Source organism: Arachis ipaensis, chromosome B10 (genome assembly GCF_059453495.1).
Source record: "Arachis ipaensis isolate K30076 ecotype BB chromosome B10, ASM5945349v1, whole genome shotgun sequence".
NCBI lineage: Eukaryota > Viridiplantae > Streptophyta > Magnoliopsida > Fabales > Fabaceae > Arachis > Arachis ipaensis.
Window position 1 is genome coordinate 149,171,503 of NC_142435.1, and position 141,382 is coordinate 149,312,884.

The 141,382-nt window shown below is 28.3% G+C and overlaps 18 protein-coding genes, 2 long non-coding RNA genes, 2 other non-coding genes and 2 pseudogenes across 31 annotated transcripts in view; 11 read left to right on the forward strand and 13 right to left on the reverse strand.

Annotated features, from left to right (window-relative positions):
* The first annotated feature begins 6,528 nt into the window (after window positions 1-6,528).
* LOC107624220 (uncharacterized) lies at window positions 6,529-10,753 on the forward strand. Its single transcript, XM_088486849.1, has 6 exons — window positions 6,529-7,830; window positions 8,949-9,004; window positions 9,116-9,349; window positions 9,444-9,735; window positions 10,087-10,283; window positions 10,446-10,753. The coding sequence occupies exons 1-6, from the start codon at window positions 6,940-6,942 to the stop codon at window positions 10,597-10,599; spliced, it is 1,824 nt and encodes a 607-aa protein (XP_088342975.1). The 5' UTR covers window positions 6,529-6,939; the 3' UTR covers window positions 10,600-10,753.
* A 416-nt stretch (window positions 10,754-11,169) lies between these two features.
* Window positions 11,170-16,710, forward strand: CYP704B1 (cytochrome P450, family 704, subfamily B, polypeptide 1). Its single transcript, XM_016323225.3, has 6 exons — window positions 11,170-11,481; window positions 12,009-12,224; window positions 13,321-13,617; window positions 14,258-14,635; window positions 15,534-15,734; window positions 16,531-16,710. Exons 1-6 carry the CDS (start codon window positions 11,170-11,172, stop codon window positions 16,708-16,710), a joined length of 1,584 nt encoding a protein of 527 aa, XP_016178711.2.
* A 564-nt stretch (window positions 16,711-17,274) lies between these two features.
* On the reverse strand, window positions 17,275-21,093 carry LOC110268170 (B3 domain-containing protein REM10-like). Its single transcript, XM_021114049.2, has 6 exons — window positions 20,712-21,093; window positions 20,078-20,271; window positions 19,055-19,331; window positions 18,294-18,398; window positions 17,984-18,054; window positions 17,275-17,712 (listed from the first exon to the last, which is right to left on the reverse strand). Exons 1-6 carry the CDS (start codon window positions 20,857-20,859, stop codon window positions 17,482-17,484), a joined length of 1,026 nt encoding a protein of 341 aa, XP_020969708.2. The 5' UTR covers window positions 20,860-21,093; the 3' UTR covers window positions 17,275-17,481.
* Window positions 21,094-25,194: 4,101 nt separating this feature from the next.
* LOC107621190 (B3 domain-containing transcription factor VRN1-like) lies at window positions 25,195-28,607 on the reverse strand. Its single transcript, XM_016323224.3, has 7 exons — window positions 28,506-28,607; window positions 27,812-28,256; window positions 27,449-27,571; window positions 26,968-27,125; window positions 26,205-26,496; window positions 25,544-25,626; window positions 25,195-25,434 (listed from the first exon to the last, which is right to left on the reverse strand). The coding sequence occupies exons 1-7, from the start codon at window positions 28,605-28,607 to the stop codon at window positions 25,195-25,197; spliced, it is 1,443 nt and encodes a 480-aa protein (XP_016178710.2).
* A 1,713-nt stretch (window positions 28,608-30,320) lies between these two features.
* Window positions 30,321-31,466, reverse strand: LOC148582062 (uncharacterized). Its single transcript, XR_015902147.1, has 3 exons — window positions 31,371-31,466; window positions 30,904-30,995; window positions 30,321-30,804 (listed from the first exon to the last, which is right to left on the reverse strand). It is a non-coding gene; the product is annotated as an uncharacterized LOC148582062 (long non-coding RNA).
* A 623-nt stretch (window positions 31,467-32,089) lies between these two features.
* LOC110267705 (B3 domain-containing transcription factor VRN1-like) lies at window positions 32,090-33,795 on the reverse strand. The gene is made up of 4 exons (XM_021113514.2): window positions 33,727-33,795; window positions 33,274-33,628; window positions 32,913-33,046; window positions 32,090-32,404 (listed from the first exon to the last, which is right to left on the reverse strand). Exons 1-4 carry the CDS (start codon window positions 33,793-33,795, stop codon window positions 32,090-32,092), a joined length of 873 nt encoding a protein of 290 aa, XP_020969173.2.
* Window positions 33,796-37,339: 3,544 nt separating this feature from the next.
* Window positions 37,340-39,962, reverse strand: LOC107621189 (B3 domain-containing protein At3g17010-like). The gene is made up of 5 exons (XM_016323223.3): window positions 39,885-39,962; window positions 38,894-39,494; window positions 38,642-38,769; window positions 37,837-38,113; window positions 37,340-37,455 (listed from the first exon to the last, which is right to left on the reverse strand). The coding sequence occupies exons 1-5, from the start codon at window positions 39,960-39,962 to the stop codon at window positions 37,340-37,342; spliced, it is 1,200 nt and encodes a 399-aa protein (XP_016178709.1).
* A 1,971-nt stretch (window positions 39,963-41,933) lies between these two features.
* On the forward strand, window positions 41,934-43,503 carry LOC110267906 (uncharacterized). Of its 2 annotated transcripts, XR_015902151.1 has the most exons (3): window positions 41,934-42,246; window positions 42,995-43,202; window positions 43,382-43,503. XR_015902151.1 is itself a non-coding variant. In XM_088500768.1 (2 exons), exons 1-2 carry the CDS (start codon window positions 42,010-42,012, stop codon window positions 43,130-43,132), a joined length of 375 nt encoding a protein of 124 aa, XP_088356894.1. In that variant the 5' UTR covers window positions 41,934-42,009; the 3' UTR covers window positions 43,133-43,503. The 2 variants fall into 2 exon arrangements, 1 of the variants encoding a protein (XP_088356894.1); XM_088500768.1 differs by having other exon boundaries at window positions 42,995-43,503.
* On the forward strand, window positions 43,256-49,658 carry LOC107621773 (origin of replication complex subunit 3-like; annotated as a pseudogene). Its single transcript, XR_015893172.1, has 12 exons — window positions 43,256-43,263; window positions 43,356-43,518; window positions 43,620-43,789; window positions 44,555-44,731; window positions 44,838-44,863; window positions 45,300-45,339; window positions 45,476-45,561; window positions 46,225-46,314; window positions 47,218-47,293; window positions 47,857-47,983; window positions 48,263-48,431; window positions 49,353-49,658. The product of XR_015893172.1 is annotated as an origin of replication complex subunit 3-like (transcript).
* A 918-nt stretch (window positions 49,659-50,576) lies between these two features.
* TRNAV-AAC (transfer RNA valine (anticodon AAC)) lies at window positions 50,577-50,650 on the forward strand. Its single transcript has one exon. It is a non-coding gene; the product is annotated as a tRNA-Val (tRNA).
* A 1,046-nt stretch (window positions 50,651-51,696) lies between these two features.
* LOC110268509 (uncharacterized) lies at window positions 51,697-53,133 on the reverse strand. The gene is made up of 3 exons (XM_021114750.2): window positions 52,780-53,133; window positions 52,168-52,552; window positions 51,697-51,827 (listed from the first exon to the last, which is right to left on the reverse strand). The coding sequence occupies exons 1-3, from the start codon at window positions 53,131-53,133 to the stop codon at window positions 51,697-51,699; spliced, it is 870 nt and encodes a 289-aa protein (XP_020970409.2).
* Window positions 53,134-53,300: 167 nt separating this feature from the next.
* Window positions 53,301-53,374, forward strand: TRNAV-AAC (transfer RNA valine (anticodon AAC)). The gene has a single exon. It is a non-coding gene; the product is annotated as a tRNA-Val (tRNA).
* A 1,887-nt stretch (window positions 53,375-55,261) lies between these two features.
* LOC107621188 (protein PARTING DANCERS-like) lies at window positions 55,262-57,141 on the reverse strand (annotated as a pseudogene). The gene is made up of 4 exons (XR_015902150.1): window positions 56,955-57,141; window positions 55,840-55,962; window positions 55,672-55,760; window positions 55,262-55,570 (listed from the first exon to the last, which is right to left on the reverse strand). The product of XR_015902150.1 is annotated as a protein PARTING DANCERS-like (transcript).
* A 3,193-nt stretch (window positions 57,142-60,334) lies between these two features.
* Window positions 60,335-62,490, reverse strand: LOC148582063 (B3 domain-containing transcription factor VRN1-like). The gene is made up of 4 exons (XM_088500772.1): window positions 62,401-62,490; window positions 61,245-61,623; window positions 60,828-60,946; window positions 60,335-60,634 (listed from the first exon to the last, which is right to left on the reverse strand). The coding sequence occupies exons 1-4, from the start codon at window positions 62,488-62,490 to the stop codon at window positions 60,335-60,337; spliced, it is 888 nt and encodes a 295-aa protein (XP_088356898.1).
* A 3,137-nt stretch (window positions 62,491-65,627) lies between these two features.
* Window positions 65,628-67,616, forward strand: LOC107621918 (B3 domain-containing transcription factor VRN1-like). The gene is made up of 5 exons (XM_016323883.3): window positions 65,628-65,770; window positions 65,857-66,171; window positions 66,433-66,907; window positions 67,094-67,164; window positions 67,269-67,616. Exons 1-5 carry the CDS (start codon window positions 65,711-65,713, stop codon window positions 67,512-67,514), a joined length of 1,167 nt encoding a protein of 388 aa, XP_016179369.2. The 5' UTR covers window positions 65,628-65,710; the 3' UTR covers window positions 67,515-67,616.
* A 684-nt stretch (window positions 67,617-68,300) lies between these two features.
* On the reverse strand, window positions 68,301-72,715 carry LOC107623479 (putative disease resistance protein At4g27220). The gene is made up of 4 exons (XM_016325755.3): window positions 72,582-72,715; window positions 72,121-72,462; window positions 71,302-71,430; window positions 68,301-71,213 (listed from the first exon to the last, which is right to left on the reverse strand). Exons 2-4 carry the CDS (start codon window positions 72,449-72,451, stop codon window positions 68,431-68,433), a joined length of 3,243 nt encoding a protein of 1,080 aa, XP_016181241.1. The 5' UTR covers window positions 72,452-72,462; window positions 72,582-72,715; the 3' UTR covers window positions 68,301-68,430.
* Window positions 72,716-74,441: 1,726 nt separating this feature from the next.
* On the reverse strand, window positions 74,442-78,967 carry LOC107621187 (putative disease resistance protein At4g27220). Its single transcript, XM_016323221.3, has 2 exons — window positions 78,135-78,967; window positions 74,442-77,185 (listed from the first exon to the last, which is right to left on the reverse strand). Exons 1-2 carry the CDS (start codon window positions 78,346-78,348, stop codon window positions 74,493-74,495), a joined length of 2,907 nt encoding a protein of 968 aa, XP_016178707.1. The 5' UTR covers window positions 78,349-78,967; the 3' UTR covers window positions 74,442-74,492.
* Window positions 78,968-82,393: 3,426 nt separating this feature from the next.
* On the forward strand, window positions 82,394-83,128 carry LOC107624158 (uncharacterized). The gene has a single exon (XM_016326626.3). The coding sequence runs from the start codon at window positions 82,394-82,396 to the stop codon at window positions 83,126-83,128; it is 735 nt and encodes a 244-aa protein (XP_016182112.1).
* Window positions 83,027-86,559, reverse strand: LOC107624157 (B3 domain-containing transcription factor VRN1-like). 2 transcript variants are annotated; one of them, XM_016326625.3, is made up of 7 exons: window positions 86,370-86,559; window positions 85,419-85,935; window positions 85,074-85,213; window positions 84,729-84,981; window positions 84,561-84,638; window positions 84,060-84,208; window positions 83,027-83,511 (listed from the first exon to the last, which is right to left on the reverse strand). In XM_016326625.3, the coding sequence occupies exons 1-7, from the start codon at window positions 86,469-86,471 to the stop codon at window positions 83,263-83,265; spliced, it is 1,488 nt and encodes a 495-aa protein (XP_016182111.1). In that variant the 5' UTR covers window positions 86,472-86,559; the 3' UTR covers window positions 83,027-83,262. The 2 variants fall into 2 exon arrangements, with proteins under 2 accessions (XP_016182111.1, XP_088342985.1); XM_088486859.1 differs by lacking the exon at window positions 86,370-86,559 and adding an exon at window positions 86,223-86,349.
* A 2,315-nt stretch (window positions 86,560-88,874) lies between these two features.
* On the reverse strand, window positions 88,875-93,085 carry LOC107622450 (B3 domain-containing transcription factor VRN1-like). Of its 3 annotated transcripts, none has more exons than XM_016324340.3 (8): window positions 92,976-93,085; window positions 91,858-92,006; window positions 91,500-91,585; window positions 91,205-91,285; window positions 90,369-90,522; window positions 89,803-90,259; window positions 89,506-89,651; window positions 88,875-89,255 (listed from the first exon to the last, which is right to left on the reverse strand). In XM_016324340.3, the coding sequence occupies exons 5-8, from the start codon at window positions 90,432-90,434 to the stop codon at window positions 89,007-89,009; spliced, it is 918 nt and encodes a 305-aa protein (XP_016179826.1). In that variant the 5' UTR covers window positions 90,435-90,522; window positions 91,205-91,285; window positions 91,500-91,585; window positions 91,858-92,006; window positions 92,976-93,085; the 3' UTR covers window positions 88,875-89,006. The 3 variants fall into 3 exon arrangements, with proteins under 3 accessions (XP_016179826.1, XP_016179825.1, XP_088343003.1); XM_016324339.3 differs by having other exon boundaries at window positions 91,205-91,288; XM_088486877.1 differs by lacking the exons at window positions 91,858-92,006; window positions 92,976-93,085 and adding an exon at window positions 91,764-91,806 and having other exon boundaries at window positions 91,205-91,288.
* A 7,035-nt stretch (window positions 93,086-100,120) lies between these two features.
* On the forward strand, window positions 100,121-102,116 carry LOC107622449 (B3 domain-containing transcription factor VRN1). The gene is made up of 4 exons (XM_016324338.3): window positions 100,121-100,407; window positions 100,809-101,352; window positions 101,453-101,538; window positions 101,636-102,116. The coding sequence occupies exons 1-4, from the start codon at window positions 100,309-100,311 to the stop codon at window positions 101,879-101,881; spliced, it is 975 nt and encodes a 324-aa protein (XP_016179824.1). The 5' UTR covers window positions 100,121-100,308; the 3' UTR covers window positions 101,882-102,116.
* An 11,210-nt stretch (window positions 102,117-113,326) lies between these two features.
* LOC107621185 (B3 domain-containing transcription factor VRN1-like) lies at window positions 113,327-114,740 on the forward strand. 2 transcript variants are annotated; one of them, XM_088486881.1, is made up of 3 exons: window positions 113,327-113,912; window positions 114,023-114,111; window positions 114,209-114,740. In XM_088486881.1, the coding sequence occupies exons 1-3, from the start codon at window positions 113,372-113,374 to the stop codon at window positions 114,452-114,454; spliced, it is 876 nt and encodes a 291-aa protein (XP_088343007.1). In that variant the 5' UTR covers window positions 113,327-113,371; the 3' UTR covers window positions 114,455-114,740. The 2 variants fall into 2 exon arrangements, with proteins under 2 accessions (XP_088343007.1, XP_016178706.3); XM_016323220.3 differs by having other exon boundaries at window positions 114,026-114,111.
* Window positions 114,741-115,142: 402 nt separating this feature from the next.
* LOC107622452 (uncharacterized) lies at window positions 115,143-118,724 on the reverse strand. Of its 3 annotated transcripts, none has more exons than XR_002355750.2 (5): window positions 118,566-118,724; window positions 117,042-117,595; window positions 116,776-116,914; window positions 115,980-116,101; window positions 115,143-115,351 (listed from the first exon to the last, which is right to left on the reverse strand). It is a non-coding gene; the product is annotated as an uncharacterized LOC107622452 (long non-coding RNA). The 3 variants fall into 3 exon arrangements; XR_002355748.2 differs by having other exon boundaries at window positions 115,143-115,835; XR_002355747.2 differs by having other exon boundaries at window positions 115,143-116,101.
* Window positions 118,725-140,811: 22,087 nt separating this feature from the next.
* LOC107622451 (B3 domain-containing transcription factor VRN1-like) overlaps window positions 140,812-141,382 on the forward strand; it is a 2,335-nt gene continuing 1,764 nt past the window's right edge. The window contains exon 1 of the mRNA XM_016324344.3: window positions 140,812-140,919. Coding sequence (XP_016179830.2) covers window positions 140,821-140,919 — 99 coding nt within the window. The 5' untranslated portion in view covers window positions 140,812-140,820. The remainder of the gene's footprint in view (window positions 140,920-141,382) is intronic.

Sequence of the window (141,382 nt, forward strand, 5' to 3'; positions counted from 1 at the left end):
TGATTGTCAAATCCTGAGGGCATTTCCGTCACTCCGCACACTAAATAGGGCCAGTTGGGTGCTGTCTCCACCGGCATCAGTTGGAGATTCCGTTATTTTGCGTCTCTTTTGGTGCCAACACATCGGATTTATCGTTGCAAACTTCCAATTACGCGTTGAAAATGGGCCAACCAAACACTTTTTTATTAAGGAGAATTGAAATGGACCAAACACTAGCAAAGGTAAATGCTGATTAATAGTTTAATACAATAACACTTTCCATGAAAAATAATAATAATAATAATAATAATAATAATAATAATAATAATATATGATAGTCAAAGAAACTCTAGTAGTAGTCCATGGAGTTTAGGCTAACTAATTATAAACAGACAATATAAAATTTTTAAATTAAAATAGTTTATACAACTTATCTCTCAAATAAGTCTTTAAGATAAAAAAAATATAATATAAAAAGTGAGATAATAACTACAAAAAAAATAAAGTAAAATAAAACATAAGAAAGATCATCCTCCATTCTGTCATCATATCCACAAACTCACCGAAGTGGGTTACGACCTGCATCTGAAAAACAACAATATATGATATGAGAACCGGAGGTTCTCAGTATCAATATGGTAACAGTGCCCAATATGTAAGATATAAGATTTTGGGACGCTAAAGGCAATCCTAGAACTTCACATCGAAAACAGATATTCAAGCTTAACAAATATAATATATATATATAAACCATAAATAGGGTATTCTAACTAAAACTAGTCACTGTTGTCCTACAGCCTTCACCAACCTACCTTCCGTATGATCCCATTGCCACCGCCTACCAATCTTCCTTAACGCCATTAAACACATTTAATGTAAACAAGTAAAACACAAATAGTAAACATATATAACAGGTAAATCAACTAGCATTTAGGCATGTTATTCAAATAGACATAACTCAAGTAATCAAAGCAAGCAAGCATGTAAAAGATGCATATGATGAATGTCTATCCTATTTGACTCGTGATATCACTTCTCGGTTCAAAATGCTAACCCGACACATCCCCGAGATGTCACCTTTCTGCCACGACCAGGGTTATAGTGCGCTGCTCACTCTTTCTAGTGCCCAACACTTTATCTTGTGCCCCGTAAGTTATAGTGCCCGGCACACTCTTTCACGTTATAGTGCCCGATTTCACTCTGGCGGCAGAAATGTTATGTGAGCGAGAAACTGCCACAACCCTCACATCTCAACGTAGGCGAGAGACTGCCTCGATCCCTACGCCAATACCGCTACCTCAACAAGCGGGAGACTGTCACAGCCCTTGCCCGAGGCGCATAGCGACTCACCAAAACAATTCGTATCACGTGAGCGGGAGACTACCACATCCCTCACATCCGAACGTAGGTGGGAGACTATCACAGCCCCTACGATGAAGAACAAGGCATATCACAATCATATGATCAATCCCATCACCAGCCTCAAATATCACAAATTCATCATCAACCCAACTCCCCACCAGTACACATCACAATTCCATCCAACTGACATACCAGGCTTAAGTCACCGTCTTTTAAACTCATACATAAATTTACTAATTAAACTCACTCATTGTATTCTCTATGCTTCAAAACCTAAAAACAAGCTAAGGGATCTTAAACAAGCGTTATGAAAGTTTGCAAGCTTGCCGGAAAGGTAAAACGATTGAAAATAGAGTTTTTATTGAAAAATATGCCTTGTGCGTACATATAAGAGTGTGCTTACACACTCAATAGAGGACTCTTCCCAGCTTGTGCGTACGCATGATGTTGTGCGTACGCACAACTTGTAACTTTCACAGAGTGTGCGTGTGTACGCACGAGTCATAACACTCATTCTGTTCGGTGCGTAGGCACAGGTGCGTGTGTGAGCACACAAACTAGCACTTATAATTTTCTGCAACATCACAAAATTCAGATTTTTGACACTAACTTCCAAAGTTCATATTTTTTTTCTACAAAATTTCTATTTCCACAAAATCTATACAGTTCTAAAACTCTTTAAATTATCTTTAATTTGATACAATATCCACTCAATTTCAAAAACCGAAGTTCTAGCAAGGATACTCTCTTCGAATTATAGATCGGCTTCACGCTACTCGGAACTCCGGCAGCTCTCAACTCGGTAGTGCAGTACCCTTGTGAACTCGACCCAAGTGTGGTACCTGCAAAAAGGACTCCGACATTCAAGTTAATGACAAATTTTAACACAGACGAGTATAGTATCGATGATAGAGTTGTTGATTTACCGCCCATATTGTAGGTTGTTTCTTTGATTTATAGCCATTAGTGCTGAATTATTCGTCGGTCCGTTAGTTATGGCCGACTAGTTGTGAAATATTTGGAGAAGAGTTAATTATGATAAGGAGTTTAATTGATTTGAATTTTATTTGATTTTGCTGAGGTATAAACCATTTTTTCCGACGTACAAGGGATACGATATAAGAGTCATTAAATAATTTGATAAATTTGACTAAATTATCATTTATTTAACGATTCTCAACTATCATCTTCACGTAAAATTAACTGCACTAAATTTTTACTTTTTAATAATGTTTTTTTTTTTATAAATTCATACAAAATTACAATGTAAAAATATCAGTTATAATTATATATGGAATGACTTTATCATTTTCCTTATAATAGAAGCAACAACATAAGAAATTTTCAAAATAAATCACCATAATTAAAGCATTGGTTAAGAAAAACTATTTTTTTTCAATTTTTAATATATTATTAATATATTCAATGCATTAAAAACTTAAAATATGTATATTTTCTGGGCGAAAGCTAGTGCACTCTAGGCAAAGTAGGGAGTGCAGCACTCTTTAAAAGTTAACCTGCTATCAAGAGTAATTAGGTAAATTAAATTTATTTATTATTGTTATTTTTTTTGTCATAGGCTGAACAAACAAACCGGCACTAACAAAAAAAACTAATTCGCTCGTTTAACACAGGATTATCTTTACACCAGAAAAGTACTCAGAAAAATTTGATCGACTTTCTCCGTTATTCTGTTATTGTTGATGTGATGTCTTCAAGCATTTTCACTATTTTGTTTGCTAGCAGGTGCTTCCACTATTGTTCTGTCTAGCCACAGATTTTGACGCTCTTGAACCCGCCCCATTCCACATCTACCATAAATGGATCTTCAAAGCCCGAAAAATTGCTGCCATAGAAAAGGAAGACGCTGTCTGTCGTCGCTGCTGGTTGGCTAACTCCAAACGTAAAACTGATTTTGTAGAAGAACCCGGTCTCCATGAAGGCGCCATGATTCTCGGATGACAACGCAATCAAAGCACAAGATACATGACAGTTACAACAAGTTCATTATCTTTTATTTCAAATTATCCTCAACGTGTACATAATAGAATGAAAAATTAAAATACAATTATATTTAAATAATTATTTGTATTATTTTTATTAATTTATTCAAAAAATAATTAAATTTTGAAGCTAATTGGTATAAAATATTACCTATATAAAACTAAGAAAAATTTTTATTTGTATAAGAATGAGCCTAATAAATAATTATTTTATTTAATATATAATTAAGAATATTTCTTTCTTTGTTAACTGAGTTATAGTTCAAATGACATAGTCTTTATATTCACCTAAGAGTTGGTAAAAAAAAAAAAGAATACTTTTTTTTATTAACTTTTTTAAACATTAATTATTTATTTTACATACAATATAGAAATAAATGAATATAATATTTATTGAGTAGACACAGTTACGTAAAAAAAATTTATTGTCATAGTATTTGAACCAAAGAAAAAAATATATTATTTTAAGAAAAACTAATAATATATTTTTAATAATATTCTTAATACAAAATAATAAATTTTAAATATTTTTTAAATAATATATATTAACTAAAATAATATAATTATCCCAAATAATATATTATAAATATAGTAAAATGACATATTTCAATAAAAAAATTGTTAATAAAAATTTTTATGAATTTTTGTTTCGCACAAAATAAAATTATTATATGTTTGTTTGCTTTTTACGTTGTATATATGTTTTTTTAATTAAATTAGTATAATACAAAATCTTTGATCATTCTGTTCATATTTAATGTTTTAATTTTGTTTCTCACAAAATAAAATTATATATATATATATAACACAAAATTTTTTATCATTGTATTTATATTTAATATTATAATTTTATTTCACATAAAACAAAATTTATTTAAATTTTATATATATATATAACACAAAATTTTTTAGCATTGTGTTTATATTTAATATTATAATTTTATTTCACACAAAACAAATTTTATTTAAATTTTAATATTATATACATAATATATATTTAATATTATTTTTTTTAAGATTCTAATATATCTTTTTTTCTAAATTTAGTACATGAATTTTCAATTTATTTTTTATGTATTATTTATTTTAATTTTAAAGTCCAATAATTTTTTTTACAAACATGTTGTTTTTAATATTTATATACTATTTTTTTATTTTGAACTTCAGCCCAATACCTGAGACTTATAAAAAAAAATCTAAAACTTATCAAAAAATGATTAACCTGATTAACAGGTTACCTTTTTAAATCCAGATCATTCAAATAAAATATAATAAATGAAGAGTTCAGATTTACAAATTCACAAGGTGTACAGCACTCCATACTTAGCAAGGAGCGTTTAAGGATGAGCCATATTTTCTGTTAATAATTATCTTAAAACGTGTCTTTAAAGCACTTATTAGCAAAACACTAAAAATATTAGTTAAAAGGAAAAACTGAAAAAATTTAGCTCTTTCAATGTATTCACTATATATAATTTTTTTAAAAAAGTTACATTTATTTTATATTTTTCATTCAAAATTTTTACTTATAATGTCCATGAAAAGTGTGTGAGGTATTTATTAGCAATATCCTTCTATTACTATAAAAGGCAGACTAATTACTTTTCAATTAAACTAATATTTTTTTATCATCCAATGATTGACTTCATTTTATGGTAATACAATTATTGACTTGGTTAATGCACCATTTAATTCCCGTCAAAATGAAAATAATTGTACCATTTTATGGAATAAGAAAAGAACATATATTATAAAATTATTAATAAATTGGTTAAATAAAATAATTAAGAATGGAAATGTCTAATTTTTTAATTCATAAAAAAAGTTTAAATCATTTTCCACTTCAGGCAAACATACAATTAAAACACTCATTCTAGTAATGTACTAATAAAATACACATATTACAATCACCTATACCATCAAAACACAATTAAAATTAAAGATTTGACAAACATAAATACATATTAAGGTTATTAATTGAAATTTTTATTAAAAATATATACAAAAAAATAGCTAACTTGCACATGTTAAGAATATAATAATAAAATATTTTTAAATTTTTGATGTAATTAATACATTAAAAATATAAAAAAATAATTTTTCAATAATTATTAGTTAAATATTTTTTTTATGATATTTAAAAAAAATGTTAAAACTTTAGAAGACCATCACAATTTATTATTTTTAGCTATTAGTTAGTTATTAATATTTAAAAATATGAGATAAAATATATTATTGAGTTATTAGACTAAAAAAACTAAACTAAAAGAATTGAATTAATAATTAAATAATTATAAAAAATAATAAATTCTAACAGAATTGTTACACATCCAAGTATTTTTTTATCAAAGTTTATTCAAGTAGGTCTAACACCTTAATGTTCCGTTCATTAGTACTATACAATTGTTTCACCTTAATGTTCGGTTCATTATGAATTGAATGGATGCATGTGTTCTGAATTAATTGATAATCTCTGATTTTATATAATGGATAATGTTGCGTTCATTTAGTACTATACAATTGTTTCACCTTAATAACGTGTTCTGTTCATTATGCAGAAAGCTGTTTTGAATATGATTTTATATAATGGATAATGTTCCGTTCATTTAGTACTACTGTACAATTGTTTCACGTTACTAACATATTCGGTTCATTATGAATTGAATTGAATTGAATTGTTTTGAATTGAATGAACGCAGGTGTTTTGAATTGAATTAATAATCTCTAAGAGGAGGAAAAGAAGAAAAGAAGAAAAACCTATGTGGGTAAATTTGGAAGAAGAAGAGGAGGAGAAGAAGAAAGGAAGAAGAAGAATCTGTGCGAATTTAGAAGAAGAAATACGAGAAGGAGAAAGAACCAAAAAAAAAAGAAAGAGTGCATAATTTAAAGAGTTGTTACAATAACTTGGATAAAGATTTTGTTTGGATGTATAGCACAAGAGCTTTATTCAAATTCTAATAACTCTGATAATTTTTTTTTTTAAGAATATACCTTTAAAACACAAGTCAGCAAAATCCAAACAAAAAAATAAAAGACATGTATTCTTAGCTAGCTAAATCTTCAAATTAAAACACTCGTGAATTCCACGTGCAGTGACACACATACATGATGAAGTGATGAACACACCACGCTCTTCCCATGGATAGAGAGCCAAGCCAACTTTAGTTTGGTTAGTAGTACTTTTGAATGAAAGAAAATTCTTGAAAAGTTCCAAGTAAATGTATATTAATTAGGTCATCATATGAGTATTTTTCTTTCCATAGAAAAGTATACAAAACGTAAACACTCAAATCATATCAATAAAAAAGACCACGTCTGTCTCTTCCCCCTGTATTTCACTGACCCCTTCATCGTACTCCCTCAAATCCGTTGCTTCCATTTTTAATTACTACCATTACTTAATCAAATTACTTAATCAAATCCCACCCTATTAAAAACCCACCACTCCCATCTCAAAGCATCCTCATCACTACTCCAACCTCGTTTTCTTCACTCCTCGATTTTCCCAACGTAACCGTTTTTTTTTTATCTTCTCTTAGTTTTGAACACTAATCTCCATTCGTAGCTAGCATAGAAGAAACAAACAAACAAAAAAATGGGTTCTGAAGTGGAAAGTCATATTCCAAACGAAAACCACGATCCCAACGGTAATAACGTCAACAACGACGTGACCGTTACAAAAACTCTAACAATCGTGCAACCTCATTCGCTTCTCCCGAGGCCAGCACCACCAGCTAAACTTAACAGCAATAACCGAAACGACGCCGTTTCGCGTTTGGCAGTCGGGAAATTCTTCCGCCAGCGCAGCAACGACTTGTCGTCTGCGATCTCAAGAGGCATCTCGTCAATCAAGCAATCCATCGCAAACGACGAGTCGTTTAACAAGAACGACAAGGACTCTAGTAGCGACGTTACGGAGTTCAATCTGCCGGGAGTCAAGGTGGTTGTGACGGCGAAAAAAGAAAACGACGTGTCGTTTTCGACGAAGGGACGAGTGATTAGCTTCTTCTCGAGGTCGAACTGCAGGGACTGCAGCGCGGTTAGGAGGTTATTCAGAGAGAGAGGGTTGAGGTTCGTGGAGATCAATGTCGACGTGTACGTGGAGAGAGAGAAGGAGCTGGTGGATCGGACGGGGAGCAAGACGGTGCCGAAGATCTTCTTCGACGGGGAACTGATCGGAGGGTTGGTGGAGCTGAACGTGATGATGAGGAACGGCGACGGAGAATTGCAGCGGCGGTTGTTGAGGGAGGAGGGAGGGAAATGTTCCGGTGCTGACGCGCCTGCAGCGCCGGCATACGGATTTGATGATGACGTGGCAAAAGACGAAGAAGAAGAAGAAGGGGAGATGGTGAGGGTTGTGAGGGTGATGAGGCAGAGATTGCCGATTCAGGACCGTTGGATTAAGATGAAGCTTGTGAGGAACTGTTTCAGTGGGACCGACTTAGTGGACTTTCTCCTTCATTATCTTCACTCTTCTCGTCCCAAGGTACGTTAATATATAATAACTATTTATTTTATTTTATTTTAGTATATTTTTAAATATAGAAAATTGTGGTACTGTTGATATGATATTATTAGGATTAGTTTGGTAAATGTTTTCAGATTTTGAACGTATGAATTTAAACTTTGGTACACATTCTGAACTTTCCTATCACGTTTTGGTGTATGTTGTTTAAAAAAAATTAAGTGTACATGATAATTATTAAATTAATTATTATATATGTGTATAAATATATATAATATTTAATTTATATTTTATATTTTAGTATATAATTTTTACGGTGATTAATTTAATAACTGATTTTGATGATTGATTATCTTATAAGAAAAATGTTTAAAGAGTCAATAAAATTTATTATTTTTGACTTGCAACTAACTAACAATATTTAACAATATAGATTAAAAATATGTTATTAGATTGCTCAATAAAAAAACTAAACTAATAACAAAAATACTAGCTAAAAATACTAAATTCTGCCAAATCTTGAATTTTTTTTATCTTATAATTTGGCCAATTGTTTTCATTGTTTTTTAATGACAATAGAAAATTAGAAAAGAACAACTAGGGGCCTAGCATAAGTGGTCCTAAGTACTAATGAGATCAAAAGTATAATAAACCAAACAAAGCCTGTTGGCTGGTGGGGGAGTCCCAAAGATATATGGACTCATTCCATTGACCCAAAATGAGAAAAATGGCACATGGGTTTGAATGATTGATTCTTTTCTCGACTGTAAAATTTTCAATAGTTTTGGTTATCATTTTCTTAATTAATTTGTAGGATTAAACATAAACTTATATGAAAGAGCAGTTGTTATGATGATTCATTGATTCATGTTAAAGAAGTTTATAAAATAATGAAAACTAAGATATTTTTTACATTTACCTCTTAAGTAATATTAGTGTATTACTAAATAGTAATAATACAATCCAAATAATTATTTTTATAATTGTTAAATAAATACAATCCCGATTTCTTTATATGCAAATAAATTCTGCAATTTAAAAACTATAATTTTAAAAATAAAATACCAAAATGATTTATTTATTTATACTATAATATTAAGGCATATATCCTTATTTTCATTTCTAACAAAAATTTCCAGGCTGTGGAGATTGGAAAACAATTGTGCCAGAAGCACTTCATACATCATGTTTTGGGGTAAGAAAAGAACTCTCTGAAACTAATAACCAACTATACATATACATGCACCATATATAAGGGACACTCTTAGTCTTGTAGTGATTTTCTTATATGTGTTTTCATATGTAGGGAAAATGATTTTGAGGAGGGAAACAACAATTTCTACAGATTCCTTGAGCATGAACCATTTATCACCAAATGCTTCAATTTCAGAGGTGCCACAAATGATAGTGAACCAAAGGCTGCAGCTGAACTTTGTGACAGGATTACCAAGATTATGTCAGCTATTCTTGAGTCTTATGCTTCTGATGATAGAAAACATGTTGATTATGTGGCCATTAGTAAAAGTGAAGAATTTAGGAGGTATGTTAATTGATTCAAAACACCACAAATACTAAGTTTTTTTTACTATGAATGCATAGTTTGCAAATTAACAAGCTTACTCTTGGAAATGCAGGTATGTTAACATGACCCAGGATCTTCAGAGGGTGGATCTGTTGGAGCTATCAGAAAACGAGAAGCTTGCTTTCTTCTTGAATTTGTATAATGCAATGGTAATCCATGCTGTGATAAGAGTAGGAGTGGGGCAAGAAGGTGCAATTAACAGGAGATCCTTCTCTGATTTCCTGTATTTGATTGGAGGACATCCTTATTCTCCTAGTACTATCAAAAATGGTATTCTCAGAAGTAACAGAAGGTCACCATATTCATTAGTTAAGCCCTTCAGCACTGGAGACCCTCGGTTAGAGGTAATCTCATTTTTTTTTTGTTATATATTTTTTCTGGTTGGTTCAAATTTTGCAATTAGAAAAGTTTTCTTAAGCAGGGTAACATAATTGTATTGCATGTTCTGTTTTGCTTTGTTTTGAATAAGTGAGACACACACTTAAATAGTAAGTACTAATCATGAAATTATATATACTCTTAAAAGTAAAATTCATAAAAGAAATTTATCTAAATAAAAATAAAAACAGTGCTGCAGCCTCAGTTTTTGTGTTTTCTAAATTGATTTACTTTTTCTCACATTTTTTCTCAGTAAAACCTCTATCCTATAATTAAGTGAATACAAAGTAAGAGTAACTTATTATTTCTGATTGCAGCTTGCTCTTCTGAAAATGAATCCGTTAATTCACTTTGGAATTTGTAATGGTACAAAGTCAAGCCCAAAGGTGAGGTTCTTCTCACCCCATAGAGTTGCAGAAGAACTGAGAGGTGCTGCAAGAGAGTTCTTTGCAAATGATGGAATTGAAGTTAATTTGGAGAAGAGAATCGTTTATCTAAGTCCCATTTTCAAGTGGTAAGCAATTTTTTTTTTCCTACTTTTCTTTACTATGGAGTTCATTAAATTAGATGCATGTATAGATTTTTTTATGCTTTTAGACGGTTTTTGCTTATTTAAGAAATATTATTTATAAATAAAAACAATTTAATGGTAAATTCGTAATTATAACATTTGCAGGTATGGCATGGATTTTGGACAAGAGAGAAACATTCTAACTTGGATGATAAGTTACTTGGATCCAAATAAAGCAGGCCTTGTGACACATCTCTTGAGTGATGCTGCTTCTGTTAATATCTCATACAAGAATTATGATTGGTCAATAAATTCTTGAGTAGTAGTAGTAGTATTGAACAAATTTTGATTCATCTCCTATAGCCACCAAATTCTTGAGATGCTCATTGTAATTTTGAAGGGTGTGTGGGACAACATGTGTATATATATCTTTTTACATGATAAAGTTATTGATGGTAGCATTCAAATTAAAACCTTCAAGTAAAAATATAAAAAGATAAGAATTTATCCCCTCAATCTAATTTTTGTCATGTCATTATTGACTTAACTATGCATGCATTTACTGATATTAACTGCAAGAACCAAAATCAAATATTTAAATTTTACCTGAACCAATAAAAATATAAAGAGTAGCTTTTTTAGGCATAAATTATCTTCCATAATTTCAAGAAATTTAATTAGGTCAAGGGCATGAAACAAATGAACCTTTTCATGCATTCAAAGATTGTGACAACATGTTGCTTTGCTAAAACCACACACATAAAGGAAACCACTAACATACCTACATCCTAACCATCTCTTGACATCCTTTAATTAATATAAAGAAGCTCATCAATTAATCACCATTGAAGCATTCATTTTTTTATGACATATTACTCGGTTCTTAAAAATGGGACAAGAGACAAGCCCTTCATTAGAATGCAACATGGGAAGTTTGGTGCTATTGATGTTAATGTTTGTTTCATGGATGCTAATACATAGATGGAGTCAGAGGAACAATAAAGGCCCCAAGACTTGGCCTTTTCTTGGGTCTGTGATTGAATTGTTGATGAACTATGATAGGATGCATGATTGGCTTGTTCAATATTTGGCCAAGTCAAAAACTGTTGTGGTTCAAATGCCATTTACAACCCATACATACATTGCTGATCCTGTTAATGTTGAACATGTGCTCAAGACCAATTTCAATAACTATCCAAAGGTAAAATCTAAATTACATCCTTTCTTTTCCTTTCAATGGTGGATACTAAATTCTTAGTTGAGGATTTGTTTGGAAGATTAAACTTATTTCAACCATAGTATATTGGTACACGGAAATGTTTGATAACAAAAAAAAATTAGCCAAAATTAGCCCAAATTCACCTTATTTAGTATTTATTAATTGCTACAACAATTAATGAATGCTAAATAAAGTAAGTTCTGCCGATTTTTTTTATCTTCCTAACATTATCGAATTGTATAATTGTTTTTGTTTTATATAATCATTTATATGAAAATAAATTTATTTACTAGTATTATTAAAAAGTGGTTTTGAGATAAAATTACTATAAAAAGAGGCTAGCTAACATATATATTCTAAGGTCATATTTTAAACACATCCTAAAAAAATATTTTACTTAAAATTATCAAAAAGATAAAAAATATATATATTTTTTTAATACATTAAGTCACTAACTACATAAAAAATTAAAAAAAAAATTCTATTATTATGCTCTTAAAATAATGCAGGGTGAAGTGTATCATTCTTATATGGAGGTATTGCTTGGAGATGGGATATTTAATGTTGATGGTGAACTTTGGAGGAAACAGAGAAAGACAGCAAGCTTAGAGTTTGCATCAAGAAATTTGAGGGATTTCAGTACAAAAGTTTTCAGAGAGTATGCCTTAAAATTATCTACAATTCTCTCCCAAGCTTCTTTCCTCAACAAAGAAATAGATATGCAGGTGCCTACAAATATTTACATTCATTAATTGATGGTCTTATTTTTATGATTTTACTTTTACTCTTCATTTTTTGTTTTGATTTTGATGGACAATTCGTTCTCTAACCAAAGTAAATTATAATTCAATCCTTATTTATTAAAGGTTTAATTTCTTCGCTGGTCCTATAATTTCGTCGAATTTTCAATTAGATCCTTATATTTTTTATTTTTTTAATTCGGTCCATGTATTATATTAGATTTTGTAATTAAGTTTCTGTTGTCACAAAAACATTGAAATCAACTGAATATTCTATTAAACAAAATAGAATATTCAGTCAAGTGTTAGGTATATTTGTTTTATTTAATAGAATATTCCATTAATTTCAATGTTTTTGTTAACATGAACTTAATTACAAAATCTGATATGGTATAGGGACCCAATTAAAAAGAAAAAACTATAGGAACCTAATTGAAAATTCGGTGCCAATGAGTTATTACTCAAATGACATAGTCTCCCCATACTAATTTAAGAGGTCGCGGGTTTGAGTCTTCGTAAAAAAAAACCAAAAATTCAGTAAAAATTATGGGACCGACAAAGTAATTAAATCTTATAAAAAAAAAGAAAAGGACAAATATGTCCTTGACCTTTTGATCCGATGGACATTTAAGTTCTTGACCATTTCAAAACTTAGACATATTGATTCCTCATGTTCACTTGGGTCAGTCAGACTCAATGGAAAAATCAAACATGACTCTCGTTGTACAGACTTGGTTGATACGGATGTACACGTGAGAGTTTTTAAAATTGAACAAATTAGATTTAGGGATCAATATGTCCAGATTTTGAAGATGTTAAAGACTTCAATGTATTTTTAAATCTTCAAAGACTTAAATGTTTATGGACCAAAAAGTCAATGATCGATTTGTTCTTTTCTAAAAAAAATGGGCATTTTTCATGGTTAAAAACCAAATTGTTATTTTATTTTAATTAGGGACCAAGTTGGCCAAGAAAAATAGTAGTTTGAAACCAAATTGGGTATTCAATCTAAAAAAATGTTTTGAATACAAATATTTTTAAATCTAAGCCAAAATACAAACATCAATTTCCAATTTTGTAGGAGTTGTTGATGAGAATGACTTTAGACTCAATATGTAAGGTTGGATTTGGTGTGGAAATTGGAACCTTGGCTCCAAATTTACCAGAAAATTCTTTTGCTCAAGCCTTTGACACTGCAAACACCATTGTCACACTTCGCTTCATCGATCCGCTATGGCGAATCAAGAAGTTTCTAAACATTGGTTCAGAAGCACAACTTGAAAGAAGCATGAAAGCCATTGATGATTTCACTTACAATGTCATTCGGAGAAGGAAAGCAGAGATAGAGCTTTCTAAAAACAATGGACAACAAAGTAAGGTATATATTTATACAAATTAGTCCTCGAAACATCGAATAATAACAAATTAGTCCCTAAAAAATGTCGTGTCCGCGTGTCGGACATATTTCGGACACGACACTCGTCCGACACATGTGTCTTTTGTGTCCAACTGTGTCTTAATAAAAAATAAAAAATTCTTCTCTGGACATGCTTGGACACACCTAAATACCATCACGTGTCCGCGTGTCCAGTCTTATTTTTAACATATATTCTTAAAATAAATTTAGATATAGTATATATTATTATTTATTAAAACAAAAAATATTTTAAATACTTGATATAATTAAAATAAGACATTAAAAATAATTAAAAATTTTAATTTATATTTTAATATCAATAAAATATCAAAATATCATTACAATTTATCTAAAAAATACTTTATATTTTATATATATACGTATCCCCGTGTCATGTAAGATTTTAAAATTCGCGTGTCGGCATGTCCCGTGTCGTGTCGTGTCCCGTGTCTGTGTCAGTGTCCGTGCATCATAGGTTATATTACAAGTTTTCGAAAAATCATAATACTTTATTTCTCTAAAAATCTTAAATCATAACAATTTTAATACATCATTAAAGTGTGATAAATTGGTTTTCATTTTTTTTTCTTGTTGAAATCAGATAAAGCATGATATATTATCAAGATTTATAGAGCTAGAGGGAAATAATGCCACAGACAAGAGTCTAAGAGATGTTGTGTTGAACTTTGTGATCGCCGGCCGAGACACGACGGCGACAACTCTGTCGTGGGCGATATACATGGTGATGACACATTCTCATGTTGCTGACAGACTTTACTTGGAGCTCAAGACATTTGAGGAGAACAGAGCAAAAGATGAAGGTGTTACTCTGAATCAATGTGACATTGGAGACTCTGAATCATTCAATCAAAGAGTGGAGCAATTTTCAAAGTTTTTGAATAAAGATTCATTAGAGAGATTGCATTATTTGCATGCAGTCATCACAGAGACACTAAGATTGTATCCAGCAGTTCCTCAGGTATGTATGTATATATATATGTACATACGTATGCATCTCTTGTATTTTTTTTAACAAGAAAACTCGACACAATATAGTGGAGAGAAAGAATATAAACAAACAAATAAATAAAACTAAAAAATAAATTTAATCCGTTGTTATTTCTTACGTTACCATCAACAATAAAAGAAATTTACATGATTCTACTAGCGTTTGTTTTGAGGTACTGAGACAGAGATTGAGAGACGGAGACTCATCAGTATTATATTTGTTGGTTCAGAGATTGGTACTAAATTTTTTTTCAAAATTTCAGTATTTCAGTATCTCCAAAAAATAGAAACACGGAGAACTAAAATTTTTAGAGATGGAGAAGGAAATTTTAATAATATTTTATACCTAAAATACCCTCATTTCAATTAATTAATTCCAATTTTACCCTTTACGCAAATTAAATTAGTTTCATTCTTGTTTCAATTTCTATCTCCCATTTTACACCAAATAGAATACTGAGATTTATTGCAATATCTGTCTCTTAGTTTCTGTCTCTCAATCTTAGTCTTTTTGTCTTTCCACTAAATAGTACCTATAATTTTCACAATACTTGATTTTTTATTTTATAATATTCTTTTATTTCTTTTCAGCCAAACTTTCTAAATAGCCGCAAAGAATCACCCTCACTAACTACTTCTTACCTTCTTCCTACTAGAAATTTATGTCCAACCTTTAAAATGTTACTTTAATGTGTCTGGAACAGGATATAGTCTATTATTAACGACGGTTTTAAATTGCAGTTACAATTTAAAATATAAATATATTGCGATGGCAGAACGTGATATACTTTGCCATCTAAAACCATAAATTCGATTTATTTTCAGTGCAGCCTTAATTTCTTGTATGATATATCAATGGTTGAATGTAGGATCCTAAGGGAGTGTTAGAGGATGATGTGTTACCAGATGGAACAAAAATAAAAGCAGGGGGAATGGTAACATATGTTCCATACTCTATGGGAAGAATGGAATATAATTGGGGACCTGATGCACCTTCATTCATACCTGAAAGATGGTTCAAAGATGGTGTTCTCCAACATGAATCTCCATTCAAATTCACTGCTTTTCAGGTAACTTCATCACCCATCAAATTTTTACTTAGAATTACACTTATGTGATGAATTAATTATTCAAATATGGGATCTATTTCATGAGTTTTGTATCTTATAAAAATAGAACTAAGGTAGTGTTTGGTGGAGAGACAGAGACTGAAAGACTGAGACTAAGAGACAGAGAGAGACAGAGACTGAAATAAATCTCAGTATTCTATTTGGTGTAAAGTGGGAGACTGAAATTGAAACAAGAATAAAGCTCTAGTTTAATTTGCATAAAGGGTAAAATTGAAATTAATTAATTGAAATGAGAGTATTTTAGGTATAAAATATTATTAAAGTTTCAGTCTCTTTTTCTAAAAATTTCAGTTCTTTGTGTCCCCATTTTTTGGAAGTACTAAAATTTTGGAAACAGAGACAAAAATTTTAGTACCAGTCTCTGAGCCAACAAACATGATATTGAATCTTAATCTTCCAATCTCTATCCCAATACCTCAAAACAAACGCTACCTAACTAATCATAAGACAAAGATGTTACTATTTTTTACCAATTTAGAGTCTTTCTTTTTACATTATTATGGATAAAAAAATAATTAAAAAAATAGAATTCGACTATCAACTGCAATTATTACGAAATATGATTAACTACGAATTTAAGCAACGAGACACAAATTTAAAAATTCAATCTAAATAAAGTAGGTTTTCATGAAAAAAAAATTGACTTGAGTAATCTAACAAAAAATTATCAAAGTTTTACTTTTTCTTTTTTTTAAGTAGAAAGACATAAATAATATTTTAAGTGTGGATTTTTCAGGGAGGGCCAAGGATATGCCTTGGGAAGGACTCAGCATACCTACAAATGAGGATGGTGATGGCTATTTTGTGCAGATTTTATAAGTTTAATTTGGTGGCTGGTCACCAAGTTAATTATAGAATGATGACTATTTTGTCAATGGCACATGGCTTGAAGCTAACCATACAAAGGCGCCATTGATCTATAATCTCATCACATTTTTTATGTGATGGAATAAATAAATAAATCTTTCATAATTAAGATTTTCATTATTATCATTTATTTGCATGATGTAGTTGTAGGTGTTGCTTCTTTCATTCAAAAGACAAAGAAAGAGAAATGAATTGAACTAGCAATTAGGGGGGACAAAATAACAAGTAGCTCTTGTTCTAAAATAAAATAATGTACTATGTAACCTGAAATCAAAAGATAATGTCATATACTAATTTAATTTTTCAAACTTCAAAACTATTTATTAAGAAGAATGTTTTATATACTCTTTATATATCTCTCTCTTCTTATACACCTTTTATTTTTAATATTATAAATAATGATAAAATAAAAAAAATAACAAAATTTTCTTTTATACTATAAAAAGATAAAAAAAAAAACTTCCTCTACAAAAAATAATACAAATATCATTTTTCTTTAAAAAAGATACTATATAATATTATTAATGCTAATTAATAGTACTTACTACGCCATAATCAACAATCCATCATATGGGAGTTTTTTTTTTGAAACAAAAAGCTCAATACATCAAAGTAGAGCATCAATTAAAAAAGTACTAAACAAATAAAATAAACAAAGCATCATATGGGAGTTTAGTTACCAAAATACATACAATGATGACAAAATTAAACTCCAAACAGTTAAATTAGTAACCCATATAAGAACACAAAAGAGTAGCAACCTAAGATGAAATCAAAAGCCTTAATCTTGTGCTACATAGAACAAACACACAAAACCTCACTATTTTGATTTTTTAGTTGAAACTTCAAAGATAAGATTTTGGTCATCAACGAGTTCGAAGGAACAAAAGTCACCAGTATTCAATTTGCATTCTTTTGCAAAATTCAACCATCCTTCAGAAAATGCACCGCGTGCTAACAATTTCACTGGCCGTAAAATTTCTCCAAATTTCAAATTCACAAGTTTTCCAAGACAATCTTTGTGCCTACGACAAAATCCGTTTGGTATGAACTGCAAAAATAAATAAATAAACAAATAAAATAAAAAGACAGCTGGATGAATAAGTAGCTTATATTACGCAATAAGCACGGTTTTGATAAAAAATCATGTGCAGTTAATTTCATATGAAAATGATAGTCTGAAAATTTTAAGTCTGTCAAATCAATTGACGACTCTCAGTTATTAATTTTATATAAAGTTATCAATTTTAAGATATCCATCTCTTTTTCATATTTTTAAAATTTTTAAAATATTTACTTATAAGTTATAATTATAATCTTACCACAGTAGATCCACTAAGGTGATAATCTTTAATTTCAAGGATAAATTGATTTTCCTGCATGTTGGGAGCTCCTGCAGAAATATATAAAGAATGAAAATATATTTATAGAAATTAAAATAATGTATTTATTTTGCTATAAGCCTTTAGATGATTTAGACCAAAAAGATTTCTTATTTTAAAACCACTTAAATCTTCAAATTAATAATTTATTCAAGTAAGAAATTAAACTCTCAAAAACCAATTGTAAATATGGCATAACATGATAATTGTATACACCAGGAGAAAAAAAAAGGGAAAGAATAATATTTACTGTCACGGATTCTGAAAGAAGTTCCATCACTGCTTCTTTTTCTTTTTCTAGATTGACTGGTTTGCCCTTGCACTTTGTTTAGCTGAGGGAGGCTTTGATGATGGTCTGCTACATGCCATAACAATTAAATAAAAATGAGAATAGAATAATATATATTATTTTTTAAAAGAATAATGATTATCCTCTAATTATCTTTCTAATACTAAAAAGAGTAAAAAAAAAACTTAAATATAGATTTTATTTTCTAAAAACATCAATAATTTTCTTATATAAAAATTAAGAAGATAAATAGGAGAATAAGTTAGAACTTTAAATCATATTTTTTTATAAAAATATCAAGAAATAAAAATTCAAAATTTCGTTATCTAAAAATTAAGAGGACAATTAAAACAATGATGAATTATGTCTCCCAATCATTTTTCTAATCATAATACTAATTTCTACCAAAATTGGGCAAGAAAATATTCAGTTTGGTTTTGAAGTTACACCCGAATCTCAATTTAGTCTCTAAACTTTTCAAATTTTAATTATGTTAGTTTGTTTCAATTAAAAAGTTTGGAACTAAATTGAATATTATCTTTAAATTGGACTCATTTTCTTTATAATTTAACCTTAATTCAACTCAAGATTGTTCAACAACTCTAATAACATCTTTCAAGCAATATATTAGTAGTAACTTTATATTAAACAACAACAATAATAATAATAATAATAATAATAATAATAATAATAAGTGATGAAACAATTAAAAATTATGAAACCTGGCAAGTTTTGGTGGCAAAGGTTGATTGGTTGCTGTTTGGGTCTGATGAGAAAAAAGTTGAAGAAAAGTGGAGTGTCCTTAATCATCTCAAATACACAAACATCACCAAATTTTAAGCCAAAATCGTTGCAAACATTTCTCCAACCAGCATTGAAAGTAGCTCTATCACCACAAAATCTTAACTCCATATCCCATCTCATGTTACCATTAACTCCAATTTTGGCTTTTCCCTCTAACCCATGTAAGTTCTTTCTCGAAAACTCGATTGGTATACGCTGTTCCAAAATCATGGTTTATGAGGAAAAAATAAAACACAAAATAATGTTACAACAGAGTCAGAAATTACTAAAAATTTTTTACACATTTTTTTTTTGACATTTTGTATATAAATCTAATATTATATATAAAAAAATAAAAAAGGAAATTGATTAAAAACATGATGAATATATAATCTCGGTTCCAATAATTCCGCAAGATTTATCTACTAAGCATGAGTTTGACCTTTTAATTTCTAATAAAAAAATATCTTTTTTTGAGTTATCTTTTTTTAAAAGATCTTATGAAAAAATAAAAGATCTTTTTATTTATTTATTTATTACATGAAAAATATTTTTTTAAGAGAAAAAAATATTAAAAAATGTTTTTTTTTATTTTTCTGGTATTTTTATTTTTACTACTAGAAATTTGTCAAACACGCTAAAAATAAAAAAAGATATTTTTTCATTAAAAAAAATCTTTTCTTGTCAAACAAGCACTAAGTATTGTTTAATTTCAGAACCGCAATATCTGCAACAACTAATATAACAATAATTAGGTATATTTTTAAGAAGGTAGTTTTCATAACCGTAAAAATTAAAATTAAACATTGTAGTCTTCTCAATTTTATGGTCAACTTTTTGTCAAACAAGTTATATACTTGAAGATGTCAAAAATAAAATAAATAAATTTATGCAATGCATATAAAAAGAAAATGTGAAATAAAATTTCATAAAAAAAAGAAAAGATGTGGAGAGAAAATTACCAGTAGATCTTGTGAAATATAAGATCTTTGCATTTCTAGTATAAAGCAAGGATATTTTGAGTTTAGGCAGAATACTTGGGCTTTATTCATCAGTGCTTTTTTGCTTTGAAATTCTACTACCAACGGTTTATTATCCTTTTTCGGAGCAATTTTTGAATCACTTTGAACTCTTTTAGGTCTTTCACTACAAGCTCCTGCAAATTCAAATTAAATAAATTCAAATACTTTCACTATTTCTAAGATATTAGAAGAAATTCATCAAAATAGCTTGCATAATCAAATATGGGATTTTACAACTTGTAAACCTAAATTTTCAATTTAAAAAAAAAGAACAAAATTAATTTTTTATATATAAAAAAATAAAGAACAAAATATATTTTGCTTTGTTTAAAAATTTTAAAAGTTTTTTATTTCTATCAGCTAATGTTTTTAAAAAACTTAGTGCCAAATAACTAATAACTTTACAAAAATAACCATCGACACAAATAAATAAAAAAATAGACAAAAAATATTATGAAACTAAAAAAATTAAAAAATATTATGAAACAAAATTAAATAGTAAAAGTAGACAAATTTTAAGAAAAAAAAATATAGTTCATCCAAAACTAAAAAATATTATGAAACTATTTTTTACCTGCTCTGCTTCTTCTTCTGAATTGTTCTTGTCTTTCATTCACTGTTTCAATAGGCTGATTGTCGTCGTCGTCATCATCATGATTTCTATTTTCCCCTTGATGATAATCATTACGAAAACTTTTCGAACTTAAATAATCGATCTCCATAGCACTTAAATCAAACACTATAAGCTCAAATTTAGATTCTCCTTTATATTTAAAAATCACAAAATATTGGTGTTTTAATTCTAATAATTCTACGACTCTTTTCCAACCTTCGTTCAACCATATACTATCATCTTCTTTTTTATTCCATCTTACTTTTATTTTATCACCCGACGGTAGCTCCAACAATATAGGATTTGATACTTCTTTCCAATATTTCTTCACAAAACTTTTTGTCACTTTCTGAAAAAATAAGCAATAATATATAACAATATTAATAGCATGAAAATTAAATATAAACAATTAACAAAAAAATGTGTACATACATACATTATTTAATAATTTCTCAACACAATTTTTATCTTTTTTACTACAGTGAATAGAAATGCATTGAATTTATATGGTATGAAGAAGAATTTAAATAATAATACGAACCGTTTCATCATAAAGGTTGGGATGACGAAGAACCTTAAAAAACATGTTATGGTAGGGCATGTTTGTTTGTTGATGATGGAAAAGAAGAACTGAAAATGAAAAAGAGTTAAATAAAGACTAATAGCTGTGACTTGTGAAGAGTGACGAGATTAGGGTAACTGAATCAATTTCAAGGCGTTATTTATATATAAAACTAATGTAGACTTGTAGAGTACGTTTTGCCTTGGTCACGCTACAGTTTTTTAGAAGAAAAATATTTTTTGAAAATTAAAACAATAAACAAGTTTTTTTAAAATTTAAAATATGAAAAAATAACTGAATTATTTAACATAAATTCAGTTTGACAAAATAATCGAACATTCACTATTTGGCAGAATATTTTGGGAGTCACTTAAAAACTAAAGATATCTTATTGACATCTGATTTAAGAATATATTTTAAAGATATTATAAAAAAATATTTTATTAAAAAATTATTACAAAGATAATTTTTTTATATTTTTAATATATTAAGTACATAAAAATTTAAATTTTTTATTATTATATTTTTAAATTGTGATCTTAAAACATAATATAGTTAAATTCTTTAAGATAAGATAAAATTTTTAATACATCTAATATGTTAAAAATATATTCAAAAGACTTGAAATTTTAAAATGCAAGTTAATGTTGAAATAAAAATAGAAATTAATTTGTCCAATAACTCAGAATGCTTATTTTTTATTTCCTTCCTCCTTAATTGTATTTCCCCCTAATCTTTGCTGCTGATTGCAGATGAACCGTTTCAAAATAATTTTACTTTTTTATTTTTAATATTGGATTAATTTTTTAAATTGTGATTTATTGTGATATTTTTTTAAAATGTTGGACGATTCAATGTATGAAATACAAATTGGACCGTCCGATTTTTAGGTATACAAATCGGACCAATTAGAAAAATTTGGAGTACACAAATCCGATTTGTGTACTCCAAATTTTTCTAATTTTTTCAACACAAATCGGTCCGATTTGTATATCTCCCATAGTTTTAAAAAATATCAAAAATTATTACGTTAAGGTATAACACTCATTCTACTTTCATTTAACGATTAAAAACGTTTATAAAAATATTTATTAAATTAAATTTAAAAATTTTATTAATAATAATATTAATTTGTGCTTTTAAAATACATATTAGCTAAACTTTTAAAACTCTAAAAATTAATATTCATATAGACACAAATATATTTAATCTAGCCTTTTAACAGAAGACACCTAAATATTTTTTTTTGTGACTATACACCTAAATGATATTTGATGTGGTAATATTTGCTCTATCAATATTAAACATACACTATACATACTTATATATAATAATATCGAAAAAATTTTAAGTGTACCGAAAACACCAGTGTTCTAATTGTTTTAATCGTTGATTTTAATTAATATATATTATATATATTTTTTATAATTTAAATCAACGGTTAAAATAACATGGTACACTTAAAAGTCTTCCATAATAATAATAATAATATAGTTAAAATCAGAAAACCTAAAAAAAAAAGTAACCGCGTATAGTCTTTATTAGAAGTTAATAATAAAAAATCGTTGAATAATTTAATAAATTTGACTAAATTATTATAATTATTATCTATTAATTTTTCATAAAGACAAAATATGTGTGAATTTCTACCAAAAAAAAACACAATCCAACCTTCAACTGAAAATACGTTACATACATTCATGGGCAATTTACGTAAATACATTGTTTCAAAAATGGTTACGCAATTACGTTGTTTCACTATATTATATAAACCGCTACTGGCAGTAGCGGTTTATAGTTGCACAGAAACCGCTAGAGCCAGCAGCGGATTTTGTTCAAAAAGTGCAGCATGGAAACCGCGGCAGCCCATCGCGGTTTATGTTTGAGAGAAGTTGGTCATAAACCGCTGCTGGCAGCAGCGGTTTATGTGCGTCGGATGTGTGCGTAAACCGCTAGAGGCTATAGCGGTTTACGTTGAAAGTTTAAGTATATTTTGTGTGTGTTGGATTAGAGTTGGTCAAACTGGAGTTTCAATGAAAGTGATTTTGTAAAATTGATTTTGGATACAAGTGAGTTTGTGCTAACATGATTCATGTTTGGCAATTTTATACTAAAATTGATTTTGATAAAATGAAATTGTTTGGATAATATTAGTTAAAATCACTTTTAAATAAATAATTAGTTAATTACCAAAAAAATATAATATTAAATTATAATATTATTTTTTAGTATATTTAATCTTTTTTTATACTTCTTTTAGTATATTTTTTATATAATATTTTTTATAAAATTCTATTTTAGTTTGTTATAATTTTTTAATTCTCTCAGTATTCTTTTATTTAGTATTATTTTGAACCGTAAAATTTTATTACTTATGATTCCATTATTATGTAGGATTAGTTTTTTATTTTTTTATCATTTTTAATAAGATTAATAATTCATATTATAGTAGAATTACAATAACAAATTTAATAAAAGAATCAAAATATAAAAAATACTAAAAATTGAAAAAAAATTAAAATATTTGAAATGACTTGAAACAAATATGAAAATTTTTTTGAAAAAAATCAATAATGATCATCAAAGGTGAACTCACGTTTGAAGTGAACGCAGAAGCAACAATTTTTTGCTTCCAGTAAACGCGCGTTTAAGCTGCAAAATCACTTCTGCGTTTAGAAGAAAAAGATTGCCAAACAAAAAAAAGCAGCATTTAAAGAACTTCAACGCACTTTTCTCCTCTCAAACGGGTTTGTCAAACACACTTATTAGGTTCATATAGTTGGTGTCTTACTTGACTTAATACATATAAACCATTCAGTGCAAGCTTGTAGCCTAAGTCCCTTCATCAAACATTCTATGTTAATTACTAGTTAGTTGTATTTTTCAATTGTACATTCAGTTACTAATTATTATTATTACTGTACTGTAATTATATTAAAATATTAATTTTTTTCTTGATCAGTTCTAATTCTTATTTTGTTTTGATTATTTATTTTGGTTGATTTTTTTCTTATTTTCTTAATTATTTTCTTAATTTTTCTTATTTCTTATTTTCTTATTAAATATTAATTTTTATTAAAAAATTATAACAAACTAAAATAGAATTTTATAAAAAATATTATATAAAAAATATACTAAAAGAAGTATAAAAAAAAGATTAAATATACTAAAAAATAATATTATAATTTAATATTATATTTTTTTGGTAATTAACTAATTATTTATTTAAAAGTGATTTTAACTAATATTATCCAAACAATTTCATTTTATCAAAATCAATTTTAGTATAAAATTGCCAAACATAAATCATGTTAGCACAAACTCACTTGTATCCAAAATTAATTTTACAAAATCACTTTCATTGAAACTCCAGTTTGACCAACTCTAATCCAAACACACACACAAAATATACTTAAACTTTCAACGTAAACCGCTATAGCCTCTAGCGGTTTACGCACACATCCCCACGCACATAAACCGCTGCTGCCAGCAGCGGTTTATGACCAACTTCTCTCAAACATAAACCGCGATGGGCTGCCGCGGTTTTCATGCTGCATTTTTTGAACAAAATCCGCTGCTGGCTCTAGCGGTTTCTGTGCAACTATAAACCGCTACTGCCAGTAGCGGTTTATATAATATAGTGAAACAACGTAATTGCGTAACCATTTTTGAAACAATGCATTTACGTAAATTTGGAGTTGAAACAATTTAAAAACGTAAATTGCCCTACATTCATGGATACTTAATACATAATATACATAATGCTAGCTAGGATAATATTCTCCATACATATCCATTTGATAATTACTACAAAAAAAAATATTCATTCGCACCATAACTTAAAATATTTATATACAACACTAACAAGATATGATTTCATTTTCATGAACGATGCTCCTCCTTAGAAATGGAAACATGGAACACAAAATTAGTGGGGTCAGTGAGTTCAAAATAACAAATATCTCCAACAACTAATTTGCATTCTCTTGCGAACTGAATCCAACCTTTACAAAACGAACCAGAATTCAACACTTTCACAATCCACGATTCTTTTCCAACTTTAAATGTCACATCTTTCCCAACACATCTTTCATTCCTGCAAATAAAGCTCCTTGGTATTCTCTACAAAAATAAAAATGTATTTAATTATATAGCATACAATAACCACAAAAATATAGTAATATATATATATTAATATATAATATACAATATTCTGGTAATTAATTCGTACCACGCGTGTTGGTGTCTTCAATTTAGATTCTGTTATCAGAAGCTCGAATTGATTATTCGTCTGCCTATTGGGACTTTCGGACTCTGTTTAGATATAGAAAAATAAGAAAAAAAAAAGCTTAGATTTTGTAACCAAAAATAAAATAAAATACAACAACAACAACCAAAATAAAATAAAATAAATTGCATAATAATATATTTTAAAAAAATAACAAAAATAGGAAAATTTTAAATATAATTAGTAAAGAGATATTATATTTAGCTACTCTACTTTATGCTATAAGAATATATTTTAAAAATATACTAGTAAATTTTTTTACATTTTCCTGTATTCAATATATTAAAAATTAAAAAATAATTTTTAGTAAACTTTTGCTAAGATTATTAATTTTTTATCTTTTATTTTTTTTAGTATTTTTTTATTTTATAAATTTTGTGAAAAAAATAAAAACAAGAAATAAAAATAAAAAATAAAATTGTATTATATTTACTGTTTTTTTTTTCACAAAATAAAAAAGAACATACAAATAATAAAAATCACTGAAAATAAAAATAAGAAAAATAAAACTACAAACCAAACCATTCCAGAATTTTATTAATTAATAATGATAAAAAATAAATAAATAAATTAATTAATTAATTAATTATTTAAAAGTTAGAACCTTGGAATTGATGAGGATAAGATGATGATGATTCTTGTCTGACTCGGATGATGTAAATTTTGAAGGAATGGGGTTCAACTTTCGTCATCATTTCGAATACACAAACATCACCAACTTCTAACCCATTTTCTTCTCTAAATTTGTGCCATTCACCATAGATACTTGTTCTGTTCTGAGAATCATTGTAACTGTATTTGATGCTCCATTTCATGTCTTCATTATCACTAACCCAAATTGTGCCACTTCCTTTTAATCTATATAAATATTGTTCCGAAAATGAACTTGGTATTTGCTGCATGATGCAAATTAAATCATTCATGGTTATTAAAATTAAAAATAAAATAAAATTAATCCACAACTGTAAATAAATTTAATTATTTTTATATTTTGGATTTGGTTATTCTATTTAGTTAAAAAAATAAATAGAACATGGACTGAAGTAGTATATAATTTTTAATATAAACATAACATTTTAGTATTCTATTTCAACAATATATAAAGAAAATGCATGACTTGACCCCAATTAATAACTTTCTTTTGTTATTTTAAAAATTGATTAATAATAACAAATAATAAAACTACACTCTGTACATCAATTAAAAATATAACAATATTAAACTGAAAATATAAAAGCACAAAAAATAAAACATGTATTTTTGTGAGTGTGAACTGTGAAAAAACTTATTTTTATTAATAGAAAATAAACTCTAGAAAATATAGAATCAAGTTAATGAATGTGAATGTTTTTTTTTTTTTTAATTACCAGGATCCCGTAATCAACATATGAACGCCTCAAATCACGAACAAAAGAAGGATTTTTCAGCTTTGAAGAGATGGCTTCAGCCCTCTCCAGTGCCTTCCTCCGGTGATCACCACATTTCATATTTCTCCTCACTTTTTTGAGCATGCTTTTACTTGTTCCTGTAAATTCAAATAATTATTTAAACTATTTTATTTTCAGCATTTATAAGGTATTCCCTTCAATCCTAACGAGTTATATATATATAGGCTAGTTATATTGATTTATTTAGTTAACATAACCAATTATATATTATGAAGCAGATAAATATAAAACTTTATCATGATACATAAAAAAATACTTTTGATAGATATTCTTCACTATAAGGTATATTGATTCTATTATGACTTTTGAATTTCTTCAGCTTTGTTTCGAAATATGAGCTGAATAATGAAATAAAAAATATAAAATAAAAAGAGTTGAAGTTAGATTTTAATTCAATTACCTTCTGTTTTGGTTCTCTTTTTCATCAAGAGTGGTTTAGAGTGCCTTTCTTCATCATCATCATCATCAATTACAATATAGTCATGATTTTCATGAACTTCTTTGAGCATGCTTTTACAAGTTCCTATAAATTCAATAATCAAACTATTTTATTTTTCACATTTATAAGATAATAGAATCTAATTTTAATTAATGCATTCTCAAAAAAAAAAAAGTAATTTCTTTTTACATTAATAATATGAATGGTTATATGAAAAAACAAATATAATTTTTATACTGTAGTGCTACTGTAGTGCATGCATTAAAATTGAACTTTATGTATATATAATTTATGTATGAAAAAGATTCATGTAACTCTGTTTACCTTCTTTGCTTCTGTTGTTGAATTGTTCTGGCTCTTCAGCAATAATCTCAATAGAGTCATCATCATCATCATCATCATCATCATTGAATTGTTCTGGCTCTTCAGCAATAATCTCAATAGAGTCATCATCATCGTGATTTTCATTTGCACCTTGATGGTGATCATCATTATAGAAATTTCTCACATTTGAGTAATCAATTTCTAAAGTATTCGGATGAAACACTATGAGTTCAAATTTCGATTTTCCATTATATTTAAAAGTCACAAAATATTCATGTTTTAATCCTAACAATTCCACAACTCTTCTCCACCCTTCATTTAACCAAACACTATTATTTTTCTTCATGATCCATTTTATTTCTATTCTATGTCCAGTTGGTAGCTCCAATAATATAGGATTTGACAATCCTTTCCAATTTTTCTCTACAAAACTTGGTGGTATCTCCTGAAATAATAAGCAATATATAATAAATTAAATATTAAAACTAACAAAAAAAATTATATATACATTATTATTTAGTAATTTCTCGACATAAGTTTATGATTTTACAATGAATAGGAATGCATCAAATTTAAATAGACATGAGTGATGATATTATTTTTTGTCAACGAATTGTTAAATAAATTTTATATGAAAGGGGAATAATAAAAAAATAAAAATAATAATAAAATAATAATAATAATTAATACGAACCAATTCATGAAGTGATGACGGTTTCTTCCATTTTGGCTGGTTTTTCCTCAGTTGGTTGGGATCAATAAGAACCTTAAAAAACATGTTATTATAGAAGGCCATATTTGTTTGTCGCGAAGAAGAAGAAAAAGAAAGAAGAAAACGGGTGATGAAAATTAGGGAATTGAATCAATTTCATAGGTCATAGCAAGTTATAAATAAATTTTAAGAAGAGTATAGAGTACGTTATAACTCATGGAGGAGAAATGCATTCTAGAAGATTTTGGACGTTCATAAAAATATTTTTTTTAAATTAAAACAATAAAGAAGTTTTTTAAAAATTAAAAAATAACTGAAAGATAACATAAATTCATTTTGACAAAATATTGGAACATTTACTCTTTGGCAGCATATTTTGCCAGTCATGTTAGCTTTTAAGATGACAAAGTTTTTAATATGTTAAAAATTTAAAAGACTTGAAATTTTAAAATACAAATTAAGTTCCATGCCACTAATCACTGCATAATTATATAGGTAACATGAGAATAGAACGATAAAATTTATGATAAAAAAAAATTTTAATGTTGGCAATGCGTTTTTTTATAGGTACATACTTTCGATATATTGACTAATTTATGCACGTCGATGTGATTAAAAAATAAACGAATAAAAAAATATTATGTAGATTATATTTATTTTTTATTTATTGTTTAAAAAGCATTATATCATTATATTTATAAAAATATTTTCATAAATAAAAATATTTTAATATATATAATTATATAATATTTTTAACAAATAAATAATGATAAAAATAAATATAACCTATACGCATCATTTTTTAATCGTCTATAAATTTTATTATATCGGTACATATAAATTAATCATCACACCGAAACAATCACTTTTTTCATAAGTTATTTAGTAAAAAGAGAAATTAATTTGTCCAATAACAATACTTTCTTCAAAATATTTACTTATTTTTATTCTTCTTTTATCTCATTAAGATATTTAAGTGTTTATGAAAAAATAAAAAAAATCTTATAATAAACAATTTTTTTTATCATTTTTTTAAATAAATATTTTTAGAATTAAAAAATCAAAAATAAAATAATTTATTATAAGCTATAAATATTTATTGTTTAAACTTTTTTTTCAAAAAAAGTTTAATTAAATTGTTTATCCAAACTCTTTTTTTAATTTTGCACAAGTATTAAGACAAACATTAAGTTTTATTGAAAACATAAGAACTCTAATGAAATATTTTTAGAGTATTATTTTGATATTTTTTGAAAATAAATTAATTTAGAATTTAAATTGATAGATAAAATAAAACCGATTCCACTTTAAAGAAATAGTATCACTTTGATATAAATTAATAAAATTAGATCTTCTGAATTTTAAATTTCACTTTATCTATAAAGTGTGATCTCTCACTATTTATTTTATAAGTGAAATAAAAAAAAAATTCAAAAATAAGATATCATACTTTATTCTTTTAAGTGAAAATTCAAAATTTAAAATATCTAAATTCTAAAATTTTGATACTTCAATAATTATCTTCATGAAATAATTAAAATAACAAAAAAATTTAATTGAATTAAAATCAAACATAATAGTAGAGATGGGTTAATTATTTATGACACGTAATTTTTTATTTTGTGAGATTCAAAACAAAATTAAATTTAAAAAATAGAATTAGAGATAGATGGGTTAATTTTTTACGCATAGATAATTTTAATGTAAAATACAATAATATTTAACTATTTTAATATTTACATTATTATAATAATAGTATAAAATATTACTGACGTTTTATAATAACAATTTTAATTATTTTATTTAATAATAGAGGACACAATAGATTAACATTAATTAGTGACTTCTTGAAAGTAGAAAGCTGACACTTAAATACTTAATTACAACAAAAATAAAAATGAAAAGAAATAGTCAATATATATGAAATGAAATACCAAGATTCTCCATACAATCCATTTGATAATTACTACAAAATACAAAAGATTCTCCCCATGACTTAAAATATATAAAGACAACATTAACAAGATCTCATGATTTTTCATTTTCATGAGCGATGCTCCTTAAAAATGGAAACATGGAACACTAAATTTTTACGGTCACTCAGTTTAAATCGACAAATGTCTCCAACAACTAATTTGCATTCTGTTGCAAACTGGATCCAACCTTTGCTAAACGATCCACCATTCACCACTTTCACAATCCACGATTCTTGTCCATATTTAAGTGTCACATTTTTCCCAAGACATATTTCATTCCTGCGAATAAATTTCTTTGGTATGGGCTGCAAAAAAATGTCTTCAATTAATTTTTATTTATATAAATACTATATATTAATATATAATATATATAATATACAATATTCTAGAAACTCGCTACGTACTACGAATACTGATGAAGTGAATTGCTTTAATTTAGATTTTGATATTCGAAGCTCGAATTTATTATAACTCTGCCTATTGGGACTTTCAGATTCTGCGCAGGAAAAAGAAAAGAAATTAGATTTTGTAACTCAGAAGATGAAGTATACATTCGTGGTTAATTTTTTTTTATATATTGAAAAAATCTTGGTGTAATACTCAATTATTAGATTTTACGGTGTTTTTTAGAATTGTAGAAACAATACGTCTCCTTAGATTGACAATATGTTTGGGGCGTATTGTCAATCCAAGGAGACGTATTGTACTATTTTCACAATTCTAAAAAATACCATAAAATGTAATAATTAAGTATTATACTAAAATTATACTAATATGTAAAAAAATAAACGTACATACGTAACCAAAATAAAATAAATTGCAGAATAATATATTTGAAAAAAATAACAAAAAGAAAAGAAAGAAAGAATACTCTGAAGCACGTGACACTGTGGAGATCTTCCTGAAACCCTATTGTTTCTTTTTCTCTTTCTAATAACTTTATCATTATCTTTTTGTTGATCAGCTTCATATACCACAAGGAAAACAATGAATGAATCATCAAAGGAAGAAAAATAGGAAATATTTAAAAATAATAATAAAGGGACATTATATTAATTATTTTTATAAGCACACCTTATAGCACTAATATAAAAAAAAAATAAAGGATGAAGTATAAATATTTTAAAAAAAATGGTCAAAATTTTGAAAAATATTATTTTATTTTAAAAATGTTCTTAAATTTGTAAAAAAATTAAAATTAATCTAATAATAATCAATTATGTTATACATCAAAATCAGTCACTAAAATTAATCACTAATATAACATACATATTAAAATAAAAATAAATTAAATTATACATATTTATATACAAATATTTATATACAAATATATTATTAGCTAATTTTAGTGTATAAATAATATTTTTAAATTATAATATATGATAATTATCCTTAATTTACTTGTGTTGATGGTTATTTTTATAAAATTGTTACCAAATTAGTTTCAATTTTTTTAAATAATTAGTCAGGCAGATGTATATATTTTATATAAATCGAAAATTCTTGAAATAAAATAAAATTTAAAGTATTTTTAAAATTTTTAATAAATTTTAAAAAACAAAAATTATACTTTATCTAAAAATAAATAAATTAATTAAAATTAAAGTTAGAACCTTGAAATTGATGAGGAGGAGTTGGTGGTGGTTGTTGTGTGACTGGAATGATGTGAATTTTGAAGGAATGGGGGTTGACTTGAGTCATCATTTCAAAGACACAAACATCACCAACTTGTAGCTTATTTTCCTTGCAAAATTTGTTCCAACCACCATGGATTGTAGTTCGTTTTCTAATATTAGAAAAATTGTAATTAATGGACCAATTCGAGTCTTCATCGTCACTAACCCAAATCGTGCCACTTCCTTTTAATCCATTTAAGTATTGTCTGGAAAATGAAGATGGTATATGCTGTGTGTTCCAAATGCAATTCACTCGTTAATCAATTATTACGTATAAAAAACATATTTAGTATTTTATAAAATTTTTATTATGTAACTGTGAACTAGTATAATTATCTAATTAAAAATATATAAAATATATTTATGCATAAAAATATAATAATATAATAATCAATTTTTTTTTTCATCTATTTCAATGAGATGTAAAGTACTAACTCTCTTAGGTTTACAATATTTGTCATTTTAATTATTTACATATAATTTTAAAAATTTTAAATTAGTTAATAATAAATAATAAAACTACTTACTAATAAAATATTCAGTGGCTTAGCTTCTATACTATGTACACCAATTAAAAATATAACAATATCAATTTAAAAATTGAAACTACTACAAATTGAAAATATAATTCACAAAAAATATAACAAAAAAAACATATTTTTACTAATAGAAAATAGAGTCTAAAAAATATAAAATCAAGTTAATTATTGACTTTTTATTTTTTATTTTTTAATTACCACCAGATTAGCATTGCCATGAACATATGAAGGCTTCAGAACAAGAAAAAAAGAAGGATTTTTCAGCTTTGTAGATAAGGCTTCAGCCATCTCTATTTTCTCCCTAACATTATTGAGCATGCTTTTTCTAATTCCTGAAAAAAAAATATGATAAAATATAAGTTATTGAGGTAGAGAAATCTAATATTAACATGGTAAATAAATAAAAAAAAAACTTTTGATAGATATTCATTAAAAGGCACATTATTTTTTTTAATCAAACCTAATGCTTTGTCTTTTGAATTTTTTCAACTTGATTTCAAATATGAGCTGATGAATAACAAAATAAAAATAGTTGAAGTTATTAGGTTTTGATTATTACCTGCTTTGTTGGTTCTCTTCTTTGCCTTTGGTTCCCTTTGAACATGATCATCAACAACAATATAATCATGATTATTTTCATGAACTCCACAATCTGAATGGTAGTTTATTTGTGAAGCACTCTTATCATATACTTTGAGTTCAAAGCATGATCTTTCTTTGTATTCAAATGTTAACAAAAATTCATATTCCAAGTGACATAATTTCACAACTTCATCCCAACCATTTTGCAACCAAATTTCATTTTTTTTCCTCTGACTCCAATATACTTCTTCTTCCCTATTATTTGGTAGCTTTAGTATTATAGGATTTGATATCCCTTCCCAATATTTTCTCACAAAACTCTTGGGAATCATCTGAAAAAAAAAAAGAATATATAATTGAATTAAAGAAAATTGTGCATGCATTATGTTATAGTATGATGCAAAGAGAAACAAAAGAATATAATAGTTACCAATTCTTTTTTGAACTTGTTGTGTACAAGTATCTTAAAGAAACCTGGTGACGATGAATGCATAGACATTGTTTAGTACTTAGGTACTAGTAAAGATGAAGCTATTGAATATATATTTAGTTGAGAACAAACTAAAAGGATATATATATAATATAAGCTTATTGATTTTTTTATTCAATAACATTGGCACTTATTATAAAATTTTATCCAATTCTTTTTTAAAGTTAAGAGTGAGGCTCGAATCTAATATCTCTAGATAAAGAGAATAGATTATATCATTTGAGTTATAATTTCATTTAACTTATTCATGTGTGTTTTTGTCTTTTTATTATGATAGATTTGTTTTTTTTTTTTTTTTTTTGATATTTTTAATACATTAAAATGTAAAAACTATTGAAAATGTAAAAAATATTTTTTAATATTTTTTATAATTTTTTAAAATATATATTTATTATTAAATTATTAATTATAGAAAATTTTGTTTTAATCAAACTTAATTTAGTGTGATATTTAGTTTATGTATCTATATCTATATGTTTCGGAAGAAAATTACGAAAATATGATTATCTTGATTATTTGAATGTTAAAACAGACATGGAGAATTTTTTTAATTTACTCCTTAATTATGTTAAATAAATCTAATTTATTAAAACATCATATTAAAATGAAAATCAATTATTTCAAATAAAATATAAAAACTCAAACGAACTTTAACATATTATTATATAGACAAAAAATATTAGAGAAAACAAAACATACATTAACTTTATGCTGTTTTAAGGTTTTTTTCATTCATTAGAAAATTAAATAAAAATTTCTCACATTTTATATTGATTCATCTGCTATAACCCACTAGGGCACTAGTCTTATCCGTGTGTTGTTTCCAATTTTACATGTCTTGTAACCAGTGACTACTGAAAGTTTGGAAATTGAAACACACAAACTATTGATGACGATGATGATGTAAGACGGCATAGGGGGGATGAAGTATACGTAACCAATAAATATATAAATAAATAAATTTCAGAATATAAAATATATTTAAAAAAATTATAGAATACTCTCAATAAATAAATTTCAGCCCACTCATCATGAGTATCCAAATAAATGGTTTAAATTTGTTGGATTAATTTGTTGATCTACTTAAATAGATTAAAAAAAATTAATAATAAATCAGATACATATTTGGTTACAAAAATTTTTTTACAGATCTGTAATATATAATAAATATATTTAATAACATATTATTATTAAAAATATTAAAGAAAACAAAGTAAAACATTAATAACTTTATGCTGTTTTAAGTTTTTTTTTTATTTATTAAAAAATTAAATAAAAATTCCTGACATTTTATACTTTTCTTTCCAATTCTAGGAAGGAAGCCCTTCTAAGTCAAAATGTTATATTGATTAATATATTATATATTCCTATAGTAGTAATAATAATAAATAAATAAATAATTGGATTAACTTGGAGTTCCAAAAAAAAGCACATTATGTTTAGTGACTGATGAGACAGCTGACGCTACAACCCCCTACCGCCACGCCACCGCCACCCTATAATAATAATAATGATACGATGTTTACTTTGCTAAGCAAGCTAACTAGCTATATTCATTTACAATTTTTGGCTTTTTTTTTTTCAACTATATTATTTATTCACATTTTTTAATTTTAATATTGAATAAACAAAGATAATTTTTATTTTTATATTGAAGTAGTAATAGTATTTTTTTGAAATTTCAATTGATAAGGTATTATTCTCAAATGTAGAATCGATTAATTAGAGAAATAAAAATTAGATGTTTCTATTTATGAAAGGTCAAGAATTCCTGATTTGTGAGAAATATAGAGATTTCTGTTAAAAACAATTAAAATATTTGAGATATAGAAATCGAACCCTCCAATTTGTATACTTTTCACATTTTTAAAAAACACAAAAAATTATAATATTAAAATATAGAGTAAAGTATCGTTTTTGTCTTTGAGATAAATTCTATTTATGTCCCTAACGTTTAAATCGTTCTATTTGTATCCCTAACGTCTGTAAAAATGATTCAATGTTATCCTGTTGTCAATTACACATCATGAGCGCTTTAGTTTGAGTTTTAAAAATCTCTTCTTGAAGTTAGAATACAAATGTATGAGATAGAATCGATGATCTACTCCGAAAAATAGATCATCAAATGTTGAAACTAATTCCTAAAACATTTACATAATTCACTTTTCTAGAGACATAATTGATTTGTTCGATTTTAATATTATACCCATTATTTGTCTTTAGATTCAAAGTGAGACCTAATTGAGAATGAATACAACCAAGTGAGAATAATTAAAAAATATAATCTGATTTGTTAGTATAATTGATAATAGGATAATATTAAATCACTTTTATAAACGTCAAAGATACAAATAAGACGATTTAAATGTTAGGAACATAAATAAGACTTACCCAAAACGTTGGAAACAAAAACATAGTTTACTCTAAGATATATCACTATTTCTACTTTCATAAAAAAAAAAAAAGGCCAAACAAAAACATTTTTCAGTGTTATTGAAATTTGGTATGTTTTAACTTGGTGTATTTCACTGACATAAAACTGGATGTTAACACATCACATGTTCACATTTTAAAGTATTTAAATTTAACCCTTAAATTTAATTTTATCAAATTTTAAAATTTCAGTCTTTCATAAAATTTGAGGGTCAGATTTTTCTAATAATTTTATTATTTTTCAAATTTAACCCTCAAATTTGTTAGCATCTAAATTAAAAAAAAACACCCCAAATTATCATCCCACAGTATTACGCACAATGTTTCTCCATCCTTAAAAAAAATCAGCGATTTATTCATTCCAACCATTATAGAATACAGGCACATGCTTTAGGAATAGTAATGGTTATGTATTTTTTATTTTAAGGATAATAACGTTTAAAACAAAAAAAAAATGTTTGCAATGTAAACTCTTGGATGCATGTGCTTGGCGTAGCTCTCACTTAACAAAATTATTTTTATACTATACCAAATATACCCCTTTCGGTTAGCAACTAAAAATTCATTTACAAAGTTTAAACGATTGAACAGACAAAAAGAAAAACTTCATATCATCAATACATCATGAAAAATGAAATTATCTATTAAACTATATTTTTTAACTTCTGAGTGTTACGTACATATAATATTATAAACCAACTCTAGTGTCCTTTTCTAATTGAAACTTGGAACTTAAGATTCTCCAAATCAATAAGCTCAAAGTGACAATAATCACCATACTCCAACCTTGAGAAAATCGTGCATACCCATTATTTGGATAATAAAGTAATTTCACCTTCCATTCTCTCTTCTCATGAACTTGCAAGGTTGCAAAATTGTTCCACTGCTTACACTGTAATTCTTTATGTATTCAGTTGGTATCACCTACACCAAACACCACATAATAAAAAAAACTTTATTAGTTCAAGAATAATGGTTAATAAATGATATTAACAATACATATATGACATATAGAATATAGTTGTTGCATTTAATCATTTATACACATGATGATTATTCTAATAAAATTATATTTTCATACCGCATAATGACTTGTTCATGCTTGATGTGTATGGTGAAGTCATTCATTCTTGGGCATGGATCCGAAATTAGCTTTAGAAGTTTTATGCTTTTTAGGGAATGGTGAAGAAGAAGAAGAAGGAGGCCTATAAGAAGGGCCTTCTTGCTCTGAATATTCTAAAGTGAAAAAAAAAAAGTAAAAAAATTATCCTAAAATATTGTACATTTTTCACAAATTAGCAAAAATAAAAACAAAGATTGGAGTTACATGTGTTATAATAATAATAATTAATTTTTAATTTTACTAAAAAACAAGTATAAATAACACATGAAGTGTATCAAAATTAAAATCTAATAATTGATAATTATTTTGAGAAAAAATATAAAAAATTTTAATAAATAATGAGAATATAAAACCATGCAATATTTGAATTCATTCCATTTTTACCCTCTCTTTCTAAGATGACATATTTGAATTCTTGTATACATACTATTACATAATTAAAAAATGAACAAGGAATTAAATTAATTATTGATAAGGAGATATATGTAAATTACCAGGAGAGCTAGGAGTCAAAGGGTCTTCTCCATAACTACGAATATGAACTTTGAATAAAATATCGATTGGATCGACCAACTCAAAGACACAAGCGTCACCAAGTTTTAAACTATAGAATGTTGAGAATTTCTTCCAACCATTTGTAATTATAAATTGTCTGCAAGCAGAAATTCTCATCTGCACATCCCAACATTTGTTCGGATCATCAACAAGAAAGAGCTTTGCATTTCCTTCTTTATTCCCAAGAATTGGTTTAGCAAAATAGCTTGGTATAACCTGTTTTCATCATTAATTATTAGTTATTATTAGTAATGGAAATCTCACTCACAAAAAAAATTGGATGAATTTCAAGTGTTAAAAAAAATACTACTATATAAGATAAAAAAAAGGGTAAAGTATACTTTTTGTCCCTGAAGTTTGACAAAAATTTCAAAAATACCTCTAAGTATTTTGTTTCAATTTTGTTCCAAAAGTTTTCGATTTGCATCAAATATATCCTTGACAGCTAATTTTTCAAAAAATTTAAGATCAATTCAACAACAATATCATAAGAACAACACTCAATACAAGCAAATCAAGCATAATTTTCATGTATTATTGTTAGATTAGTCTTAAATTTTTTTAAAATTTAGCCTATACAAATCGAAAACTTCTGGGACAAAATTAAAACAAAATAAAACTTATGAGTATTTTAAAACTTTTGCGAAACTTCAGGGACAAAAAATATACTTTACCCTAAAAAAAATCTACAAAATTAAGGTTTAAAAAAATAATGAAAGTGATGATATAAGAAAGAATAGTTACCAAGAGGTCTCTGTCAGAATAGGTTTTCCCAAGTGCACATACAAAAAATGGATTCCCAGTTTGGAACCTACTCTTCACTTTCTCTTGAAACTTCTTCATGGTTTTATTGTCCAACACTTCTGGATTATCTATAAGAGCCAAGTAAACAAAACTTCAATAAAATTACTTTAAATTTGCATATAACAATTAACATTATTATAACATCTTTTTTAATTTTTTTAATAGAGATTAAAATAAAAAGAGAGTAATTACCATAATCTTTTTCCTTGGCAATATAATCAAAATTCCTAGAAGCTCTCCTTTTTCTTTTAGTGGTATTGATTTCACCATCAATAGAGTAATCTTCAGGCTCTTCTTTTATAATACTCTTCCTTTTGAAACTATTAGTTTCATCATCGGAAATTACCAGTGGTGGTGGTGGTGGAGGTGGTGATTGTGGCGGTGACAAGAGAGATTTCCGTCTTTTTCCATTAACAAACTCAAAAGAACCATCACTCTTTTTTTCACCCTTTTGCCCTTTTTCAACAACATTAACATTAACATTTTCATTTTTTTTCTCAGAATTAGAACATGGGTACTTAATTTCTAAACCACTTGAACCCAAAACTATAACATAAAACTTATTATTATTATTATTATTAGTTTTTTTCAGTTCATAACGGAACAAGAGAAACTGTGTCGCTTGGAGAGACACGTATTGTGCAAACTCTTTCCAACCGTGGCCAAACACAACGTCACCACGTTCATCCCTTGACCAATGAACTTCCAATTCAGCTCCGTTTGGAAGACTTAGAAAAACAGAACGTGACGTAATTCGTTTCCAGTAATTATGCACAAAACTCTTTGGCAATCTCTGTAAACAAAAATTAAAATAAACTTCTTAATAATTATCTTCAAGAACGAACACGAAATTCAATTAGGGTTACGAATAAAGCTACATACTTTGTATTGTTACTAAACCCTAAAGTTACTACTAATCAAAATTATCGAATAAAAATAAAGAAAGAAAAGAAAATTAACTACTAGTAATTACTAAGTCAAAAGATTAGGGTTTAGCATAAAAATTAATCCTAATTCAAAACCCTACTATTGGGAATTGAACTGCACACGATTCATTCTCCTATGTTGTTTTGGTGAACCCTTATTAATGTGACAAAAATTAGAGAATTGCATGGAGAATTGAAAAAATAAGAAAGAAAAAAGAAAAAGAACGGAAAAAAAAGTTGATGTTAATTATTATTACCAGAAATCCATCATCAAGAAGGTTCTTTTCAAGAATAACCTTGAAGAAGTGAACGACATCACGTTCTTGAGAAGACATAGTTGATCACTGAAATTGATCGAAGCTCAGGAATTTGGAGTCAGAGAGATGTAAAACTGAATTGAAAATGTGTGAAAATAAGTTGCTAAATTGATGGAATAATGAATTGTTATATTTATATGGAAAGTGATTAATTCATTTAATTGTGTAATTGAGTGGGTCCCACTTCTCAAACATTTAGGAAATATAAATTGATTTTTTTTGTGACTAGGAAATAGAAATTGATTTTTTTTGTGACTAAAATAGAAATTGATTGATACTAAGAGTTTGTTTCTAATTCGAATCTTTGAATTATTTTTTTTGGAAAAATACTAAGTAAATAATGGCTATCTTAAACAACATAAATAATTATCAATCAAATAAAAATATATTATATTTTAATTTAAATTTATTAATTAAATTTAAAATTAATTTATTCTTTTAATCTTATTAATTTATATTATTCACATATTATTCAAAAATATTATTGAGTATGTATACTTTTCCTTTCCGTAAAAACAGGAGATATTTAAGATTTAGAAAAATCAAAGAAGATAATGCGTTTTATCTCCTTTTAACTACTTACCCTTTTTTATTTTTTATTTTCTATTTTCGGTGTCTTTCTAATAAACCATATACTAGCCATAGCCAATATCTAATCTAATCAAATGATTTTCCTTTAAATTAGTAATTCTTTTACAAAAAATCTCATATTATTGGAAAAAATAATTCCTATAAGATCTTCTTTTAGTCTTAACAACATATTTTTATTTATTATTTTCATGTTATATGTATAAAGTGTAAACAATGTGTCTTATTATTTTAGATTTATGGTGTAGATGATAGAATTTTGATAATAATTTACTTAATTAAACTAATTAAAAATGTATATTACCAGATTATTCTAAATTTAAATGTAATAAAATTTTATTCTTTAATTTTTTGTATAAATCGTGGCACTCCTGGTCTACTAATTAAAAAAAATATATAAAAAATTTAGCATAAGACTACAATTTATGCTTTAAATTTGGATGCATGAATTGTTGTAGTACTACGTATTTTAAAGATGTCAGAAATATGACCTTTTTTTACATAAAATACTATGATTTATGTGAAAATCAAAATTATAGACAAGTGAGACAAAACCATGGGCGCACAAAGCATGAGTCGTCGGTTTAGGATGTGGTTTTAAACGAAATAAATGAAATCCACAAAGAATTCACAATTTATGAGAAATGATGTGTGAAACATGTAAAGAACCAATGATTTATACATAACTTTTGTCCTTGCATGTCATTCTGGTTTGATTTACCCGTGACCATAATAAATCAACTACTCTCCAGATATTTAGCTAAACCTAAATAAATAAAGAAATTGTTGGTTCCTTATGTTTTACGCATCCTTTTTCATAAATTGTGAGTTCTCTATGGTTTCATTCATTTTATTTAAAATCATTCCTACATTCCCATGATTTCCACGTAAATCGTGGTGTCCTGAAAAAGGGGTCACATTTCTAATACTTTTAAAATATGTACTAGTACAACTATTCATACATGCAGATTTAAAGCATAAATCGTTGTCATATGCTAGATTTTATATGTTTTTTTCTTAAAATTAGTAGGAATGCCATGATTTATATAAAAATTTGAAGGATAAGTTTACAAAACCCTAAACTCTAGTTTTTTTTTGGGAGAGTGAGGGATCCAATTACGGTTGTATCCTTCATTTCTTAAGGCCCAAAATATCTAAGCTTCAAGTCCGAAAGTTCCAAAATCAGTTTTGGGCTTAGGCTGCATAACGATCCAGGAAATACTACACACCCAAAAAGAGTTCAGACCGTCCAAAAATGAAACATGGAATGGGCCCATGTTGTTATGGGCCTGATATGAATGAGATCTTGAATTTGTATTTCCTGCGTATACTCTGATTTTCCCGCCATAACAGCGCGGTGAGGTTACTCACTTCATCAGTTCACCTCCTTTTGTTGGCTTGGCACAGTACCTCTCTCTCTCTCTCTCCCTCTCTCTCTCTCTCTCTCTCTCTCCAGCATATTTCACAGCTTAATCGAATGGCTCCTTCTTCTTCTTCTTCTTCGATTGTTACTGATTCACTGGATCCATCAACACCTACCGAAACTCTTCACAACGATCTTCAGGTTCTCTTCGCCTTTCTCCAATTTCCACCTCTCTCTCTCTCTGTCCAGCATATTTCACAGCTTAATCGAATGGCTCCTTCTTCTTCTCCGATTGTTACTGATTCACTGGATCCATCAACTCCTACGGAAACTCTTGACAACGATCCTCAGGTTCTCTTCGCCTCTCTCCATTATACTAGTTTTGAATGTAGCCTTGCGGTAAATACTAAATAGGTTGTGATACTCCTTAGTCCTTTCATAAATTCTTCGTTAGTTTCCAGCTCTGATTGATGCTTAATATACTCACGCACCGATCTTGATGCTTGTGATAGGTCTTTCTTAACTTCGTTTATTTCCAGATCTGAATGATGCTTAGTATAACATACGCACCGATCTTCCACATGAATAACGCGTGCTTTTATTTTATTTTTAAAATCTTATTGATCTTCATTCTGATTGCTTTGAATAGTTATAGGCGACTGATTATAATATATATTGTGGAAATAACATCATTTATTTTGCAATTTAAACTAAATTTTTTGTTTCAATTTGGAGCGTCTGTTAATGATTTGACTAATTTCAAACACACGACAAATGACGATATAAGTGATATTGCAGTAATTGCTTGATAATTTATTGGTGCTTCATAACGAGTGAGTAATATGTAGTTTGGCCTTCAAAAGGATATTTCCGACATTGCTGTGTTCTATCAACTGCAGATGAGCAATTTCCCGTGCTTTATTTGTAATTTCCGTAAAGGCTATAGATTAATTTTCATCACAATATGCGGAGAAGATAGAAGAGAACAAGTGTCATATGTAGTATTTGATTTTTGTCTTAGTTTGATTTTAGTTATACCTCCAAGCTACTACTAAAGGAGTACTGATTTTTAATTCTATTCTGTGTTCATTTTTGATAGCCATTCTTTGTTCTTCACAAACCTTCATCCCGAAGAAAAGATAGCTCATCAACAGGACAAGGTAAACTGCGAAAAAGAAATGAGCTGTCTTCACCGCAGAACACAGAAATAGGAAGGAAGTGTGAACGAAGAATGTGACTCACCATTTGTTTAAGCCGCTACAAATTGAAGCGTTTAACCGTGGTCAAGAATCGAGTCCACCATTCAGGTTCTTAGTTATCTTTTTCCATTTTCCTTGAATCTTGTGGCTTGGTTTTCTCTATGCTCGAGTAGGGAGATTTAGGAGGTATTTTTAACTTCTAATTCTTTTTCCTTGAATGATCTAATATGAAAATATTGATTCCATTTAGGATGTTTTAAGAGATCTTAATTCTAGTGTATTTAAAGATATACAACGATGGATTCTGGAGTGCTTCAATGCTGCTAGATTGATGGAGAACCTAGTATCACAAAAGCAACTCGATCCTTTCCTATTCTGAGTAATGCTACTCCTGGTCAACTGTCCACTGCATTGGTTATTACCGGTAAGCTTAGGCACTATCCTTTTTGGTGAATCCTGTGAATGCTATGATTCTTGGTAACTCTGTCTAACTAGACAGATGTTCATCAAATCTATGATTGACAGGAAATATAGAATTTGTCGATGATATATTGACCTTTGAAGAGCTCGGCCATTTCTTGAAATCCCATGGATGCCATGTAGCCAAGCTTTCTTCGGTGGATTTTTCAATGAAAAACGGAATTGCTGGTTGCTTAAAAGCTTTATTGCGAGAGTTTCCACTGGGTGAAATTGATGTATGTTTTTACGTATACGTACTAGTGCATTATTGAATTAATTCTATCTACTCGTACCTTCAATTTTACTATTTCCTTAACATTGATGTTGAGCAGTCAGCTGATATATCAATCTTAGCATCATGGTATAGAGAATAAGACAACAGCAATAAACCACTAGTGCTTATCATTAGTGATTTGGAAAGGTGTTGCGGATCTGTCTTAACAGAATTTGTCCTGATGTTGAGCTATAAGCGTCTTCTAAAAGTATATTTCCATGTAAATTGATAATGTGATTTATGTTTGTACATCTACTTAGATTAACTATGCCGGGGCTTCACTTTGCATGTGTCTATTGTTGATAAACATGGGATATATACTTTGTAAAATCTTTTTTATTTATTTATTTATTTATTTTTTTTGTATAAGGAGGAGCATTCACATGTATAATATGATATTGGCTTCTGTCTGCTTCCTCTTTTTCCACTAGCGAATGGGTTGTCAAGTTACCATTCTATGGAGCACCGCAGTTCTGATTTTGATAATCCATTCTTATGATCAAATTCCCTTGCTTTCGAAACTTATGACTCCCCTTTTCATGGTGGAAATTCTATTCACTTTCTATATAAGTAGGTCTATTGCATTACTTGTTAAATGCATCTGCCAATAATAAATTAGAAATATTAAGCATTCATTTTAACATGCTATGGTGAGATTTGCCTACCCTACATAATAGTTAATGTGGTAAAGTTGGAGTTCATGATACTAATTTTTCTTTGTGCTCAGTGCCTATGTGAAGCTGGAAAATATAGCAAAGTGCGACTGCTGGATTTGTTTTGCGAAGTGCTCAATCCAGATTTGTTCCCGCATAGAGATTCTGTTTGTCACATCAGGAATGAAAAAATCAAGGGTTGTCTTCAACAAATGGCCACAGTCAATAATACTCTTCCGTTCAAAGCGGTGGTTTGATTCGCCAAATAGTTCTCAAAGTGAGGTACATTGAAATATGATGTTTATTTTCTTTCAAGTACCGAGAAAGTTTCTTGATGCAATACTATTTTCCATTAAGATAATGTATTTTAGCAGTAAAGCAAGGTGGGATATATAGAGAAGCCATGAAATCTGTTTTGTTTCTGAAGTCAAAGATGACATCTAAAGCATATAGCTGCCTCCTTATATTGTTAAACTTTAACTTGATACTACAAGTTTAATCGAATGCTGGAATCTAGTATGAAATAAAATCGAAAACCATGCCATTGTAAACTTGTAATATGATAATGGGATACCAAATAGTGGCTCTAGCAAAACACAATTTGATCACTGAAATTGAGTTGTAATTTTCCTTATTTATTTTCTATTTGAAACTATTTAAGTGGAACTTTCCATTATCCTGTTAACCAAAGCAAATCCGTTGATTCAGCCATTTCAATTTTCAAAGAGACTAATTTTTGTTTACTTCAAATATCTGTAGACTTCTGACCGAACATTATGCACGGATCTCCCTACAGGAGCGCTTGGTCAACTGATAAAGAGTTGGGAAAAACTTACCGCAGATATTTGATATTTCCGAGGTATGCTCAACTAGTCTTTACTGTGTACAACTTCCTTCTGTTTCATTCATTCTACCTATTCCTTATTGTGGTTATATTAAAAATTGATTCCTTGTGAAAGCTCGTAATCGTTAAATAATGATTTGATTTCTCACAGATTCATGATAAATTGAAAACATTAAAATCTTCAGTAAGATGTGAAGATAGGAGGCGTCCACGCAAGAGTTCCAAGGACATATCCAAGTAATATTCTAATTCTAATAAGCGAAGTTGCGATTTCTTGGCAAAGGAGGTTGATTCTTCATTGATTGTACTGATCTGTTTGATTGAGAACTGAGAGAAACCTATTGCTCAAATTGAATGCCAGCTGTTTCCTTGACAGACCAATTGTCTGGGTCCTTTTGGTTGGGGTCCCAAAAAGCCTGGATGCCTCACCCACAAGCTTGCTCTGTGGCAGGTTTAAGTGAGATGCTGAGGTTAAGCAAGGAAGGAGAGGGGTTGAACTAATGTTGGACTTAACCTAAACAAGGGAAAGCAGGCCTAGTTATAGAATTGTGAACAAATGAATATCAAATTAAAGATTCTACAAACATTTAAGTTTAAAAAATGATTAACTAACGGATATGATTGTGATGTACTTCATTCTTTGAGGGCAAAACTCACCTTCATGGAATATAGGAAAGCTTTTAGCTTGTTTCTGGTTGGGTTTTGTGAGCTTGCCTTTCTAGGAGATACTTATGTTAATTATGGGAGGACTGGAAAATTTTTGTGGGCTGTTGTATGCTCTCTTTTTGTTGTGGTTGTCAAATCAAAACTCCTTGTCTGATGCCTATAACAATTCCTTATAATGATATATGCTGGTTTCTTTGCTTGTTTTCTTAATTGAGGCTAACTATTTTTATTCAGGAGATATGGATCGAAGGTTTCATTAGATGCTGAGAATGAGTCGACAATGTTAAACTTGCGAGCTGTTGCATTTATAGATTGTTTAGTTAGGTAAGGTTTTGTATTCTGTTTCATTTCAGGTGTAGATCGATTGATTGTGGAAAGCATGATGCCAGTGATAGTGAATTTGGGCTTGTTTGGAAAGATTATTTTTCAGTGATGTCTTTTTTTTCATTAAAAGTACTTTTATTCTATCAATTATATTTGGATACAATATAAAAATACTATTTTATAAATTGTTGGCTCAATAAATGGGTTTGCATGCGTTGTCTGTGTCCCTGTCTATTTCTCCTAAGCAAATAAAACTGAAACAGGACAATAGATTGATCAGTTTTTTTCATTATGGTCAGGGGACTATAGGTGTGAGCTCAGCTTTTCTATGATTGAAATTCAAATTTCATCGTCTTAATATTTAAGATAAACCTTAAGGTTAATATGTATAACTCAAGTTGGTGAACTAAATAAGCACCAATACTCTAGCATTAAATTTTATTGTTTTCTAAGAAGATGGCATTAAATTTGATTGAGATGTTGCACTATAAGCACCATAAGTGCTGATCTCTCTCACCCTCTCATTTTCAGAAAACATTATTAGGTTAATAGGTTTATTATCTAGTGTGTCCTCTTTTCTATTCTTTTTTTTACACACAACAGTGCCAAGTAACGTTGATAAAACTCGATCCATTCCCCCTTCAATTGATATGAATTTTGATGATATGATTTTATATGGCAACAAATGCTAATTCAGTTGTACAGGTTATGAATGCATCTCTCAAGTCATGTATTGTGCTGTGTGTGATAATTGAGATCCCTGTGGTTTTGTTTCATCCTATTGTTATACACAATAATGGACTATGTCGCAGGTCCTAATTGATGTTTATTTTTGGTGAAAACGAATAGCACTCTTTTATTGCTGGTTAAGTCTTGTCACTGATTGACCTTTTCCTGGAACAGAAATTACATGAGGCCCATCGAATGCATGCCTTTTCATGAAATTTCCTGCTTCAAGAATGTTGAGAAGCTTCAAATGGTAAGAGATTAGGGTTTTCCTCCTTGCCCCTTGCCCCAAATTCAAAAAAAAATATCAGCATATGGGCCTTTTATATAGAGAGGATGCAGTCGCAACTTATTGTGCTGACTAGCGTTGATTTTAGACACTGCCAGGTCAAAAGCATACTAAATCTTCAGACAATGTGTATTTGAGAAACATTTTATTTATCTTCCAAAGAATTGATCACCAAAGCTTGATTCTGTCCATGCTCGTGACTTGAGCTACCATTGGTTTAGATTCCGGTGTTCAAGTCCCTGACTAAATTTCATTTTTGTTGAGGAATTTTTATGATGAGTTATGGAGCTACAGATTTCAGGTGTAACTCTTCGGAAATGGGCTTTTTGGTGCATTTTTTTTTTCATATAAATTATGAATCACTAATAATAAGATTTCATTCCCCGATACATTATATTACTCATGGAGTTACTATAATTCAACCGCATCAACGCATCGCATAAAGTTAATACTTAATACACCTACCGAAGTCATGTATGATTAAGTTTGTTCCTCTACACTTTTAATTTACTTTTTGCTTATCGTAGGTTTCGATTGGAGATCCAAGAAGAAGAATTCAAGCTGTTTTGTTGGATTCACATAAGATTTTAAGGTGCAGTTGCTGTAACAAAACTGGCAATGCCCTATTGCATCAAGACAGGATTCCTCAATTCTGTAAGTCTATCTAGTAAATTATCAATTTAGTATAGCATGCCCTAGCTTGAAAATGAGGTAATCTCCCCCGATTCTAAATATTCATATGCCCCAACCGAAAAAGTGAATCTTTGTTTTATATTTGACCAACCCTATTCATTATTCATATACCATGATCAGTACTTGAGGGTTGACATTTATTAACGTGTTTCACCTTACATATGATTAATCTTGGCTGTGAACAGTACTATGCCACAACCACAGTGGAGTTTCTAAACTGAAATTTAGAAAATTGTACAGGTATTCCCTGTCTCGAGCACGGAGATCTTATCAATCTTCACGATTGGTTCCAGTCTTTTAGAACAATTCTTCACCAAAGAAATAAACGGAAACCGAAGTCAAAGCAGTCATCTCAGCCAAAGAGAAAAGATACAGCTGGATCTGGAGACCAAAATGAAGCACCAATCCAGTATCCTTTATCTTCCCCATTTTCCATTGTTTCTTTCACATAACAAGATATGATGCTGAGAATGCATTGGTAGGTTATCCCAAAGCATCAGTTGTGAAGTCATTATCTCTTTAATCTTGTGGTGCCATTTATTATTTGCATACACACGCATGCATTTTAACTTTTCAAGAATAAAGAAACATCTCCAAAACTACATGACAAGGGGCCATTTTGCACCTAACTCAACTATGATATCTTCATACTTTTTTTTATTCGTTTTTCAGTTTCCTCCCAATTTTTCATTAGTGGCCGAGGAACAATGTTATTTGCAAAATGAATATGCTAGCTTTCTACAAGCTATTTTCTTGGATAACATCCCCAGTTCTTCCAACATTACTTTCTTCCAAATAGAAAATTTTAGTTAGATTTGATTATCATAGTCAACCCTGATAACTAAAGCGGTAGAACTACTGTGTTATGAGTATCTTATTTAACCATGCCTAAAGTTAGCCTTGATTGCCACCTGTTTATTTTGCTAGTTAATGTGCTATCATATTCAATATTTCTCTAGAATTATGGGATGCATGGCTCATGCGTTTCAGAATATTGCAGTCCCGATGTCTTTTTCTCAATCAGGTCCGAAAATGTTACTCACACTGCAGAACCATAGTATGAAATCTTTGAGGGTGAATATATTTATTTGCAGCAGATTTCTCTCATGAAAATGCTTAAGAGACAAATCTTAGGCTGAAAATAACCTGCTGTAACGAGTTGCTTGTCTTTAAATGCATCTAAATTGAAGTTCAACTCTGGTATTTGATATTCGTATTGTATTTTGTATAGGCATATTTGCTATTCCATCATTATTGCTGTAATTGCGAAGCATTTTGTTGATGCTGCCATGTTGGTTTCAATCCTTAACCTTGTGTTGCCACTTGCCAGAGCACGCTTTTGCAGAGAAGTTACAGAAATGCAGATCACCGGGCTGCTTAGAATGCCAAGCAAGAGGCGCCCAGATTTTGTACAAAGAGTAGTATTTGGACTTTGAATGACGTTTGATGCCCTTTGTCATTTCCTAATTTTCTTATTCCAGTGTAATTATAATTTTATTTTCTTAAATTATTTACTTCCTCATACTCCGGTCAGCTCTTCGATTAATTGATGCATCTCATCCAACACACAGGATTTTGAAGGTAAGGCCGAAAGGAATAACTGTGTTTTATAGGGCCCAGTAGAGTAATATATCTTATAAAGTAGTATGAATTTGAATTTAACTAGTTCAAAAATAACATTTTATCAGTAATCTTTTTATGGTTTTATTGTTTAATCTTACTAATAAGTGTCTCAATTAGATGTAAATTATTTAAGTTTATAAGAATTAAATATATTGGAAAAATTGAAACTTTTACTTTTATCTTAATTAATACTTTATTTCTAAGTATAAATATATTACTTCATAGTAGAAGTAGCATTGATATTTGTACATGTTTCATTTTGAGATTATGCAGAAGTCTATTATATATATCTAGTTAAATAAGTTGGAATAATCCTTCTCAATGAGAATGTACGGTAAAACGAATGAATTGTTTAGAATCCGTATCAGAGTTTGTTTAAGTTTAATTTCCCTAAAAATGGCAGAAAATTGTCAACATATAGTGAACCGTACTTCTATTTATTGACAACATCTTTTATATTCGTTAATATTTAGGATTCGTTTAGGCGAAATTTTTAAAAAAAATAATAATAATTTAATGTCTGAATATTTATGTAAAATATTTTTTATGTATCAATTATATTTAGATATAATAATATAAAAATATTTATTGATTTCTTTATTAAGTTAAATATTTTTTTAGTATTTTTATTTTTATTTTATTATTAAAATTTATCAAATACACTAAAAAGGACCAACATTTTAAATTGGCCCTTAAAAAATTTAGTCAAATAATTTAATTCTTAATAAATTTTAATGACCAAAACAATCTTTAACCTTTTATTTTATTAGACAAATAATTTCCATGTCAAATTTTGATTAAAAAAAATTATACAAATTATTCTTTGTTAGTACTAATAAAAGATAGTCTCTAAAATTTTAAAAACTTTTTTAATATGGCTCTATAAAGATAAATGATATGATATATAAACTAATTTATCTAACAAATGTCTGGTGTCGTGGTGTAGTTGGTTATCACGTCAGTCTAACACACTGAAGGTCTCCGGTTCGAGTCCGGGCGACGCCAGCAAATTCTTTTTAGACACCAAAAAATAAATTTTTCTAACAAAATAAAAGTTTAAATAATGATTTGATGATTAAAATTGTTTAAAACTAAAATAACCAACTAAAAAATTCTTACAGATTGATTTAAAAATAAAATATCTTTTATTGAAAATTTTTTTATAATAATTTAATGAGTTTGTTTGTATGGGTTTATACTAAAATCTTTCTATAAGTAATTTTAAAAAAAAAAAATAATAATTTTATTTGAATATTTCATATAATTTTTTTATGTAACAATTATGCTTAAGTATAACAATATAAAATATTTTTTATTTATTATGTTAAATACTTAAATATATCTTTTTTAAAAGTTAAAAATATCCTTTAAAGATATAAATTGTAGCTTGTAAAAAAAAGATTATTTTTTATTTTTTTAACGTTTTTATTTTGACTACTAAAATTTATCAAGCACATTAAAAATTAAAAAAAATTTAACAAGTTAATGGCATCCGAACGAGTTCAATAGCAATAAAAAAAAATTTTTAACAACTTAATAACACCTAAACAAGCTCTTAATAATCTTTTGACAAAATCTCCAAAAGTGCATTAATCATTGTCTATACAATATACTACTTCCATAATTTTATGATTTTTATTCTATATTTTGTTACTTGAATTACTTTAGTATATACAAAGAAATGTAAATTGAAATAATATAATTTATATACACAACGAATTTGCATGTGTCAATTAGGAAATCTCATTTATCAGGATTAAACTCTAAAATATAATTTAGTGCTGTTAAAATAAAAATGTGTTGATCCTTCCTTCCCTTAGAGAAACATGCATTCAATCACCCAAATAATGGCACTCAAGTTTGATTGAAAAACATTTTGAAAGGAATTATATTCAGTTACTCAACTTAGTCTTTAGGGAAGTAGCTAGATAATAATAATAATAATAATAATAATAATAATCTTTTAAAAAGTTAAACGTAAAATAACTAAATAAGTAAATAACCGGTGAAAAAAAAATTTATGAATCCCTCATGACAACTTAGTAGTTATCTTAATTACTTACCATGCATCTTCCTCCATTAATATATGAATCCCTCATGACAACCTCAAAATTGGGGTTGCCATCTTGTCTCTCTTGTCTGTCTCTACTCTTTATAGCATCAGCAATACCCTTATTTTTCTCTACATATTAATAGATTAGTGAAAGGGCATTGGTAATAAAAATTAAAATATAAACTTAAATATATGCTTTTATTTATATTGCATTAAAAAGATATGATTTTTTATTTTGATATAATTTGGTCTATAAATATTTAAAAATTTTATTTTAAATGCGACAAATTAAATATTAGTATAACACATTTTATCATGTCAATATTTAACTAAACAAACTAAGAACAAAAATGAAAAAACATATATTTTAAAAATATTAAAAAGTTTTAAAACCATAAAATATAAAATAAAATTATAGCTTGACATAAAATAAATGAATAGAAAATCATATATAATATTAGTAATATACCTTTGAATTGATATTGATCATAGTGAACCTTCATAACATCATCATCACCATCCCCATCACCATCACCATCATCATCAAAATCAAAATCATCATCATCATAATCAGCATAATTGAGTTCAGGAGAAGGGTAATCAATTTCAAGAGTAGTGTTATAAAATATTTGGACCCTAAAATATGAAGCATCAAGACAATATTTGAACAATAAAAGGTGGCCATGGGAGACAGAGTAGTGCTCAAGAAACTCTTTCCATTCCTTCCCAATAAACCAAATGGAACCATTAATATTGGTCCAATGCACTTTCTTTTGGTTGCCATTTACAACTTTCAGAATCACCGGATTTGGGAGTTTCAATCCATATTTGTTTGTGAATTCCGTTGGAAGCTTCTGTCAATTATTGAAGAACAACATAATTAACCATTCTTAATTATTGATAATATATATTTCTATAAATTGAATTTTTTTTGTTCCAAAACAGATTACATAGAGCTTATAGCTAGGAGTTAATTGTTAAAGATATACTTCATATGATTATTGAATTCATATTAATGGTGTAGTAACTAGTAATTAATAATTAATGATAAGTAACTAATAATTAATAATTAAATCCATACCCGAGATATCAATGAATGGCTACTGAGTTTGGCTAATATTGCTTCCCCTTGGACAAATATTTTTTCCAAACTACTCGTTGATTGTATTAACCCTTCATCAACGAGATTCATAATAAACACCTCAGGTGAAACATCACTGTATAATGCATGTTGCAAGAAACAGTTTTGAATAGTCTTGTCTGCCAGGTGGTCATAGCTTCGTTTTAATACCTTTATAACCTCTTTTTCCATGTCTTCTCCCATTGATGAATCTTCAAGTTTGCTCTGTGTATATTTCCAGATATTAATGTCATCATTTATCCCTTTCATCAATCTTGCCATCACATTGATTCCAAGTGGCAAGCCCTCACACATCTCTACAATAGATCTTGCAGTACTTTCCACTTCACCGGAAAGAGTTGCAGGTCTTCCATAGCATCCCAGTTTTGATAAAAATAAGTCCCAATCTGCAAGTTTTTCCTAATATGGCTTTATAGAGATGAATGATATCATGTATGGACTAATTTGTTTAACAAATGTCTGGTGTCGTGGTGTAGTTGGTTATCACGTCAGTCTAACACACTGAAGGTCTCCGGTTCGAGTCCGGGCGACGCCAACAAAGGCTTTTTATATACTAAAAAAAATTTTAAAAAATTTCTGTTACAAAAAATAAAAGTTTAAATAATGATTTGATGAGTAAAATTTGTTTAAAACTAAAATAACCAACTGAAAAATTCTTAGAGATTGATTTAAAAAGAAAATATCTTTTATGGAAAAAAATTTTTTAATAACAACTTAATGAGTTTGTTTGGATGAGTTTATACTAAAAATCTTTTTATAAGTGATTTTTTAAAAAAATAAAAATAATTTTATTTAAATATTTTATATAATTTTTTTTATTTAATAATTATGTTTAAGTATAATAATATAAAAATATTTTTAATTTATTATGTTAAATACTTAAATATATCTTTTTTGAAAGTAAAAAATATCCATAAAAAGATATAAATTGTAACTTGTAAAAAAAATTATTTTTTATTCTTTTAACGTTTTTATTTTTACTACTAAAATTTATCAAGTACATTAAAAAATTAAAAAGAATATTTTTTTAACAAATTAATGGCATCAGAACAAGTTCAATAACAATAAAAAAAAAATTAACAACTTAATAACATCTAAACAAACTCTAAATAATCTTTTGACAAAATCTCCAAAAGTGCATTAATCATTGTCTATATAATATACTACTTCCATAATTTTATGATTTTTATTCTATATTTTGTTACTTGAATTATTTTAGTATATACAAAGAAATGTAAATTGAAATAATATAATTTATATACACAACGAATTTGCATGTGTCAACTAGGAAATCTCATTTAACAGGATTAAACTCTCAAATATAATTTAGTGTTGTTAAAATAAAAATGTGTTGATCCTTCCTTCCCTTGAGAGAAACATGCATTCAATCACCCAAATAATGGCACTCAAGTTTGATTGAAAAACATTTTGAAAGGAATTATATTCAGTTACTCAACTTAGTCTTTAGGGAAGTAGCTAGATAAATAATAATAATAATAATAATAATAATAATAATAATAATAATCTTTTAAAAAGTTAAACGTAAAATAACTAAATAAGTAAATAACCGGTGAAAAAAAACTAGTGCTATATTATTAACTTTTTCCCTACATATAAGAGCATGAGATGAGAGTCATGAAACTTATTGCAGTACAGACAACAACGGTATGATGAGATTTGAATACTGTTTATCTGGAAGGTTTCCAAGTCGTTATCTATTTCTCGGTCTAATTTGAAACTATGAATACGAGAACTATTCTAAGTGAAGCTAACCAGATAAAGGAATTAGGAGATACTCACTTTACATTATTATTTATTGTTGTTGTGGGAGAAAACAAAAGATCCCGACCTGCCGGATTCCATTGTTTTTGCGCCATCAGGTGATCTTGGGAGAAGAGTAAAGCTTGGGGTCCCTCTGAAACCTTGAAATCATCTCTGCCTTCTCAGCAGAAAGGTCTGTGTTCTCCAGAATTTGGTCTTTTGATGCCTTGGCAATTGCTTGGACAGAACCAATAGCTTGACTAAGATGAATTGAGCTACCAGAATGACAAAATAACTCAAGCTATACCTATATCCATATGCTTATCATGGTTTCATTTCATATTTAAGTCAAATAATAGGTGATATAGCTATTGTTATAGAAAGATACTCCAGAGTTTAAACATCTATGTAATCAAGAATCCTGATTCCTGAGCTTTAACACTGTCAGGTTTAGGCATGAAAAATCACGAAAACTAAAATGAGAAGTTGCTTCATAATAAAATGATTTACCACATTTGCTTCGTGATTGTCAATGCCTGGAATCGAAGTAACCATTTTAAGGTAAAAGTTCATTCCTTGCACCGATTGCTTCTTTATAACCATAACAAAAGTTCATGCATTAAATCAATATTTAAGTTTAATTCTTAAGTAAGTCCTGGCAACTAATTATTGTATGCACTTCACACAACTGACCTCAGCTTTCAGTTTCTCTCCAATTTTCTGCTGCTTGTATACTGTAATTATTTTTAATATAAGAAATGTCAATTGGAACAACACATAAAAGTTGGTACTAAGTTTCAGTTTTTACCTCCAGACGAATTCTACATAGCAAATGATCAATCAGAACAAAATAAAAGCAACGTATTTAACTCACTTCAAGTATGACTGAATAAATGAATCAATTTGCTGTTTAGCTGGGAGTGTGATGATAACATAAAAACGTGCAAATTGTGTTCTCAATTTCTGAACTCTGCATGAGAAGAATTGAATCTAACATAAGAGTCGAAAATCTCTTTATGAAATAGATAACAAAGTCCCAACTAAAGACTTGAAAACCAACAGCTCAGTTACCTGCTGAAGATCAGAGACACGTTGTCGCAATCCCAGTTAGTCACAAAAACAAATGCTACAGACAAACCCCCACAATTGAAAATGAAGTCCTGCAAATAAGCTTCTCAAAATTAGTGGAGAGTCAGTATTTGAAATAAACATTAAAAGAACACAGAATCTGTAAATTACTGGAGCAATAGGGACAAAATTAAGGCGAAAAGAATTTGCTGGGAGGAAAGTGGAGATGAAGTTGAACAGATGGATGTTGTTCCCCTTTCCGTACATTTCTCATCAAACAGACTCCCCCTGTGCCTGCAGTAATACATAATGCAGCCTCATTATATAGTGTCGCATGCAATTTTCTCTGATTAAACATTTAAGCACGAAAAATAAACATAAAAACAAACTTTCGATGCTATAATTGCCTGCATCGAGCTGTAATTACTCAGTACAGGGTTAAGACAGTGCATACTTAAGAAGCTAAAACAAATAGATAATGATCGGAATTCAGAAGCATTATAATATACTTTTAATCTACGGTTGCAGGTTAACAAGCAGCTCTACCAGTACATAAGCATTCTCTTGAAAACGCCATTACCGGTACCTAAAATATTCTCATATGCCATAAATCAATCCATGCTATAGCTAGATTTGTTGCACCATAGTCCATAATTAATTTATGATAATTACGAATTGTTAGTTTTGTACAAGCTACTTAGGCAGTTATAAGGGAAGTTAAACTTGTAAGTCTCTTATTCCCTGTGATTCTGTGAATACAAACCAGTCTGATTATTCGATGAATTGTAGTGAATCAATTCCACTTCAAAAAATGTTTATCGTATTAGAAGTGTGAAAACAGATCGATGAATAAAAGCAATAGATCCCTAAAACACGAAATTCATTTTGATTTTGAAATTTTCTTCCGCCGATACACATGAAATTGTTCCTACGGCGAAATCAGATCAAATCGAAAGAAGAGAAAGAGAATCGCATGAACCTACTCTTCTCATTTCATCTTGTTATTAGTAAATCAAAGCCTCATTACTACTAATTTTACTACTGTATCAGCTAGCATTAGATCGGCTCCATATCCTCGATGTAATAGGATTCGTAATGCTAACAAACGGAATCCAAGCAAAACAAAACACGATTAGTTTTCTCTCGGATCAAACGCTAAGGAAAACCAAAAACTAAGAATATTAAAAAAAAAGGAACTAAATCGATAAGCAGAGCATTCGTATCTGGAAACGAAATTGTGACGGTTACAGTGTTTTTCAGGTGATTAAGAAAACAAAAGATCGTACCGGATAACGTGGCATGCGATGGAGCTGAAGTAGTTGAATCACTGAGGTGCATATCCATGAGAACTGAGAACTAAGAATCAGAGAAAGAAGAAGCGATTTGTTAGATGGATCTCGAACTCGAAGCTCGTTCTCTTTCGGTATTGCAGAGCACGAAGAAGGGAAATAGAAGATGGAACGCGATTCCCGTCTCAGGTACACAAAATAAGTGTTTCCCGCCACCGTTTTGAACCAAATTAATGAATTTATACTTCCCCAGCCTTTTTTAAAATATTAGATTTTTTCTACTGAATAGTTCCTTTAGTCGGTCTTATCAGAACCATAATGGACCGGTCATTTTGACCGAAAAATAAAAAACCGGTGGTCTAATTTACCTCAACTTTATCCCACTAACTCGAACTCTCTATATGTATATATTATATATTTATATAAAAATATATTTTCAGTGAACGTTAAATCATCTCTCACTAAATGTATAAAATTTTTAACTATTAAAAAAATTATTAATTAATAATTTAATATTTTTTTATATAAAAATAAATTCTATTTTAAATTATCATCAAATTATATAATAATATTGTATCTTTTTAATAATCCGTAGATAAAATTAGATACATACAGATTAAAAACATGTAGAATTAGGATTGAGATATTTATTATATTCTCAATCCGCAGCTACCCATTGCCACCTCTACTCCAGCGTATGACGTGTTTCGCGTGCTTTGCATGTCCATATGCTTTAGGGTGCTAGAAAATACAAAAATTAAGAAAGTCATGGTTCAAACACATAATCTCCAATTTGCAACATTCCTTCCATGCCACCAAGTTAAATTGACCGGAAATTGGAGAATTAATAGTTTGACCAATTCCATTTGAATTAACGATGTTTATGGGTCGAGTGAAATCGGATTTGATGTGATTTAGATCCGTTTCGAAATATATATCGGGCCTATTTGTTAGGCTCGAATTCGACCCTAAATCCGATGAAATCTACACACTTTCGGGTCACGATTATACCGAATAAAAACCGTATAAAAACCGAGTCGTTACATTACCTTCTTGTAAACTAGCATGTGAAAATATCTAAATTTCAAAGACTCTAACAATTATTTGACATGGTAAAATTCACTTAGAAAAATATAAAAAGAACCAACCATTCTCTAAAATTAAAGCATAACCACAATCAATACTAATATTGTCTAATAACACCAAATATTTAAATCAATACAAATAACATAATATTATGCATTAGTCTAGTTAGTCTTATGCATTTTAAACATAAAACATTAATTTATAGTTTTATAATGACTAATAACACAAAATATTAAGGTTTACAATACTTAAATTCTACATAAGAATAGCCATCATCCATCACTAATAACACAAAATATTAATTGTGTATAATGACCGAGTCGAGTTCGGATGACCCGAGTTATGGCCCGAACCCGATCTAAAATAATGTATGCGTTTATTTTTGAGACCCTTATCCAATCTTAAATTCAGTAAAATCACACCAAATTAATTCTTAAAATATTTAAGATCGGATCGAATCTTCGTGTCGGACCAGACCATACATACCCCTAGTTTAAATGTTAGATCAAATTAGTCTTAGAACCGGGTAACAACAGTCAAACTCGCTAAAAATCAATCGGTTCACAACGGAATTCGTAGGTCTACCATACTTTAAATCACGCGGGTCCAGCTATGCACCAGGCGCTCCAGGTGTCCTGCATGTCCATGTGCTTTAACATGCTAGAAAATACAAAAGTTGAGAAAATTATAGTTCGAACACATGACCTCTAATTTGCGATTTTTCATGCCACCAAGTTGAATTGACAGAAAAATTTAAAAGTCAGTGATCTAATCAATTCGATCTAAAATTTTAAATATTAAATGAATTAACCTTTAAATTAGTTAATAGTGATCAAATCTGCTAAAATCAATCAAATTACAGCAGAACTCGCAAGTCTATCAATACAAAAATTGAAAAAGTCATGATTCAAAATTTCTAATTTGCAACATTCCTTCCGTATCATCAAGCTGAATTGATCTTTTTTAGTATATGTGTCAACCAACATACATACAGTAAACATTCTACTGACATTTATCCAAGTAAATTAATTAACTAATTACTAAACCAACCAACTTGATTTACTTCAGATATTATTACATTTTAAACTTTAGGGTAAATTATAGGAATAATTTTTTATAGAAAAATAATGAGAATTAATTTTTAATTTTTAATTAATGATAAGTTAATATTTTATTCTCTTTTAAATTTATCTTGCTCTTTTTACCGTAATAATTGAAATTGTTAATTTTTGTTCATCCACTATTTTATTAAATTTGTTAGGTAAAAAAATAGTTCTAAACAAAGAATACACTTTATATAAAAAAAAATTGATACGGTAATAATAATACTAATAATCGTAAAGCAACTTTTGTAAACTCAATTACGAAAAAACAATAACAAATTAACAATAACAGGATGGATTTCATGTCCTTCTCATCACATCACATTATTATAACGGAGAATACTAGGTAAACAATGACCATCTTGAACAATATGAATAATTACTAATCAAATAAAAATATATTACATCCTAATTTAATGCTACTAATTAAATTTAAGATTAATTTATTCTTTTAACTCTATTAATTCATTTTGTTCACACATTATTTAAAAATATTGTTAGTTATCTATACTTTTCCTATTATAATTTATAACTAAAATGCAAACATTACTAATGACACAAAAAAAAATCTGTTTAAAACTGACACGGTATTATTTGTGGTGGGACCGTATTATATGTTATGCATCATGTCTCCCTTGGAAAAATGTGTTGCAATGTATAAATTGATATTGAAAACTAAACAGAATTGAATTGAAAAACTAGTAGTAGTCCTCTTTCCCAATGTCCTCTCCTTTCTTTATTTCTTCCTTTTTTAGTTCTTTCACATCCCCCAACATTAGTACATGATCCGATTCTCTTGACCATAATAGTATCTTCTGCACCATTATTTCCATTTGTCAGTTTATATGATCTTTTTTTTGTTAAAACCTTTTACTCATTTGCTGCTAGCTTCTTTTGCTTGTTTTTTTCCTTCTTTGGCAATACCTACCTACTTAGCTATTCCTATAGATATTTATGGTAATTAATATATACACATTGTATATAATTATATATTACTAACATGCTTATTAATACAAAGCTAATATGTTATATATATAATTAAGTTGACTATAATTAATAACTTAAACATAACATAATATAGTATTATCAAAGCAAAACAAAACCAACAAACTATAATAATAGTAGCATCATAATAAGTCATATATAACACACAACCCAATATAGACAATAAACTAGCTTAGGGCATCATCATGGTGAATAGCTGCTACCAATGTGGTTCCGGTGAATTAGAACATTGAAGGTTGGTATGGTAGTGGAGCTACCATTAGAATTGTGGTTGTAAAGAAGCTCAAAGACACAAACATCATCCTTTTGTAACTTGTTTCCTTGGCTAAATTTGGCCCAACCCTTTTGCAATTTGTATTTCTTGTAAGGCACTCCATCTCCACTCCAAGTCTTAAACATCACTTTCCATGCCCTCCCATCTTCCACTCTTAGTAGGTACCCTCCTTCCTTCATGTACTTCCTTGCAAAATTAGATGGTATGGCCTAAATTATTATTATTCCCAAAAAAAAAAAAAAAAGAATTAATAGTGATATGTTAGTATGGCATTAGTATATATACTTAAAAAAAAAATTAATTTCAATGTATTAATATTTAATAGTGTTAAGAGTTACAATTTCATAATTGATTTTTTTTTTTAATAATGTGACTATGTTATTAATTATCTTAAGTACTTACCATGCATCTTCCTCCATTAATATATGAATCCCTCATGACAACCTCAAAATTGGGATTGCCATCTTGTCTCTCTTGTCTGTCTCTACTCTTTATAGCATCAGCAATACCCTTATTTTTCTCTACATATTAGTAGATTAGTGAAAAAGGCATTGGTAATAAAAATTAAAATATAAACTTAAATATATGCTTTTAATTATATTGCATTAAAAATATATGATTTTTTTATTTTGACATCTATCTATAAATTATCTTTTTATTGATTTGGTATAACACATTTTATCATGTCAATATTTAACTAAACAAACTAAGAACAAAAATGTAAAAAACATATATTTTAAAACCCTAAAACATAAAATAAGATTATGGCTTGACATAAAATAAATGAATAGAAAATCATATATAATATTAGTAATATACCTTTGAATTGATATTGATCATAGTGAACCTTCATAACATCATCATCACCATCACCATCACCATCATCATCAAAATCAAAATCATCATCATCATAATCAGCATAATTGAGTTCAGGAGAAGGGTAATCAATTTCAAGAGTAGTGTTGTCAAATATTTGAACCCTAAAATATGAAGCATCAAGACAATATTTGAACAACAAAAGGTGACCATGGGAGACAGAGTAGTGCTCAAGAAACTCTTTCCATTCCTTCCCAATAAACCAAATGGAACCATTAATATTGGTCCAATGCACTTTCTTTTGGTTGCCATTTACAACTTTCAGAATCACCGGATTTGGGAGTTTCAATCCATATTTGTTTGTGAATTCCGTTGGAAGCTTCTGTCAATTATTGAAGAACAAAATAATTAACCATTCTTAATTGATAATATATATTTCTATAAATTGAATTTTTTTGTTCCAAAACAAATTAGATAGAGCTTACTGCTTATAGCTAGGAGTTAATTGTTAAAGATATACTTCATATGATTATTGAATTCATATTAATGGTGTAGTAACTAGTAATTAATAATTAATGATAAGTAACTAATATTTATATCGGATAAATGTTAAATCTTGAAACTTTTCAATCTTCAGAATGAAAAATGTTTAGAGGGACAAGCAAATTTTATTAATTTTTTTGGATAATTAATAATTAATAATTAAATAACTACTCATATTTATATTGGATAAATGTTAAACATGGGAAACTCAAATTATTAATTTTTTTCAAAGAAACAACTTTAAGCAGAGTCATATATAAAATCACCTTAGCTTTTTCTTGTAAGCAAATAAGTTTATCACTTTTTTTTAACTCTGTTTCGTTCAAATTAAATGTCATTGAATATATATCATAATAACAAAAAATCTTTGAAGATAAGCATAAATAATGCACCATATATTTATTAAATGGTAAGTAGTCATAGTTCACAATTTTTTCTGAGCTAAAAGTTTAGCATGAACGACTATAAAAAGAAAAAAAAAATAGAAGAGGAAGTTGAATTGAATTTGGTTATAAAAAAAAATAGGTAAAGAAAAAATGAGTAACTAACAAGAGATATATTACAATATTACATATGATAATAATATAATTAAGTAAAAGGAATTATAAGAACTTACAATCTTCTCATCTCGAATATGCCAACGACAAATGATCTTGAAGAAACTAACAACACTATTAGTGGATTCTCCTTGTTGATTAAAAGCCATAGATGAAAATTGAATCTATATAGATATAACACACTTTTTAGTTTTTACTAAACAAATAAAATGCAACAGTGATAAAAATCAGTGAACATATAATTAATTAGTTCTTAAATATTATATATTTTGACAAGGAAACAAACAAACAAAAAAATATATTTGAGTCTTGTTACATAGTAACCCATTTTTTACTATTAGTTAGATGTACAATGTTTTTGTTTCTTTTCTGATTTCATGAAAATCCCAAGTACACAAAAGCCATTTCTTCTCTGTCTAAAATAAAGAAAAAAAAAAGAGAATGAATAAAAACACAACTAGCTATAAAGTATAAAGTGTATATATATATATATATTTTTTTTTTGGAGAAATAGGATGTATAAGACTGAAGCAAAAAAACAAGTTTATATATCTTTTTCTTGATTAAGATTATATTAAGATTAGAGCATACCTCAAGTTGGAGAGAGAATGAAGATGGAAGAGAGAGAGCTAGCTAGTAGTGAGAAACAAGTAGTGTAAAGTCTTTATATAAGATATCAATGCAAATATTCATAGTCTTTATTGTAATGTTCTGTAGAAAGAAAGAAATGAGAATAAATAAATAAAAGACCAAAAAAGACAACAGATTCTGTACTAAAAAATCAAGGAAGAAAATTAAAGAAGGGAAAAAGCTTCACTCCTTTGTTGTGACTTGTGAGGTTGTCACTTTCTCATTCAATTGGTTACTACCATTTGGAAACTTGACAGCCAAATGCCAAACACCACCTGCATTTTATTTTACTTTTTACGGTAAAAAAATATTGTTTATTAATTATGTTAGGCCCTTGGGGGGGAACTGAAACGTGAGAAAATCAAAATCAAAATCAATTTGAATTGTTAAAAAAATTTTAGAATAATTATGAAATTAAGTTGTTAATGTCTAGTCACACATACATTTCATATTGTGATATATATATGAAAGATTTGACTAATACTTATGGTCAACAATATACAATTTGTATTATCATATTAGTGGTGTTTTTTTTAAAATATAAATATGTGGTTTAATTGGCTTAGTTTGATATGATGATAAAAGTTAAATGTAGTCATTTTAGAAAAGAAAATTGTAAGATTTTTTTGTATGTGCTGTATTTGTATATTTATTTTGTATGCTAAATCGTTTGTCACTCTTTTAGTTAGAAAAGATTAATTTTATATATTTGATGTTTTTTTATATTTTAGATTGAATATTTATAATATATAGTTTGACATTTTAGATGTATATTAAGACTTGATTCTCAGTGGCAAAATTTGAAATAAAATTTTAGAGGGACAACAAATTTAACATAAAAATATAATAATAATATTTATATTAAAATAAAATTTATAAATATAATTATTCTTTAAGTTTGTTACTAATATGAGAATAAATAAAAATTTCTACAGATAAAAAATATAAAATAGTTTATAATGGTACTCTTCGAGTCTTTAGTGACTTAAAATCTTCAATAATTGAATCAGAACTAAACTTTTCAATAATTTATAATATTTATTGATTTTTTTATCCATTTATACAAATACAATAATATTAATACTTATTAGATATTCTAATATTTTTATCATATAAAAAATTAAATTAAATAAATAATAAAATATAAAATAATATTAAATTAAATAAATAAAAAATACCTAATTTTTTATATTTAAACTCAAAAGTAAAGGGAGTGTTGCTTGTTGAATAGAGAGATGCGAAATGCAAATAGAGAATGCTAGCAAAACGGCATGTTTTTATAACGATGATTTTTATCTTTTATTTTATTAGATGATATTTTTTTATTCTTATATTTTTTTTTGTTAGATAACTTTTTTTATTTGATTTGATTGTTAGATGATTTTTTTTTTCTTATTTTTTTTGTAAGATAACTTTTTTATTTGATTTAATTTTATCTTTTAATTTTAATGTGTTATGAAAGCCAACAAAGGTCCATCCACTACGATCAGTCCAAATCTAATATGTTTTTAATGTTTAAAATTAAAAATTATTATGCAATAAAAGAAAAAGATGAGAATTAAACTTGAGTGCTTTAAATTATAGTAAAATATTTAAGTTAACTGAACTATTTTTTTATTTTTTGAAGAAGTACTACTAATTTTTTTTTATAAACAATTTGGAGGGTGCCTAGCTTCCATAGTCTCAACTAAGCTCCACCCTTAAGCATAATAAATTATTATTTTATATTTTTGTGTCAAAAATTTAGTTAGGATAAAGTGATATCCAATTTTATAACTTTATTATAGCATATTTTTTTAGTAAAATATTTGATATTTATTTGTGTTAATTGTATAAATTTTTTATTTTATTCGCAAATTCCGTTTTCTAACATGAAAGAGATTTAAACAAAATGTTCATATAAATAAATGAGGGACGAAAAGAGCCTAAGTAGAAATTAATAAGCTGGTTGTATATGATATGTATAATCTTGTGAGGTTAAATCAAATCTCAAGGATAATAAGGGATAGATCAAACAACCCACTTTATTTTTCCATGATATATATGATATGATATGATATGATATGATATGATATCTTGTGCTCTAATTAATAATTATTAAGCTAAGCTTAACCTAAACTTAATGCAACTTAGCTAGTGAGGGAAAAAAGAGTAGTACTCTTAGTAGTTGGTACATTGTACAGTGTACACAGACAGCGATCATAAAAGCCAAGTATTTCAGAATGAGACAGAACTATTAATTTATTTGAATAATTGATTAATTTCTCAACAAACTCATCACACTAGTTGGCTAGTCTTTTTTTTGTTTTGAATACATAGCATGCATGTAGTGTGCTATGCAGGGTGGTTACAGGTGCAGAGTAGTACAATAATAACATTATATACACCAACAAAGAAAAAGGAAAAATTCAAAGATTGGAACAAAAAAACAAGATAACCCTAAAATGGAAAGGGCACAGAAGATCAGATAAGATAGTAGTACAACAGAATCGGATCTCATGTAAATTTTGGTTTATTAATTAATGGATTTTATAATATTTATAATTTATTTATTTATATTATGCATGAAATATATAACCAACTTTCTATTACCAGAGTTTTATATATACTTCAGAATGCTAAGTAGTTATAAAGCAAACAAAGGATGAGAGAAAATTAAAGCAAAGAGAAAAGAAGATTTGGATCTTCTTCTTCTTCTTCAACCTAGCTTCTTTTACTTCTTCTTTTTAACTACTCACAATGCCTTTACATGAAAGAGGTTTCTTTAAAGTTCTTGTTCAAAGCTTTAAGCATGAGTTGGTAAGTTTTCTTTTTCTTTCTCTTTCTTTTCATAATATATAGATAATATTAATTAGTTATTACTTACATGCTTGCTTTGGTTACAGAAAATTCCTAAACCTTTTGTGAAAGAATATTGGAGAGGAGTATCAAATCCTATAGTGTTAAAGCTACCAAACACTCTTAAACAAAGAGTATATTGGATTCGAAAGAATGAAGATGAAATTTGGTTGGAAGAAGGTTGGGAACAAGTTGTGAAGGATTTTGGCTTAGAATATTCTCAATTTTTGACTTTTGACTATAAAGGATGGTCTTGCTTTGAAGTCAAAATATATCCCAAGAATGATTCTGAGATAATGCCTCCTCATCATCAAATATGTTTCTTTCAGATTCTTGTTCACAACAAATTTTACCAAAAGCTGGTAATTTCTATTCTTTTTTTTAATTGCACTTTTATAAGGTTGAATATTATGTTGATTTAATTATAATTGTTATTATCGTGTGCAAATTCATGTTTTAAAATTTCTTAAACATGATACTTTAAACATTCTAAAGTTTGATATGGATATGTTAACTTTTGTTAAAAAGAAGAAGCTAAAAAATGTATGTGGCATAACTGATAAGAAATAGATTCCAATTAATTATAGTTATTAACTATGTTTATTTTTATTTTATTGTTATAGAGGGTTCCTAAATGTGCAAATGAATGTTGGAAAAGAATGTCAAATCCTATAAAGTTGGTGTTACCTTATGGTGTTGAGAGGAAAGTGAATTGGACCAAAAGAGGAGAAAAGATTTGGTTGGAACAAGGTTGGGAAAAGGTTGTGGAGTTGTGTGGTTTGAGTCATCAGTGGTTGTTGACTTTTGACTACAATGGAATGTCTCGTTTTGAAGTTAAAGTATATGATAACACTACTTTAAGGGTAGCTTATTATGATGAGTATGATGTTGAGAATAACAAAGATGTTGATGAAACTGAGAGCGAAGATGATGATGATGATGATGATGATGATGATAATGATGATGATGATGATGATGAAGATGAAGATGATGATGATGATGATGGTGATGATGGTGATTTTGCTGAAGATTATTGTGATGAAGAATATCACTATAAGTTTGTTCAAGAACACTTCAAGAGAAAGAAGACCAACACAGGTAAAATATAATAAGAGCTAGTTCATAACTTAAAAAGAAATTATTATCTTAATCTTTTACTTTAATACTCAAGATCAAAACAAAAGCTAAATCATCTCTATTGTATTAAATGCTGAAAAAAATTATTATTTATTATTTTTAATTAGTGTATGTCTTTTTCATATTAATCTATTTTGATCATTGAAGTTAATGGGAGCAATAGGAATCCCAGTTTCAAGATTAGAATTCAAGAATCATATGTTGGGTCAAGATGCGTGGTAAGTATAGTTTATGGATTGTTGTTTTGTGTTATGTTGTGTTTCCTCTCATTTGAAACTAACCACATTTTAATCATTGGAAAACATGTAACGTTTTTTTGTAGGCAATACCAGCAACGTTTGCAAGGAAGCATTTGGAGGAAGGACCGATTCGTATGATTGTGGGTAACAGAGCTTGGACTGTGTGCTACAAAACTTGGAGAGGAAGGGCCAGATATCGCAAACACAAATTGCAAAGTGGGTGGCTCAGATTTAGAAGAGAGAACAATTTAGAGGTTGGTGATGTTTGTGTCTTTGAGTTAATTAGCAAATTTCCTCAGACCATGATCGTCAGAGTGCAGAGTGGATGATTGTGTTATTTACGGATTTACCCTTTTCTTGTTATGTATTTGGTGCTTGTGTGTGTGGTGACTTTAGTGTGATGGTTTAGTTTGTAAATTGACAATTCAATCAAGTGGGTAATTCTAGTTTTTTTCTTTAGTTATTAAGAAAAATGGCTAGCTAACTACTCAAATTTCTGTATTTTGTTGTTGTTTTTGTGTGTTTACAATTTGTACTCTTAGCTACTAATTTGCTAGCTTCTAGTTAATTATTAACATCACACTACTGTTTTAATGCAAAATTTCTTTTTACGGCATCAATTGAATTTGTTATAGTCTATTATCTTTCATTTAACAAGTGTTCTTATTCAAATCTGGTAAAATACTAAAATGTATGGACTAATGGAAAAGAATATCGCAAATTATTCCACCTCTTTTATAGTTGGGTCGGGAGAAAAAAGGGGGGAAGAAAAAATAAAAGTAAAACCAATACAGACCCATTTGGCAAATATAATAAAGAGAAAGTTAATCATCAATAGCAACAGAAGAAAATAGTTGTTGTACAATTAGAAGATGAAGATTGATATGTACCCAAAAACTGATAAAGAAAATTCAATAGGACAGTAGTATAAATTTTACATTCATTATGTGCATGTGCATAAGAGAGAAAATATGGCTTAAGTTCAATTTTTGATGTAATGTACATGTAGCAAAAGGTTCCATAGTTCTGATTGAATCCCAGTAGGTTAAGTACTCTTTCTGTAAAAATAAAAGAAAAATATCTCGTTTCCCAAAGTGAATAAAAAAAAGGCTGTATTTGCGGAAAAAACGAGCAATTGATTATTTGATGAAAAAGTAAAAAGTTAGGACAATGGAAGTGTATAGCATTTTGGAGAAAGCAAATTAAAGTAGTGTTCATAGGTACTAATTGACATTACACATTCAATCAATTTCGTATTTTAATATTAGACTCAGAAGCTGAAGGAGATTGCTTGTGCCGAAAGTGGGACTGTCTTAGTTGTCGACAGAAGCAGGCCGTAACGTCTGGAGGGGATTCAGAGACTATAATGCTGTCGCACACACTCACCAATTCTGGCAGCTCCGATAAATGCAACCGCTTGAATGAGTTGGGGAACGTAATTGTGAGATCAGGATCATCCTCGCTCATCCCCGTTGCAAATACCTCTTTCATTGACAGACAACTATCCACTTCTATACTCTCTAGTTTTGGGAATTTTGCAAGTGCCGCAGCTCCCATCAACCTTTCTATCCTATCACAATACGAGATCTTCAATTGACTCAAGTTGGGCAAACCTATGAATTCGTCTTCTTCACTCCAGATGGCGTCTAGTCTTTCCAATTTATATAGCTCCAAAGATTGAAGGTTTTGGAGATGTTGGCAGAAGGAACAGTCACCAGACATACAACACAATCTCTCCAATTTTGGCCAACGCCACACTATTATCTCCCTCAGTGAAGAAGGAGCTTTGAATGAGAAAGCTCCACATAAGTCTCCGCTCCACTGTTCAATATTTCTTATAACCAATTGGTCAAGGTCACTTGGCAGCAAAAATTCAAATCCTTCGAAATCCTCCACAGTTATGAGCTTCCTTTTCCTCCCAGTAAAGTCAGGTTCCCAAAACAAATCCCAAGCTCGGAAACCGATATGATAACATTTGAGTCCACCATCTCTGTTGAGGATATTTTCCACAAAATCAGCCAAGTGCTTAGCTACCTGAAAAGAGCCTACAAAATATTCCAACCTACTCATCATGCCATGCACAATTCCTACTTCTCCTGTTATAGATGTTTTCTCGAGATTAAGGTATTGCACGTTAGTCAAACCAAATATCACAGACCATTCTACACACACGAGTTTTCTATTTTGAGATAGATCAAGCCATCTCAACTTGGTCAGTACCTCCAACCCATCAGGTACTTCCTTAATTGATGTCCCTGAAATAACCAATCTTGAAAGCTCCTGCAGGTTCCCCAATGGAGGCACAGATTCCAACGAGCGACAACCTTTGAGCAACAATGATTTAAGGCACCTCAAACTAGACAACGAATTCGGCAAGGATGTTAACTCTTCATTGTGGGATAAATCAAGTAGAGTCAGAGCTTTAATGCGGTAGAAAAAACAATCTGGAATATATCTAATCATATTGATACTAAAATTCAAGGTGGACAACTGCGGACACTCTGGTGATATGCCCTCTGGAATTTCTTCTATACAATTGCCCATCAATGAAACTTTCTCCAACTGTGGTGTCCACTCCTGCATCTCAGGGATATTATCTAACCTTTTCCTACATCTCAGCATGAACCTTCCCTTCATAATATGACTTGCCATCTCCCTCAATAAGCCATGCATATGCAAATCACTGGAATCAGGATCCCACAAACAATCTATCAATGAATGGCTATTGAGTTTAGCTACTATTGCTTTCCCCTGGACAAATATTTTTTCCAAACTACTCGTTGATTGTATTAACCCTTCATCAACGAGATTCATAATAAACACCTCATCTGAAACCTCACTGTATAATGCATGTTGCAAGAAACAATTTTGAATAGTCTTGTCTGCCAGCTGGTCATAGCTTCGTTTTAATACCTTTATAACCTCTTCTTCCATGTCTTCTCCCATTGATGAATCTTCAAGTTTGCTTAGTGCATGTTTCCATATATTGATGTCATCATTTACCCCTTTCATCAATCTTGCCATCACGGTAATTCCAAGTGGCAAGCCCTCACACATCTTTACAACAGATTTTACAGTATTTTCCACTTCACCGGAAAGGCTTGCAGGCCTTCCATCACATCCTAGGTTTAGCAAAAATAATTCCCATTCTTGTTCTTCCACCGATAAAGGTTCCATTTCTATTACATTACTTGTCGGGCAATCCATTTGTCTGAACACATGTTTCAGACGACTTGTTAGAATCAATTTGATCCCATTTATTCTGAGCGGAATTCCTATCTTCTGCAGATCAATATAATTCCAAACATCATCCAAGATAAGCACTGATCTATCTATCTTTTCCAGTGCAGATGACAGAATTTCTGCCCTGTCGGTTATCTCATCATCATCATCAAGCTTTTCACCTATCCTTTTGGCAATGGAGTTTTGCAATTTAAGAATGCTAAAATCTTGGGATACTGTGACCCAAAATACATTCTCAAAATTAAAACTCTTATTCCGTCTTATTTGATTCCTAAAGTGAGTTACTAGCCACGTTTTTCCCACTCCTCCCATTCCACATACACTGATGAAGAAGACATTGTCATTCCTTAGAAGTTTTCGCATCTTTGTGAAATATGCGTCCATATGAATATCATCATCACAGCAGACAGGTGTCGCATTCTCCAGCAAGTTCAATCTGCAGCGTAAGTTATCTGTTTTCATTTGAAGGTCTTGCAAAGCATCCCGAGGGAACGAGTCAATTATGCCACGAGCTTCTTTTTTAAAGTCTTCCGCTTTCTTTAACCAATCATCGGCTTCTTCCCTTTCACGCTTCTTCTTACCACAATACTCCAGCCACTGCAGTTCTTCTTTAACTTCTTCTTCCCAGCCGGTTAATTCATCAACCAATTCACGTAGTTCTTCCAGAACCTCATCTTCAATGTCAGTTTCAAAACCACTGCTACCACTTTCCAGAACCTCATCTTCAATGTCAGTTTCAAAACCACTGCTACCACCTTCCAGAACCTCATCTGAATGTGGCAAACCTGTTTATTTGAAAATAATAATTGAAAGGAGCAAACACGTGATGACTATTATAAGTTCTTGGTAGCCAGAACAAGGGAGGTAGCGTACCTTCCACCATATTGCTGGGTCCGGCCACATCATTTTGATCTATTGGACCGTCAAAGCAAGCAGATATCATATTACGATGACCTTCAGCCTTTTCATGGTAGGAATTCATAGGATCCGCAAGTTCAAACCCTTGTTTAAGCAAATACCAAATCACTTACCAACTTAAATTAGCTCACGTTCATAGTCGACAATTATTTTGAAACATATTTTTTTTTAGGACAAATATATCAAAACACACGGAGGATTTTACTACTAGTATTTGTATTTTAGTTAATAATAAACGGTAATCTATCAAAATTGTCCTGTTTTAAAATATGACAAAAATATTTAATATTAAAATAAAAAATATTTTAAAAATTAAATTTTGATATAATTTTTCATAAGTATAATTAAAAAATAAGATAATTTTATTCTTAATAAATAAAAAAAATTTAAGGGTCGAATTTTTTAAATAATTATGTAAATATTTTTATAAAATTTTAGATCAAATAAATAAATATGCAATTTGTAAAGTACAAAAATTATTTGTAGCTTATACAAAAAAATTATTATTGTTGGTTACGTTTGTCGTATTTTATAACATTTTGATGGATTTTTTTTTTGTCGTCATAAGATTGTTCTTGTCGCGTATCCAAAAATCAGCATATCCAACATTCGAGAGTATAGAATCAGTAGTTTAGCCCGCAATAAATGTAAAAATGAACTCTAGGGGAATCTATTTTGCCTTAAAAAGTGGACTTACTAAGTCTTTATTATGACATAAGCACATGTGTAATACACAAGAAGCAATCATAATAATGATAGAGAATATTTGTGTACCTGTTAATGAATCCAATCCATTTGAATCTTCCAATTGATTACTTGAAGCAGGCAACACACCATTGTTTAAACCAAATTCATTTGGAGCTTCCATTTGATTACTTGAACCAGGCAACATAGAATTGTTTACTCCTTCATTAGCAAGAAGGTCGTGACGACGAGGACATAAAGTGATATTCCCCTTCCCTTTTGTAATTCCCAGATGCTCATTAATTCTTGTAGCGCCTCCTGCATATTGCTTGCGACAGCGATTGCACAACCACTTCCTCTCCTTCTCACTCTCTGCTATTATAGTAACTTGATTCCAGATGGGATTTTTCGGTCTCCCCATAATCAATTTTCCTAAACCAAACAAACAATTCAACTTTAAAAGTTCGTCAAAATGCTATGCTATGCTTGCTAGTTTCAATTTTACCAGAGATCTATGATATGCGATAAACAAAGAAGAATCACATACATACCCTTGAAACTGCAGAAATCCTTTTCGAAGATCAGAACCGAGTCTTGCTTTGTGACTTGTGAGAAAAGTAGAGGAAGTTCTCTTGTATTTTAATTTTTAAGTTGTAAATGGCGGAGACCAAGACTTTGCAGTAACGTGAAATTTGCGCAAATGCAAAAAAATCCAAATTATTGTAAAATAATAAATAAAAAAATGGTATAATACGAAAAATATAAAACGCTGGTATAATACGAAAAATATAAAACGCTGGTATTAATATCTTTAAGGAGACTATTTCGATAAAGACACTAAAAATATATATTTTTTTTTAAAGATGTTTACATATGTTATAATATTATTGGACATCTTTATTAACCGGTTAATAATTTATTTTTTAATAAATTAGAACAAAATCAGTTTATTATAGCAACAATAATAAACCCAATTATTTGCACTATAATTATTAGACTCGATTTGATCCTGTTGATTTACACAATCTAAACTGAATCATATTTAAATTTTTTGATAAAAAGACAAATATATTCCTGATTTTTGTTTTAAAAAAAAAACAAAAAAAAATGATCTAGTGAGTTATATAAATTGGTCGGTTCGACCGGATCTGATAATAATTGAATTTATTGTTATTGTTATAAAAAAATCGATTTTATTTTAATTTGTTAAGAAATTAAAAAATAACCAGTTCATTAATACGTCCAATAATAATACAACACATAAGTGTTTTTTAAAAAAAACGTTTTATACGTGTTTATGGAGCATCTCCCTATCTTTAAATATGTATAATTTATTATAGTTAAAATTTTATATCATATTAAATCTTTTAAAATTACCTCATGTGTATTATTCTTTATTTATTATTTTTTAAAATTGAGAATTATAATCTCAATTAAGATTCACAAAAATTTCTCCTCCAGCAATAATATATTCTAAAACACGTTTTCAAAATAAAGTGAGAAGAATAAATCGAATTCATCAAATTTGCATTGTACTTATCATATCATATATTACAAATGTTAATTGATCCTCTAATTTCCAGGTAGTTTCGAAGCGGTTGCCAAAAATTTTGAGCGGACTTTTCTTTTTGTTTTCGTGAATCATATTTAATCAATTTTTAAATTGATAGCAATACAATATAAAGACATGCATAATTTTTTATTAATAAAATAATGCCATGCACAACTTAGAATAGGTTTGGATTATAGATAGACTCTGAAATTATACCATCCAAAATTCCAAATTGCATCTATTTGAATTTATTTTGTTTGACATCCACGTTTTTTTCAATATATATTAACCAGTAACACATTCCAATTTCAAAGAGATACAAACATGGAAAATGAGTTTTTTCAGTTTTTTTGGGCTTCTTAATTTGGCCCAAATGGCAGCAAGAATTACCATTGAAATAAAAAAAAAGTCGATTCATCTTTTATCCTTTATTCTTATTCTCATGATAAGTAAACAGACGCATTAATACCAAAAAAAAAAAAAGAGTAAACAAACGCATGATTATGGTAGTTGAGTACACATTGACAAGATAATTGATGAACATTGAGGAATGAATGGGTAGGAAAGGAAAATAAGCTTTACATCAAGAGAGGTGATAATAAAAATTCTATAACCTATATAATCATTTGAACTAGTTTTTCCAAATTCCTTAGCAAAAGGGTAATGATTGGTACGAAAGCATCGCATATATTCATAATCTTGAAGCTTTTACTTATTCACCATCGTAGATAATAGATAGAAAGATATTTCAATACTTATGTTTAAGAACATATGAGTAGTGATTGATAGAATTGAGAAAGGCTTATAAATATAACATTCAACATGAGAGTAACAAATATATTGAATAAGAACTTCTATCAAGTGATAAATATTACACGCTATATATAGAACTAGCATAAAAATAATTATCCTATAGATGGCTTGTATCAAAGATGGGACTTCTTAGTTCTGGACACAAGAAAACCGTAACTTCTGGAGGGTAGTTAGAGACTATAATGCTGTCCGTGTCACACACACACCCCAATTGTGGCAGTCCCCATAAACATAACTCCCTGAATGAGTTGGGGAGAGTAATTATTGTGGCAGTCCCCATTGTAAATATCTCTTTGATTGACTTACAATAATCAACTTGTATTCTCTCTAGTTTTGGGAGTTTTGCAAGAGATGTAGCTCTCATTAACCTTTCCATTCTATTGCAATGTTGGATCTTCAATTCACTCAAGTTGGGCAAGCCTATGAATTCATCATCTTCCCTCCAGATGGTGTCTAGTCTTTCCAAGTCATATAGAACCAAAGATTGAAGGTTTTGAAGATGTTGGCAGAAGAAACAGGGACCAGACAAACAACACAATCTCTCTAATTTCGGACAATAACTCACATCAATCTTCTTCAACGAAGGAGCTTTCAATGACAAAGCGCCACATTCACATAGATCTCCACCCAACTGTTTATTATTTCTTATATTCAATTCCTGAAGGTCACTTGGCAACAAAACTTCAAATCCTTCGAAATCTCCCACAGTTATGCGCTTCCTTTTCCCTCCCAAAATGTCAAGTTTCCAAAGCATACAAGAAGATCGGAAATCTATATCATAATATTTAAGTCCACCATCTCTGTTGAGGGTATTTTCCATGAAATCGGCCAAGTTCTTAGCAACCTGAAAGGAGCCTTGAAAATATTCCAACTTATTTATCACCCCTTGCACAATGTGTCCTGTTATAGATGTTCCTTGGAGATTAAGGTATTGCACATTAGTCAAACCAGATATCACAGGCCATGGTACACAAACAAGTTTTCTATTATTAGATAGATCAAGCCATCTCAACTTGGCCAGCATTCCCAGTCCATGTGGGACATCCTCAATTAATGTATCTGAAATAACCAATCTTGAAAGCTCTTGTAGCTCCCCCAATGGAGGCACATACTTCAATGAATAACAACGCTCGAGCAACAAGGATTTAAGGGACTTCAAACTAGACAACGAATTCGGCAGGGATGTTAATTCTGCATTGTAGGATAAATCAAGTAGAGATAGAGCTTCAAGGTGGTTGAAAAAACAATTTGGAATATATCTGATCCTATTTTTACTAAGATTCAAGGTGGACAATTGTGGACACATGGGAGATGTGGCCTCTGGAATTTCTTTTATATCATTGTCCATCAAAGATGCTTTCTCCAAGTGTGGTGTCCACTCCTGCATCTCAGGGATATTTTTTAAACCTTTCCTACATCTCAGCATGAACCTTCCCTTCATAATATCACTTGCCATGTCCCTCAATAAACTATGCATAGTTGAAAGGTGCCTCAAAAGGATCCAATCATGAACCCAAGATATCAATGAATGGCTATTGAGTTTAGCTAATATTGCTTGCCCTTGGACAAATATTTTGTCCAAACTCCTTGTTGATTGTATTAACCCTTCGTCGACGAGATTCATGAATAACACCTCTGCTGAAACTTGACTGTATAATGCATGTTGCAAGAAACAATTTTGACTAGTGCTGTCCCCTAAATAATCATAGCTTTGTTTTAATACCTTTATAACCTCTTCTTCCATGGCTTCTCCCATTGATGAATCTTCAAGTTTGCTTAGTGCATGTCTCCATATATTGATGTCATCATTTACCCCTTTCATCAATCTGGCCATCACAGAGATTCCAAGTGGCAAGCCATCACATATCTCTACAACAGATCTTGCAATTTTCTTTACTTCATCAGAAAGGGTTGCAGGTCTTCCATTGCATCCAAGTTTTAGCAAAAATAACTCCCAACCCTCTTTCATGTCATCTTGTTGGTCATCTTCTGGATGGAAAGGTTTCATTTGTATTAAATTTTCTGTTGGGCAATCCATTTGCTGAAACACATGCTTTAGACGACTTGTTAGAATCAATTTGATCCCATTTGTTCTGAGAGGAATTCCCACTTTCTGCAGATCAATATAATTCCAAACATTGTCCAAGATAAGCACTGATCTATCTATCTTCTCCAATGCAGATGACAAAATTTCTGCTCTGTCAGTTATCTCATCATCATCATCAAGCTTTTCACCTATCCTTTTGGCAATGGAGTTTTGCAATTTGAGAATACTAAAATCTTGGGAAACTGTGACCCAATACACATTCTCAAAATTAAAACTCTTCTTACTTCTTATTTGATTCTTGAAGTGAGTTACTAGCCAAGTTTTTCCCACTCCTCCCATTCCGCATACACCAATGAAGAAGACATTATCATCCCTTAGAAGATCTCGCATCTGTATGAAATTTCTGTCCACGGATTCCTTGTTCAAGCAAAAAGGCATTTTATACTTTATGTAAAACAATTTGCTTTTGAAATCATCTGTTTTCTTTAAAGGGTCTTGCAAAGCATGCTGATGCAATGACTCAATTATCTCAAGAGCTTCTTCTTTAAGGCCTCCAGCTTCTTTTAACCAATCATTGAGTTCTTCTCTTTCGCACTTCTTGCCACAGTACTCCAGCCATTGCCATCCATCTTTAAGTTCTGCTTCCCAGCTGCTTAATTTATTAACCAGTTCATGCATTTTTTTAATGTGAGTTCCAAAACCAATGTTACCGCTACCCACAACCTCATTTGAATGTGCCAAACCTGTTTATTTGGAAAACAAAAGAGCAACATGTTACTCCAATAAGAATGAGAGCAGGCATGTATAACACAACAACAACTTCTTTGAATTTGAGTCATATATCATATGAATTTCACATGAAACTTAAAGGTGTATTTTTTTCATCGTTTACTTCCTAAACACGCCTCATACAAGATTGCAAGACGTGTTTCGAAAAGAACAAGTTTACTATAGTAGTTTAATGATAATGAACAAGTTTAAAGAGAAAATGTTTATTTATTTATTTTATAATGATAAAAATAATATTTTGCATACGAAAAATTTGTTGATGATAACAATTTGCAGCCACATCCCAAAACAATGGGGAATGGTGGAAATTATGTAGTCAGGGAGTAAGAAACTTATATATGGTGGTGACTCAGGTGAGAATTTATTTTATTTAAAATTATGCAATTCGAACTGCCAAAAAATTATCTTTAAAAGCTATTGCATGAAGTAAAACTATATTATTATCCTAAACTAGAAAACTGATTTTTTTTTTATGACAGGTAAATTTGTATTTTAATATATATAATAAAAATATAATTTAACAAGATAAAAATTTAGCATATCAAAAGATATATTTGGAGAGGTATTGTTTAATATTCAGAAAAGAAAAAAAAATACATATTAATCAATACTTTTTTCATAAAACTTGTAACTTTTTCAAAAATAAATCGGTGCATCTAATTTGTAAAATGACCATAACAAGAAAATACACTTTAAACTGAGTATACACGGGCATTGTACATTTTCGTTTCCAATAAAAAAATTATTTTGCGGGATTTTACTACTAGTATTTTAGTTAACAACGAATTTAAATTTTTCAATTTAAAAATGAACTCATTTTAGGTAAATTTATTTAGCCTTGAAATAAAAGAAGACTATGCGATTATTATAATGATGATAATCATAGATAATATTTGCATGTACCTTGTAATGAATCCAATTCATTGGGAGCTTCCACCTGATTACTTGAACCAGCCATAGAGCATAAACTGATTCCCCTCCCTGTTTCATTTCCCAGATGCGCCTTGATTCTTGAAACGCCTCCCTTAAATCTTTTGCTACAGCGTTTGCACAACCAACCGTCATTTCCTTCTTTAGTAACTTGATCCCAGTAGTACTCATCCCTTGGTCTACCCATAAGCAAGAGGAGTGAATACCCAATCCGGCTCAGGACAATTATTACGAGACTCTTAATAAAAGAATATTTAATTCGATCTCTGAACTTTACTTTTATGCGACTAATTAGTTCTTATGCACAAAAAAACAAAAAAAACACCGACACAAGAGCTAATCAGTCCCATAAAAATAAAGTTCAGGAATCGAGTTAAGTATTTTTTTTGTTAAAGACATAGTTATTTTTCAAAGTAATTGTCAAGAGTTCGTTTAGGATTTTTCTCTAAGCAAGAGTGATGAATGATACCAGAGTTTAGCCGGTAAGAGCGAAGAAATCGAAATCAATAGATGAGAGTGAGGGAGTAGAGAAAGCTGGGTTGAGAAAAACGGTTAGAGACCGGTGACTTGGACTAACAAACTCTGCTAGCTCAACATCTATAACAAGAAACTGTTACGGTGTTACCACTACCAATAACGTGTAACTAACTTCTAAACTACGTTCTCATTTAACTGCAGAAACCCTTTTCGGATATCAAAAATTCAGGACTGGATCTTGGTTTTGAATAGGTACAAGAAGTAGTTCTCTTGAATTTTAGTTTTTAATTTTTTAAAATTTCCTCAGCATTTTACTTTTTTAAAAATATGGTGGAGACCAAGACTTTGCAGTGACGTGAAATTTGGGCAAACTATAGACTCCTAGAAATGGTGAAATTGGGTAGTTGGATTGGAACCCCATAAATATTATGTCACTTAGAAAGATATTCTTGATTTTTTGTCGCTGAGAATAACTCCAGTAGATATCAAACTTGAGCTAGACAAAAAGAGATTTGAGTGACTTTGACCAAAAATAGAGAGAAAATGAATTGTTACCAAAAAAAAAAAGAGAAAATGAATTTTAATATTAAAAACGGGCAAAGTCATATTCAGATATGGCAATGGGTCTTCACTCTTCATGGGGGCAGGGTTTGTCTCATGATTCTTTTGTTTATTGTTTTTCTAAAAATGATGAATTATATATAATATATATATAGTATTTAATTTATTTTTAATGTGTATTTTATATTTTATATAAATAGTAGTTAATTTAGATATGCACCTATCATAGTTAATTTTTAATTAATAAAATAATACTACAGAAACTTATAATAGGTTTGGATTATAGACTCTGAAACTGTACCATCCAAATTGTGTTTATTTGAATTTATTTTGTTTGATGTCCACATTTTTTCAATATATATTAAACAGTAACACATTCCAAGAGAAGCATAGATGAATAATCATTATATTATACCCTGAACCACATACTTATAGTTTGGCTAGATCTTTTTTTACTTTTTTTTCTTTCTTATGTTTTATGCATCTTATTTTAGTTCAATATGTCATTACTTTATATTTATTTTGTTTATGATTGTTGTATTTTATTAAATCTGTGACCAATAGCAAGAATGAAAAAAAAAAAAAGTGTAGTTTAGGAGAGTGTAAAATAAGATGGAATTTTAATTAGGCGTCTAGTTATATGAGTTCGTAGTATTTATAAAAATATTAGTATAGTACTAATAGAATTGGCAACCAAAAAGATATTATATTTTTTTATAAATTTATTTGTATTCAATGAATAGTTGTAAATAGTAATATTTTTAGGTACTAGTTGAAATATAAATTTATTTTTTATTTAGAATTAAATGTACAATATAAATTACTCTTAAATGAGTATATAATCTGCACATAGTAGAAGTAGTATTCTTGACTATAGAAAAATAATATTATTTAACTAATATTTTATTTATTTTATTTTTTAAATTTATTTTAATATTGTATCTTAAAACTAAAAAGATATAGGTGTCGTGAAGATATGATTTGATGATTTTCTGTATAACAGCGGTGAAAATTTAATTATTAAAATAAAATAATACATATAATGGTTAATATGCATTTTTTTTGTTATTAAGATTTAAATTGATTATATAATTTTTTGTGTGAATTCTGTCAAATAGGCAAAGAGATTCAAAAGATATGTGAAGATTGAATCATAATAAAATTCTTTGTTTTTCACTAATTTACTATTTTTTTCTGTAATTATTATTTTTTGTTATTAATAATGATTTGTTTTTAAGAATGAAAAAAATAATATTTGATCTTATATATAAATGATTTTTATTTTTTAATTTTTTTTAATTTTAAGATTTGTGTAGTTGATGATGGTGGTATATATTATTACTAATTTTTTAAGGAGTACTTTTCTCTTTTTATTTTTAGATATTGTATAACTTTTTTTATGAAAGAATTAAACCAATAAATAAAACCGTATTAATTGTTATTATGGTAAATAATAATTCAAATATTATTTTACAATATAAATCAAACATGATTTTTGAGATTGTATCTTTTTGTTAAACGTAAAAAGAGAAAATGAATTATATTTGAGTATTATGAAAGTAATTTTGCAATCTCATTACAGAGTTTTTTTAACAAATATTTGATTACTAAATTATATAAAATTTTCACGTTATGTGTTTTACGTTAGTTAGATAAAGAAAATCACTTAAAATATAGATTTTTAAGTTACATAAATAATGAGATATGTTAAACTTAATTTTTTTTTTGTTTTTTATTTAATGTGTTTTTATTTTAACTATAAACCAATTTTTAAATTTTGAATATTTTGTGAATGACACTATAGTATAGATAAATTTATTATTATTTTTTAAATGGCATTTATCTTTGTATACTTAATAGGAAATTTACATAATTAATAGATTTTAATTAAATATATATAAAGCATTAATAAAACAGAAAACCAAAAATATATTTATGCTTCTTACATTAATTCTAAAAATTTTATATAAGAAAAAAGGTATTATTACGTGGTTTTACAAATAAATTTATTGATTTAGATAATAAAATTATCCATTGTTTTTTTTTAAAATTAGGTTAGTTAAAATATAAATTGATTGCTACACCTTGCTATTTTTTAAAATTGACATTGTGAAATATTACATAAAATTTGGTTTTTAAAAGATACATTATATAGAAAATTTTCAAAATAATTTAAATTAAAAATTAAAATTATATTTTTTTATTTATTATATTTTTTTTAAATGATATAAGTACTAAAAATATGTGTCTTTACTCTTTACAAATATATATACACTTAGAGAAAGTATGAGGAACCAATAGAATATTTGTATAATGTGTACAATAGAGGTTTAGAGAGTATTAGAGATATAATCATTATTGTTACCTTTTCCCATCAATTAAAGTTTTTAAGTTGAGTGATATCATGACATGTTATTAGAGCTCTAAATCTAAAAGATCAAGAGTTCAATCCATTATCTCCTTAGCGGGAGTGATACACTTAAATGTTATATGTTTTAACAATCCGCGCGGGCATTTACCTAGTAGTATATATGCACCAAATATGCATGCAGATGTTATATTGAGTGGTTATTCCACGATATCTTAATTTCTATCTTTATTATTCTTTGCCAAAGTCCAAACTCAATTGACATAATAATGTTATGATGTGCTTTATGATGTCTTTAAAATACACACGTTTTAATTTTTATAAAAAAGTAAGTCTTATCTCTTAATATTTATATTTAAATAATAATTAGACACAAAATTTGTTGTCATCATAGAATTATCTAATATCATTAAATTTGAATTCAAATTTTTTATATCTATTTAAAGTGAACTATCTGATAAATCAATTCAAATTGATTAACTTATTGAACTATTTTTATCTTTTTAGACTTGACTTAAATTTTAAATAATTAGGTACCAATTTACACTTACGATAAAATTGGCCTACATCATCATTCTAACAAAATTATATTTGCAAAAGATACACGGCAACTTAATTATTAAAGCATGACTTATAAATCTAATTAATCTTATTCTATTTATTTTATCTTTTCAAATTGAAATTTAAAAAGTTGTTACAAACGGTTCTAGAATTCAAATTTTAAGTTCAAATTTTAAATCAAGTACTTTAAATTAGACACATTTATTCTCCGAAAACTCAGCTAACGGCTCTCAACTATCAACACGTGAAGTCAAATTCCAAAACAATGGAGAACAAGGATAACAAGAGAAAAGATCAACCTTCATCAGCCTCCACCAACCACCACCGCCGCCGCAACGTGAAACCAAAGCTTACTGCGGTTACTCCTCCCAATCCAGAGCCTCAAGATCAAGAAATCAGAGAATTGCAGACACTCTCTCTCTTTCCTACCGAACCTTCATCTTCTTCCAGTCATTCACAAGTTCCAGAGTTTTCATCGCCACCACAACCACCACCGGCACTGGCCGTCGTCGACGACCTCAACATAGTCATCCCTCCTCCCTTTCCATGGGCCACTGATCGTCCGGCAAAAATCCACACACTCCAATATCTCAACCAAAACAAGATCTTAACAATCACCGGAGACGTTCAATGTGGAAGCTGTCACAAAAAATTCGAAATGGAGTTTGATTTAAAACAAAAGGCTGCAGAGCATGGAAAGTTCTTGAAGGATCATAGAGATTCCTTGCATAATAGATGTCCAAAAGAGTGGATGAACCCGAATCCGATTGCATGCAAATTCTGCGGCAAAGAAAAATGTGTAAAGCCTGTTATTGGAAGCTGGAAGGAACACTCCATTAATTGGTTGTTTCTTTGGTTGGGTCAGTTCATAGGGTTCTGCACTTTAGAAGATTTGAGGTACTTTTGCAAGTACAATAAATTGCATAGAACTGCAGCCAAAGATCGGCTTGTTTTCAACGCTTACACTGAAATCTTCAAACAACTCATTCAAGCCGATTAGAAATCATGGTAGCATGACATGTCAAATTCACTCTAGACATTAATATATTACACTAAGAGTTCAAGTTTTACTAACTGCAGTGCAAAGTAGTTTCAGATTCACAAAATTACTGAGATTAGTTCCAAATAGGTTGCCTAGGAGTGGCACCTAAACAAGTGAACATCAAACACTGCATCTTCTTTGTTGATTAGCTCAAAGATGCAAACATCTCCTGCTTTCAATCTACTTCCTCTACAAAATAGGCTCCAACCATTCGATAATGTGATTGGACTTCTGTATCTTGTGTAACGCAGCAACTTTATACGCCACCGTGTCTCTCCAAACTTGAATGTCACAATATGAGTCTTTTTGAGGTGATTTCTGATGAAGAAAGCTGGTATACTCTGCATCAAGTTATATGTATAACCGTGAGATCATAGCCTAGCACTTTAATGATAAGCTTGAGTCATAAGAATTATTAAGAGATAAATAATGTATCTGATTTGTTGCTTAATTATTAAGAGTTCAAGTCTTATTCAGAAGATATTAGTTTATATTTTTAGAACGTTTTAATTTAATTTAATATATTTTGATTTTGTTTATTTAATTACTAGATTGTGCATTATGCTTATGGGCTTTAGGGTTTTCTTTGTTTTAACCTAATAAGAGGTTATAAATACTTCCTTTGCTATTGGAGAAGTGCCTCTTTTGTTGCATCGGAGAATTGGTTGAAAGTCCATTTGATTCAATTTCCAAACTACGGCGTTGACAAGTTAGGTTGAGAAGTCTCTCGTCAAGAAATTGGATAGAAAGTAAAGTAATTCTCTTTGTATTCAATTTCAATCTATCATTTTTATTTCTATTTTCAATTTCAATGTATTTTTTTATTCAGTTTGAATCCTTATCTTCTTGTTTATTTTTTATTTTTTATGATTAATTATGTTAAACTTACCGGTCTGCGTTGCCTCAGAAAGCTCGGCTTTATAATGACCATGAAAAATGGATTTTCTGAGGTGAATTTCTTAGCTTCTTTCAGGGCTTCTTCATTTGGCTCAAAGCCGGGAGGAGTCGCCAATGAAGTTTCTTGTGTTTCCTTTTTGACTGCAGCATGCAAACAAATCCACATAATTTTAGAATGCACTCAGTAGCAACTAATTACACTGTTGATTTTTGTAAAGAAGTTTTGGCAATAATTATGGAAATAGTTGAAATACTTTTAATGTCACAACCCCAGGGGAAAAAGAATATTCTTGTCACAAACTATCAATGCTAAAGGCCTCAGCAATTACATGAAAAAATTGAGATAATGTTGATCCACAAGATTGTGTAACTGCACAAATGGTAAAGAGTCAAAACCTTTTTTTCCCCTTAACAATTGAGCACTTATGATTTTTGTGAGTAATAAGATCTTGCTTGCAATTGGCCACACAGCATAAATTTGTCCTGAATTTACCTTTAATCATAATGTCACTTTTGCTTTCAACATAATTGACTTTTGCTGGTTCTAAACAATTGACTCTGTCTCCTTCAACTGTTCATAAAGAATAAAAAAGCAACCATTACAATGCAGAAGCAGAACAATTTGGGACTCTTTCACTGAAATACCAACTAGAATAATTACCTTGTGATAGCGGAAGTTCCTCTTCTTCAATTCGAGTTATGGATACCTTAAAATAAAGGTCTTTGGGATTGGTGAGCTCAAAAACACAAATGTCCCCTACATTCAAACTATTGTCTTTTGCAAATCTCTTCCATCCAGAACTGAATTTGCCAAAACTGTAAGTAACAGCCCATGTTCTCCCCCCATCATGGACCTCAAGGATGGCTGTCGCTTGCTTCTTCAAATATTTTGCTGTGAATTTTGAAGGGATATTCTGGTGGTTCTTTTGGAAGTTAGAAAATCTATGGACCAAAAAATGTATGTGAAAAAATATCATAACAGATGCAAAAAATGAAGAAAGCTCACCATCGAGTAACTTTTAGCATAGGAAGGTTTCATGATAACCATGAAAGAGGGGTTTTGTCTAGATTTGGAAGTTGTAGCTTTGTTTAAGGTTTGCTTTAACCGTTCCACTCTTGGACATGGAGTGCTACCACCTATATCCTCTGAAAATTTGAACATGGGTTTGTTGTCATGAAAACTTGATTATTATGTCCTCTATGTATGCAACAAATTTGTGGACAGAAAGAACAATGACAGAAACATAACTCTCCTGCCTTGTCTCTACTCCTGTCTCTATATTTTCTTTATCGATCCACTTACCAAACACAGCTAAAGATCCCTATTAAATACACAAAATGAAAAACATACCATCCAATTCTTTCTTAATAGATGCAAATGTTGACTCGTCAAAGCTTGTTCCTTGACACTCATTACCATTAATTTGGTGAATAAGAGGCAAGTTTTGCAAACTGCAGCTTGTTCTAACTTCTCTAGTTGTGTTTGATGGTTGAGGATAAGACATTGGTGATTTCATTCTATTGTTTTGGCTTTGAGGCATATCATCGAACACTTGATCTGCCTCATGATTGATCTGTTCAATGTTTTCATTTTCTTGTTGAATGACATGGAAAGGATAATCTATTTCAAGGCCACTCACTTCACATATTTGTACCTCAAATTGAGAAGTGTTTTTGTACTCAAAAAACAGCAAATGCCCATGATCTAGAGAGTAATACATAGCAAACTCATTCCAACCATGTTCAAGAAAAATCCCATCATCTTGCTTAGTCCATTCTACTTTCCATTCGGTTCCATCCGGAGGCTTAAGAAACACTGGGTTTGAAAGGCCATCACCATATTTTTTAGTGAAACTGTTTGGGATCTTCTGCAAATATTCATAACAGAATATTGAAAAACTTAATCAATGATATAATATAACTAAGTCATTAGCTACTATATCAAAACAAGTTCAAAGTATTGGAAAGGATAAAATAATGTGTATTTTCACTTTTCAGAACAATGCATGCAAATGCAAGATATAAATTGAACTAATAAATGTTGTGGAATTATCAAACACACTTCAAAATTGTACTAATAACTTTAACAGAAATACCCTCTATATTAATCTTCTACTAATGCACATAAAAACCATGTTTAACCCAAATCACTTACAACAATTAGTATTTTAAATAACAAAAGTAGCTATATAGTAAACATTTGTGTGAGTTTGTAACTGTCCTGTTCATTGGCAAGAGTTTCTTCCAGATACTGAAAACCCTAAAGAAAATTGAAGATGCTGAGCTAATTAAGAATGCTTACAAGTTTTCCATCCTCAAGAGCTGTTGAAAGTATGATCTTGAAGAAAAGGACTGCATTGGAATTATTCATGGGTGGTGGTGTGGCTTGATCTTCCTCAGTCATTTTCCTAAGCTTTTCAGGCTCACCAATGTTGTAATGAAGTATGGACACTGTTTAGATTAGTCAAAACCAATAATTAAATTCAACCATTATATTGGTCCACCAAATTCAACTATTAAAATTAATTTTTAATATAAAATATATATTAAAAATAAATTAAATAATATATATTTATATATAAATATGTAATAATTAATTTTTGTAATTAATTTTAATATAAAAATAATATTTTTGCATAAATTATATTAGATTATTTCTAAATTAATATGCACTAATTATTTTATAAAAAATATTTTTTGTATATTAAAATTAATTATTAAAATTAATTATTGATATTTAATTTATTTTTAATGTGTATTTATATTTTAATATTTATTTTGTATTAATAATTAATTGTGATGACTGATATTAATATATACTTAACATAATTTTTATTTTATTAATTAATTAAATGTCATAATTACTTATATAATTTATTTATTTTGTTTAGAATATTTTTTAATTTAATATATTAAAAATTAATTTATTATAAATTTAAATTTTATTTAACATTTTTTTCATTGACAAATAGCGTAAAATTCTGGCTAATTTTTTTTATATGAAAAAATATTGATATTTTTATTAAAAATAAAATTATTTGATGTAATTAAAGGTAAGTGAATTTTATAGGTAAAAAGTCTGCATGTTGTAACACGTGTCATCATTCTAATAATATGTAGAGTATGTGTTAGACATTGTCAAACATTTTGAATGTGTGCTGAACACCTTTTTTAATACATTCATAATATTATAATACATTTCAAATATCTGTTGATTAATTTGGTTATAGAACCTTTAAGTGTGTTATGCTACGTTATGGGGAAGGGTGATACTACACCACAATGTGGGGCAGTTTTTTTCTGCTCTTGTAAGATACAATTCGGATGGTCCGAATTGTTTGTGTGGTACAGTGTTAGTTGCAAGGAGGAAAAATTTAAATTTTTGAGGCAGCAAATCGAACTGTCCGTGTTCTATTTTTTTTTTTTTAATTATACGAAAATTAAATCGGAGGGTACGATTTGATTATTATAAAATATTTTTGAATTGAAATACAATGCAAAACGGTCCGATTTGTTCGATTTGTTGTTAGCTGACACCACAATCTGTAATGCTCACACACGCTCCATAACCCCGTCCTACCCCAATCCCACCTCCATAACAAAAATAAAAAGAATCAAATATCAATATTCAACAAAATCACTATTTTTATCTCCATATTAAAAATAATATATGTAAAATTCTTGTTTCACTCCTATAAACAATATTATTTTAGTTTATTTGGTTCTCATTTCTGAGGAGAAAAAGTGGAGTCATGCTGATTACTGAATGGTGATTTTGTGAATATTCCAAATTTGAAATTACCAATATAACCCATTTCAAGTCTTATCAACAGTAAACGACAAAACCTACGACAGTCATTGTAGTCAACGCTAGTTTCGATGCATGCATGAACATAAATATATGTCCCCCCCCCCCCCCCCCACTTTTAACAAAGTGAACTTAAGGGTGTAAGTGTAATTACGAATTACCTTTTAGTTAAAAAAAATAATTATATGTTCTTCTTTTCTAATAACTCCACTTTTGACAATAGTTTCTTTTGTCCAATAATATTTTTAGTTGTACAAAGTAACATAAATTTCCAAAACTTATATATCAAATAATCTTTTAGCAACCAAAAGAAAAAGTGAATTAATAGTTTGTCTTTATAGGGTTTATCCGTTTAGGCATATTAATTCACTAATCTGAATAAATAAAGTTAATTTTATGCATTTTAAAAATACTTAATTTTAATTTCTATAAAAAATTTATCTAGATATAAGTTCAAATATTTCTAAACCTATAACTAAAATATTTTAGTTTTATTCATTACTTGTATTTTTAAAATGAGTTTGAAAATTGGATATATTATTGATTGGTTATTCCATAAGAAGTTATTTAAAAATTTGACATCCACCTAGCCAATATTTTTGTATAAAATGGAAAATATATAGTTTTTTATTTTAAAAAAAAAAACTCTGTAAATAAAAGTGATATACAAAAAAGGACACTGTTAAAAGATGCTCAGAACTCAGAAGTACAACATGGACACTCGTGAAGTGAAGCTTGTTAAATCTTAGATGTTGGATTCTCATACAGTAACTGTGATTCTCACATTTTAAGGACACTATAGTAAAATTGCGTCCTTCTTTTCAACTGTTGAAATTACTACCCTACCCTTTCTTTTGACATCCCTTTTTCCAGTTCCTATATAAATTGTTGCTAAACCCTTCACTTAAATGCGTGTGCTTTAAATTGAATGACTCAAATGCTGATATTCACATTCATCAAATCTTTAACATGAAAGGTAAAAAAATGCAGCCAATGACATGTAACAGGAAGATTATTACATGATGATGATATAAGTCCTGGAGGTTTTGCAGATTACATTGGAAAAAAAAAAAGTGATACCTATTCAAAGTTAAGAAAACTAACACACTAGCAGAGTCCCAAATGGATTGCTTAGGAGTGACATCTAAAGAAGTGAACATCAAACTCTGAATTTTTCATGTTGATCAGCTCAAAGATGCAAACATCTCCAGCTTGCAATTCACTTGCTTTAGCAAACAAGTTCCACCCGGTGGACAACCGGATTGATTCCTTTTTTGTTACATAAGGCAGCAACTTCAAAGGCCACAATTTATCTCTAAACCTTACCATGGCAAACTGCTTTTGCTTCAGGTACTTTTTGACAAAGTCAATTGGTACATTCTGCATCAAAGTTACATTTTCTTTATAGATAACCAACTTATGACATGTAATAAACTCACAGCTGTAGTAATATACTCCTCCTGTTTCAAAATAAGTGTCTTTTCACTTTTTTGTTCATTGAAAAATTAATATATCTAGACAAACCCTTTATCCAAATACATTACTTTTTCAATGAATCGAAAATTGAATGCAACTTAGTTTGAAACAGAGGGAGTATCTGTTTTATTGCTTGATATTAACACCATCTTACCGGTCTGCTTTGGTCCAGAAATTTTTTCGTTACATTTATGATGAAAAACGGATTTTTTGAGGTGAATTTCTCAGCTTCCTTCAGAGTACCACTTGTTTCAGCGAGGGGACTTTTAACCTTTGAAGTTGTTTGAGTTTCCTTTCTATCTGTAGCATCCCAACAAATCCACATAGTTTAATAACACAATCAGTAGCATTTTTTTATGTTAATGCATAATTGAACAACATGTTTATGTTAATGCATAATTGACCACAAAACCTCTGTTGTATCCGAAAAATAGAAAATGAAAATGCATACCACCATCTAATTCTTTTTCAATGGATGTTGATGTTGACTTCAAAAAACTTGTCCCTTGAGACTGATTACCATTCCTTTGGTTAAGCTGAGACTTTGGTGATTTCCTTCTATTGTTTTGTCGTTGAGGCATTTCATCGAACGCTTGAACTTCTTCATCACTGATCTCAATAATGTTAACCTTTTCTTGTTGATTAACATTGACAGGATACTCTATTTCAAGGCCACTCTTGTCACAAATTTGAACCCCCAATTTGGAATTTCCATTATATTCAAACTTCAACACATACCCATGATTTATAGAGTAATATTTAACAAACTCTTTCCAACCATTTTCAAACACAACATCAGCATCATGCATAGTCCAATCTACTTTCCATTCAGTTCCATTTGGAGGCTTGAGAAACACAGGCTTTGGTAAAGAAGCACCATATTTTCTACTGAAATTCTTTGGGAGTTTCTGCAAAGAACTTAATCAATGTTAGCATGCATAGTCAAACACTTCGAATTAATAAATGAAGGAAAAAAAAAAATAAAGATGCTGCTTAGGTACGAATAAATATTCTTACAAGTATCCCTTGTTGAAGAGATTGTGAGATTATAATCTTGAAGAAAAGGACTGGTTTGGATGTCATGGATGGTGTGTGAGAAACTGAGAATGTAATTATTTTGTTTTACTAGGACTGGACCCGGTTTGTGACGGATCTTGCTGATTCAGGCCCACTGGATTGCATTTCCGGATTGCAACAATACAATGTGCAATCCAACACCAAAGGGAAGGAAACACATTACAACACAACTATTGGAAATAAGATAGCATGATATAATGTGCTGTGTGACTTTAACCAATTCAAAAAAAAAAAAAAAGGAAAAAATTGGCATACAATTATGCAATAAATGTTAAAGTTTACTTGTTCCATATTGATGATTATAAAATAAGATGTCAAAATTTTCAACTAAAGTCTTATTTGGGTGAACTTCTAAGAAAACATCTTTTTTCGAGTTATTTTTTTTAAAAGATTTTATGGATAAGTAAAAATAATTTTATGTTTGAATATTTCATACAAAAAGATCTTTTTATTTATCAATTATTTTTTGGTATAACAATATAAAAGTACTTTTTTGTTTATTTATTACGTGAAAAATATCTCAAAAAAAAATTGTTAATTACAGCTTCTCAAAAAAAATATTTTTTTTTATTTTTCTACTGCTTTTACTTGTACTACTAGAAATTTGCCAAAGACAGTAAAAAATAAAAACTCTTTTTTTTAACAATGGCGCCCAAACAAGTACTAATAGTAGTTCCTTAAAAGACATACAAAATTTACTTTTCATCACATAACACAATCACAAATCAGAGGGACAAGAAGATCAAGCACACAACCCCTTGACCATCAAATATTACCTTATAGCTGTTCAACTGAGTTATTGTACTTAAAGAATGATGGCTGGGTCCCTTCAGCAGGTGAATTATTGGTACTTCAGCCTTCTGGCAATAAGTTAGACAATAATTGAATCAGAAAAAAATTGAAAGAAAGTGGTTAATGGAAGTAATACATCCTTAGCACAGAAGAATAACACTTAATGAAGGAATGGAACTGGGGAAAAGAAGAAGACAGCATAGTAATTACAAAATATTAGGCAAATTTCAATATGTACACACATTATTACGGTCATAATTATATATCTAGAATCATCACCTTATTCAGGGATCTATGGTATACATGACATCTTGATTTTCAAGAGAGGAGTATGTACAACCAATACAGATTCTGGATTTGGGATCCTGAAATCGAAGTAACATAAAAATACATAACTTTAAAGAACACCAAGATATCATTAAACATGATTCAATCGCCAGAGCTACTATTAGCTAGGTTCAGTTCAAAACGGTTCTTTTTTTTTACTTTCTTCTTTATAAAATAAAATCGCATAAAAGATCAAGAAGCTTCTTCTTCTCTCACCACGATCACAGAGAACACCGGAAGTTGAAAAACACACAAAGAAATGCACTAATCACATGCTTCACGTAAGGAAAGAGACTTGAAAAGTGGTTACCTTAATTTGTTGTGTGGCAAAAGAATGTGGAAAATGGCGTGGTTACTGTAAGGAGAGAGAGTTGTAATGGAATTGAACCAGAAAATGTGAGAGTGAAGTGTTAAGGGACGCAGTCTTGGTGCATATTATGGGAAAAGCTCCAAATGATCCTGCACTAAGCAAAATAAATAACTTAATAAAATAAATAAATAAATAAATCTTCTAACTATCTATCCATCCATCCATCCATCCATCCATCCATCCATCTATTTTAATTATATAAAAACTAAAGTGAGACTGCGTAATGCACATAGAGGTAGATTACTTATACTATATAGTATATTTTAATAAATGTTATATTAAAAATATATTAAAAAATATATTATAAATAGATTTTGAATTTATTTATTTTTAAAAAAGACAGGTTATTTATATTAGAGTTATATAAAACTGTATTTTTTTTTGCATTAATTGCTACACTTTGTCTTTTCTTACGTTTTTTGTTTGTTTGTAAATAAAAATGTTATATTAAATTTAAGAAATCTTTTACAATTAGTATGAGAGATTAAGAAATGAAAAATAGTAAGAGTCTTAATATGTATAAGTTGTAAAATTTGAATATTTGCAACTGAAACTTTTATAATTATTATTATTATTATGACACTTTTAATGTATGTTTATTATATTTAATTAGTATTTGATGTTTCAATTGAATAATAATAGATAAGAGTTTTTTGTTTTAATTTTTTTAAAATATTTTATTTTATTCAATAGTGATTGGTTGATTACTTGATTTTCATCTTTTGCCAAATCATTAGAATTACTGATGTGACATCATTAGCAAAGAAAAGATAACTTAAACTCATTGTAGAGAGAATTGGAATCAACTTTTATATATTATAAATGATCTAGAGTTCTTGACCTTTTGGATTTAGAGCTCTAATACCATGTCATGATATCACTCATCTCAAATGCTCCAGCTGATAGAAAAAGATAACACTAATAGTTATATCTCTAATACTCCCTAAACCTTCATTGTATATATTATACAAATATTCCATTAACTCTTCGTACTATCATTCTATTATTAATTTATTTCATTGGCCGGTAAAAAGGATAGAGTAAAAAAGGGGAGAAACCTCTCAACCAGTGGGTTGGTGCCAGACACATCCATCTTATTGTCACCTACATTCCCGTCTTCTGCATTGGCTGTGCTGGGTTGGCTGTAGGGCTTGCTTCTATTGGACCTGGGGTTGGCCAAGGCACTACTGCAGGGCAAGTAGTAGAAGGGATTGCGCGACAACCAGAGGCAGAGAGAAAAATACGGGGTACTTTATTACTTAGTCTAGCGTTTATGGAAGTTATAAATAGATTCTTTTGGAGAACTGTTGAAGCTTGATTTACAAAAATTGAGAGATCAAATTATATTTTTTTTGTTTTGCTTATTCACGTATTTTAATCTCATAGATAAAAAATTAATTCATCGCAGATCTGAATTTAATTTAAAGACCAACTTGATAGATTAATAAATTGTTGTATGTATAATGTAAAATTTAAACTCTCAATATTTATTTAAGTGGACAAATGAGTTGATCACTCGATCAATCTAAGTATGTTATGGACACCAAATTATTGATGAGAGAAAATGGTAAATTGCAGAATTTTTTTCTGAAATAAATAAAAAAAACATTATTTTTAAAAAGAAATTATTTCAACTTTATCGGAATATGTTTTTTTTTAATTTTAAGCAAATTTGCCGCAGTTTCCAACGAACTCTATAATATTAATAAAATTTGTCCCACCCCGACGAATTTCATATAAATGACGAAGTTCGTTACATTCTCCGACCAACTTTACTTTGAATTCTAAAAAATAACTAATTAACTCAAATTCTTAAATTTTACAGCAGTCTATGGCAACCAACTATTATTATCATCTTTAGAATACATAATACACAAAAATACACAGAAAATAAATCGTTTCTTTGGGAAATAATAATTTTTTTAAGAGGTCTTGAGACTATAACCTTGAAGAAAAGGACTGGTTTGGATGTCATGGATGGTGTGTGAGAAACTGAGAATGTAATTATTTTGTTTTATTCTTTGGAGAATGTAAAGTTGTACTCTCAATATAATGATGTGTTCTTGAAAAATATATTCAATATATTGAGCAGTGCAATGATGTAGTAGAAGTAGAACTGTTGAAGCTTGATTCACAAATTGAGACATCAAATTATGAAATATTGACACCAAATTATATTTTTTTTGTTTCGCTTATAGATAAAAAATTGATCCGTCGTAGGACAAGTTCGAAAGGTTAATAAAATTGTTGTATGCACAATGTAAAATTTAAATTCTCAATATTTATTTAAGTGGATAAATGAGCTAATTATCTGATCAATTCAAATGTGTTATGAATACTAAATGATTGATGAGAGAAAACATCGAATTGGAGAATTTTTTTTTCAAAATAAATAAAAAAATATTATTTTCAAAAAGAAATTATTCAACTTTAAATATTAGAATACGTTAGTCACCAAAAAAAATATTAGAATACGTTTTTTTTTTTTAATTTTAGGCAAGTTTGCTGCAATTTTCAACTAACTCTATAATATTAATAGAGTTTGTCCCACTCCAACGAATTTCATATAAATTATTAAGTTCATCGCATTCTCCCGTCAATTTTATTTAGAATTTTCAAAAATAACTGGCTGACTCAAAATTTTAAGCTTTATAACGGTCAATAATAATTGTTATCATCGTCTCTAGAATACATAGTACACAAAAATATATAGAAATAAGTCGTTTTTTTGAAAAATAATAATTTTTTAATTTATAATATAAAATTTTTTATTAAATATAATTTATTTTTGTATATCTATATATTTTTTATTATGTACTTTTATATACTTTTATATACTTTTTTAATATAATTTTGAAAAGAATTTGGATAAAGTAATCGGAATGCAACAAATTTTTTGAAATTATAAAAGTTTGCGGGTGGCTGCGGGGAACACATTCTAAAAAAAATGTATTCTGAAAATTGAAGTTAAAATAATTTGTTTTTGAAAGTAATGTTTTTTTATTTATTTCAAAAAGAATTCTATTGCATCCCAGCTTTTATGGTTATTTAAATTACTATCCTACCCTTAATAAATAACCAACGTCATATTTTTTTTGACTCTTTCATAAGATGTCTTCCTGACACCAGAATTTAGTGCATGGTTTCCTTTACGAGCATTTTCTTGCCTTCAATCACCTCTTTCTTTCATAAATACATTTACTTTCCATGTTTCTGCTGATCTACATTAAACCCGGCGGATCCACGAAATTTAATTTTTATATAAAGGAAAGTATTTATTAAAATAATCTTAAAAATTAATATTAAATCTAAATAAAATTAAATTCAATTATATATGTTAGTATTTAAAAGATCTTATCATTTAATACATATGTTTAATAAATTTAAATACTATAACACAAGAGTCAATAAATTATAATTTAAATTTTTAAGTGTGACAGGAGACAATAACAATTATTATTATTATTTTTAAAGTACATAAGAGTACATTAGAATAAGTATTTTTTTTGTTGAAATAATAATTTTTTTAATTTATAATATAAAAAAATCTTTATTAAATATAGTTTATTTTTATTTATCTGTGTATTTTTGGAGACTACAGTAATAATCGTTATTATTGTCGAGTCACCAAAAAAAAAAATCGTTATTATTGTCGACGTTAAAACAACCATATTTTGTTGAATGTGTATTTTTGGGTGAAGTTTATTGGGATACAATAATTTCTATAAAATTATAGTCATAGAAATTCACAGATGGATGCAGTAAACTCACTCTAAAAAAACATGTATTCCAAAAATTAAAATTAAAATAATTTATTTTTAAAAATAAAAATTTTTTATTTATTTCAAGAAAAATCTTATTGCATCCCAGTTTTTAAGGTTACTTCAATTACTATCTACCCTTAATAAATAACAATAAATAACCAGCGTCATCTTTTTTTGACTCTTTCGTAATTTCTTTTTTGACGGCGAAATTTAGTGCAGGTTTCCTTTTTTTTTTTTTTTTTTTTGACTCTTTCATAGATTCCTTTTGACAGCGGAATTTAGTGCATGTTTCCTCTGTGATCCGTTTCTTCAAGAATTCTCTCACAAAAGGCCTCCAAAATGGAATTCGTTATGAGCATTTTCTTGCCTTCAATCCTCTCTTTCTTTCATAAACACATTCACTTTCCGTGTTTGTGCTAATAACTAGATTGAACTCGCATGGTTCCACGAAATTAATTTTTATATAAAAAAATGTGTATTAAAAAAATCTTAAAAATTAATATTAAATTTAAATAAAATTCAATTCAATTATATATTTTAATATTTAAAAGAATTTATCCTTTAATACATATGTTTAATAAACTTAATACTATAATACAAGAATGAAGTTATTAATATTAAATTAAATTGATAGATAAATTTTTGTAAAATAAAATTTATTAGTTAAATAAAATATACCGTATTAGAATTTAGATCATTGATATAAATTAATAATTTTATAAAATTATGATATTAATACTAGATTGATTATATAAATATTATTTTTATAGTTGTATAAACTTGTTTTAAAATAGATATTTTTTTATGTTATTACATAGATGACATCACAATTTTATATGGAACGTAAAAACTTATTTGTCAATTTGGACTTTTTTTTTAATATATATATTATAATAGATAATAGATTATAGATAGGATTTGGTAGTCAAAAATTTGAATTAGACCATAAATAATTTGTTAAAGGTTTAATTACTCTATCGGTCTTTATATTTATTCATTTATTAAATTTTCAATCAGGTTCTTATAAAGACTATACTCAAAATGAAAGGTTAGGATTTACTGTAAATTAATTTTAAATAAAAAATTATTAAAACAGACATCAATTTAAATATTTTTTATATTATTTTATCATCTTAATTTAAATACTTAAATAGATTTTATTAATTAATTTTATAATAAAACTAATATTTACTTACTATATTAAAGTAACATATAAAAGTTAACAAAATATATTTTATTAGTTATGAATAATTTTTTATTTAATTTATCTTTTTAAATAAGATCATAATCTATATTATAAAAAATTATAATAAAATATAATATACGAGTATTATAATTATAAATTTTACAGAATTGAATAAAAAATAAAAAATTTCAACCAAAACAAAAATATTAGAAATAAATAACAGTAAATGAAAAAAATTAATATGAACAAAGAAACAATAAGAATGGCAAAAAAATAATAATATACATGAAAAATTTGAACACTAACAAAAATAATATAAAAATTATTTATTATATAAATAAAATAAATACAATAAAAAATAAAAATATAAAAGAGAGTATTATAAATTTTATAACGTCAAACAAAAAAATATTATCTAATTTTTTTAGTATTACCAGTACTCTTTAATTTAGTATTATTTTAAACTATAAATTTTTATTATTTATGATTCTACTGTTACTTATAATTAATTTTTCATTTATAAAATTTTGATGATAAACGTAGTATATAATAATTACAATTATAAATTTTACAGAAACGAATAAAAATTATATTTTTTTTATACAAAACGAAAATACAGTACATCGAAAAATAGAAAAAAAAACTCATATAGATAAGAAACAATAAAAGTTTCATAAAACTAATAACATATATCATATGAACAAAAATATAAAAATTAAAATATAAAAAAATACTAAAAATAATAAAAAATTAAAATATTAATCTTATCTGTGATTGAAACAAATCTAAAATATTTTGATGAAAAAAAAAAGTTAAAACAAAAACTTAGAAAAAAAATTACTGTGAAGCCATGAAAATAATAATTACTAGTATTCTTTTTATAGAATAAAATAAAAAGTAAAATGGGTAAAAAATAAATTTTTTATTTATTTTTTAACAGTAACCATCAACATATACGCAGAAATAACAAATTTTAATTTCGTATAAACGTAATATTCAAAAGCAGAATTACTTCTGTATTCAGAAAAATAAAAAATTAACAAAAATAAAAGTAAAATGTTTAAAAAGATTCAAATACACTTCTCTTATTTTCAACACATTTATCAAACGCACCAGCATTTATTGACTAAATAGTAAATATAGTCATATAGATTTACTGATTCCTACACATAGAAAAGTGAACCTCTTTGGAAAAGAGAATACATAGATTAATTAGATTCTACCTACTTTTAGGTTTTAACTCGCATTTATTGTACATGGCAGTGGAAACAGCATTATTTATCAAGTGATTACTCACATGAAGATTTTTCTTACGTGAAAATGAATTGAAAATTATTAAATAATTCATATAATATATATTAATATCTAAACTATTATCTTTACTTAAAAATATTTTTATATAAATAGTCGCCTCACTTATAACTATAAAAGAAAGTATATGAAGTTAATGAAATATTTATATGTGTGTAATAAAAATTTAGAGATGTTCGATTCAGTATTAAAAATATAATCATTAGTATTATCTTTTTTTACCAACTTAAACTTTTTAGATGATTGATTTCATAACATAATATCAAAACTTTAGATCCAAAAAGTCAAGAATTCGATCATTAATAAATCCCAAAATAAGCGGTTTCAAGAGTTCAATGAAACCACTATATTATTTTCTGTCTTATTTTGGAGTCCAATGACATTATTCCATGTACAATGCTTAGTGGTCCTATCATTTTATTCTTCTTTATAGCATTGTGGCCAACAAGAAATTTCAGAGCATTGTTATACAAATATTATATGCATACCAGCTTTATCATTTCAGAGATAGAAGCGACACTGTTGAAGGCTTGAAGCTGATTCAGAGGTGAATTATTGATTAGAGGAAACGGTGAATTCCATTCCACACCAACTTCACATGTTACTTAAAAGTACGATCTTACCCTTAAGAAATTAGCATTGTCATTATTTTGTTCGAGATTCTTTAATGCGAATTTCGTTGATCTAAATTACTTAAAAATAAAAATAGAAAAAAAAAGTAGAATTTAAAATTTAAATACATAAAAAATATTATAAATATTATTTTATATTTTTTAATTTTTAATCTAAATTATTAAAAATATTATTTAAAAACAATATAAAATATCATTTTATATTTTTTATTTTATTTATTTCAAATTTTTTTGTCTAAATTATTTAAAAATAAAAATAAAAAAGTAAGACTTAATTATATTTAAAATTTAAGCGTATAAAAGGAGTCTTATTTTATTCATTTTTTATTTTTTGTTTAAATTACTTAAAAGTAAATATAAAAAAGGAATAAAATATGATTTTTGTCCTCAACGTTTGTGGTAAGTTTTAAAGTTGTCTTTAACATTTCAATTGTCTTATTTAAGTCACTAGCTTTTCAAATTTGGCTCAATGTTGTCCTGCCGTTAGGGATCCGTTAACAGAATTGACGGTGGAACAAAATTGAGACAATTTTAAAACATTAGAGACTTAAATAGAACAAAAACGTTGGGGACAAAAACGATACATAGAAATAAATTTTAATTTTATCTTTCAATAATATCAATTTTTTATTGTATATAATATTCAATTATTTTTTAATCACATCTAAGTAAATCACACTTAATCACACTACTTTCATTCTAAATAATTTTTTTTATATTTTTATATTAACTTATAAATTTAAGTGTAAAATTATAAAAAAATAAATTTATTTAGAATAAAAATAATGTGATTAAATGTAATTTACTTAGATGTGATTAAAAAATAATTAAATACTATGTACAGTAAAAAATTGATATTATTAAAGGATAAAACTAAAATTTATTTCTATTTATCGTTTTTGTCCCCAACGTTTTCGTCTTATTTAAGCCTCTAACGTTTTAAAATCGTCTCAATTTTGTCCTGCCATCAATTCTGTTAATGGATCCCTAATAGCAGGACATTATTCAGTCAATTTTGAAACATTAGGAACTTAAATAGAATGATTAAAACGTTAAAGACAACTTTAAAACTTATCCCAAACGTTAGGGACAAAAACGATACTATAGAAAGTGTCTTATTTTATTTGTTTTTAATTTTTTTATTTAAATTACTTAAAAATAAAAATAAAACAGAGTAAAACTCAAAATTAAGTCTGAAATTTAAGTGCATAAAAGGAATTTTATCTTCTTCTTACTTAGAATTATGTCTAAAATTTAAGTATTTTTAAATTTTTGTCTAAATTATTTTAAAAAAAATTAATAAAAAAAATAAGACTCAAAGTCTGAAATTGAGAGAGGAACTTATTTTGTTCTTACTACCCAAAATTGTGTCTGAAATTCAGGCGTACAAAGATCCTTATTTTGGTTTTTTTCAGATGCTGTCTTCTTAGTTAGAGAGATCCACTGAAGAAGAAGAAGAACATCCATGGCTGTAATTCTGTGAACAAGAAGAGCATCCATGGCTTCCTCTAGCTTCCAAAAAAACAAGCATTCTCTGTTCACTGTGATCCGTTTCTTCAAGATTATTCTCAGAAAAAGCCTTGATGATGGATATCTTGTGAGTATTTCCTTCCCTTCCTATCCTCTTTTTTTTTTTCTTTCACTGTTTTTGTTTAACACATACAAAATTTTTCATTTGTACTTCTTGTGTTTCACTCTTTTTGTCAAATTTTCTATGCGAGGTAACAACCACACACATGCATGGCTTCTTTTCTTACCAGCTAGTATATGCTCCTCAATATTTATGCTTTTTAGTTGAGTTTTTGATTGTTAGTTAGTTAGAGCAGTAACTGAATCAACAAAGCTGCTGTTAGGAAAGGATAATTCTTAGAAGGTTGTTAAGAGGTTGAGTGATACAAATAGAGTGAATGGAATCAATTTCTGTGTATCTTGCCAGTTTTGTGTTAGATTGAGTTTTGATAATTATGGTTACCAACAACAGTTTCATTGACATTGCAGAAAATACCAACCAAGTTCAGTAGGAAGCATGGCAATAATATGCCAAATCCAGTGTATCTGAAGCCTCCAGATGGCACTCAATGGAAAATAGATTGGACTAATAATGGTGATGAGATTCTGTTTCAAAAGGGTTGGAAAGAGTTTGCTACATTTTACACTTTGGATAATGGTCATTTGTTGTGGTTTAAGTACAATGGAACTTCTAACATCAAAGTAAACATATTCGACATGAGTGGCCTCGAAATTGAGTATACTTCCAATGGCCGAATCGGTGATGATAACTTGGTTGAGACTTTGGAGGCACCGCCGCCACGAAGGGGCCGAGGCCGGCCGAAGAAGAAAGTGATAGCAGAACCAAAGCAATCATGTCCTTCTACAAGTAAAAAAATGAAAAGAGCCATCAAAACTAAAGACATGGATAAAAGCCCCAATACACAAAACTTGAAGCAGCATGTCAAGTTCAAGATTGAAGAAGATGGTCAATCTGAAGAGACAACAGATATTAAGCAGCCAATAGTTCAATGTGCCAGACCAGATATAGATGGTCTGTTTCATGATCTCATCATTCTTTCATTTTTTGGATTCTACTGATTTTGTTTAACTTTTTATATTTTCTTTGTGGCTAAAATGCATAAATACCTTAGTTATTAGAGAAGCAAGGAAGTTCAAGTCGAAAAATCCTTCTTTCGTGATAAAGATTAGGCAAAAGCACCAAGCAGGATCACCAGCAGTAAGTTGATTCATTTATCTCTGTGCAAACTTTGTATGTCATGCAAAATTGAGACTGTTGTGAACCATGATGATGAAATATTCTGATATGATTGCAGAGTCTTCCAGTTTGCTTCTTCAGAATGTACTTCGAGAACACGAAGCAGTATGCAACTCTACATGTTGGAAAGAAGCAGTGGCATGCAACATTGATCTATTATCCATATAAGAAGAGTGCCATTATCTCTAATTGGCGCTTGTTCGTTAAAGAAAATAACATAAAAGCCGGAGATGTTTGTATCTTTGAGCTCATTAACAGACAAGATCCAGAGCTTAAGGTTCATATTTGTCGAAGCCATGATTAGGGAATGGCAATGCCTACTTGTGTTGCAGATCAATGGTGTATGTTCAGGGATCAAGAGTTTTCATCACACCTAAATGGTTGCATTGAAGTGATATCTCCTTACTACCATAACTAGAAATGTATCAATGATCAATGCAGAAACAACACATTTAGAATTATAGACTGTTGGTAGTATAAGATGTTATTTGGACAAAGTACCTAATCAAAAGTTATCCAACTACTTATTTTCAAAGCAATTATGGTTTGAATCCTATTTCACTCATTCTCCCTCATTTATTATACTTATTGCTTTTTAGAAAGTTACTAATTATTTGCAGAGTTGCAGTAATTACATCAAAAAATCCAATGTAAATAAGTTTTAATGAGTGTATAACTTTTTTTAATTCATTGTATTGGACTAATTGATACAAGTTTTTTATGTCATATTTAAGCCAAACTTAAAATAAAAGTTCATTTCGCTTACTTTATGTAAGATATACTTGCATACTCATAAGTTCTGTCAAATTTTATGTGAATATGTCCATTACAATACACAATCTTGTGTATGAAATAAGATCCATAGGTACTTTTCTAATTTCTGGTTTATAGTGAGAACAACACTGCAACAATTAAGTGTGAACTGTAAAGAAAAACATGAATCCATGTCACAACTCTTAATCCTTAAACAGACACCATTGCTTTGCAACATGAATAAGCATTCATGACTAACATTCAAGTTTGATTTCATTACAGGCCACTGCTTCTTTCCACTGTGTAGATTTACATACTCCTTTGTTTTCTTAAAGTGTTTTCTGAAGAAGACTGCTGGAATGCTCTGCATCACACATTATATATATATATATATATATAATCACCATTGTTCAGAACAAAGTAACAGAATTTTTGCATCACATGAAATTTTTTTGACAGAGATAAATGTGTCAACTTACTGTTGAAGATCTAGATAGTTGAGTTTGCCTTATCTTGGTTAAGAAAGAGGGATTCTTTGACTTGAACTTCCTTGCTCCTTTAACAACTTTACATGTGCACCATAAAAATTTGCATGGAAGTTACTTGTAGCTAAGTTCAAGCTTCAGACAACACAGTAATTTTTATCCATTTGAACACAGCCTAAGAACAATAAGATATTTATGGCATAGTTACGTGGAATACAATACGTTCTGATATGAAAATGGATATGCTGACGCAGTAGTCATATGTAAAATATTTTATGTGAAACATATACATATGATGTTCTTGTATGCATAGAAAGAACCTTCTTTTATTTTTTTTTTTAATTTTTTGTCTAAATTAAAAGTGAGATTGAGAATTATGTATAAAATTTGGGTGCATAGAAGGAACCTTATTTTGTTTTTTTTTTTTAATTTTTTGTCTACATTAAGAGTGGACTCATAAATTAGGTCAGAAATTTAGGCGCATATAAAGAAACCTTATTTTGATCTTTTTTATATGTTGTTTTTGTTATTACAGTGATCCATTGATTGGTTCATGTGAACATGAAGAACATTTACGGTTATGCTTCCTCTTTTTTTGATGAGAAGGGAGGTCAAAGACCCCAAACAAAAAGAAACAAGAACAGCAAAACAAAACTAGGAGCCCCTAGGATGCATACAGCTAAAGCAATCTAAATCTAAGGCCAAAGATATATCAGGAGGGGGCACATCATAAACATGGAGGCTAAGGGGAAGAGTCTGTCCTTATTTTGCAAGGATGTCTGCGACATAATTCGCTTCTCGCAAAGTGTGGGTCCATTCAGAGATAATCAGACGTTGAGCTTGAATGTTGATATCTGCGAGGAGTGATGCACATGGGTGTCTTGTAACGCAACCGCTCTTTACAAGCTCCAAAACTGATGTAGAATCTGTTTCAACAATGATTTGGTGGAAGTTCTTTGCCACTGCAATTTGAAGGCCACACACAACCCCCCAAATTTCAACTTGCTTTATAGAGCAACTACCCAAATTGCAAGAGAAACCAGCAATATATCTCCCCAAGTGATCTCTAAAAACTACTCCACATGCTGCATTATTCTGATTTTCATAAAAGGAGCCATCAACATTGAGTTTAATAACATCTTCTGCAGGAGGGAACCAGCGTATGAGGTTGTTGTGGGCTGTAACGGTATGCTTCATTTTTCACTGGTTCTCCATAACTCTTAGGTATTCCTCATGTCTTGCTTTAATATTGAATAAAGCCAAGGTAGAAGGAATCAACTTATTCTCAAACACCTAACTGTTTCGGCAGAACCACATGTGGGAAGTCGCGTAACCAAACAAATTTGACCAGTTTGTTTCTTTCGATATATTGCTTAAAAGCCAGTTAGAAAGATCAGAGCCGAAGAATGCAGGCAGTTGACCTGATGGAAGGAGATTGCACCAAATGCTCTTGGCGAAGAAGCAGTCATAAAGGACATGTAAAGTGGATTCTTCATTTCTGCTACACCTGGGGCAGCGATCATCACTTGTCATGTGTCGTCTCTTTCTTGCTGCATTAGTAAGGATAGCGTCATGGGCCACTAACCATAGGAACATGCGGATGCGTTCTGGACCTTTCCACTTCCAAATAAGGCTGAAGATGTTGTTGGGTTGACCGGTGGTATCATGAATATCTTGATAAGCCGATTTAAGTTTGAAAGACCCATCTGAGGTGAGTGCCTAAGCGATTTAGTCTTTCTCCTTCCAAGGGGATGGTGGGATCAATGCATTGATCTTTTTGACAATATCGTCCGGGAGCCATTCCTTAATCCTCTTGATGTCCCAATCCCCTGAAATAGATAGAAAATCCGTGAGGGAGCTATTATAGTCAATAGTATCAATACTTACCTGGTGAACATGCTTATCCAGGCTCCCTAAATTAGGCACCCAATTATGTTTCCAGAAATTGATTTTCGAGCCATCTCCAATCCGCCAAATGGTGTTTTTTTGACATTTTTCCAGTTTTCACAAACTCTTTTCCACAGATTTGAGTTGCTCTGTTTTCGCACTACTCTCAGGATAATGTCTTCACCTCCTCCATATTTGGATCGCAGAACTCTAGCCCAAAGAGCATCCTTCTTCTCAATGAGGCCCCAACCCACTTTCATCATGAAGGCTCGATTGAGGGTACGAGCATGACGAATGCCCAATCCACCATTATTTTTATGCTCGCCAATTTTTTTCCAACTCAAGCGATGAATCTTTTTTGATTGAGCGGTTTCTCCCCAGAGAAAATTCCTGCATTTATGGTCAATAGCATTACAAGTAGTAGAGGGAATTAAGGCGGTTTGCATAGTGTATGATAGAATAGAAGAAATGACAGATTTCACCAGGGTGTTTCTTCCTGCCAAGGAGAGGGATGAAACCTTCCAAGAGTTGAGTCTGGTGTTGAGTTTGCTAATGATATCATCGAAAGTACTACCAGACACTTTATTGTGATGGAGAGGAACTCCAAGATATTTTCTCAAGTTGTCCGTTCTGGCGAAGCCCAAGGCATCACTGATCTCTTCTCTTATGGGGCCCCCAACATTGCTAGAAAAGAAGATACGAGTTTTTTCCTGGCTAACCGTTTGCCCAGAGCTCTCACAGAAGGTATTAAGACATCTTTTTATAACACTAGCCTGGTTCATATTAGCCTCAGCAAAAAGAATCAAGTCGTCTGCAAAGCATAGGTGAGATAGTGCCGGACCCCGTCTCTTGATGCGAATTGGCTTCCAAAAACCGTGATTGACCGCACAGTTAATAAGCTGAGATAGGCGTTCAATGCACAAGACAAAAATGTAAGGAGATATTGGGTCCCCTTGTCGAATACCCCTTGTTGGTTTAAACTCCTCCAATTCTTCACCATTCCAAAGAACTCGCATTCTTGCGGAGGAGATACAGGAGAGAATAAGTTCAATAGTATTGGAAGGAAGCCCAATGTCCTTTAAAGTATCCTCCACAAAAGACCATTTGAGCTTATCATACGCCTTTTCGAGGTCGATCTTGATCGCCATCCATCCCTGCCTCCCTTTTTTATTTCTCATGGAGTGGATTACTTCCTGTGCAATGATAATGTTATCTGAACTTTGTCTTCCTGCACAAAGCTGCATTAGGTCGGACTAACCAGCTTCTCCATGATTCTCCTCATACGACTAGCTAGAATTTTAGTAACAATCTTGTACGAAACATTACATAAGCTTATGGACCTCATTTGTTTGAGGTTAGACACAGAATCTACCTTTGGTATAAGGGTGATGAGGGTCTCATTCAGTTCACTGACGTGTTTGAGATTGTGGAAGACAGTTTGGATCAACCTACAGAGGTCAGGTCCGACTTTATTCCAATACTGTTGGTAAAAAATAGCTTGTATGCCATCCCTGCTCAGCGCTTTTAGGCTTCCAATAACAAATAAAGTGTCCTTAATCTCCTGTTGCATCACTTCACCACCCAAGATATTAAGCTCAGTAGTGTTAAAAGTCAGAAATTCATTTTTTAGCACATATGGAGGGTTATCGCTGGTATCTTGGTAGAGATTTGAGAAAAATGAGAAAGCAAGCTGCTCCAAATCGTTTTTCTTAGTGACCCAAATACCATCATCATTTTGTAAGGCAAGAACTCTGTTTCTTCTTCTTCGAATCATCGTATGCTTCCTCTAGCTTCCAAGAAAAGTAAGCATTATCTAGCTTCATTTAATGAGTTTAATGAATTATGAAAATGATACCGTCACTTATTATTAATACCATATAATAATATCACTTCAAAAATAATATTCCATGCAAATTTTAATTTTAAATGAGTTTAGTTATCGTATACGTCAAAAGTGATACCTAAAAAATATTTCATTAGAGTTATAGAACTCAAGAATTATTTCTGAAATTTAGATATATTCAAAGAATCTTATTTTCGTTTTTTTTTTCCAAATTACTTAAAGGATAAAAATAAAAAAAAATGAAATTCTGTGTGAAATTTAGACGCACAGAAGGAACTTTATTTTGTTCTTTTTCATATGTTGCCTTTTTATTAGAGATATTCACTTATTTTTTTGTGCAAGAACATTTTTAACTATGATTTCCTCTAACTTCGAAAAAAATAAGCATTATCTAGCTTTATTTCTAAAATATTAGACACATTTAAAGAATCTTATTTTTGAATTTATATTTTTTTTTATCCAAATTACTTAAAAGGTAAAAATAGAAAAAAAAATGATTCAGTATGAAATTTAAGCACATAAGTACATAACAGAGAATTTTTTTTTTAATTTTTTGTCTAAATTAAATGTGGGACTCAAAAATTATGTCTAAAATTTAGACGCATAGAAAGAACCTTATTTTATTCTTTTTCAAATATAGTCTTCTTAATAGAGGTATCCACTTATTCTTTGTGAATAGGAAGAGCATTCATAGCTATGGCTTTCTCTAGCTTCCAAAAAAAAGTATCATCTAACTTTATTTAATAGGTTGAATGGATTATGAAAATAATATGGTGTACCGCATACTAGTATCACTTAAAAAATAATATTCAACGCAAGTTTTAATTTTAAATGAGTTTAGTTATTGTATAGGTCAAAAGTGATATCTAAAAAATATTTTATTAGAGTTATGAAATTCAAGAATCAACAAATCTTATTTTTGTTTTTATCAATTTTCGTACAAATTACTTAAAAGGTAGAAATAGAAAAAATATGAATCAGTATAAAATTTAGGCACGTAATAGGAAATCTTATTTTGTTTTTGTTTTTTAATTTTGTTTAAATTAAATGTGAAATTCATAAATTATGCCTGAAATCTATATGCATAGAAATAATCTTATTTTGTTCTTTTTCATATATTGTCTTCTTATTAGAGATATCTACTGATTCTTTATGAACAAGAACATTTACAGCTATGACTTTTTCTAGTTTCAAAAAAAATAAGTATCATCTAACTTTATTTAATAGGTTTAATGAATTATAAAAATGATCCGGTCTCTTGTTTCTGATACCACATACCAATATCACTTAAAAAATGATATTTAATGTAAGTTTTAATTTTAAATGAGTTTAGTTACTATAATGGTCAAAAGTGATACATAACAAATATTTTATTAGAGTTATGAAACTCAAAAATTATGTCTAAAATTTAGGCGCATTCAACGAATCTTATTTTAGTTTTTATCATTTTTTGTCAAAATTACTTAAAAGGTAGAAATAGAAAAAAGTGAGACTCCAAATAAAATTTAAGCACAAAACAAGAAACTTTATTTTATTCTTTTTTAATTTTGTCTAAATTAAATGTGAAATCCAAAAACTATGCCTGAAATCTATGTGCATAGAAGAAATTTTATTTTGTTCTTTTTCATATGTTGTCTTTTTATTAGCTAGAAATATCCACCAATTCTTTGTGAACAAAAAGAACATTCATGGCTATGATTTTTTGTTAGTTTAAAAAAAAAGCATCATCTAGCTTTATTTAATAGGTTTAATAAATTATGAAAATGATACGTTCTCTTATTACTGATACCACATACAAGTATCACTTAACAAATGATATCCAATGCAAGTTTTAGTTTTAAATGAGTTTAGTTACTGTATAAATAAAAAATGATACCTAAAAAAATTGTATTAGAATTATGGAACTCAAGCATTATGTCTGAAATTTAGGCACATTCAGCGAATCTTATTTTATTTTTTTACCTTCTGTCCAAATTACTTAAAAGGTAGAAATAGAAAAAAGTGAAACTCAGTATGAAATTTAGACACATAACAAAAAATTTTATTTTATTCTTTTTTTAATTTTGTCTAAATTAAATGTAAAATCCAAAAATTATACCTGAAATCTATGCGTATAGAAGGAACCTTACTTTGTTCTTTTTCATATGTTGTCTTCTTATTAGAGATGTCCGCTAATTCTTTGTGAACAAGAAGAATATTCATGGCTATAGCTTTCTCTAACTTCAAATAAACAAATAAATAAATAAACATTATCTAGCTTTATTTAATAGGTTTAATAAATTATGAAAATGATACGGTCTCTCGTTATTGATACTATATCAATATCACTTAAAAAATTATATTTAATACAAGTTTTAATTTTAGATAAATTTAGTTATTGAATAGGTCAAAAGTGATATCTAAAAAATATTTTATTAGAGTTATAGAATTCAAGAATTATATCTGGAATTTAGGCACATTCAACGAATCTTGTTTTGATTTTTATTATTTTTTATTCAAATTATTTAAAAAATAAAAATAGGAAAAATTGATACTCAATATGAAATTTATAGCCGAAACTTTATTTTGTTCTTTTTTTAATTTTTTGTTTAAATTAAATGTGGGATTTAAAAATTATGCGTGAAATCTAGGCGCGTACAAAGACCTTATTTTGTTCTTTTTTATATGTTGTCTACTTATTAGTGATATTCACTTATTCTCTCTTAACAAGAAAATTATTCTTGGCTATGACTTTTTCTAGCTTCCAAAAAACAACAAGTATCATCTAACTTTATTTAGGGCCCATTTGACAAACTTCAAAAGTAATTTTTTTGGACTTTTTACTTATGAAAAGTAATAGTATTAATGTTTGGTGCAAGTTTCAAAACCAAATTGAAGCTTTTTAAAAAGCTATTTAGGAGCTTATAGAGAAGTTAAAAAAACGACTTCTCTCATAATACTACTATTTTTTATCACATTTTTATAAAATAAGCACTTTAAAAACTAAAAATCCAAATACAAAATAATTTATTTATAAACTACTTTTAATATAACTATTTATTGTTTAAGTTATTTTTTAAAATGAGTTTAATTAAGCTATTTACCTAAATTGAGGCTTAATAGGTTTAACTGATTACGAAAATGATACAATTTTTTGTTACTGATACCACATATCAGTATCACTTTAAAAATGATTTCTCATGCAAGTTTTAATTTTAAATGAATTTAGTTATTATAAAGGTCAAAAGTGATATCTAAAAAATATTTCATTAGAATTATAAAACTTAAGAATTATGTATGAAATTTAGACACATTCAAAGAATCTTATTTTGATTCTTATCTTTTTTTTTGTTCAAATTACTTAAAATGTAAAAAATAGAAAAAAATGAAACTCAGCATATAATAGGAAACTTAATTTTGTTCTTTTCAATCTTTTATTTAAATTAAATGTAAAATCTCAAAATTATGACTGAAATCTATGCTTATAGAAAGAACTTTATTTTGTCCTTTTTTATATATTGTCTTCTTATTTAAGATATCTACTGATATTTTGTGAACAAAAAGAACATTCATGACTATGACTTTTTTTAGTTTCGAAAAAAAAAAAATCATCATATAAGTTTATTTAATAGATTTAATGAATTATGAAAATGATATGATCTCTCTTACAGATACCAAACCAGTATCACTTAAAAAAATAATATTTAATACAAATTTTAATTTTAATTGAATTTAGTTACTATAGAGGTAAAAAATGATACATAAAAAATATTTTATTAGAGTTATAGAATTTAAGAATGAAAAAGCATGAGGAGGCAATGTATGTTTTATACAATGTGTACAATGGAGTTAATTTGAAATTAAAACTAAATTATAGACAACTAATTGATTTTGAATAGTTTTCAATTTGAAATTTAAATCAAATATTAGGATTACCGTCGGATTTGGAAACAAATAATCAACCTCCCTCACTTCTCTCTTTCAATACGGTTTGTCAACGTTCTATACCTTTCTCGTCGAGTCTCGCCGGTACACTAACGCCATGGTCACCAGCCGCCAAGGAAGAACGCGCATATTGTGTGGATCGAACTAACGGCACCGCAACAACTCGGACGTCCAGCACCTCCGTCGCAGCAGATGTGTGCCTTCTTCCCGACACCGTCCTCACATCCTCCGATGCGCCTTTGCTTTCTCCCATTCCTTTAAGTCTCTTCTCACCGATGATACCACCATACTCTTCTTCTTCTTCTTCGGATCCAAGCATGGTTAGCTTCTTTCATGATTTGAGCCCTATGCTTCATAACAGTGTCGCTTTTGTCATGACTAGTCCTTCAAAATTATGTTTCACCACAATAATAGTTTCTTCTGTTTATTCATCTTCTTCTTCTATTTTAATGGTCAATTTAGGATGGTCATTTTAGTAGGTATGCGGATGGTTATTTTATTTTTATGTAGATGATTATTTTGATTAGATTGAGTTTAGTTATATATAATTAAAATATGTTAGATGTTCAATTCATTAGATATGCGGATGATTAATTTTATCCTTAAGTGGATGGTTATTTTTATTAAGGGTGAGTGCCGTGTGGCAAGTCAAGTAACGACGGTGAAATGTGATGATTATTGATGAAGGTGGGGTCGCTGCCGGTTGAAAAAGAATAGAGTATCAGAGGATTTTAGATGGTTATTTTTTTGAAATAACTAACTATATTTTTTAAAAATTTGAAATTTGAAAGTGGAGAATTTGAAATTTGAAATTTGATGTGAAATAACTGGATAAGAGTTTTTAAATTTATTATTTCGTGGATAATTTTCATTTTAATTCATATTGGGCTAAATAAGTAGCTCATTGTACACATTGTACAAATATCCCATTAGCTCTCTAGTGGGACTCAGAATGAATTATATCTGAAATTTAGGCACATTTAACAAATCTTATTTTATTTTTTATCATTTTTTATTCAAATTACTTAAAAAGTAGAAATAGAAAAAAATTGGACTCCATATGAAAACAGAAACCTTATTTTGTTCTTTTTCAATTTTTTGTCTAAATTAAATGTGTGATTCAAAAATTATGCCTGAAATCTAGGTTATGAACAAGAAAATCATTCTTGGCTATAACTTTTTCTAACTTCCAAAAAAATAAGCATTATCTAACTTTATTTAATAGGTTTAATGAATTACAAAAATGATACAGTTTTTTGTTACTGATACCACATACCAGTATTACTTTAAAAATAATTTCTCATGCAAATTTTAATTTTAAATGAGTTTAGTTAATGTACAGATCAAAAGTAATATCTAAAAAATATTTTATTATAGTTATAAAACATAAAAATTATATATGAAATTTAGATACATTCAAAAAATCTTATTTTAATTTTTATCCTTTTTTATTCAAATTACTTAAAATGTAAAAATAGAAAAAAATAAAATTCGGTATAAAATTCAGGCACGTAATAGGGAATTTAATTTTGTTCTTTTTCAATTTTCTATTTAAATTAAATATAAAATCCAAAAATTATGCCTGAAATCTATGAAAAGAATTTTATTTTATTCTTTTTGATATGTTGTCTTCTTATTTAAGATGTCCACTGATTCTTTGTGAATAAGAAGAATATCATAACTATGGATTCCTCTAACTTTCAAAGAAACAAGAATTCTCTTTCCATTGTGATCCGTTTCTTTAAGATTGTTCTCAGAAAAAGCCTTGATGATGGATATCTTGTGAGAATTTTCTTCTCTTCCTATCCTCTTTTTATCTTTCACTGTTTTTATTTTACACATACAAAATTAAGAGAAATGCTAGGGGCCAACAACTTTTGTGATTTATAGCCATCAAATAGCCATCAATGATGGTTTTAATGGTGTGAAATTGGTGTGAGATTTCATTCAATGGCTCACTTTTCTTTGCTGGTTACATGCTGACCAGAATTTGAATTTAACAAAGTTGTTAGCCCCTAGACTTTTCTAAAAATTTTTTCATGTATAGTTCTTGTGTTTCACTATTTTTGTCATATTTTCCATGTGAGGTAACAACCACACACATGCATGGTTTCTTTTCTTACGAGCATAATATGCTCCTCAATAATTTTGCTTTTTTAGTTTTGAATTTTTTATTGTTAGTTAGTTAGTTAGAGTAGTAACCGAATCAACAAAGCTGCTGTTAGGAAAGGATAATTCTTATAAGGTTGTTAAGAGGTCGAGTGATACAAATAGAGTGAGTCGAATCAATTTTTGTTTATCCAATTTTGTGTTGTGATTGTGAGTTTTGTTAGGGGTGTATACAGATCGGATCGGATTGGATATGGCCGAAAATTCGGTTCGATCTGCACAATTCTTATGGATCGGATCGGATAGGATATCGGATATATCTGCATAATTAAACCTTCTCTTTTTAATCATATTTTTATGTAAAACATTCAATAAAAATATTTCTTTCACACTTTTAAATTTATTTATTCCTAAAATATTTTTAATCAAACTTTTTTAAATAACAGAAATAAAATAATACAATATATAAATAATAATTACTAACTAAAATATACAAACAAGTAAATATAATACCAAACACATATATATATATATATATATATATATATATATATATGCAGATTTGCGGATCCACGGATCCGATATGCGGATGTAGGGTAGATATCCGCGATCCGATCCGTAAAGAATGCGGATTGGATCCTATCCGATCCGATCAATATGTGGATCGGATCTGTAATTTTTCGTATCGGATGCGGATATTTACCGCAGATTTGTAGATACGATCCGATTCATGAATACCCCTAAGTTTTGCTAAGTATGGTTACCAACAACAGTTTCATTGGCATTGCAGAAAATGCCAAACAAGTTCTGTAGGAAATATGGTGGTGATATGCCAAATCCAGTGCAACTCCAGCCTCCAGATGGCACTGAATGGAGAATAGATTGGACTAATCGTGATGGTGAGATTTTGTTTAAAAATGGTTGGAAAGAGTTTGCCTCATTTTACACTTTGGAGAATGGTCATGTGTTGTGGTTTGAGTACAATGGAACTTCTAACATCAAAGTTAACATATTCGACATGAGTGCCCTCGAAATTGATTATCCTTCCAATGGCCGAATCGGTGATGACAACTCGGTTGAGATTTTGGATGAACCGCCGCCACGAAGGGGCCGAGGCCGGCCGAAGAAAAAAGTGATAGCAGAACCAAAGCAATCACGTGCTTCTACTTCTACAAGCAAAATAATGAAAAGTGCCATCAAAACTAAAGATAAAGATAAAAATCCCAATACACAAAAATTGAAGCAGCATGTCGAGAATGAAAAAGATGGTCAATCTGAAGAGACAGCAGATCTTAAGCTGCCAATAATTCAACGTGCCAGACCAGATATGGATGGTCTGTTTCATAATCTCATCATTCTTTCATTTTTTGGATTCTACTGATTTTGTTTAATTTTTTTATTTTCTTTGTTGCTAAAATGCATAAATACTTCTTTTGTCATAAAGAAGTTATTAGAGAAGCAAAGAAGTTCAAGTCGAAAAATCCTTCTTTTGTCATAAAGATTAAGCAAATGCACCAAACAGGATCACCAGCAGTAAGTTGATTCATTTATCTCTCTGCAAACTTTGTATGTCATGCAAAATTAAGACTGTTGTGAACCATGATGATGAAATATTCTGATATGATTGCAGAATCTTCCAGTTTGTTTCTTCAGAATGTACTTCGAGAACACGAAGCAGTATGCAATTCTACGAGTTGGAAAGAAGCAGTGGCATGCAACATTGATCTATTATCCAAATAGGAAGAATGCCCTTATCTCTAATTGGCGCTTGTTCCTTGAAGAAAATAACTTGAAAGCCGGAGATGTTTGTATCTTTGAGCTCATTAACAGACAAGGTCCAGATTTTAAGGTTCATATTCGTCGAAGCCATGATTAGCGAATGGCTTTGCTTACTTGTGTTGCAGATCAATGGAGTATGTTCAGGGATCAAGAGTTGTAACAGAGTGTTTTCATCATACTAAATGGTTGCATTGCAGCATTATCTCCTTACTACCATAACTAGAAATATATCTGCATTGCAGTGTTATCTCCTTACTACCATAACTAGAAATATATCAGTGATCCATGCAGAAACAATACATGTAGAATTATATATTGTCGGTAGTATAAGATGTTATTTGGACAAAGTACCTAATCAAAAGTTGCCCAACTACTTATTTCAAAGCAATTTATGGTTTGGATCCTATTTCACTCATTCTCCCTCATTTATTATACTTCTCACTTTTTAGAAAGTTACTAATTATTTGCAGAGTTGCAGTAATTCCATAAAAGATTCCAATGTAAATAACTTTTAATGAGTGTAGTCACCAAAATAAAACTTTTAATGAGTGTATAACTTTTTTTAATTCATTGTATTGGAATAATTGGTAAATTGGTACAAGTTTATTATGTCATATTTAAACAAACGTAAAATGTTTCTGACAGAGATAGATCGAGATAGTTGAGTTTGCCTTATCTTGGTTAAGAAAGTGGGATTATTTGACTTGAACTTCCTTGCCTCTTGAACAACTTTACATGTACACCATAAAAATTTGCATAAAAGTTACTTGTAGCTAAATTCAACCTTCAAACAACACAGTAATTTTTATTCATTTGAACGAAATTTAAACACAGCCTAAGAAAAATAAGATATTTATTGCACAGTTACATGAAATGCAATACGCCATATGTAAAATATTTTATGTGGAATATATGCGTACGCTGCTTTCAACACTGCATTCTTCATTCAGATTGACTAGCTTCTTCATCATTTAATGAACGTTTTTGGTACCTCCTGCAATTCAAATGAAAGTATGAAACTAGTCTTAGTAATAAGCATAAATGAAAGAAACCCTTACAAGGGAAAAATCAGAAAGAGAAAGTACGCATTAAATAATATTATAAGTAAAGAGGATATAAAGTGAAGAAAATGCTTGCAAGGTTTCCATCTTTAAGGCTTTGTCTGAGAACAATCTTGAAAAAACAGGTCACATAGGAAGGAGAATGCTTGTTTCTTTGAAGCTAAATACTCTTCTGTTGCTGTCATCTTCTTTCTCTTTTTCAATAAACTTGTCTTCTTACCAGAGAGACTGTAACTGCGTCTGTGAACAAGAAGAACATCCATGGCTTCCTCTAGTTTTCAAAGAAACAAGCATTCTCCTTCCTCTGTGACCTGTTTTGTAGATTATCGTAGTAGGCCATGACTCCTTTCTGAACTGTAACTTTACATCCTGCTGATTCTTTTTAAAATACTTTCTGTAGAAGGTAGCTGATAAGTTCTGCATCACATTCCATTTTTGAATCACCATGGTAAAAAATAGTTATAAACTTACAATTTGTGAAACTAAGTATAAACTAGCACTCAGAAGTTTGCATGGCATATTATGTTTTGTCATCAATAAAATGTATCGAAATAAACTTACAGGCCTTGATTTCCTTGGATCACTATCTCTTATCTTGACCATGAAAGAGGGATTCTGTGAGTTGAGCTCCTTAACTTCTTTGAAGAGCTGAATCCCATGAGTCACTGGTTTGAAAAGTGACTCTGATACCATAATAAAATTGTAAAAAATTAGCATGAATTTTACTTGTGGAGAGTTTTGGATACAAGTTATATCTATAGGGTTGGAGACCAACACAAATTTTAGCATAAGATTAGTTTATATAACAAATTGTGGTTACATTAAGGACCAAGTACATAGTCATTGCATTCATAAGCTAACTGCACTTTTAGCCAAAACTAACAATAGTTTTCAATTAATTTTTAATATAAATTTTTTTAACGAGGATAATGCTAACTTTTATTCCATTTTTAAAGTTAATTATGTTTTCAATGTTGTACTGATATCTTAATTTTTTTACAGAATAACACGGTTTAAGAGCTCCTAAACAATTGCCAGATCTTTTCTATTGATGAGCTTAAACAAACAAACATCTCCGGCTTGTAAAGCAAAAAAGTTCCAAACAGTAGAGATAAAGGCATCGATGATGGCCTATAGATCAACTTAGCAGGGAACAACTTCTTTCCAAACCTTATAATTGCATTTTGGGGGTTATTTTCAAAATATTTTCGGAAGAATTTAGTTGGAAAGTATTGCAGCACATCATATTTATGTCATCATAGTTAGAAATAAGACACAAAGTTTGGAAGAATGATAGCATATGGAAGTTCACGATATATAATTTTCAACGTGGATATATGTATTAACCTATACTTACACATGGTGCTCTCGTTTGAGCTTGATGATGAGAGAGGGCTTTTCTCACTTAAACTTCTTAGCTTCTTTCAGAGATTCAGGTCTTATAGGACAGGGCCTAACAGGAGATTCAGAATCTTTTCTTCTTCTATTCTTTTTACCTTGTACATAGGAAACAAAGAATCAGAAACTGCCACTATAATGTACAAAAAACAGTTGCAAGTTGTAACTCAAAAACAACTGTTGAATCTACAAAAGGAAAGGATGATCTAATTATGAGACACATACCATTAGAATCTTGATTGACAGACACTGGCATCTCATGGTTTTTTTCTTTAGATTTAATACCGTGCGAATTGAGGCTTCTTTCCACATCCCTGATTTGTGTGTCATTTTCCAACTATCTATCTTTAGAAGCAGATGACACTAGTGCTCTCAGTTTTTTCTTCGGTTGTCCCTGGACTTCTCTTGGAAATGGTTCATTCAATCTTTTCTTCAGCAGTCCCTCGTTAAGTCTCATGTTTTGGGTGTTGGGACTACTATCCACATCTCTAGTTTTTTGTTCTTCTGGCCTTTTCACCGGCTGCTGACTACTGCGTGGCAGCTGCTCTTTGATCTGATCATTGGCAAATATGTATACTTCCATGTGAGAAGTTCCAATATTATACTCAAACCATAACAAATGGCCATGATTAAGAGAGTAATATGCAACAAACTCTTTCCAACCCTTTTTAAACAAAATCCCACCATCATGATTAATCCACTCTACTCTCCATTCAGTACCATCCGGAGGCTTAAGATACAATGGGTTTGATAGGCCAGAACCATATTTTTCAGTACTTCTGCAATATTATGAACCTGGTGTTAGCAACCATAATAACAATAAGGTGACACACATTAGTATGTCTTCACCAAGATGTTGACATGTATTATGTTAACTAGTTTTTTTTTTTTTGTGACTTTTATGTTAACTAGTTTAGACAAATATATCAAATTATTTAACGATTTTTGGCTATATCTTCATATAATAATAACATTAAACTCCCAATTCATCCTTCACTAATAATTATAAATAGTGCAGTAAAATAGTCCAAACATATTAGTCCTAAATTTTGTATGGAGATAAAGATTAATCTTTCACCTATTTTAAAGGAGAGACTAATTTCAAATTTTAAAGGGTTATTTTGCAGCATTGTTTGCATATTTAGAGACTAGGAGTGAAATAAAAAAATATTAAAAGACAGGATTATCCAACATGAAAATTGGTAGGGACCAAATTAGTAATAACAAAATTAAAACTCATGCATAACGAAAAATGATGATGAATATGATAATTTTTCAAATCACCGCAATATATTCTATAATATTTCCTAATCTTGATTAGTGAAAGTGTTAGCCAGATCATTTTTCATTAACAATAATGTAGATTTAATCGTAATTAATTTTGTAGTAAGAATACATACAGAGTACATAAAATGATGTAACCACTTAACAAATATGTTTTTAGGTTTTCATTCATCTTATGTATTTTTTTATTTTTTCATGTACTTCTGCTACAAAATTAATTATAATTAATCCTACGTTATTGTAAATAGAAAATGATCTAAATAATAAGAAGAAGAAGTTTACTATTACTATATTTGCAGCTAAGAAGCCATGCATGTGTATTGTTCTATGAAGAAAATGTTTATAAACGAGAAAAATTATATATAGAGGAATAAAGAGAGAAACTTTTTGTTAAATAAACAATATCTCAAAAGATAAACAGATTAAAAGAAAAAGAGGGGATGGAGAAGACGAGAAAATGCTTACAAAGTCATCATCTTGAAGAGCTTGTCTGAGAACAATCTTAAAGAAAGAAATCACAGTAGAAGTAGAAGGAGAATGCTTGTTTTGTTGACAGCTAGAAGAAGCCATAGTAAACGGATGATGTATGGATTTGACTATTGTTGAGGTTCAGAGTCTCTCTCACCGGCGGTATTCCTTAAATAAACTTATTTTGGGATAACAATTAAATTAAAAAAAATAACAAGTGAGTACTAAAATAAGTTATATATATTTTAATTTATTATTAATATAAATTGTATATTTTCATATGTATTATATATGTATAAATAATTTTAATATATATTTAATATAATTTAATAAATTAAAAGAAAAGTTAAGACCGATTCCTTCATAATTGATTGCAAAGTTATACAGCGTTAATTGATAATGGTGTTATTAGAGAGACAATAAAAAAATAAGTCAAAATTTATTTTATAATTATTTTTGTCTACTTTTTTCTTTTTGCTATCAAACATTTTTGAAATGATAATATGAAATACCATTAGACAAGCTAAATAAAAGGAGAAGGTGCTCATGGAAAGAAATAAAATAGAAGCATAATGAAATAGCACGATGAATGTTAGTACATAGAATAAAAGGTAAATACTAAGGATCAATTGAGTTAAGTTAGGCTTGATTTGATAAAATTTTTATTTTTTAAAAATAATTTATAAAAATTAGTTTTAAATATAACTTTTTAAAAGTGGTAGTATTTGTAAAATAGAAATAATTTTTAATAAACATAAGTAATAATAAGTGCGTTTGGTAAAATAATTTTTAAAATTTAAAAATATTATAATAAATATTAATAAAAGAATTAAATTTAAATATTAATTAATGTATAAAATTATAGTAGATTTTTTAATTTTGATAAATATAAACAAATTTTGCCAATGAGTTATAGCTCAAATGGTATAGTCTTCCCATACTTAATTAAGAGGTTACGGGTTTGAGTCTTCTATTTTTGGTAAAAAAAAAAGAAATATATAAACAAATTTTAAATTTTTTTTTTCTTAAATGCTTTCAAAAGTACTTTGAACTTTTAAAAATTACAAATACACTCACATAATTTTTTTTATTTACTAAATATAAAATAAAGTGCTTATACTTTTATACATTTTTGAAAAATTTTATTAAACCAAATCTTAGTAAGTTTGATAATAGATTATTACTTACAAAGATATCGAAAAAGATAGACAAAGGTGTTAGATAATTAAATCAAGAATATTTAAGAAAAATAAAAATACAACATCCTAAAACATTGAAAAAATTCGAATCAAATTGAATTGGAATTGGAAACCAAGTTGTATTTTAAATTAGAAGGTGGTAGAAACGGATAAAAATTCAAGTTATTTTTCTGGTGCAAGACAACACAATATTTATGAAGAACGAAGAATCATGATTGGAAGTTTCAAGTTGATGACTAAATTTGAAGGATTTGAAGCAAATTTGAATAAATAACTTGACTTGTAAAAGTTTTTATTAACTTCATGAAATATTACAAGTATACTTAGTTGTTATAAAAATTATTATTTTATTATAAAACTTTGCCCATATAAAGGCTTGAACACATGTACTTTAATCATATTTTCATATGAACGAAAATGCATTGAGTTGTTAATGTTGGATCGTCTGGTCCCAAATTAAATGAAAAATTTGATTATTAAGAGACTTTGATGTCTACCTATTTAAAGGTTTAGATCCTATATAACTTTATTGAATTGGGTTTGCAAGAAGGAGTTTATGCTACCTAATAGAAACAAAATCAATTAGCATGGTCTCAAATTTACCAAAGTGTATATATTATACAATGTTTTGCAAAATAGCAAATGCTAAAAGTGTAAAAGAAGCATAAAACACGTTGAAACTGTCGTACAAAGACATAGATAAAGCCGAAAAAGCAAAGTTACAATTTTTGAGAAGAGAATATAAAAGGTATGAGATGTCTAACTCAGAAATTGTTAAGCAATATTTTTCTTGTGATACAAACAGACAAAAGTATGAAAAATATTTCCATTAGCAAAGTGGTGAAAAAATCTTTTTGCATTATGCTGATGAAGTATGGTCATATGGCGACTGCAATATTAGAGTCCCACAATATGGATACTATGACGATTGCAGAGTTGTAAGGAACCATGGAAAGCCATATTAGCATAATATTAGAGAAGTTAGAAAAATCAATTGAAGAAGCCCTGAAAAGTCGAGTGAATTTAAACAATGGTGCAGAATCAAGCTGTACATAAGATGGACGAGACCGTACTTTCAATTTTCAAAGTAAAGGTAGAAGAAGTTCCAGAGGCAGAGGTGGTGGCAATTATAGCCATGGAAGTTATAATAATTTTACACCACCTAATCAAGGAAGAGGTGGAATAAATTCCAGGTTTGTCAACTAAAGAAGAAATCGAGACAATTTTTATCAAGAACGAACTAATTTCTACTGCTTTCATTGTGAAAAGTATGGACACAAAGTGGTAGACTGCAAAATCAAAATAATGAATAATAATCAAGCACATGTTGCAGAAAATTAACATCAAAATACTGATGATAATCCGGATATTCAAACTTTATTTTTTACATGTGACTCATATGCTGAAGATAAAAATATATGATACTTGGATAATGGTTGTAGTAATCATATGTCTGGTAGAAAAATTTCTATTGAAGTTTGGTAAGAGTACAAAGATCCCTATTGAAGAAAAAGAACAAATACCAATTAGATTGAATGATTGTTCTCTGAGTTATATTTTTGATGTTTTCTATACTCCTGAACTTGATTACAATTTATTGAGTACGAGGCAGTTATTTGAGAACGGATATAAAATAATTACATATAGTGGATATTTGCATTATATTTGACAACAACAAAAAGTTCATAGATAAAGCAAAGATGACTTCAAATAAAATGTTTCCATTGAAAATTCAACATGTTAATCCTTCTTGCATGAGTTATGTAATAATTTATGATAGCTGAGTGTGGTATATTCAGTTTGTGCATTTTTATTTTTCTGGCCTAAATTACCTGTCAAGAAAAAGACTTGTTTCTGGTCTGCCACAGATTCATATTCCTAATTGTGTTTGTAAAATTTGTCAACTGAAAAAGAAGCACAGAAATCTATTTCCTATAGAAAAGTCATGAAGAGCTTGAAGATTACTTGAAATTGTGCATTCAGATCTTTGTTTTATTAAGATTCTAAGCAATAGTAATAGCAGGTACTTTATCACTTTTATTAATGATTTTAGTAGATATATATGGATATACTTTCTATCGTTATAAAGCATGCTCATATTTTAGTATATAGAAAACATACTCATGTATGTCGCAACAATGGTTCATATTTTAGTATATAGCAGGTATCCAATGAAAGATGTTCGTGATAAAATTTCGAAGGAAGTTTGGAGTGAAAAGAGGTTTTTCATTAATCATTTTCAGAGTCTTTGAGTATATTGCTTATGCCCATATTTTATATCAATTAAGAAAGAAGTTAGATGACAAAGATAAAACGTGTATCTTTAACGGTTATAGCACATACTCAAAAGCATACAAGTTGTATAATCTAGAATCAAAGAAGGTGATCATCAGCAAAAAATATGACGTTTGACGAGAAAGATATTTGAGACTGGAACAGAACGACAGAAAAGCAGCCAATTATAATTCCAAATTCATGTGATGAAGTAGAACAAAGACAACCTAACACAACTAAATAACTAAAATCTTCTAGAAGACCTCAAAAAATATAGACTACCTGCTAGATTGGCAGATTATGAAATTGGCAGTGATGATGATCCATCCGATGAAGAAATTATCAACTTTGCTTTATTTTCAGATTGTGAGCCATTAAAATTTGAAGAAGTCTCTAGAGGCAACAATTGAAAAAAAATAATAGATGAAAAGATTCATGCAATTGAAAAGAATGACATATGGGAGCTGATAGATTTACCATCAGATAAGAAGTCAATTGGAGTAAAGTGGGTTTACAAAATTAAGTACAATCCCAACGATGAAATTGATCGTTTCAAAGCAAGATTAGTTGCTAAGGGATACAAACAAAAATCCAGTATTTACTACTTTAAAGTATTTGCTCCTGTTGCTAGATTAGACACTATCCATATTATTAGTTCACTATCGGCTTAAAATAAATTAAAATACATCAAATGTATATTAAGTCTGCATTTTTAAATGGCACTTTAGAAGAAGAAGTGTATGCTGAGCAACTTGCAGGATATGAAATTTCTGAAGAAGAAGAAGAAGAAAAAGTTTATCAATTGAAGAAAGTTTTGTATAGGTTGAAGCAAGCACCAAGAGCGTGATACAAGAAGATTATTTATTCTTTTTTTCACTTAGAATGGATTCAGAAGATATCCATTTGAACATACTCTTTATATCAAGTTTGTTGAATCTGGATAAATCTTAATCGTGTGCCTTTATATTGATGATTTGATCTTTACTCGCAATAATTTGAAGATAATTGCAGAATTCAAAAAGACTATGATAAAACAATTTGAAATGACAAATATGTGTTTGATGTCTTACTTCCTCGACATCAAAGTCGTTTAGAAAGATGACGGAATCTTTATTTCACATAAGAAATATGCAAATGATATTTTGAAGAAATTTCAGATGGTACATTCCAAATCAGTTCTTATTCCAGTCGAAGAAAAGTTTAAGTTGTTGAGAGGAGATAAAGGAAGAACAGTAAATTCTACTTATTACAAAAGCTTGATTAGAAGTCCGAGGTACTTAACTGCAACTAGACAAGATATTGTGTTTGGAGTTGGATTGCTTAGCAGATTTATGGAGGAGCCTTATACCAACCATTTGCAAATAGGGTTGTCAAACGGGCGAACCCAAACTATTTAGGCTTGACCCGTTTAAGTTCGCTTTATTCGCGGGTCATAACCTTTTAGCCTAGACCTTTTATGGCGAGCCCGATGGGTTAAATGGGTTGGTCCGTTTATCCTTTTATTTATATTTTGAAAAATATTTTGACAAGACATATCACTTTTAGGTTAAAAACTTAAATAAATAGTATTTTTTTTAGTTGATGGATTAGATTTTCGGGTTGAATCGAGAGAAATGTCAATTAAAAATGCTACTTTTTAAAAAAATAAATAAATGGACCGCCGGTTTAGCTGGCGGACTAGCCCATTTAACCTTTCATTTTTTCGGGTTAAACGGACGGGTTAATCGAGCTCAGCCCGTTTAACCTGAAATTTAAATGAACTTAATTTTAGAGGCAAGCCCCACCCATTTAAATGGGTAAATGGGCTGGCCTTATAGTTTAGCCCATTTTGACGGCTATATTTGTAAGCGGCAGAAAGGATTCTTTAATATATCAAAGGTACTTTAAATGATGGTATTTTTTATGAATATACTAATAAAATAAATATTGTTGATTACATTGATTGGGCTGAAGATATTGAAACAAGAAAAAGTACTTCAAAATTTGTATTTCATCTTGGTTCTGGTGTAATTTTATATTCTTCGAAAAAATAATCTGTAATAGCATTCTCTACGGTAGAAGCAGAATATAAAGCAACAATAAGTTATGCAATGCAAGCAGTATGGATAAAAAAAATTCTTGAGAAATTGAACAAAAAATAAAGTACTTCAATAACGATATTTTGTAATAACAAGTTAGCTATTGCACTTTGTAAAAATTTTGTGTTTTATGGAAGATCGAAATATATTGATATTCAGTTTCACATAATTAGATAATTAGTGAATAAAAAAAAAATTTTGATTGAGTATTTTCCTACTAAAGACTAAGTACAGTTATAGATATCTTTACAAAATCAATAATTAATTTTGCAAGTTTAGTTTAAAGAATACAATGTTAGAACATTTAAAAATAGTACAAATATAACATACTAGAGGTCATAATGTGTCCAAAACGGACTACACATGCAATGAGAATGTGACAAAAACAATAATATGAAGAATAGAGTCGCAACCAATTTTATTACAGGAAAAATCGGATAAAACTGTTAGTTTGCAAAAAATTGATATTTTGAAGATATCTAGAATTTTGATTATGCACAAAGAAGGGCGAAAACCTAATTTCAGTGCATACTTAATACATCTATTTAAAACGATTATCTTTTGAATATATTATGTCAATTATTTATGCTTTAATTAGTATTTATATTTTTTGTTTTTTTTTTCACAAATTGCAATAAAAGGATATTATTTACACAAAAATAATAAATATGAGCAAAAATTTAAGAAACTTGCTTTTTTTTTAATGAATATAATAGATGAGCGTTAGCAAGCCAGCAATTTTTATGATTTATAGCCATTAAATAGTCATGAATAATGATTTTAATAGTGTAAGATTGGTGTGAGATTTTATCCCATGACTCACTTTTTTTTGCTGGTTACATGCTGACCAAAATTTAATAAAATTGCTGGCCCATATTAATCTATAAAAAAACCTAAACTAAATGCAGTGACATCCCTAATAAATAGTAGAAAAAAATGTATTGTTTAATTATAAACTGGAGCTTGTTATTTATTTACTTCTGACCTTTTTTTAATTATTTTATTGATTTATGTTACCACGCGAAACCAAAAAAAAAGGAATAAAAAAACAAACGGATCAAAATGTCATCAAAATTCAAAACCCGTTGTTCTTATAGTAATCCCAAATACCGTCACAAATAATAATAATAATAATAATTTATATGCTAAATATCAAATAACAATGATGATGAAAATCTAGGAAATAGAATAAAAAATTTAAGTGAGACATATATATTTTAGAACAACTAAAATAACACTGCACAAAAAAATAATTGACCAACGATACTAAAAAAAAAAAAAGAAAGATAAAATAAATAAGTATATGGCCTACATGCACTAAAGATAAAATAAAATTTTTAGAACATTCTACTACGAGAGTGGCAACAATCTTTTTAAATTTGTTTGTGCAACTACATACATTATATTTTTTTTCTTTTACGGTAAATTATATAATAAAAATATAAGTTTGTAGATTTTTTTTGTAAGATTAAATAGTACTTAAAAAATTAATATTTATATTTTAAACAACAATGATATAATAAAAAATAATTATAAAATAAATTTATACTCTCTTTATATAATTTTAATCTATATAATAAAATATTTTTTTTTATATTTTATAAATATATTTATTATCTTTACTTTTCTGTTGATACACTATTTTCCTTTATTTTTCTTACTTCACATACATTGTTTTTTTTTATTATTATTCTATGCCTTATTCACTTAGAATACTTGCAACACAAGTACACAACTCAAACATATATCCAGGTTATCCAGGTTTGAACTTATTCTATTTAAAATATTAGCAAAAAAAATATTAAAGGTAGTTTTTATTGATGAAGAAGCAAAAATAGTATAATTCTTTTTTTAGAGTTTATCTATTCTATGTTCTAAAAACATATGTTAATAAGATTATAAAATAAAAAAATTATTAAAAATATAAAAAATTTAAAAAAAAATGACAAATTAGATATCTAACTTTTTGATTCACGAACATTTAAGTTTTTAAAAATTTAAAAATATATTTATATTTTTGACTTTTTTAAATTAAAATGTGGTGGACACATTGATTCCTGGGTCTAATTTGTCTCATTTTAAAAACTCTTTCACATATATATTCGTATTAACCAGGTCAGTACAATGGGAGTCACATTTAATTTTTTCGTTGGGTATGATAAACTCATGTGAACATGAAAGATCGATATATCCAAATTTTGAAAATGTTAGAGTCTTAAATATATTTTTAAATTATCGAGAACTTAAATGTTCACGAATCAAAAGGTTAATGATCTATTTATCTTTTTCTCATTTAAATTTTCAATATATTTATTTTGTAGTTATTAAATGAAAATATTTAAATTTTTCACTAATGATAAATTTTTCATGTATCCTTAAAATATGTATTAGCTAAATCTTTTTTTTTATGGGTGAACTGATGAATTTATTTTAGGAATATTACATGATAAAATAAAAAATAAAAAAAATTGCGTTCAGAAATTTAAAATATTCCTAATATTGAATATGTCTATTTTGCTTCAGATTTTGAACGATCACTTTTCTTCTCCAACTTATTTTTTTTATTAACTGTGATATTCTCTCCAAAAATATTTTTTTAAGTAATTTTTTGTTTTGTTTTTTTTACAAATTGCAATGAAAGGATATTATTTACACAGGAATAACAAATAAGGGCAAAAGTTTAAGAAACTGGCTTTTTTTTTTTTTGAAAGAACATAATATATCTATGAGAAAAATTAAACTAAACGTAGTGATATCTCTAATAAATAGTAGAAAAAAATGTATTGTTTAATTATAAACTGGAGCTTGTTATTTATTTACTTCTGACCCCTTTTTTAAATTATTTTATTCATTTATGTTAACTCCAAAAAAAAAAGGGTCAAAATGTCATCAAAATCCGTTGTTCTTATAGTAATCCCAAATTCCAAGGTACCGTCACAAATAATAATAATAATTTATATGCTAAATGACAAATAAGGGAATCTGGGAAATTAACAGAAAATTTTAAAAGAGAGATGCATGCTTTGGAAGTTGTGGTCTACATGCACTGGATAATCGACGGACGGAGAATCCAAGAAAGAAAAGAAAAAAAAATGTGATGTACATGCACTGGATTATTATGGCACTTGTATTGTTGTGCTATACTTAACTATACCAAATGGTAGGGCTGGTAATGGATAGGATAGGATAGGGTAGGGTTTGGATTCTACCCTAATTCTATTTGCGAGTTAAAAATTTTATTAAAATTATATCTTATCCTACCCGCAGGTTGAAAATCTATCAACCCTAATCTTACTCGCACCTTAAAATTCTAAATTCTACTCTATCCTACCCTACCTGTAGAAATATCACTTTTTTATGAATATTACATGATAACATGAGAAAAAAAATTGAAAAAAAATTGCGTTCAGAAATTTAAAATATACCTAATATTGAACATGTTTATTTTGCTTCAGTTTTTAAAGTATCACTTTTCTTTTCCAACTTATTTTTTGTATTAACTGTGATAGAGAAAGTTTAGGGACCAGTAATTTTTGTGTTTTGTGACCATCACTTAACCATAAAAAAAGTGAATGATTTTTTATCATTGAATATAATCTCACAGCATTAAAAATATTATTGATGACCAATTGATAATTACAAAATATAAAAGTTATTGACTTCCTAACACTCCTCAACTTAATATTCTCTGCAAAAATATTTTTTATGTAGTAAAAAAAATTAGCTTCTTAAGTTGTTTTGCTTTTATGTATTTTCTAATTTTGACCCTCTCCTTTGCTTGTGATGCTTTTAAGAATTTATAGAGCATGAAAGATATTTGATATGATTGTACTCCCATATCTTCTAATTCATTTCTTCATTTATTTAAAAACTTTTGATAGATTAAAAAGTGACCGTTGATGCTTTATACCTTCATTTTGTAGCGTACTACTTAATCATGATCATAACACATGCAGCAGGTTTAATTTGCATGTTTGTTGATTGGATGTCACAGAGGCAATTTTTGTCTTGAGCCTTCGTTTTTGGAGAATCTGGGAAAAGTAAGACACATGCTTTGGAACACTGCAAAAGAAAAATATTTGACGATAACTCCAAAGAAAAGAAAGAAAAGAAAGACTTAATTAACTATGAAGAAAATGGCAACAACCAACAATCTTTTCAAATTTGTTTATGTAAACTGCAAACACATTAATGATAACTTTTATAATATATTTCCAATAAAATACAATTATGAAGAAGATATATAATAATTAAAATAAATTTACCAATTAAATCCTATAATCTAAATTTAATTCAATAAGTTGGTTATTTACATGATATTTTAGATAATTAAAAATACTTTAAATATTTTGGCGTAACATTATTTAAATATTGCAACTTAATTATTTGTATTTTGTTGTATATATTGTTATTAAATGCTTATAATTAATTATGAGAGCATCTTTAATATTAGTTTTAATTTCATTTTATTTTAGATTTTACAAAAATATTTGTGAGATCATATGTTATAAATAGTGATTTGAAACTAAAAATAAATTTTGTTTTTCTAATACTTAATATTAGTTTAATTAAAATTTTATATTATTTTTAATTATTTCATCAACATAATTATATAATTAAGTACCAAAATTTTATTTTAAGTCTCTGAAAATATAAAATATTTAAGTTTTTGACCTCTTCAAAATCTGGATATATTTATCCGAGTCTAATTTGTCTTATTTTAAAAACTCTCTCACGTGTACTTTCGTATCAATCAGGTCAGTATAATGAGTCATCTTTAATTTTTCTGTTGGATCTGACAAACCCAAATAAATATGAAGGATCGATATGTCAAAATTTTAAAAAGGGTAGAAACTTAAATGTATTTTTAAATTCTCCAAAACTTAAATGTTCGCAAATTAAAATGTCAATGATCTATTTATTATTTTCTCATTTAAATTTTTAATGCATTTATTTTATAGTCATTAAATAAAAATATTTAAATTTTTTCATTAATGACAAACTTATCATGTATTTTTAAGATACATATTAGCAACATTTTTTTTTAATAGGTGAACCGATGATTTCTTTTAATGAATATTACATGATAAAATGAGAAAAAAATTGAAAAAAAAATTGGGTTCAAAAATTTAAAATATACCTAATATTGCATACGTCTATTTTACATCAGTTTTTGAAGTGTCACTTCTCTTCTCCACACTTTTTTTTTTGTCCTAACTGTACTATTCTCTGCAGAAATATTTTTTGTTTTAGTAAAAAAAATTTGCTTCTTAAATTCCTTTGCTTAGTATTTTCTAATTTTTGGCGCTTATATATTTTTTAATTGTTGGCCCTCCCCTTTACTTTTGATGCTTCTTAAGAATTTATAGAACATAAAAATATTTGACATGATTGTACTTCCATATCTTTCAGCTCATTTCTTTGTTTATTTGAAATTTTTTGACAGGTTAAGAAGTGGGTGTTAATGTGTTTTTTTTTTTTAAATCAGATAATTTTATTTATAAAATAAAAGAAATATATAAGTGTCCATATATCAGATAAATAAATAAAATAAAAGACTTTTAACATTCTACTGTAGAAATAACATCATATAATAATCTAATAAGAGAAATAAAAGGTAAAGTGCTTATCAATTAAGAAGTGAAAATTTGTTAAAGTTCTTTCAACAGCTTCAAAATCGATGTTATTATCTCTTTCACACTGAAATTGATACATTATAAAAAATGAACCCGTTCCTAATCTTCCACAAAGACCAGCTTCGTTCAACGGATAATTTCATTATTGATGTTCTTCTTCTCTTGCTATCATATCTTTTTTTTTTTTTTGGACATTTTTCTCAACAGGTTTAATTCGCATGTTTGTTGATTGGGTGTCTTAGAAGCAATTTTGTTGAAGTCCAATAAAAAATCTTGAGCCTTCGTTTTTGGTCTTCAGGAATATTGGGCTATATTGGCCAGACTTCTTCTATTTTTCTTCTAATTTTTCTGTTTTCTTTTTTTGGTATCGATAGAACTGAATGTTTTTTATACAGAATAATAAGTGCAAACTAAACTATCAACTACTCTCTGGGTGCAGGGTTCTGGGCCTGGGCGGGTACGGGTTGTGGTCCGGGTCAGTCTTCTGGCCCATGGCCAAGTCCAAAAAAAAAAACTATCAACTACTCTCTTTTTTTTTTTGGAAAATATTATCTTGGATCGGACAAAATTTGGTATTCACTCACACGAACATTGAAAAAATTTGAAATCAAATTTAATTAAAAGTAAAAATTAAATTAGATAGTAAAAACTACAAGAATGTAAGTTATTTTTTTAGTGCAAAACAACATAATATTCATAAAAAAAATGAAGAATTATAAATGAATTGAAAGCTTCAAGTTGATGACTAAACTTAAATTAAAGAATTTAAAGCAAATTTAAATAAAGAATTTAACTAGTCAAAATTTTTACTAAATTCATGAAATATTACAAATTTCATATGAATGAAAATATATTAAGTTATTAGAAATTTTCTTATCTTTTGTGAATGTGTCAGTGAATTTAAAAAATAAAAAATATAATAGTATTATTTAAATGAATGAATAATCTGAAATTATTTGTGTGGATATTACACTTAAAAAAATAGATATAAGATAGAATATGTGTAAGTACATTATAAATTTATAGTTTAACTTTTATTCTACTTTGTTTATTGTTTTGTGTTTTGTGTTTTGTATTTTATTTTGTTTTTTTATAACATATTTCACTTATAACTGTGTTAAATCTTTACTTAAAAAAATATGAGAGTAATTAATTACATTTTATCATTAATTAATTGATAATATGAGATATGTCATTAACTAACCTTATTTGGAAAAAAAAATTGAACTTTAAATAGGAGGGTTTGATCATTAGATAAAATTATAAAATCAATTTGATTATTTTCTCCATTTATAGACCAAATTGATTATTAGATAAAAGTTGGAAACTAATTTAATTATTATTCAATTTAGTAACCAATTTAAAATATTTTATGTTATTAAATTTTAATATATGTTTAATAACTTACGATTAGAATAATCAAATTTTAACTGCTTTGTTGGAATATAAATTGATTATTATCGTATATTCACTACAAGAAATACTATTATAATCGACAGCCAAATCGACGGCGCTAGCCATCGCTTTAAAACGGGTCGATTTTTTAAAAATATAATAAAATCGACGGCTTCTCAGGTTGTCGATAAACTTTTAATAAAATCGACAACCATTGTGTCGATAATATAAAATTATGATTTTTACATACTTAAAAAAAGCGACACCCAGGCTGTCGATAATATTATTTAAAATCGACGACCCAAGTGTCGATATTTAATTTATTAAAATTGACAAATTAACTGTCGATTTAATTATTAAATTACCGATAACAATATCGTCTATTTTCTCTTTTTTTTGTCTATTTTAAATTAAAAATTGACAACATTGCCTTTTATTTTTGTCTATATTAAATTTAAAAATCGACAATAATGCCATCGATTTTAATAACCAATTTTTTTTTTAGTTTTTTCCATTTGAAAATAGTAGATAATTAATACAAATAAATTTTTAAATATAAAAATAAAATTTATACTAAATATTAGATAATGAGGTAAATACATTTTAAAATATAGAGATAAAATTTATTCTAAATATTATATAAGATAATGAATTTGCAAACTTATCAAGATAATAAATAATCCTCTAATATAAATATTCAAGATAAGATAAATAATTAAATTTAAATTTATATTCATTTAAATCACAATCCACTAATAATACAACTGGTATACCCTATAATACAAGTACTGGTACACGAAAATTTTAAATTGCAATAAAAAAAAGTGCAAAAAATGGCTCTCTGTTGGCAGTTTAAAATAAACCTTAGAAACATTGAAGTAAAAAGCTTTTAATTTTGAAATTATTATTGACTATATAGAGTATTTTATTTAAAATTTGAATACATGCATGTATTTACTTAAGTCACTTAAACATTACAAATTTTTATAGTACTTTTAACATTTTTTAAACTATTTTTTTTTTAATATTTTGCATGAAATAAAATATTTTTTTGTGATATAATTTAAATAAATTTATTAAAAAAATTAATAATCTAAAATAAAAAATTTATATTTTATATTCCATGCATTACAAAAAAAATTGAACTAAACTATATTTATAGGGTATTTCATTGATAATTCGAATGAGACCAATTTAAATTACCTTCGGCTGCTACTTGGTGGTAATTCCAATTAGTCCACTTTAAATTAGAGCTGTATTCACATGCATTTTCACATGCATGTAATTCGATTCACTCTCATTCGAATTACTAAAACATTTCGTCCATACATAATTCAAATTGTACTGCTTTGAATTAGTATTGAATTTTAAAATTCGATGGGTCTCGTTCGAATTACATCAAAATACTTGGTAAATCTTTGTAACATTTTTCGTTTTGGTAGATATGTGTAATATTGGCTTCCAATTAATTTATATATGCATCTTGACTTATAAATAACTAATAATATAAATATAAATATAAAATCTATCCACATTTTTCGTTTTCAAAAATATAAATATAGATAAGTAATAATAAATTATTAATCACAATATATAATAAATTATAAAATATACATAAATAATTAATAAAAAATAAACAATCAATCAAATACTACTTACTAAATAAAAAAAATCTTACATGATCAATTGATATTCTATAGATCACATGTTGGTCATGCTACCTAATCAATCTGTAATATTTATCTATCATAAAAATACATACCTGCATTCATATACTGAAAAAATTTCAATGCATGTATGTTCTCCAAATTCAACGACCGCATGAAAGTAGGCTTTACAAACGTATGCTGGTTTACTAGTGCATTTGCCACCTCTGTCACATCTGCCTTCATAGTGCCGTTAGCCTGATCTTTGTCTCCACCCGGATCAACGACCTCATAGTTACTTTCAAACTCCTCGTCGATGAACGATATCTGTGAGGGAGTTTCCATATACACTAAAAACATATCTTGCATGCTTGCTTCATCGGTTACATATTTGGTTTGAAACTGAATGAACCCACCAAATACGAATATAGGATACCTGTACAAAATGCACGACACTCTCCTAGATATTTGAGAATTCATTTTTCTCACAAATTACACCTTTTGATTCTTCAAATGACAATGTGAGTGAAATAACGATATCTAACGGATTTTCACACACAAATTTCACTCATTCAACTGTTTATAACAAAATCTGTCTATGATAATAAACTTTTAACATCACTCTATCATCCATTATGATACATTCACATCAAAAGCTCTCAATCTTAGTAAAATTGGTGTTGAAACAATGAAGAAGAAGAAAGAATCAGAGGGGTTTGAGAAGAGAGAATTGAGAGACAAAGAAAAATGGAGACTTCAGCTAATAGTGAGTATATATAAAAACAGAAATCGGATAGTCCGACCGCTCTTTAGCCGGTTTAAATTTTATAAAGAACTAAAATCGGACCGTCCAATTTTAGTCATATACGAATTCAAAATTATAGCATGCATGAAATCGGACCGTCCGATTTTAGTCATATACAAATTCAAAATTATAGCATGCATGAAATTGGACCATCTGCTTACCATATTCAATTTTTTTTGCACACACAAATTGAACCGTCCGATTTGTGTTCCCCTTCTGCTGCAAAAAAAATGAACGGTCCGACTTCTTCCCCCTAACTTCGAAAATCTAATGCCGTCACAACACTCTATTAACCCCTCGTACCTCCATAACTCAGCGTTACACACACTTCATTGTCATATTAAAAATAAGGAAAAGTCTAGGGAACTAATTCTCTAACTAGCCAATTTGAACAATTCAATTAATTATATTAATGGTTCGAATCCCGCCTTGTGCATGCAGCAATCCATTGGCCAGCGGCAAACCCTTAAATGGAGCTCAGTACCGCGACGGATTATTCTTTGACCTGCCGGGTTGAGGGATACCGTGGGAAACCAAAAAAATTAATTATATTAATTTTAATTTATTAATTAATTTGAATCATCCTCATTAATGATTATTTTAAAAAAATAGGATTTGCAATTAATTGCCTAATTGGAACATGATTCACGGTCCTATTAGGACTCTTCCTCTTTCTACACATTAAGTGTGTTGTTGTGCTTAATTCATTCCGCCGACGTCCTCAACAACGTGAAGACCGAGGCCCACCTCTACTGTGCTACGCTGTTCTTGCCACCTTTTGTGTTATTGTTCCTGATCGGGGTTCCATTGTTGTTCATTGTTTGATTACGTTCCGCTGCAAGGACCAGCATGCCGCGTGACCACCGAATCCCCACCTCCGCCGTGCTTTGTTGTTCTTGCCGCTATTAGCGTTACCGTTCGTCATCGGGATGCCATTGTTGTTCATTGCTTGATCACCTTCCGCCGCAAGGACCACCACGCGGCTGCATCTTTGACCGAAGTCGTTCGCGGTGGTTAGAGAGTTTTTCCCGTCTAACTGTTGTACGCAAAGAAGTCGACGTCGCAGTATACGGCTTCCGATAGAGAGCATTTGTCCATGGACCAATCAATTTCAGAACAAAGATTGAATAGCCCGTTCGTTGATGTGAGTGATAATAATTCAATGGAAGGCTCTGAGGTTGCAATTCAATCTGTTTCCAATGTACGTGGGGGAAAGAGGATGTTGTTTCGTTTTTTTTTCTTTTCATGCAAGTGAATTGTATTTGGTTAGTCTCGTGTGAATTTTTTTTATATACTAAGTGGATACGTTTTTTTTTAGCTAATGCATTTTTTTATTTACGATTTGGAGATTTTTTTTATTAGTTTTGCATGATTTTTTTCTTATGTTTTGTATGTTTTTTCCTTTAGGATTTGGATGATTTTTTTATTAGTTTTGAATGATTCTTTTTTTTGTGTGTGTTTTGTATGTTTTTTTTTAGAATTTGGATAAATCTTTATCTTATATTTTATTATTTTTTTTAGAGTTTGGACATTTTTTTTAGAAAGAGAAATTAGAATTTGCTTGATAAATAGTAAAAGGTAAATTAGAGTAAGAAGAGGTAATTAATAATCGTTAATTTTGTATCCTTTAAAAATTAAAATTTAAATAATCATCAATGAATGGCAATTAATGAGTATAGAGTGTAGTTCAAAAATATTTGTTGGCTATATTCATGTTGGTTTTCTAGCGAAATTGTAAAAATAATGAGCCATATGATGGAAATATGGGAAACTAACTAAAAAATTGAAAAGTGAGACATGCATGCTTTGGAACAAGTAAATAATACTGCACAAAAAAATAATTGACCGACAATTTAGAACAAATTTTTTTTGGTCTAAATTAAATGTGAAATTTAGAAATTATGTCTAAAATCTAGCGTATAGAATGACTTTCTTTATTTAATAGGTTTAATGGATTAAGAAAATGTATGATTTCTCGTTACTGATACCACATATCAGTATTAGTTCAAAAATAATTTTCAATGTAAATTTTAATTTTAAATGAGTTTAGTTACTGTACTGGTCAAAAGTGATACTTAAAAAATATTTTATTAATATTATGGAAATCAAGAATTATGTATGGAATTTAGTTATATTTCAAGAATCTTATTTTAATTTTTATCATTTATTACTTAAAAGTAGAAATAAAAAAAAAAGTGGGACTCAAAATAAAATTTAGGCACATAACAAAAAACTTATTTTATTTTTTTTATTTTTTTGTCTAAATTAAATGTTTTAAAAAATTGTATCTGAAATCTATGGGCATACTAAGAACCTTAGTTTGTTCTTTTTTAATTTTTTTTATCTAAATTAAATGTGAAATTTAGAAATTATGTCTGAAATTTAGCGCATAAAAAGATCTCTTTATTTAATAGGTTTAATGGATTAAGAAAAGGTTTAATTACTCTATTGGTCCTTATAGTTTTGCAAAAATTTTTAATTAGGTCCCTATACCTTTTTTTCTTTTAATTGGGTTCCTACACCAATTCTTTTTTAATTAGGTATCTCTTAGCAGTAATTGGCTTATTAATTGTACAGGAACCTAATTAAAAAAATTGGTGCAAAGATCCAAATAAAAAAAAAGTGTAGAAACCTAAGTAAAAAAAAAAAAAATTAGTGTAGGGACTCAATTAAAAAGAAAAAAAATATAGAGACCTAATTAAAAATTTCACGAAACTATAGGAACCAACAGAGTAATTAAACCTTAAGAAAATGATATAGTTTCTTGCTACTGATACCATATATCCTTATCACTTTAAAAATAATTTCTAATGCAAGTTTTAATTTTAAATTAGTTTAGTTACTGTACAGGACAAAAATGATACCAAAAAAATATTTCATTAAAATTATAAAACTCAAGAATTATATATAAAATTTAAACATATTTAAATAATTTTATTTTAATTTTTATCATTTATTACTTAAAAAGTAAAAATTAAAAAAAAAATGAGACTCGATATAAAGTTTAGGCACATATATAAGAGGAAACCTTATTTTATTTTTTTATTTTTTTGTCTAAATTAAATATTTTTCATAAATTATACCTTAAATCAATGTGCATAAAGGAATTTTATTTTTTTTTATATGTTTGTCTTTTTATTAGAGATATCCACTGATTATTTGAAATTTAGGCACATTCAGCAAATCTTATTTTATTTTGTCCAAATTACTTAAAAGGTAGAAATAGAAAAAAGTGGAACTCGATATGAAATTTAGACACATAACAGAAAACCTTATTTTATTCTTTTTTAATTTTGTCTAAATTAAATGTAAAATCCAAAAATTATACCTGAAATCTATGCGTATAGAAGGAACCTTATTTTATTTTTATTCATCATATATTGTCTTCTTATTAGAGATGTCCCTGATTCTTTGTGAATAAGAAGAACATTTATAGCTATGACTTTTTCTAACTTCAAATAAATAAATAAATAAATAAACATTATCTAACTTTATTTAATAGGTTTAATAAATTATGAAAATGATACGGTTTCTTATTATTGATACTATATCAGTATCACTTAAAAAATAATATTCAATACAAGTTTTAATATTAGATAAGTTTAGTTATTGAATAAGTCAAAAATGATACCTAAAAAATATTTTATTAAAGTTATAGAATTCAAGAATTATTTCTAAAATTTAGGCACATTCAACTAATCTTATTTTAATTTTTATCATTTTTTATTCAAATTACTTAAAAAATAGAAATAGAAAAAGGTGGGACTCAATAAGAAATTCAGGCACATAAGCAAAACTTTATTTTGTTCTTTTTTTTTAGTTTTTTTTTTAAATTAAATGTGAAATTAAAAAATTATGCTTGAAATCTAGGCACGTACAAAGATCTTATTTTGTTCTTTTTTATATGTTATCTACTTAGGATTTGGATCCTCTAAAGTTTGAATTTCACTTTAGAGAATAAAGTGTGATCTCTCACCATTGATTTTATAGGTGGGACCAAGAATAAATATGAAAGAGAAACTATTTAAACTTTATTCTCTAAAGTGAAATTCAAACTTTAGAGGATCCAAATCCATCTACTTATTAGAGATATTTACTTATTCTCTCTTAACAAGAAAAATATTCTTGGCTATGACTTTTTCTAGCTTACAAAAAAAAAAAAAAAACAAGCATCATCTAACTTTATTTAGGGCCATTTCGCAAACTTCAAAAGTAATTTTTTTGAACTTTTAACTTATGAAAAGTAGTAACATTAATGTCTAGTGCAAGTTTCAAAACCAAATTGCAGCTTTTTAAGAAGCTATTTAAGAGCTTATAGATAAGTTAAAAAAATAACTTCTCTCATAATACTACTACTTTTTATCACATTTCTATAAAATAAGGACTTTTAAAACTAAGAATCCAAACACAAAATAACTTATTTATAAGCTACTTTTAATATAACTATTTATTGTTTAAGTTATTTTTTTAAAAGGAGTTTAATTAAGCTATTTATCTAAACTGAGCCTTAATAGGTTTAACTGATTACGAAAATGATACAATTTTTCGTTACTGATATCACATATCAATATCACTTTAAAAATGATTTTTCATGCAAGTTTTAATTTTAAATGATTTTAGTTATTATATAGGTCAAAAGTGATATCTAAAAAATATTTCATTAGAGTTATAAAATTTAAGAATTATGTATAAAATTTAGGCACATTCAAAGAATCTTATTTTGATTCTTATCTTTTTTGTTCAAATTATTTAAAATGTAAAAATAGAAAAAAAATGAAACTCAACACATAATAGGAAACTTAATTTTGTTCTTTTCAATCTTTTATTTAAATTAAATGTAAAATCTTAAAATAATGACTAAAATCTATGGGTATAGAAAGAATTTTATTTTGTTCTTTTTTATATATTGTCTTTTTATTTAAGATATTCACTGATTTTTTGTGAACAAGAAGAACATTCATGGCTATGATTTGTTCTAGTTTCGAAAAAAAAATCATCATCTAAGTTTATTTAATAGGTTTAATGAATTATGAAAATGATACGGTCTCTCTTATAGATACCAAACCAGTATCACTTAAAAAACTAATATTTAATGCAAGTTTTAATTTTAATTGAGTTTAGTTACTGTAGAAGTAAAAAATGATACATAAAAAATTATTTTATTAGAGTTATAGAATTCAAAAATTATATCTGAAATTTAAGCACATTCAACAATCTTATTTTAATTTTTATTATTTTTTATTCAAATTACTTAAAAAGTAAAAATAAAAAAAATAGGACTCAATATGAACAGGGACATAACAAAAACTTTATTTTATTCTTTTTTTTATTTTTTGTTTAAATTAAATGTGGGATTCAAAAATTATGCCTGAAATTTAGGCACGTACAAAGACCTTATTTTGTTCTTTTTTATATGTTGTCTACTTATTAGAGATATTCACTTATTCTCTCTTAACAAGAAAATTATTCTTGGCTATGACTTTTTCTAGTTTCTAAAAAAAAAAAAGCATCATCTAACTTTATTTAGGACCCGTTTGTAAACTTTAAAAGTATTTTTTTTTTACTTATGAAAAGTAGTAGTATTAATATCTGGTGTAAGTTTTAAAACTAAATTGTAGCTTTCTAAGAAGCTATTTAGGAGCTTATAGAGAAGTTAAAAAACAACTTCTCTCATAATACTACTATTTTTATCACATTTCTATAAAATAAACATTTTTAAAACTAAAAATTCAAATACAAAATAACTTATTTATAAGCTACTTTTAATATAACTATTTATTGTTTAAGTTATTTTTTTAAAAAGAGCTTAATTAAACTATTTACCTAAACTGAGTCTTAATAGGTTTAACTGATTACGAAAATGATATAATTTTTCGTTATTGATATCACGTATCAGTATCACTTTAAAAATGATTTCTCATGCAAGTTTTAATTTTGAATGAGTTTAGTTATTATATAGGTCAAAAGTGATATCTAAAAAATATTTCATTAGAGTTATGAAACTTAAGAATTATGTATAAAATTTAGGCACATTCAAAGAATCTTATTTTGATTCTTATCCTTTTTTGTTCAAATTACTTAAAATGTAAAAATAGAAAAATAAAACTCAGCACATAATAGGAAACTTAATTTTGTTCTTTTCAATTTTTTATTTAAATTAAATGTAAAATTTTAAAATTATGACTGAAATCTATGCGTATAGAAAGAACTTTATTTTATTTTTTTATATGTTGTCTTCTTATTTAAGATATCTACTTATTTTTTGTGAACAAATTCATGGCTATGACTTTTTTTAGTTTCGAAAAAAACAATCATCATCTAGGTTTATTTAATAGGTTTAATGAATTATGAAAATGATACGGTCTCTCTTACAGATATCAAACCAGTATCACTTAAAAAAATAATATTTAATACAAGTTTTAATTTTAATTGAGTTTAGTTACTGTAGAGGTAAAAAATATACATAAAAAATATTTTATTAGAGTTCTAGCATTCAAGAATTATATCTGAAATTCAGGTACATTCAACAAATCTTATTTTGATTTTTATTATTTTTTATTCAAATTACTTAAAAAGTAGAAATAGAAAAAATTGAACTCAATATGAAATTTAGGCACATAACAGAAATCTTATTTTGTTCTTTTTTAATTTTTTGTCTAAATTAAATGTGCAAATTATTCTAAAATCTAAGTTGTAAACAAGAAAATTATTCTTGGTTATAACTTTTTCTAGCTTCCAAAAAAATAAATATCATCTAACTTTATTTAATATGTTTAATGGATTACGAAAATAATACAGTTTTTTGTTACTGATACCACATACCAGTATTACTTTAAAAATAATTTCTCAAACAAGTTTTAATTTTAAATGAGTTTAGTTACTGTATACATCAAAAGTGATATCTAAAAAATATTTTATTATAGTTATAAAATTTAGGAATTATGTATAAAATTTAAACACATTCAAAAGATCTTATTTTGATTTTTATCCTTTTTTTTGTTCAAATTACTTAAAATGTAAAAATTAAAAAAATAAAATTTGGTATGAAATTCAGGCATGTAATAGGGAATTTAATTTTGTTCTGATTTAAATTAAATATAAAATCCAAAAATTATGCCTGAAATTTATGAAAAGAACTTTATTTTGTTCTTTTTAATATGTTGTCTTCTTATTTAAGATATACACTGATTCTTTGTGAATAAGAAAAATATCCATAACTATGGATTCCTCTAACTTTCAAAGAAATAAGAATTCTCTTTCCACTTTGATCCGTTTCTTTAAGATTGTTCTCAGAAAAAGCCTTGATGATGGATATCTTGTGAGAATTTTCTTTCCCTTCTATCCTCTTTTTATCTTTCACTGTTTTTATTTTACACATACAAATTTTTTTTATGTATACTTCTTGTGTTTCACTATTTTTGTCATATTTTCCATGTGAGGTAACAACCACACACAGGCATGGTTTCTTTTCTTACATATTTATGCTTTTTTAGTTTTCAATTTTTGATTGTTAGTTAGTTAGTTAAAGTAGTAACTGAATCAACAAAGCTGCTGTTAGAGAAGGATAATTCTTAGTAGGGACGTTCATGAATCGGATCCGATCTGCATATCCACTGTATTTATCCGAATCTGATTCGAAAATTGTGAATATAGATTCGATTTGCAAGGTTATCGGATCGGATCGGATCAGATCCGCACACTAATCGGATCGGATTGCGGATTTTGTGTATATATTCGCATATCTGCGTATCCGCAAAAATAAAGAAATAAATAAATAAATA

Bases quoted from the DNA above. Each gene is read 5' to 3' on its own strand.
- LOC107624220 (XM_088486849.1), top strand. From the start codon at position 6,940: ATGGGTTCTGAAGTGGAAAGTCATATTCCAAACGAAAACCACGATCCC. The intron at 9,350-9,443 runs GTATGTTAATTG...TTGGAAATGCAG, and splicing joins AAAAGTGAAGAATTTAGGAG to GTATGTTAACATGACCCAGG. The intron at 10,284-10,445 runs GTAAGCAATTTT...TAACATTTGCAG, and splicing joins CTAAGTCCCATTTTCAAGTG to GTATGGCATGGATTTTGGAC.
- CYP704B1 (XM_016323225.3), top strand. From the start codon at position 11,170: ATGGGACAAGAGACAAGCCCTTCATTAGAATGCAACATGGGAAGTTTG. The intron at 13,618-14,257 runs GTATATATTTAT...TGTTGAAATCAG, and splicing joins ACAATGGACAACAAAGTAAG to ATAAAGCATGATATATTATC. The intron at 15,735-16,530 runs GTAACTTCATCA...TGGATTTTTCAG, and splicing joins TCAAATTCACTGCTTTTCAG to GGAGGGCCAAGGATATGCCT.
- LOC110268170 (XM_021114049.2), bottom strand. From the start codon at position 20,859: ATGGAGATCGATTATTTAAGTTCGAAAAGTTTTCGTAATGATTATCAT. The intron at 20,272-20,711 runs GTAAAAAATAGT...TTGAATTTGCAG, and splicing joins CAGAAGAAGAAGCAGAGCAG to GAGCTTGTAGTGAAAGACCT. The intron at 18,399-19,054 runs GTTTCATAATTT...GGCATGTAGCAG, and splicing joins TTGCCACCAAAACTTGCCAG to ACCATCATCAAAGCCTCCCT.
- LOC107621190 (XM_016323224.3), bottom strand. From the start codon at position 28,607: ATGGCCTTCTATAATAACATGTTTTTTAAGGTTCTTATTGATCCCAAC. The intron at 27,572-27,811 runs GTAAACAGAGTT...TTGAATTTATAG, and splicing joins CAACAACAGAAGCAAAGAAG to GAACTTGTAAAAGCATGCTC. The intron at 25,627-26,204 runs GTTCTAACTTTT...ATATCTAAACAG, and splicing joins TTATCCTCATCAATTCCAAG to AGTCCGAAAGTCCCAATAGG.
- LOC110267705 (XM_021113514.2), bottom strand. From the start codon at position 33,795: ATGTCTATGCATTCATCGTCACCAGGTTTCTTTAAGATACTTGTACAC. The intron at 33,047-33,273 runs GTAATAATCAAA...TTTTTTTTTCAG, and splicing joins GAAGAGAACCAACAAAGCAG to GAATTAGAAAAAGCATGCTC. The intron at 32,405-32,912 runs GTAATTAAAAAA...TGGAACACACAG, and splicing joins ATGGCAATGCTAATCTGGTG to CATATACCATCTTCATTTTC.
- LOC107621189 (XM_016323223.3), bottom strand. From the start codon at position 39,962: ATGTCTTCTCAAGAACGTGATGTCGTTCACTTCTTCAAGGTTATTCTT. The intron at 38,770-38,893 runs GTAATTACTCTC...TGGCTCTTATAG, and splicing joins TGCCAAGGAAAAAGATTATG to ATAATCCAGAAGTGTTGGAC. The intron at 37,456-37,836 runs GTAATTTACATA...TTTTCACTTTAG, and splicing joins TTTGACTCCTAGCTCTCCTG to AATATTCAGAGCAAGAAGGC.
- LOC110267906 (XM_088500768.1), top strand. From the start codon at position 42,010: ATGGCTCCTTCTTCTTCTTCTTCTTCGATTGTTACTGATTCACTGGAT. The intron at 42,247-42,994 runs GTTCTCTTCGCC...CATTTTTGATAG, and splicing joins CTCTTGACAACGATCCTCAG to CCATTCTTTGTTCTTCACAA.
- LOC110268509 (XM_021114750.2), bottom strand. From the start codon at position 53,133: ATGTGTGAGGGCTTGCCACTTGGAATCAATGTGATGGCAAGATTGATG. The intron at 52,553-52,779 runs GTATGGATTTAA...AATAATTGACAG, and splicing joins GCCATTCATTGATATCTCGG to AAGCTTCCAACGGAATTCAC. The intron at 51,828-52,167 runs GTATATTACTAA...ATTAATATGTAG, and splicing joins TGATCAATATCAATTCAAAG to AGAAAAATAAGGGTATTGCT.
- LOC148582063 (XM_088500772.1), bottom strand. From the start codon at position 62,490: ATGGCTTTTAATCAACAAGGAGAATCCACTAATAGTGTTGTTAGTTTC. The intron at 61,624-62,400 runs GTAAGTTCTTAT...AATAATTGACAG, and splicing joins ATATTCGAGATGAGAAGATT to AAGCTTCCAACGGAATTCAC. The intron at 60,635-60,827 runs GTAAGTACTTAA...ATAATAATTTAG, and splicing joins TTAATGGAGGAAGATGCATG to GCCATACCATCTAATTTTGC.
- LOC107621918 (XM_016323883.3), top strand. From the start codon at position 65,711: ATGCCTTTACATGAAAGAGGTTTCTTTAAAGTTCTTGTTCAAAGCTTT. The intron at 65,771-65,856 runs GTAAGTTTTCTT...CTTTGGTTACAG, and splicing joins AAAGCTTTAAGCATGAGTTG to AAAATTCCTAAACCTTTTGT. The intron at 67,165-67,268 runs GTAAGTATAGTT...GTTTTTTTGTAG, and splicing joins ATGTTGGGTCAAGATGCGTG to GCAATACCAGCAACGTTTGC.
- LOC107623479 (XM_016325755.3), bottom strand. From the start codon at position 72,451: ATGGGGAGACCGAAAAATCCCATCTGGAATCAAGTTACTATAATAGCA. The intron at 71,431-72,120 runs GTACACAAATAT...TGCTTAAACAAG, and splicing joins TGGATTGGATTCATTAACAG to GGTTTGAACTTGCGGATCCT. The intron at 71,214-71,301 runs GTACGCTACCTC...TCAAATAAACAG, and splicing joins ACCCAGCAATATGGTGGAAG to GTTTGCCACATTCAGATGAG.
- LOC107621187 (XM_016323221.3), bottom strand. From the start codon at position 78,348: ATGGGTAGACCAAGGGATGAGTACTACTGGGATCAAGTTACTAAAGAA. The intron at 77,186-78,134 runs GTACATGCAAAT...CCAAATAAACAG, and splicing joins TGAATTGGATTCATTACAAG to GTTTGGCACATTCAAATGAG.
- LOC107624158 (XM_016326626.3), top strand. From the start codon at position 82,394: ATGGAGAACAAGGATAACAAGAGAAAAGATCAACCTTCATCAGCCTCC.
- LOC107624157 (XM_016326625.3), bottom strand. From the start codon at position 86,471: ATGACTGAGGAAGATCAAGCCACACCACCACCCATGAATAATTCCAAT. The intron at 85,214-85,418 runs GTATGTTTTTCA...TCAAATTTTCAG, and splicing joins TATTAAGAAAGAATTGGATG to AGGATATAGGTGGTAGCACT. The intron at 84,982-85,073 runs GTGAGCTTTCTT...AAGAACCACCAG, and splicing joins ATGCTAAAAGTTACTCGATG to AATATCCCTTCAAAATTCAC.
- LOC107622450 (XM_016324340.3), bottom strand. From the start codon at position 90,434: ATGACATCCAAACCAGTCCTTTTCTTCAAGATTATAATCTCACAATCT. The intron at 89,652-89,802 runs GTATGCATTTTC...GGGATGCTACAG, and splicing joins TGAAAAAGAATTAGATGGTG to ATAGAAAGGAAACTCAAACA. The intron at 89,256-89,505 runs GTAAGATGGTGT...ACTTTGATGCAG, and splicing joins TTCTGGACCAAAGCAGACCG to AATGTACCAATTGACTTTGT.
- LOC107622449 (XM_016324338.3), top strand. From the start codon at position 100,309: ATGGCTTCCTCTAGCTTCCAAAAAAACAAGCATTCTCTGTTCACTGTG. The intron at 100,408-100,808 runs GTGAGTATTTCC...TTGACATTGCAG, and splicing joins GCCTTGATGATGGATATCTT to AAAATACCAACCAAGTTCAG. The intron at 101,539-101,635 runs GTAAGTTGATTC...ATATGATTGCAG, and splicing joins ACCAAGCAGGATCACCAGCA to AGTCTTCCAGTTTGCTTCTT.
- LOC107621185 (XM_088486881.1), top strand. From the start codon at position 113,372: ATGCCAAACAAGTTCTGTAGGAAATATGGTGGTGATATGCCAAATCCA. The intron at 113,913-114,022 runs GTCTGTTTCATA...TTTGTCATAAAG, and splicing joins TGCCAGACCAGATATGGATG to AAGTTATTAGAGAAGCAAAG. The intron at 114,112-114,208 runs GTAAGTTGATTC...ATATGATTGCAG, and splicing joins ACCAAACAGGATCACCAGCA to AATCTTCCAGTTTGTTTCTT.